General features: G+C 41.4%; 3 protein-coding genes and 1 long non-coding RNA gene across 8 annotated transcripts; 1 reads left to right on the top strand and 3 right to left on the bottom strand.

Annotated features, from left to right (window-relative positions):
* Positions 1 to 9,846: 9,846 nt before the first annotated feature.
* On the bottom strand, positions 9,847 to 40,708 carry kita (KIT proto-oncogene, receptor tyrosine kinase a). Of its 2 annotated transcripts, none has more exons than XM_058072748.2 (21): positions 40,364 to 40,708; positions 36,231 to 36,485; positions 35,218 to 35,502; positions 34,992 to 35,131; positions 33,713 to 33,905; positions 32,549 to 32,735; positions 31,209 to 31,324; positions 30,998 to 31,112; positions 29,025 to 29,209; positions 26,214 to 26,320; positions 26,000 to 26,126; positions 23,424 to 23,528; positions 21,639 to 21,749; positions 21,384 to 21,525; positions 19,318 to 19,424; positions 19,092 to 19,225; positions 16,852 to 16,974; positions 14,196 to 14,307; positions 14,030 to 14,129; positions 13,036 to 13,141; positions 9,847 to 12,443 (listed from the first exon to the last, which is right to left on the bottom strand). In XM_058072748.2, exons 1-21 carry the CDS (start codon positions 40,419 to 40,421, stop codon positions 12,279 to 12,281), a joined length of 2,973 nt encoding a protein of 990 aa, XP_057928731.2. In that variant the 5' UTR covers positions 40,422 to 40,708; the 3' UTR covers positions 9,847 to 12,278. The 2 variants fall into 2 exon arrangements, with proteins under 2 accessions (XP_057928731.2, XP_057928732.2); XM_058072749.2 differs by having other exon boundaries at positions 33,713 to 33,884.
* A 27,265-nt stretch (positions 40,709 to 67,973) lies between these two features.
* On the bottom strand, positions 67,974 to 85,819 carry pdgfra (platelet-derived growth factor receptor, alpha polypeptide). 2 transcript variants are annotated; one of them, XM_058072747.2, is made up of 28 exons: positions 85,611 to 85,819; positions 83,849 to 83,927; positions 83,485 to 83,775; positions 82,135 to 82,386; positions 81,275 to 81,414; positions 80,574 to 80,736; positions 80,212 to 80,404; positions 79,512 to 79,627; positions 78,874 to 79,437; positions 78,671 to 78,801; positions 78,426 to 78,594; positions 78,157 to 78,346; positions 77,906 to 78,021; positions 77,663 to 77,789; positions 77,373 to 77,569; positions 76,972 to 77,066; positions 76,723 to 76,855; positions 76,058 to 76,162; positions 75,858 to 75,968; positions 75,528 to 75,681; positions 74,644 to 74,804; positions 74,274 to 74,389; positions 73,759 to 73,881; positions 73,572 to 73,683; positions 72,394 to 72,493; positions 72,166 to 72,271; positions 70,049 to 70,284; positions 67,974 to 69,167 (listed from the first exon to the last, which is right to left on the bottom strand). In XM_058072747.2, the coding sequence occupies exons 2-28, from the start codon at positions 83,907 to 83,909 to the stop codon at positions 69,020 to 69,022; spliced, it is 4,410 nt and encodes a 1,469-aa protein (XP_057928730.2). In that variant the 5' UTR covers positions 83,910 to 83,927; positions 85,611 to 85,819; the 3' UTR covers positions 67,974 to 69,019. The 2 variants fall into 2 exon arrangements, with proteins under 2 accessions (XP_057928730.2, XP_078646222.1); XM_078790096.1 differs by lacking the exon at positions 85,611 to 85,819 and having other exon boundaries at positions 83,849 to 83,978.
* Positions 83,388 to 140,461, top strand: LOC144898355 (uncharacterized). Of its 3 annotated transcripts, none has more exons than XR_013627270.1 (7): positions 83,388 to 83,750; positions 90,466 to 90,542; positions 91,980 to 92,039; positions 92,367 to 92,427; positions 118,000 to 118,076; positions 130,083 to 130,139; positions 140,180 to 140,461. It is a non-coding gene; the product is annotated as an uncharacterized LOC144898355 (long non-coding RNA). The 3 variants fall into 3 exon arrangements; XR_013627271.1 differs by lacking the exon at positions 140,180 to 140,461 and adding an exon at positions 131,964 to 132,443; XR_013627272.1 differs by lacking the exons at positions 130,083 to 130,139; positions 140,180 to 140,461 and adding an exon at positions 123,422 to 123,664.
* On the bottom strand, positions 90,234 to 91,409 carry gsx2 (GS homeobox 2). The gene is made up of 2 exons (XM_058072751.2): positions 90,927 to 91,409; positions 90,234 to 90,851 (listed from the first exon to the last, which is right to left on the bottom strand). The coding sequence occupies exons 1-2, from the start codon at positions 91,324 to 91,326 to the stop codon at positions 90,502 to 90,504; spliced, it is 750 nt and encodes a 249-aa protein (XP_057928734.2). The 5' UTR covers positions 91,327 to 91,409; the 3' UTR covers positions 90,234 to 90,501.
* Positions 140,462 to 144,179: the final 3,718 nt, after the last annotated feature.

Here is a 144,179-nt window from a genome sequence, read left to right as displayed (position 1 = left end):
AAAATGGACAATTTCACAAGTTTTGCAGTAAAGTAGACACTCCTGACATGTTGACCCCTCGTGATTCTTTCATTGGCCGCACATGTGAAGAGTAGTGCAAACAGCTTGCACTGACTCCCACTGTGCAGCGCGTGACTGATTACTAGACACTTTACGCACGCATGACTGCTGTAAATGAACAAAACAACTCTCAGACACAGACATGCCTCAAGCACCTTGTCAACATACACACATCATTAACAAACCCATGAGGGGCCTCTGTCTGTCTTCGTTATGTGACCCCTCACATTTTACTTCACATGTTCACTTTCGTCTTGTAGTTTCACAACAGAACCTGTGCAAAATAAGGGGATGAAAAATATTATAAATCCTATGCTAAATAATACTTTTTTCCCCCCTTCTCTATTTCTGGACCCACTTGCAAAAGGTGCAAAAAATCAACTGTGCACAGTCACTGTACATGTTTTGATTCACATTGAAAAATCCAATCAGTGTTCCCTTAATGAGAGCGTTAAATTCACTGGAGGAATGAAACTTTCCAATATAGTCAGCATAACGTATACAGTGGCTTGTGTTGCACCTTACTTCCCCACAGAGGAACATGAAAGCGTATGGAACAATAGTGGCATGTTTAGCAGACCTCTGTTGTCATCTGTTATATCCAAAGAAACCGGAGATGAACCTGAATCCAATACCTCCACGCACCTGTTTAATATTTGATGAGCGGACAGGTGATATCGTCTTGCCCACTCGAACCTTCTGGGCAGTGGCTGACCTCGGTGGAAAGTTGTTGGACAAAAGTCTAATATAGGAATTGGAATGGAATTAATCAGTTCAAGTGTCAAACTGTGTCCTTCAGCACATATATTTAATAACGGTGCTAAAAGGCTAAAAATAAGTTAACCGCAGTATAACAACATGAAATCCAGACTTAATGTGTCATGCTTTCCAATGCTCCTAAGTTCTATACAAGTGTCACAGGACTCCAGTGACTCAAAGCAGTGTACAAAAGTCTATGTACTAATGTACTATATTAAATCTTTAAAAAACCCAATAAATTGTATGGGTAGCTTTTTGTGGCAATACAAGGGAGTCGACTTCTTTCATAGCGTTTTTTAAAAATTATTCTTAACTGTCATGCAAGTGTAAAACAATGTTAAGCACTGAATAATTAAATTATTTAGTACTGAAAAAAAACACAAGTGGAAAAAGTTCACCGTTGTACAGTCACCCTTGTTTGTCGTAGTTAATTAGTTCCAGACCCGACCACAATAAGTAAATTTCCGCATAGAAATAATTATTTTAGCAGTTAGAGCAGTTAGATATTTTTACCCTTATTAGAGCCCTGTAGACATTAAGTGATCTATAATAAAACTATATAAACATTAAAAACACTTGACCTTTGATGTTGCGTGGCAGACCAATTTGGATTTAATCTGCCAATATTCTTGGCAAGAATATTTTTACAAGTGTAAAAAGAAGTAAAGAACTGGATATTAAACTTTTAATAAAACAATACATGTGTGAGTGTTGAATGTGTATGGTGGGCAAGTCCCTTCACATTAAAACTAAGTCAGTTCTTCTGCATCAGTGTTGATTCTGCTATTTTGTACTGAGCAGCCATTGAACTCTGCCATCATTGGTAAACAACAACAACAACAACAAACTCCAGGAAAGGCAAATAAAAAGTGAAACATACTCCTTTAAATGCTGACTGAGGTCTTTTGTTTGACTTTTAGGCCGATATTCTATTCATATTTTGGTTGTTGGTATTTGCAGCATTCCATAACTGCTCCTGAACCTTTAAAAGCAAACTAAGCTTAGCGGTAATGTCGGAATGTCTTTTCCCAGGCACTCCAGGAATTTCGACAAGCTGTCTCCTCATATTTTCTTTAACAGCAAAACTGTCAACATATATTTTCTTGCCCTTGCTTGGTGCTTGTTTCCAATGTGTACAGGATTGTGATATAATATGCACTGATAAACGCGCTGTTCATTATTCCAAGCACTCAGACGAATGGGAACCAGCTCCGAAACAAGTAAATACAAACAAATACAACAAAGAAAAAAAAAAATTTGCTCTTTTTGTGGCACCCCCCAAGGGCTGTGGCCAAAATATATCATATATATATATATCTCACAAGTTTAATACAGTTATCATCAAAGTCTTACAATTATTAGACAAATCATCAATGAAATATGGACAATTATTTCCTTGGTCCATGTTTTTCAACCCGCCTTGTTCAAATTTTATACATAGTAGGTGCTGGTCTCCTCCCTATATGTCCCCAAATTTCAGGGCGAATGGCGAAAAATATGAGATGCGAGATATTTCAAGTCAACAACAGCGCCATTATGTGTGTATTTGTCAGAAAAATAATAGCACAGGTAACACAGTAAGCATGCATGTTATGACAAATTTTCACCCTACTCTTTTTCAAGAGTAGAGTGATATTCGTATGTTTTACTATTATTTTGTCTAGTGTTGCAATGCAAGGAAAAGGACATCAATTATTTTATTAAACAAAAGATAAACTCATGGCAGGGTATAATAAAGAAAAACTAGGAGGAACAACTTGGTCCAATTTCAAATCTCAAAGGGAGAATGAATCCAGGTAACAGGACAATGTGCTAACGGGAATACCAAGGGAATCGAGCACACACTCCAAAGTGAGATACAAGTCCAAGCAGAAATAAACACCTAACGAAAGCAAATGAATCAGCAACTAGTTGAAGCTCAACCTAAATAGAACCCTAATTAGCAATAGCAAACAGGCACTCTCCTAGCTCCCACACAGAAACAAAATAGAAATTGAATCAGAAATAACAAAACGAAGCACATAACAGGAAATAATGACAGAACACAGAAAAAAACAAACAAACCAGGAGTGCAGAGTGGGAGTAGAGGAGTTTTTCCCAGGGTTCTTGAATGCCTCAGTTTTGTACACTTACAGTACAGTCAAGCACACCTTGTTTGTTAGTATCTGTGCAGCAGGGATCTGGCAGCCATCTGTTAAAGCTCCATGACCGCTTCAGGGACGGTGTCTATAGCGCTGGGGAAAGCTCAGCACACACTCTGACGGCCCCCCGATAACCACCTTTGAGATCGACCAAGCCACAGCAGAGGTACCTCATGAGGGGTGGTGGGTTTCCTGAGCAGCTTGAGCACAAAATGGGAAGTGACCCATTAAGAAAGCCATATGTGGCCAACTTCTCCCTCTGCAACTGTAGTTACATCACGTACAATAACTGAGGTGATCCATACATTGACTCCGGTGCTGCTGCGTCACTGCAGAACAGCGTGTGTGTGCAACAACGGCAGCCTTCATTGGAGTCTTGTGACTTAAAAGAACATGACCAAAACTTAAACGTGATGGACTTCAAGCATCACATGGTAGAAAACTCAATCCTGTAAAGTGGTAGCGTATACAGACTTGGGTTTCCATCACAGTATGTGTATTCTCCACGCTAGCTTTCTTCAACCGTTTCCTCCTTTCCTCGAAGACGTTTAACTGCGTCGGAAGGAGAATGACATGCTGGTGAAATTTATGACCGCATCGGGTTAACCGCAGAGGAGCGGAACGTTTGAGTGGCTACATCGCACTCTGTCACCGTCAAAACACACCTTATGTCTTCTGATATAACAGACGAACAGTTGAAAACAGTTGGGAACGGTTGAGCTTTTGCCGAACGCTGCTAGGTGCATGCATTGGAATTAAATTTGGAGTTTGAATAGCTAATTTAATTGGAAAAAAATTAGATTGCACATCATTGGCTGAAATAATAAATGCTAATGTACCCAACTGGCTAAGTGTCGTAGAACAAGGCTAGATGCTAGCATTTATCATTACATGTAAAGTCTGAATAGAAATAAAATATTGTCATGTATGCTAATTTAGCTGTTTAGCTGATGTTTAGCTGATGCTAGTGTGCTAGTGCTAGCATTTTATCTGGAGTCTGACTGCTTTTTTTAAAAAGTACAGGCATTTCAACAGAAAAAAATATACCTACGTGTACATAAATAGCATATCTACTCACAAATACAAGTTGTACACATAATATGTGCTGAAGTATTCACTTTGAACTTGCTAATTCCACAAAGAAGGGCTATATGTTAGCATTAGCATTTTATCTGTACTCTGAATAGGCTTTTTTTAAAGTACAGTATTTAATATTTATTTAGTAAAGTATTTTGAAGTAAAAAAAAACACCTATCGAGTACATAAATAGAATATTTACTCAGATATACAAGTTATACACTCAACATATATGCTGAAGTATCTGGTTTAAACTAGCTACAGTGAAGAAAATAAGTATTTGAACACCCTGCTATTTTGCTATTTCTCCCACTTAGAAATCATGGAGGGGTCTGAAATTTTCATCGTAGGTGCATGTCCACTGTGAGAGAGATAAACTAAAAAGAAAAATCCAGAAATCACAATGCATGATTTTTTAACAATTTATTTGTGTGATACAGCTGCAAATAAGTATTTGAACACCTGTGTATCATCTAGAATTCTGACCCTGAAAGACCTGTTAGTCTGCCCATTAGAAGTCCACCTGCACTCCATGTATCATCCTGAATCAGATGCACCTGTTTGAGGTCGTTAGCTGCATAAAGACACCTGTCCACCCCATACAATCAGTAAGACTTTAACTTGTAACATGGCGAAGACCAAAGAGCTGTCCAAAGACACCAGAGACAAAATTGTACACCTCCACAAGGCTGGAAAGGGCTACGGAGCAATTACCAAGCAGCTTGGTGAAAAAAGGTCCACTGTTGGAGCTATCATTAGAAAATGGAAGAAGCTAAACATGACGGTCAATCTCAATCGGAGTGGAGCCCCATGCAAGATATCACCTCGTGGGGTCTCAATGATTCTAAGAAAGGTGAGGAATCAGCCCAGAACTACACGACAGGACTTGGTCAATGACCTGAAAAGAGCTGGGACCACCGTTTCCAAGGTTACTGTAGGTAATACACTAAGACGTCATGATGTGAAATCATGCATGGCACGAAAGGTTCCCCTGCTTAAACCAGCACATGTCAAGGCCCGTCTTAAGTTTGCATATGACCATTTGGATGATACAGAGGAGTCATGGGAGAAAGTTTTATGGTCAGATGAGACCAAAATAGAACTTTTTGGTCATAATTCCAATAAGCGTGTTTGGAGGAAGAAGAATGAAGAGTACAATCCGAAGAACACCATCCCTACTGTGAAGCATGGGGGTGGTAGCATCATGCTTTGGGGGTGTTTTTCTGCACATGGGACAGGACGAGTGCACTGCATTAAAGAGAGGATGACTGGGGCCGTGTATTGTGAGATTTTGGGGAACAACCTCCTTCCCTCTGTCAGAGCATTGAAGATGGGTCGTGGCTGGGTCTTCCAACACGACAACGACCCGAAGCACACAGCCAGGAAAACCAAGGAGTGGCTCCGTAAGAAGCATATCAAGGTTCTAGCATGGCCCAGCCAGTCTCCAGACCTGAACCCAATCGAAAATCTTTGGAGGGAGCTCAAACTCCGTGTTTCTCAGCGACAGCCCAGAAACCTGACTGATCTAGAGAAGATCTGTGTGGAGGAGTGGGCCAAGATCCCTCCTGCAGTGTGTGCAAACCTGGTGAAAAACTACAGGAAACGTTTGACCTCTGTAATAGCAAACAAAGGCTACTGTACCAAATATTAACATTCATTTTCTCAGGTGTTCAAATACTTATTAGCAGCTGTATCACACAAATAAATTGTTAAAAAATCATGCATTGTGATTTCTGGATTTTTCTTTTTAGTTTATCTCTCTCACAGTGGACATGCACCTACGATGAAAATTTCAGACCCCTCCATGATTTCTAAGTGGGAGAAATAGCAAAATAGCAGGGTGTTCAAATACTTATTTTCTTCACTGTAACTTCCACAGAAGAAGGCTAGATGCTAGTATTTGCATTTTATCTAGTGTCTGAATAGGCTTTTTTTAAGTACATGCATTTTGAGGAAAACAATATACCTTTTACATGAATAAGTAGCACATTTACTCAGATATACAAGTTATATGCTCATAATATATGCTAAAGTTTCCGTTTTAAACTTGCTAGCTTCCACAGAAAAGGGAAAATTTTATTTTAAGTCTGAATAGACATTTTTGTGGTACAGACATTTTAAGGAAAACTGTTTTCATATGTACTCAGATATACAATGTGCATAATCATAGTATATGCTAATGAACCCGCTTACTTTTACATCGGGGCTACAGTATATGCTAAAATTGCAGATATTGCAAACATACACTCATCATACAGTCGAATGAGATATAATAAACGCGACTGAAGGTGTTTTGAAGGGTCTTGAGTCTTCAAAAAAAGTGTTAATGCCAATATTACTAAGGTTCCTGTCCGCTCCCTTGAAGTGAAACATGTTCATATTCATTACTTCAATTTTGTTGTGTGGCCCCCTAAAGGAATGCCAAAAGCCTGAGGTTCAGTATGATCCATTATTATGGCTCGGAACAAAGAGTGGATGTTATGAGGAGCTCTGAATAGAACTTAATGAAAACTATGACTTTTTTTCTCACTCTTTGAGCAGAGGGATTAATGGTGTGGGCAGGCGGTCATAAAAACACACATTCATACATGTTTCGTGGCCTTGCAATGACTGTTGAGATGTGTTACAGTAATCCCTTGATGACTTTATCTCTCACTCTTCCTCTAACGACGTTCTCTCGCGTCTGACAAACAAACTCTGGCATTCATCCGCTCAATGGTGGGATTTCCTTCCCCGTCGCTTATCAGTTTGATCACAAAAACAATGGGCTGCCCACGCAAGATTACTGGGATTTTTTGTCGTTTTGTCGAGTTCTAACGTGGCGTTCCTCCTTGCCACCAGATGTCCTCTTCTGGATGTCAGCAGAGACAGCGGAGAACAAGAAAAACCCACAAATCAGATCTATTCCAGACATGTTTTTCATGTTTTTTTTTTGTAAACAATTTTTTTATAAGACAAACATCACCACAGCCATGTCAAAATCCCAACCGCTTGTGTCCTACGGCCATTTCCTCCACTGGTACAAATCTATCTTTAGCAAAGATTTCATAGTACTTCATCAAGTACCGAGAAGTTTGGAATTTCACCCATAAGTAGTTCATGGAGAATTTGTTTAATATATTTTTTGTTGTTTTACATAGTTTTTTCCATCATGACGAAATTTCCATGTCCAAAACCAGAGCATCACTAGATTTTAAGGACAAGGGAGATTGACACATCAACAAATTAAAACTGGAAAACTCATACTGACTCACCATTGGTATGATAACAGCGTGGTTTGGTGTGTGTGAGTGACAGGTGCAGTATGTTTTTTACTGGACCCATTTTGGAAAGTTTTAGGTGGTTACTTTTCATTTGAATCTGAAAAGATGAAACAACCAACTACAACCAAACTATTATCCAATAGGAGGCTCTCACCTGGTAAACGTTAAAATGTTCTATCTAGATTATTGTTTTATCTTATTATATGTACATTATGCTAAAAGATTGCGTTTCCTAGCATGTTTTTGGAATGTGGGAGGAAACCGGAGTACCAATTAGAATAATCAATTAGAATATTTAATTGCGACCAATCATATTTAATCGTAGATGAAAAAAGTTCTGATCTCAAAAAAGTGGGGATGTAAATCTTTTTGTGGAATACAATTTGATATGTAACTGTCGTGACTGTTACCTTGTACCCCTCCTTCACCTTGGATCTCCTGCCTTCAGCTTGATTGCGCTCAGGTGTTCCTCATCACCCGATTACCTGCTTCCTATTTATTCCCTCTGGTTCCTCCTATTTGTTGCAAGTTCATTGTACTCCCATGTCACGTGCTAGCACTCCTCATTATTGCTTTGCCTTGCCTGGTTTTTGACCCTTGTCTGTTTTTTCGACCCCTTCTTCTGCCTGTCATTTTTGGATACCTTTGCCTTATTAGACTGACTTCTAGTGTACTGAACTGTCACGCTTGAACCTTACCATGTGTGATGCCTGGCAATTGTGCCTTTGGGTCCTCCTTCCCATGTCTCTTCACGAAAGTAACTACAATGATAATGCCATAAAATGTTATGTAAAGGGTTAATATAAAGGAAATACGGCCCATTATTTTATTCAAAAATGTTTTTCCCACTTTGACAGTCCTTGAATGCACCTTGCACCTCATTGCAACTTTGTCCCACACTGCACAGTGCTACGACAGTAAGACAAATGTTGTACTACCACTGTATTTGTATTTTTTCCACCTCACATTTGGCTTCAAAAATAATATACAGTTTTTTTGAATGTTTAATGCAAGCAGTGATTTGTCCCATTCTGTTTGACCGTCACTGAACGCACCTGCTCCTCTTCTCACATGATGGTTCTCAGCAATGGCGTACTATACTGTGCTGTCAAATATTGGCACTATTTTTTTGTGCACTGGCCAGTGCACAACCTCTTCGAAAAACAAGTCCAGTTTTTTTTTTATTAAAGGAGAAAAAAATCCAAACCTAGAGTACATGGCCCGGCGTGAAAGTGATCATAGCTTAACTGAGATTAATTGAGATCTATCCGTCTGGAAAAGGTTACAAAGTCATTTCAAAAGCTTTGGGAGTCCAGCAAACCACAGTGAGATCCATTATAAGCAAACGGCCGAAACGTGGAACAATGGTGAAACTTCCCAGTAGTGGCCGGCCATAATTACCCCGGGGTTGTTGTTCTGCTTCAGGACCTGGAAGACTTGCTGTGATAAATGGAACCATGAATTCTGCTGTCTACCAAAAAAAAAGAAGAATGTGCGGCCATCTGTTCATGGCCTCAAGCTGAAACGAGCTTGGGTTCTGCAGCAGGACATCGATCCAGAACACGTCAGGAAGTCCACCTAATAGCTGAAGAAAAACAAAATGAGGACCTTGGAGTAGCCTAGTCAAAGTCCTAATCTGAATCCTGAACGACAACAATTCTTATTGCAAGTTTTTGCAAACACTTGATTGCAGTTGCTGCTTAGGGTGGCCCAACCAGTTATTAGGTTTTGGGGGCACAAATGGCCATTTTTCCCTTCTGCCCACCTCTTTAGGCAAGTTAGCTGTCCTTCAAACCTGAGCAAATATATCCTGGAAGCCATTGTTTGTGCTAACAGTGTGAAATCAGAGCAGTGAAACAGTGCGGCAGCCTACAACTTGTACCCGAGCACACCAAATAAGGAAGGTGTTAGAAAAAAACTTGCTGAAACTGAGCGTTCATAGCCATCCCAAACTTCTTTCGGCGCTCATTTCCAAATATGCAAACCTCATGATGTGAAAATTTGTCATCATTTAACATGAGAATATTGAGAAACATTCAAACTTCATTTATAGGTAAGAAAAGTTGAAAAAGCAAACTTACAGGTCAATAATACGTTTTATTTTAAACTCTGGTTTTCAAAGGAATAGTTTGAAAATAAAATGTAAATTAGGCCCATTATCCTTTTGTAATCACTTTTTTTAAGGCCATAGGCGTCATGTTATTTCAGCTAGACCTAGCTTGTATTTACTTTCAGACCAGCTCATCATTGACAGGACACATGTGACCCGCTCTAAACGAAAGGTGACCTGAGATAACTCACTGCAGCGCATTGGCACGCCATGTCTTTGCATTTGGCAATAGTAAGAGCCCGTTAAGCTCCATTTCACAACAAAGAGATTATGGGAATTACTTGTGACATGCGCCCTAGGGGACAAACACTTATTGGCATGTTCCACTGACCAAACACATCCGGCTATCGAGACACACACACGCCTAATTTATTGCTGCTTGGATTAAACGTAATGGTTATGTTTTGCGTGGAATGTAATGCATTTGAAGGCGGTGTTTATTGGTAATTCAATATAGACTTTTCTTTATTTACAATGACACATGTAACACAACCGTTATACACAGCAACACTGCAGTCATCAAGCCTCAGGTTCAATAAATATGAAGCAAACTGCAGAGGGAGGAAAACATTAAAATGTGACCGCCAGGCTTCGTTTACTTCCTGAAATGATGAAGAAAAAATTGTTGTCGTGGCAACCAAGTTGCCAAGTACAAGCATGGAGAAAAACAGCAACAGAACTTTTGATATTCATGTACCATTTCTTCATTAAGATCATCACCTTCTGACAATACTTTACAATATATGCACACTGAAATGTACTGTATATTTACACAGCGTTTTTGGGTATTCGTTACATGACAGCAAAGCGAACACAGTAAAGAAACAAACAAAAAACTGACCAAAAAAACTGTTTTGTTTTTTTTACACAAAATATAATAATTTAAATTATTGCTTAATATTGTTGAAAATTCAACCTGTTGAATGGAATTAAATGCAGATGAATCACGTCTTAGCACACATGTGTAAATTATTGTTTTCAGCCTTTTGATCCAAATGCCCCCCAAAAAGTTCAATTAGAAATCCTTTTTGTGATTTTTGGACTAGAGATGGGCATAGCATTCGATTAATCAGTCGATTTAATAGCGTAGAATTCTATCAATAGCTGTTAACCGCATCTTGGAAAAGAAAAACAGCAGTGTTTTTTCTTCTTCTTCCCCAAATAGCCTTTTAGATACACTATGGAGAATTTGGCAGATATAAGCAGTGGAAACAAATCTTAGCTGGCAATACGTTTAAAAACAAAGAGACATGTGGTCTGCCATTGTTGTTTTGCTTTGCCTATGCTAACCAATTCAATTGTGTTCAGCATTTAGATGTAAAGACAACAAATAAAACTTCAAATTTGTGATGGATTATAATTTTTTGCATTTGATTAATTAATTAATCAGGTGGCGTTAAATGTCGAATAATGTAAACAGGAAAAATTGAGTGCCAGGTTTTATCCGTAATAGTTCTCGAAATACTATTTGTCACCATATGTACAATGTAACATATCGAAAAAAAAAAGTCTGATTTGCGATCTGTCAATGAGTGGAGTTAATTGTCATTTAATCGCGGTTTAAAGCCATGGAGGTATAGTGGAGTGCACTACTAAGCTGTGACCAGCAGGGGTGCTGTTGATCCGGTCTCGACTAGTTTATTCTGTGATGCTGAACAGCTGCGCTATAATCAAGCAAAATAAATATTGTTATAAAAATAACAATCAATTGATTAGTTAATCATTGTTTGTTATGCCAATATTTTTGCTTCCAAAATATTGTTGCCATGTAAACGAACACCCAAAAACGACACTGGTTTTATCTGGTTTCAAATCGTCTGATGAATAGTAGTGGCACCTCATATAATAGTAATATAAAAATGATTTGGTTTAAACATTCAGAGAAGCACACAAAGACAAGATGTTGCATTTTCTCTCCCTCTCTCTCTCTCTCACACACACACACAATGTTCATTCATGCGCACAAACAGGACACTTTTCCCGGTGATCTTCATAACAAAGATAGGAAGTTTTGTGTAAGGAACATCTGGAGTCAAAGGAGGACGAGAAGAACAATGAGATGAACAACACTTAACGACCTGCAGCCAAATGAGTCCAATGTTAGTACAACAGTGATGAGTCCAAAACAGTAGTACTCGCGGCCAACACAAAAACAATAAACAAATCTCAGAAATGGCAGTACCACAGCATGTAAACAATGGTCGGACAGGGGATGGAAACACATATTTTACATGTAGCTTCTCCTTTGTCGTACTCACATTAAATTGCAACCCAGCGACAAAAAAGCATGTCCGTGAAGGTCTTGTGTACCGTATTGTACATTGGGACCATCAACATGGTCCAGCGGCGTGGCAGTGAAAGGAATCTGAAAGCTCCTCAAAAGCTAATAGCTTATTATAAACAGTGTCCCAGTAGCTCCATTTGAAATTGAACCCTGAATAAATGTCACCTTCATTTTGATAATAATACTGACATAAAAAAAACACCAAAGCTGCACTATGTATGGAATGATATGAAGTGCCTCCAGTGCGTTTTTTACTTTTCCTTTACGAACAATATACGACAAATAACAAAAAATGTAATAAAACAGAAAAACTTCAATAGATACAGACGACAGATGTGACTTGAAGCACAATGATATTGGGGGCACTGGGGGGATCATTTGAACTGTCCTCCCTTGAAGCCACAGACAAAAAAGTCATGTTAATAATAATGAAATGTTGTTCTTCGTTGTGGGCGGCCAGTGTTTTAGTGCCACAAGGTGGTGATTTGTAAAGATTATTTAAGGGGCAGTGTTTTGTCATGGTAGCAGAACATGAGAGGCACTTCTTCAATGAGGCCAGCCAGACAGATGGGCTGGGTGGGCCGTCACACGCGCTGGGCTCCGAGGCCCGTCCCCTCCAGGAAGACCTCGTGCTGGGCCAGTAAAGGCTGAGTGGGAGCGCTGGTGCTAGAGCTCGGAATGCTCGGATCCTCCTCCGTGGTAGCATTTCTGGGTGACACCATGAGCCTGGAGCTGAAGTTCAGATAGATCTGAAAAGGAAGTCAGATAGGAGGAGATAGATAGAGCATTAAGTCTACAGTAGCTGTATTTTAAGTATCATTATCTACCTCTGCATGAGCTTAAAATGTCCTTTCTCTTACTCATTTGTGAAACTCATGTATGAGCGTTATACTTTAAACTGTTGTTTACAATGAACTCATCAACATTATTAATGCTGGCTGAGCTCCTTACAATTATTACAACATTGGTTCTGTTGCTACTGTGTGCTGCAATATACTGTAATTTGTAATAAATGACCATATGGTCAAAGAGAGCTACAGTAATTTCCATTTTGTAATGCACTCCAAATCATCATTACCACAGTACGGGACATTTTTGATGATATTGACTGATTTTTCAAGGCACATAGAATATTGTGCTCAAGGGCGATATAAACATGGTACCGACAAAAGAAAGACTGGAGTGTCATCTTTATTCAGAAAAAAAAAAGAGAAAAACTGCTTTTCGTGCAGTTGCGTCATCACCCCTTTTCGCCTCTTGCGCAAAAAAGACATGGGATTGGGTGTACAAGTTGCAAAAAAAAAACAATGAATACTTCTTTGGTAGCAAAAAAACACCTACATGTTTGGTGGCATCAGACAGCTGCTGTTCGATCCTCTCCACAACCTTCCTGAATGAGGGTCTCTTGATGGGCTCGGCATCCCAGCAGGAGTGCATAATCTGATACCTGTGGAGCACATGTACGTCATTAATGTAACACAAAAACTACTATTGATAACAGTGATTATAATGAACAGTACTGTATAAATGTCTTCGGCTACAATTTAGTATTTTGTTTTTGCAATACTAATTCCCACATAAAACTAGAATGTCACTGAGCTGAGCACAGACTTCCACCAAGGCTTAATTGTTAACAACATTTAAAATAATAAATACATTTTGGGTTGCATGTGTGTTTGTCTAGATGTAGTTAGCAGGCTACTTCCTGGTCCGTGGAGGATGACAAACATGCAACCATTATGATTCTGGGGGATGGAATGTTTTCTTAATACAACGGACTTTGATAGCAAAAACACACAGAAATGGAAGGTTTTGAAGCTCTGGCTTCTCCTTGGCACTATCGTGAGCCAAAGGCTGGGCTGCACGGTTTGGTTACCGGTTACTTGGTATATAATGCTGCTCTGCTGGCATCAGAGTTCAAACGGGCTCCGATGTTTGTGCTTTTGTTGAGGAATTTACAGTTGCCACACATTTTCTTTTTCCCGAGGACCAAAATGAGTCATATATAGAATTTGGGGAGAGGCACTGAATACTCACTTGTTTAAAGTAGGCGTTTTAATTGACACATGGTGCCTGTTTGGGTGGAGGCTGCTCTTTGAGGTAAATCACGACATTGAAAATGAACAATTTGTGTTTTATCGTTAATACAGAGTTGTGTTTTCATGAACATGTGTGGTCTTGTTGTTGTTTTTATTTACTGCAGAAAAAGTTATCAATTTAGATGCTTGTCGAGCGGCCAGTACAACAGGATGAGAGTGGGCCCCCCTAAGATCTCACATTTCTTGATACTCCTCATCGCTTTTCAACAAAAACACTTCTGTCTCCCAAAACTTACATTTCACTGGGCGCAAACTCCGGAGACTCCAGCCTGTAACCTTCTTTAATCATCTTGTAGAACTTGGCGTCCACTGGCATTCCAGGATAAGGACTGTTTCCTGAGCAGGAAAGATTCAGTTTCACAAAGGCGGCCCAGGTAAATAGACAGATGGGAGCATACACACCTAGCGAGAAGATCTCCCAGAGCAGGATACCGTATGACCACACATCACTCTCAAATGTGTATACGCACTCAAAGATGCTTTCCGGAGACATCCATTTGACTGGGAGGCGAGCCTGAGATGAAAGGGGACAAAATTGGGAATTTTTATTTAATATTTTTCAAAAGTTGTGGTTAAAACCACCAAAAACAACCAACAGGAAAAACGTCATGGTGAATTACTGAACTTTTGTTGACTGGGTCTCTGAAGGCACATGATGATCTGGGAAGCAGCCCAGGCGCAAATAAATCAAGAAAAGACAATTGTACAAAAGCGTACACTTGATACTTTTAACCCAAAAAATTACATAAATCTCCCAGCTTGACAAAGACATACTTAGGGTGATAGCTATTTATAATATTATATAACCTTATTTAGCATGAGAAGTATGTATTATAATAGTATACATATTTCGGGGAGGCGCTGCCCCCGCCCCAGTTCCCATTATACATAATGTCTTTGATCTGACGTCAGATGTGATGGGACAATTAATACAAAAATGTGCTTGCAGGTTCAGACAGTTACATCAAATAGCGGTTGCTGTGATTGTTCATTCCACTGAAATGTGCGCGACACTCTGAAAAACCTGCCTGGGAGGTTTTTTGGTGATGTGTGTACCCTGTGCGCCTGACAGCCAATATACCACTGTGCACGGTGCGCTTCGCCTGCGCCAAGAATAGACCAGGTCACAGCTGCCGAGCTTTCAAAACACCTTTGGTGCAATGTTTTGTCACTAAATTGTCACTGCGCCAATCTGAAAATGTGGACACCTCCTTTGGTGCGCTGGACCGAATTACCACTCCTGCGCCACATTGCGCTTCGCCACGAAATTAGAGCCCAAGGCATCTATTTGAGGTAGGGTATTTATTAAAGCAGACAACACCTTATTTGGTCACAAAAGAGAGGTGAAAATACTGTATATGAACTGGGGAATGGTATCTCTTTTTCTATTTAGCCACAGCTTTAAGTACAAGGCAGCGCAAAGGGTTCCGTCACCCTTTGTTTGTTGGTGAGCAAAAGGGGCGAGCACTGCTCCCAATAGACTTCTACACCACTATGTACATCTGTGTAATACTTGCTTTTATAGTCAGTAAAGTTACTCCAGACCCCATTCACTGTGCAATATCTGATCAACCTCCATGTGCAATATTAAGGGCTCTAAATGCAATATATTAAGTTCTATGTGAAGTATTTCCATAATGCCTCACAATAACTCACTAGCAAGATCTCAGTGTATAGACTGTATTGTATATAACTCTGGGAAAAACTGTTGATTTTGTTAATACTTGGGTTGTTTATATTGTTTATTTTTCTATATTGTGTATTTTGTACTGCTTAACTGATTATGTACTCTTGCTGCTGTGTAATTCACATTTCCCCACTGAGGGACGAATAAAGCCATATCGAATCTTATGTGTAATTTTACGACTTCACTTTTACTTGGAAGTATTGTACTTTGCCACATTTTAAATTACATTCCTTACTGAGTGGAAAAAAAATGGAAGTGGGGAAATAATGATGCAAAAACATCTCACCTGCCGTGATTAATGGGTAGGAGAACCTGGCTGGTGCCATAGTGATCTTAAAGATGGAGCCAGACATGTCAAACACTAGCAGTGATCACCCACCTAACTATCAAGCCTGTCCAATTCTGCACAGGCGGAACTCAAAGGAAATGCCAACACATCTAAGAGACCATCTTTGCGTCACATTTGTGTATGCCCAACAAGACCAAACAAGCAGCGTATAAAAAAACTCCACATCAAACCTGGCAAACACGTAGAGGTTTAGACTTCTCATAGTTTAGACTGTGTGCTAATTATCCAAAAAGACATTGTTGCATGGCACTGCAAACATTAGCACCAGCAACCTGCTGATATTTACGGATTATGATAACTCACCTCCTGATCAAATGGATGTCTACTTATTATAGATAAAAACTTACTTCTATCTGCAATTCAATGTGATTAATTCAGAGTTAACTATAGACAAAATGTGATTAATCACAATTTTATTTTAATCTTATTTTATTATTTTTATCTTATTTTAATTATTTTATTTTAATCGATTGACAGCCCTACCACATATAATACATTAGGTAGTGCAGCCTGGTAATTGTATTATATAGAAAGACGCCAGGGACTTTATTTGCCATGTTGGTTAAGCCCAAGTTGGGCATTGTTTGAACGTGAACGATTCAGATTCCTTGTTTCGATACTGGTTCCTAATGATTCTCCATTCTGATGCTGTTTAATTAATTCATTTCATTTGCTTATTTTTTTGTTCGTTTAGTTTATTAGAGAAGTGGTACATAGCCCATGGAAGAACTTGTTACAGTAAAACGGGGTGCAAATAAAGGATAACTGTTCATATTTGTGAGGTGATAGTTACTCATTCCATTCATGTTAAATCATAAAAGATTTAAATATGGAGACTCATGGGCTCCAGCATAACCGCAACCCTAGTGAGGATAAGCAGCATAGAAAATGGATGGATGGGATGGAGACTAATTCTATGTAATATGTATATTACATATGTAATGACAGAAGTGGAACTGAATGGCTTTGGTAAAGATGATAGAAAAGATGTTCTGTTAAGGTCTTCCTGGCTGCACACTCACGTTGCCTTTGACCACATAGTTGTAGTCTGTGGTGATGTCGCGTGCCAGCCCAAAATCACAGATCTTTGCCACCCGTCCTTGAGTCAGCAGTATGTTCCTGGCTGCCAGGTCTCTGTGAATACACTGGGAAGAAAGCACAGCACTAATGAGACGCCTTCTATGCATGACTGATGGACAATATCGTATTAGTGTTGTTTTTCCATCTTGGTGTCTGTGCCGACACTCGACTCTGTAACGGCAATACGCAGACGTGTTTGGCCACAGGATCTCTGGCTCTGCTGGCAAGTTAAATTAAATTTTCACCAGCAGGCTGCAACATGCTCTTTGGGTACACTTACCGGCGGTGGAAACATGAGCCAATCTTTGTGTAAACAGGGATAACAGGAATTCGATAAATCAAGAGTGCGATCACCACAAAAGTACTGAGATGCATTACAGGAAGTGGAAACACAGTAATACCTCATTTATTGTGGTTAATTGGTTCCAGATCCAACTGTGAGAAGTGAATTTCTGCAAAATGGGATTGCTTCCTTATAAATGGAATAACACTGTCCAGCATCCTGGTATTTATTTCACAGTCACACTGGTTAAATGTTTGGCTAAAAAGTTAATGAATCAATTCAGAGTTACTGAATCGTTTTGGATCGTATCGTTCTCAATGAGCCAATATCATCCTTAAATTGTATCGGCAATCACGAATCGTGATAAGAATCTAATCGTTATTAAAACAAATTGTTGCCTACCATTTAAGTTATAAATAAAACTCAAGGTTTTGTGTGTGTGTGTGTCACAGTGAATGTGTTTCGGTGTTAGTAGGAATGGGTCGTGAATGGGTGGTGGACAGGAAGTGACGTCAGGGGTTCAGGATTGAATTTTAGATTTTCGCCTGTGATATTATTATGATGATTATCATTGCTATTATTGTGCCTGTTGCAGGTCTTTCAGATAAATGTATAAAATACATGAAAAGAGGAATCAAAATAAAAAATCTATACAAATATAGATTTTATTGTAGCCCACATGTGCCCAAGCCCACTGTTTGATCTTCAGGGGGTTCTAAGTACAGCTTCAAAAGGCAAACAGAAGGGGTGGGAATGAGACAAAAAGTGAGTAACTTATTGCAAACAAGCATTAAAGTGCGACCAGTCCAGAGTGTACCCCGCCTCTCGCCCAAAGATAGCTGGGATAGGCTCCAGCATACCCACGACCCTAGTGAGGAAAAGCGGCATAGAAAATGGATGGATGGAAGCATTAAAGTGAAATAGGCAGTTCACCAGCTGATCAAAAGTTTAAAAGCTAAAATCAATGTCATTTTCTATCAGGTGTTCACACTGACATAACGTTTTGATGGCAAAGGCAAAAAAGCTTTCTGTCTTTGAAAGCTGTTAGATTCTTGAGCTGCATAAGCAAGGCCTCTCGCAGTGCACCACTGCTGCTGAGGTTGGGCGTGGTAAGACAGTTATTTGAAAGGTCTTCAAAGATCCTCTGGGTTATGGAGCAGAAAGACAAGTAGTCACCGCCCCACTGGATGCCATTGGCTGTCCATCAAGACACAGGACCATCCTCGGGCCAAATGTTGGAAAATGTTTTTTAGCTATGGTCTTTTCATCAGCTGGTGACACCCTGTGAGTTTTCATTAAATTGCTTACTCAAAAAAAACATTTTTGTCTCACTCCCATTTCTTCTTTTTGCATTTTGAAGCTCTACTTCAAACCTCCTCAAGATCCAACAGTGTAAGTTTTCAACTGGTACTTGAAATTGTGCACCATCATTATCTTTGATGAAGGTCATGTCGTTTGATCATCTTGGAAAAGGGTATGCAGCCAATGTTGATTTCTCCACTGCGTATTTTACAATGTCTAATTTCGTATTGTAGATTAAAGTTAAGTTAACTAAAAAGAACAAAAGTGATGGTGTCCTTCCTCAGTGCAATGAGCCTGAGCTATGTATTACTCCATGTACATATTCATGTGTACATGTGAGGCACACATACCTGGTTCCGTTTTTCGTTTTCAACAACTTAAGGCAGTGTGTTCATAACCATGTCGTAACATGAGAACCACCTGTATTTTTATTTCCAATTCAAATCTTGGTATTAAACTCAAACAGGAGTTTGTAATGGATTGTGTGCAACCTTAAAAGTTGCATTGGAAATAGTAGTAAACCTTGGTTATTATTTAGTTACCTAATATAATATTGTATTGTGGTTATTCATAATTATACCTAATCAAGTAACTCACATTCTTGGAGGCTAAGAATTCCATCCCTTTGGCCACTTGGTAGGAGAAGCTGAGAAGGTCTTCAGTATCAAGACACAGACCATCGTCCTCAAACATTTCTTCCTCGTCGTCTCCTCCAGTGTGAGAACCACCACCTGAAAGAGGAAGGAAAAATGGCTTTTAACTTCACTTCGGATGTTTTTCATTGCAAATACGAGGGGACGAATTCAAAGAGAGTTCGACTCGCCTTTCCGGAACGAGCACCTCTTCTCGCCGGATGAAGATGGTGATGATGATGATGGCGGCTCGCCAGCGGCAGAAGGCCTCATGCTCATGTAGCCGTTCAAGCTGTCACTGCGAGGAGGAGGAAAGGAGCAGTCTGAGAAGGAGCCCACGTGCAAACACCTTCCTCCTACGCACGTTCTGGATAGTAAATACCACTTGGCTATTTCCTCAAGCTCACACTAAACACTCTGGAGGCTAGGTTTACACTCCAGGCCTTCACGCTCGATTCAGATTATTTTCTCATTTGTGTGTGTAGGTGTTCACATCGCTTTTGAAATACAACCTATTTTTGACTTAAAAGAATACACATAAGGATGACATATTGTGTTGTCCACATAGAAGTCAATCCGACTTGATATCATGATATTATCATGATAATAATGATGTTAACATGAAAACCATAGCATACCAACACAATGAATGTGATCAATACAATGCAACAAAACCAAAATGCATTTCAATGTTTGTACAATAACAATAGTATCACTATACTTGTTAGTGAATGTCGGAAAACAACAAACTCAGCTTTAATGACTACCTAAGTGCTATAAATGTGGTGGATCATTATTGGAATTGATTAAACAAATTGATTTTAAAAAATTAGTTTAGTCATTGACAACACAACTGAACCCAAAATGCTGTTTTTAAAGTCCACCTATTATTGTTAAGGGAAGAAAAAAAATACAAACCTACATGACCCTGTGTGAAAATGATTGCAGCCGCCTTTTAAAACTTAACTGAACTCTATCAGGGGCTGCACGGCGCTCGAGTGGTTAGCGCGCAGACCTCACAGCTAGGAGAGATGGGTTCAATCCCACCCTCGGCCATCTCTGTGTGGAGTTTGCTTGTTCTCCCCGTGCATGCGTGGGTTTTCTCCGGGTACTCCGGTTTCCTCCCACATTCCAAAAACATGCTAGGTTAATTGGCGACTCCAAATTGTCCATAGGTATGAATGTGAGAGTGAATGGTTGTTTGTCTATATGTGCCCTGTGATTGGCTGGCGACCAGTCCAGGGTGTACCCCGCCTCTTGCCTGAAGACAGCTGTGATAGGCTCCAGCACCCCCGCGACCCTCGTGAGGATAAGCGGTAGAAAATGAATGAATGAATGAACTCTATCAGTCTAGAAAAGGTTATAGGCCATTCATAAAGCTTTGGGACTCCAGCAAACCACAGTGAAAGCCATTATCCACAAATGGCCCTTCTTTTGGGCATTGGTGAATCTTCTCAGGAGTGGCCAACCAACCAAAATTACCCCAAAGAGCACAGTGATGACTCATCCAACAGGTCACAAAAGAACCCACAACAACATCCAAAGAACTGCAAGCCTCACTTGCCTCAGTTTAGTGTTCATGACTCCACCATAAGAAAGACATTGGGTACAAATGGCATTCATGGCAGAGTTCCATGTCGAAAACCACTGCTGAACAAAAAGAACATTAAGGCTCTCCACTTCCTCAATTTTGCCAGAAAACATCTTGACGATTTTGGGAAAATACTCTGTGATCTGACAAGACAAAAGCTGAACTTTTTGGAAGGTATGTGTCCCATTACATCTGGCAAAAAAGTAAAGCCGCATTTCAGAAAAAAAAAATCATACCGATAGTAAAATATTGTGGTGGTAGTGTGATGGTCTGGGGATGTTTTGCTGCTTCAGGACCCGGAAGACTTCCTGTGATAAATGGAACCATAAATTATGTTGTCTCCCAACAAATCCCGAAGATTGTGACCATTTGTTTGTGACTTCAATCTGAAAAGAGCAGGCCAATGAGCCAAAGTTCTTCCACAGTGCTGTAAGAGACTCATTGCAAGTTATCACAAATGCTTGATTGCAGTTGTTGCTGCTAAAGATGGCTCAAACAGTCATTGGGTTTGGGGGAAATCACTTTTTCACACAGGGCCATATAGGTTTGGATTTTTTCGATAGTTTGTATTCAGGTGCCTTGTCATTGACTAATATTAACATTTTTGATGATCTAAAAAGTGTGACAACAGGAAGTGGGTACTCTGAATGCGGTATAACAACTGACCCCGCAGTTTCTCTCTGCGACTGGATATTCCGATAGTAGCTATCTTCCTCCATCTTAGAGATGATAAAAGATTCTCTTTTCCTGCGCAGAAAGTTAAGCAGGTCACCAAAGCAGCAGTACTCTGTAATCACCAGCGTGGGGCCTGCAGCCACAGACACACAAAACACATCATGGTTAATTAAAATGACCGCAATGCTCTCATAACGACTTTGGTATGGGCTCTAACGTTCTCCACTTTTAATGAGAATAACGCACCTCCCACAGTACAAGCTCCCAGCAGGTTGACAATGTTCATGTGGTTGCCCAAGTAGCTGAGGACCTTCAGTTCAGACATCAGGGCCTCCTTCTCAGTGGCATGAGCGCTCGCTGCAGAATAATAATAACAGGAACGTCAGAAGGTCAATTTTAAATTTTTTATCACACCATCATAGAGATCCCACAATCTTATATTATTAAAGAGTGGAACAGGAAGACACAAACATTGGCAACGCCAGCATAGCGACGTGGGCAATATTGCTTCGGGCCACATCATACTACGTCAGCCTATTCAATGAGGAAACTAAATTATCAAATTTGACTGGAGGTTGGCAGCGCATCAGGCTGCATTTTCAAATGTAAAATGAAGACTGCTTGTTTCAAAGCTGTATACACAGGGTGACCTCATCTAGCTTGGGGTGGGTCAGCGGCGGTATCATGTCCATCAGGAAGAAACGAGGGATGGAGTGCCTCTTCTCTCAAAATTGGAGCAAACAATTAAGGAAGATGAAGGATTTTTCTCACGTTTGGTGATCATAAACCGGCTCTACACACACCTATTACTGTCAGAACATCAATAAAAAGTCACTGTTGCATAATAGGTAACCTAAAAAGATGGGTTTATTCACTGATGTGACAGTTAACAATATGTTTTTATTAAAAGCCTATGGTTGTAGTTGTATGGTTGTCCTTTGGGTATATGGAATTTGCATGTTCTCCTCGTGTGTGGGTTTTCTCCGGATAGTCTGGCTTCCTCCCACATTTCCACAAAAACATCCATGTTGGGTTAATTGGCGACTCAAAATTTTCCACAGGTGTGAACGTGAGTGTGGAAAAAAATGGATGGCTGGATGGATGGATGGGTTGTAGTTGCATGATAGCATTACAATAGTCCATCCATCCATTTTCCTCCGCTTATCCGGGTCTGGGTCGCGGGGGCAGTAGTCTTAGTAGGGAAGCCCAGACTTCTCGGTCCCAGGCCACCTCCTCCAGCTCCACCGGGAGGACACCAAGGCGTTCCCAGGCCACCTCCTCCAGCTCCACCGGGAGGACACCAAGGTGTTCCCAGGCCAGCTGTGAGACATAGTCCCTCCAGCGTGTCCTAGGTCTGCCCCGGGGCTTTTTCCTGGCTGGGCATGCCTGGAACACCTAACCAGGGAGGCGTCCGGGAGGCATCCGGACCAGATGCCCGAGCCACCTCAACTGACTCCTCTCGATGTGAAGGAGAAGCAGCTCTATTCTGAGCCCCTCCCGGATGGCTGAGCTAGTCACGCTATCTCTTAGTAGTCTCAATAGTGCTGTTTCTAATTGTTTGGGTCGGTATATCACCATACAGTTGTACCACCATATAGCGATAATTGACATAATACAAGAATAATATCTACATTGCAGTGTTTATATAAATGAAGAAAGGAAAACACTCGAGATATATTAATATGAAAAGTGCAACGTGATACTTAGCAATGTCAATATTTTGTCTCATCCTTAATTTAAATTAGAAGAAACATATGCTAAGTGTATCAACAAAGTCAATTTACTTTTGCAATTTGACTATCATATATATGCTAGATTAGGTATATTTTCACCCTGACTTATTTCCATCCTTTACTTAATCATGTTGATAATCTTGTCTCTGTTTAATCCAATGCATGTGATATCTGACTCGTGTTGTTCAACCCCTGCAGGCAAGTAATTCATTCACAACCGTGTCAAAACAGCACATACTGTAGCAGCAGCAGCAGTTAAATTTGCTTAAGCACATAGTGACCTCCACCTAAAACGTACATTTGAGCATCTTGACCGCCACCGTGGTGACTGAGTCCGCTTTGGACAGTCCATACGCCGTCGCTTCCACCACTTTCCCAAAGGCGCCAGAACCCAGTGTCTTCCCTGTGGACATAAAGACAGACACAAAGTTGTTATTCCCTCATCCTGCGTCACCCCCTCCCTTCCCTTCCATTGGCCGCCTGCCAGCATTACTGGGACAACACCAGTTGAGCCCTGGGGCTGTGTGCACAAGCACCAGGACATGCAGAATCCTGTTGGAGGAGCGCTGCTAAAAAACAACACCCAGAATATGTCAACAGTATTGTGTTTGCTGTCAGGGAGTGGGGTTTCGTCATGATTAACAATGCAACTGCTTTGCTTCTTATTCCACCATGACTGGAGTACTGCTGTCTTGTCCACATGTCCATCAATGGATGATGTCATGTCATGCCACATTAATTATCCTGATGTTTATCTGATAGTTTTACCCTAATCTGTCCAATATTTCAAACAGTAGCAACTCTGTTTTTCTTTCAGGTACACCATTTACTGTATATTCAATAGAAACTAGAATATTGCTTCATATTATTTATAGTGTTATTTTTGCAGCATTGTCACAGTATTCCCGCGACCCTCGTGAGGATAAGCGGTAGAAAATGAATGAATGAATGAATGTCACAGTATTGCTGTTCCTGATGGGCAATCCAAACAGTCGAGCGGGTGGGACTGACATGTACAGTGCTTAACCAGAGTATTCGAACCGGTGTTTTGTAATATTTAAAAATATATTGTTACATATATTACACCAGTCTGTATAAGCCAGAACCAAAAAAATATTTAAAAGTGACAATAAAAATATAATAATACAATATCTTCTTTAATATGTTTCTTTTATATGTTACTTCACTCTGTAAAGTTGCAAAATTGTGGTGTTTGTAATATGTATTTTCTCACAGGCAATTTTTTCTGTCCAACATTTGCAGCATTTCTTATCTCAACTGTATTAACTCATTCACTGTATTAACTCATTCATTCGTCTCTCGACATAATTACCTTTTTTTCACGGGAGCTACAGATCAAAGTCTTAAACATCTTGTGTGTGATTTTCTGACTTGTAGGCAATGAAAAATGCTGACAGGCAAAGGGCGACAAATCCAGCAGATCGTCACCCACACGCACGCACACATGCACACACGTCTATAGTTTACACACACACATCTGTAAATAGTTCAAACACAAGCAAAGTTCTGTAAATATATGATTATTTTGTGTTATGTTTTTATTATGTTCTAAATCTGTGAATAAATGTAGTTATATTGTCATCTAAATATTTTTTTCCTGTGTTGTTTTTGTTGTTTCGAACAACTGCTCAGATGTTTAAGGTGTCACTAAAACAAAAAATATGCACGTCAGTCACCATTCTGCTTGAATTTGCTTCTTTGCAGAAAAAGCTCATTTTTAAATCACCCTATGTTCTTCTGACAATTTATAAAGACCCAAAAAGGCTAGAAGCAAACCTTTTTTTCTGATAAAATTAGAGAGTCTAAAGTTTCCGTACATAGTTTCAACGTTCATGTAGTCCTAAAACTCAATATCCCATGGGTCTTGAAAGTTCAGCAAAAATGCCAAAAAGGAGTAGCATTCCTTTTGCGATGACCATTTTGCGCTATGCTGTTTGTATTTACTTTGCTGACCAAACCTCTTGACTGATCATCAATAGGACAGGTCATCTATGTTAAGCTAACATGTTAAGCGCTATACAGTATATGCCATTCCCCCCCACTCTGTGGGCTTTACCACAAATCAATTCTGCCTAGCAACAGGAGGCAGGGCAAATGTGGAACAGGAACAATCTGTTGCTCTATACAAGTTGCTGAAGCTGCTAAAAGGTTTATATTGGATCATGACTGATTTGTGATGTCTGTTCAATTCTGTAGGAGAAAATGTATTTTTAAAAGTAGACTGTCTGTAGTCATTTAAGTGTTTATTAACCCATTGCCGACTGTCCAAAAAAGAAGACAATTTGTAACGCTAAAAACAATAAAACATAATTTCCCTAACTTTTGTTGGAAGGGGATATACGTACATATAAACAACAACCTTCAGAAAATAGTTAGCATGTTCTAGCCAGTTTGTGCAGGCACAATTTCTGGACTAACTCTGCCTGAACTGTCCAAGAAATGAATCTGATTTTAGCATAACTGGTCAGAAGTGGCCCTGTGATTGACTGGCGACCAGTTCAGGGTGTACCCCGCCTCTAGCCCGAAGACAGCTGGGATAGGCTCCAGCACCCCCCGCGACCCTCGTGAGGAAAAAGTGGTAGAAAATGAATGAATGGTCCGAAGTGGCCCAATTGACCCCTGACGCAACATGACTATAAACAGTCCACTTAGCTTGGCTTAATTCACATGGCACATGTCTATATTTACACAGAATAATTATGTTTTCTTCTTCGCATATAGCCTACCAAAGTTTACAATTTTGTGTCACTGGATTCAGAAATGCCACCTTCATGCTAGGGTCCAAGGCACGCTCTGCAGACCGGTGTGATAAATGTGTGACACCACTATGCCAAGGACGGGCTGGATGCTCACCAAAACGCAGGTTGTTTCTGGGAAACTCCCACTGGTGATCGTACGGTAGCTGGGTGGGGTCAATGTACACGTAGTTGTTCCCGTGGATTCCTTCAATCACCTTCCACTGAACCTGGTATTTAGGCTTCTGGATCAAAGTAAAGCAATAAAAATCAAAGAATGACAAGCACGACAAATAAACATAATGTTCTTGGTGAGAGTTTAGAGTACCTACCTGCAGGTACTTGTAGAAAAGCATGATAAGGATCAGACAGAGGATGGATGCTGCTGATACCGAGCCAATCAGCAGTGGCGTGAACAGACCATGGGGGACAGTTCTCTCTGCAGGGATACAAACGCACCAGTCTATCAGCTACAAGCAGATGTTTAAAACTAAGTTTGTTGTCCAAAAACATATGTAGGGCTGGGGAAATCTTTCTTTCTATGGCCATGCCTAGATGCTGATGCAACAGCGCGTCTGCCATTTCATCCTCAGTATCTTCAAGATGTTGATTCATCACTAATTATTCCACACACTTGACAGAATTCCCAATGATCAATTAATTGACTAATCGATTGCAAAACTCATTCCAACAAGGTTTAATGGGAATATTGTTGGAAAGCTAAATACCCAAACGGTTAAACAAATCTCAAAAACCTGTTGCGATGATATCATTTCTTTTACGACCGTCTGAGTTTTTGCATTTCATTAATTTGTTATTCCTGTTTTACTATTAGGTGCAGTGCTCGATATAATTTCAGATATATGGCTTTTTAGATGTCTTGTCCTTTGGTTTTTATTTAATTTTGATGTTTTATGGCGCCACCCATGTGTTGGTTCCTGTCAAAATTGATTTGGACTATTTTTTCAAAGATTATGCAAATGAGAAACACAGCATGGTTAAAAGACATGACTACCATGTTTTTATATTTGTTTTATGTTGTGTAGTGTTATTCATTGTTCTGTGACCAAGTGCAGTACAAAGCATTACAAACATTAATAAAGCTAAGATTTAATATATATGACTTTTATTTCTATTCTAGATCATTGGTATTCTGTTTAGTTAGAAGATTATCTGCACAGTTATATACATGGACAAACCCACAGAGCTACATTCCAATGGCAGTTGGGCAGTTTTCTAAGAGAGGCCAACAATGCTCTGCCTTTACAGTTTTGCCTTTGGATACATCGCCTATGATTGCAAACTCAATTTAAATTGTATACAATTTAAAATATGACTTTTAAAATGTATTTTCCATTGATTTTTTGGGATGGTTTATAGTGCAGATTCCCATCAAAATTAAAAGGGACTGTGTTCCAACACTTTTGTAAACACTTTTGTGTTTTTCCAACACAGGCCATAATATTCCATAATTAAAGAGTGTTTTTATGTTCTTACATTCATCATGTGTTCAGTTCTTTCATGCCTGCCTTGACTGTTCCCTTCAGTACAGTGCATAACATTGCCAACTCCATTCAAATTTGATACTCTGATCCCCTTTTTTCAAATTTATGTCCAGTATAAAGAATGGGGTTGTTGTCAGTGGTTGAAATGTTGCCGTTTAATGAGGTCATCAACGCTTTGGGAACACATGACCTATACGGTTGAATATTTTTTCTAAATGTGCTTTAATGACCGAGTGGTCTTCTTTTTCCAGCTGTGGTGAGTCATTGTGTATATACATTGTTGAGTTCCTTCGTGCCTGGCCTTACTGTTGTTCCTCTGTCCAGTGGGCTGAAGTAAGCTCTTTAGAGATAAGAAGCTTTCTCCCCACTTCAAATCTGAGAATGCAGAGTCTGCAGGAACAAATCCCCAGTAAACCTGTCAGTGAGTTCTAAAGCTCTGCATGTTCTCTGCTGGCTGCAGCTCACTGACACCTCCGAGCCTCCGAAAAGGCCCCCGCAGCAGCAAACAGCACACCTCCCGCCACGCTCCACCACACTCCCCCCTGCCTCCGCCCGGTCTGGCGGAGAATTGCGGCGAGAGCGTGGGCGGCCCTCTCAAACCTCCGCCAGTCGCGTTGTACTGCCTCTTTGGGGGACATGAAGTGGCAGATGGGGAAGCTGTTATGACATGGTGGATTTGGAGTCATAAAGTAAACAATGGACTCAAGTTATCAGAGCCAATCATGTTCAAGGGACGTATCTCTCTTTGCTTGTGTTTATGGCAGACGGTTCATCTTAGCCAAAATCTTGCATTTAATCAATATTTGGAGTTGGGACAGATTGTCTTGCCTTTTAATACTTTTAAGTATGTATGTGATTATTGCAGTCGGCTGCATTTATACTGTACTTAAATAAAAAAACAACTTGTAAGATGACATAAGGCACTATAACAACACAAGCCTAACAGATCTCATCTGGAACCATATTTGGTAACCTTGTCAAGGTTCAAAACTGACCCCTGTATGCTTAACCAATTGATACAAGCTGAACATTGTGTTGTACGTTAAGCATTTTACAAAACTATAATAATACTGTATAATGTCATTTAATTTGACACCAGGAGGAACACAATCCTGGATTAAAATTTGGTTTGACATATTACAGTTTTTTACAGGATAATTATTTTCATAATGATCATTTTCATAAATATCATTATTATTTTTATAATGTCATCAAAAGCTGGACACCTCGTATTTAAAAAAATTAAGGAACAAATGTTGTACTTTTACTATTACTATTACATTTTAATGATGTAATTATAGATCGTGAACTGTGTAAAATATGTAGTAAAATAGTAATTTTTTTAATTACATTTTCTTATATTTTCCACATTGATGGACATTTTTATAAATTATTAAAAGTGAAAAATAAAATTCAAAAACAATAAAATATAAATAAAAAACCTTTGTAAAGGATTTCTGAAAATATATAGGAAAAAAGTATAGGATATCTTAATGATATAGTTTTATTATTATTAGTTTTATCATTTACTTGTATGTGCCTTTTTTGAAATTTTTAAATCCATAAATATTGTTTTGAATGAGTTAACTACATTAGCATATTAAGTGTAACTTTGTTGTGTTTGTGTTGCTGTCTCACCACTGATGGAGAAGAGCGTGTAGGCCTGCTCCCCTTCCACAGTGGCCACACACTCCAAGGTGCTGAAGCGTCCCCGGCTGACATTCACCCGACTCTCAACCTCTGTCTTGCCAAACATGGGACTGAACAGCGTGATGGTAATGATGTTGTTCTCTTCCTGGGTGGCATTCACCTGCTGAGAGCACCTGGAGTGAGGCGCGGGAGAGGGGGTTCAACCATAGAGGAGGAGAGGATTAGACATTGTTGACACACACAAAAAAATCTGTCAAGATCAGCAATCCTGTTATTAGTGGTCTTGGTTGATACAGACAATGATTTGTTACGATTTTAGCCAGGCACTTCTATGGGCAGCCAAGAGTTCTAATGTTCAGTAAAAACTCAGAGGTTAAAGTAATTATCGGCAAAATAAAATGTTTTGAAGTAAGTGATTAATTTATAGTACTTGTTGTTATAATAACCGAGCTAGTGTCACACCTTTGCTTGAGTGTTATTGTTTTTTAGAAAGCAGCAATGATGCAAGTCAAGCTAATGCTAATCTTGTGTACTATGCTATATGATGCTAGCGGAGCGAAGGAATACTACCGCTTCCTGTATTATCTTATGGTATTTGTTTTTTTAATTTAACACAGTTTTGATGTGCACTGTACTGTATAGGTCTTGGGCCAACACTGGCTTTGATGTTTTAACAACCTTTTTCGCAGCAGCCATTTTGACGTAGCAAAACAGCAAATAATGGCGGATACCAAGATTACGCCAAAACAACCCAACCTAATGCTTTGTAGAGGAGTGACGCATGGGCCAAGGAAGAAAGTGAGAATCTGTACAAAGATAGAGGGATTTATTTTGTTGTTTGCAGATGTGTGTTATGGTTACAACAGTAGCATATACATTCTTTTCTGTAAAAGAAACAAATCTGCATACTGTGACTGTACGTAACAATGACGCACATTTGGATTCAGTGCAGTTTGAATTTTTCCACCAGGCTCCATATTTGACGCCGCAGCGCTTATTTATGTGCTTTGCAGTCAATGGGGTGAGCTCAGGTTGCGCTGCTCCGCATGTACTTGCCAACTGATTAGGAACAGCTTGACAAAAGAAAGACGTGCAGAATACTGCAGTACAGGAAGGCACTACATAAAATGAATATGTCTTTTGTAAGTCATCTACAGCAATTAGTCCCAGCCACTGGAGATTTCCAGTACAGGCCGCCAACCCAGACAAATGGGGATGAGAAAAGCTGAAAGACAATTCAGCTCCCTTCAAAGAACCATATAATGTAAATTGTCTCTGTATAGTAGTACAACCATGTGACTTCTCACAACCTAGGCCTTCTCACAACAAGACAACTCCCCTCAAATCTCGCAATCTGACATTACATCGTCATCATCATTCCTGATTGACGGGCGCGTCTCTGGTGTGACCTCAGTGTGTGCAACCTGCATGACCCCCTTGACCAACTACTACCAATAATAACACAGCTCCTACTACTACTACTACTAATTTGATTTTGTTCGATGGTCCTTGCTAATGTTCTCCCATGCAATGTGCTCCCATTACTATTACTATTACTACTATACTATATTTTCCTTTTTTTTTTCTCCTCATATTTGGTCTCAAATGCTGATACTATGTGGGAATGCATGCAGGTAAGTACACAATCTTAAGTTAATTCATGCTAGCTCACTGCCTTTTATCACACACATCAAAGCACGATAATAAGATAATAATCTTCTCTCTGAAAAACAACCTCCAGGCTCATACTGTTTGATGGTGGGTCTGTATTTACAGTAGTTTCTCTTTTTAATTTGATTTGCTGTCTTAATTTTACACAATACATACCAAATAAGACACATTACATTGCTATAATGCTGGAACCCACAGCCCCTTGCCTCGTTGGGGACCGCTGGATTAATCTATCTACATATTTCTAGACTTTAATTTAGTTCAGCCACTTCCTGTTCTGTCGAGCTCACCTGACATAGGACTGCTCGCAGTAGAACCATGTGATCTGCGGGGCAGGGAAACCTTCGGCCACACAGCGCACCTGCCCATCTACCGGGCCCTCGTGAGAGACAATCTCAGGTTTAGCTGAGAAGAGAGGAAAGGTTCAACCAAGCACAGAAACATACATACAGAAGTTACTGATTATCTTCTCCTCATTACAAAAAAATAGCAGACACTCACTCATGACAAAAATGGTGAAGGTCTCATTCAGCGAGGCATCACGGTTGGAGGCTTTAAATGTGTAAACGCCGCCTTCTGACATCTTCAGTCGCACCAACCTCAGCTCACTGCTGTGCCTGATAAACAAAATAAATAAAATAAATAAAATATATTTCAATTCCAATTTTACACTTTATTTATCCCCTTGGGTATTTTAAAACACACAAACAGCAGCAGACAGAAGAAGGACAAAGGACTAAATTCTGCAATTTAAAAATGCCTATTTAAATAGGGGTTGTGCAATATCTGGAGGGGGTACATGGCCCCCCTAAATAAATGGCTTGTCCCCCGATATCAACATTTAAAAAGCACAAGACAGCTCCACAGGTATCTACTGTGTGACTATTTAACATCTTAAACACAGAATGAAAAAAAATCTGTCATTGCTGAGGGGTAGGATTAAATAAGCTCTGCTTCTTCATACTTCTTTTTGGGCATGTTGAATTGTGCAAGTGCAAACATGTGATGTAACTAGCCAAGCATGCCCGAAACATATGAACCGTTACCAGAATACCAAAGAATACCAAGATGCCAAATACCAAGAATACCAAAAGAAGTATTATTTGACATTGGTGTGGGTCATTTTAGCCGTGTTTCTTTTGCTGAACATTGACTGTATAATGACACTAAGCTTACTCTTTTACATGCACTTTATGGGTATTCTCCAAACCAAACATGGATTCATTGATTAATGTTTCAAACTAATACCGTACTTAGTAGAGTCCAACACAGATGTAAAAGCTCACATCCTGTTCCAATAACATTTACATACAGTCGTCCCTTGCTACATTACGCTTCAAATGTTCAAGCGTTTTCAAGCATAAAAATGGCTAAATGAAGTACAATAAAAATACAAAGCACTAAGATATTATAGACTGTGACTGTAAGGGCGTTATTTAATGTATAGAACGCTCTAATGATGTTACAAACCGTATTTAGAAGGTCGTAAACAGGTTTTCTATGCTCTAACTCTAAAAATAAACATCTATAAATAGGGAATTCTACGTTGTGGAAACTCGTTAATCCCAGTCGGGTCTGGAACGCATTAACCGCAATAAACAAGAGGTTACTGTACTGCAAAGTGTGACATAAAGTGTCACACTCATGTGGAGTAACATTATGTCATATTCCTTTTAAAGTTCACATTCTGTGGAATCCATTTAGAATTACTGATGGGTCAGCTTTCACTCGAACAACCCAGAGGGGCTTTTCCGGGTTATGCTGTATTTGCCGTGGAGCATTGAGGGCCCGCAGCCAACTCAGTGCTAAATTCCAGCATGGATCATGAGGCGAGGTCGTACCTGTAGCCATGACTTTGCGTGGTGATGACATGGTCACTGGTGTTCTTCAGCTCTTGGCCCATGAAGCTCCAGGATATGGTGTGGGGCTTGGGATAAGCCTCCATGTTCACCGTGAGGGAAAAACTGTCACCAGATCGCACGTGGATGGTTCTGTTGCTCGCCGATATTAAGTTGATGAATCCTTTATCTAATAGAAAAACAAAAACAAATATTGTTTTAGGATTTGCAGGTGCAATATTTTTTTTAAAAAACAACTCTTAGTGAAACACAGGCCAATCGGGATGATCTGGGTTCGAATCTCCGCTTGGCCATCTCTGTGTGGAGTTTGCATGTTCTCCCCGTGCATGCGTAGGTGTTCTCCAGGTACTCCGGTTTCCTCCCACATTACAAAAAAATTGTCCATAGGTATGAACGTGAGTGTGAATGGTTGTTTGTCTATATGTGCCCTGTGATTGGCTGGCAACCAGGTATGGATGTCTGCTGTTAATAAAATAAAATAAATAACAAGAGTTCAAAATAACACTGACTTTGATTGAATATTGAATATTTTTTTGTCAATGTATCGTGCATCAGTGTCCTCTAACACTTCAAAATACGCAGTGTGCTTGAATGGATCATCGGCGCATAGTGCAGTGCTTGAACGCAGGAAGGAGGAAGACATATACAGAGTAATCCTTCTGGGTGCATTCTATGAACACATAAACCAACTTCCCTGGTCAGAATCTGTCTATAGTGTCTCAACTCAAAAATACAATTAATTCTGGTGAATTAGGTGAACTGTGAATTGGCTGTACAATAATCAAGACATATTTGTGGTAATAATTTTCATCGAAACCAAGGTTCCACTGTATACGTTTAAGAATTGTAATGATAATACACATGATAAAGTTCAGTAGGTGGCAGTCATGCATATTAAACAGTGGTTGAAACAGGAATGAAACTCAGATGTGTTGTGCTTTTTGGCTGTTAATCTAGCAGGTTTTACTATTGTGGTAGTCAAAATATTAGAAACAACATGCCACTGTCAACCTAATAATTATTGTGCATCAAACACAATAATAAACATATTACTACATTTATTCCTTTAAAAGTAAGCGTTATTATCCTTTTAAAGATACATTTTTTAACAGCTCGTTAACTGTCTTTAGTGTTTGCTGTACTCACCATAGACGTCTAACCACACCGATCGTGTGCTGACTCCCTTTTCGTTCTCAGCCTCGCATTGGTAACGGCCAGCGTCTTGGTGCATAACATTGGCGATGTGCAAGGTGGCGCCACGCATGTGATTGAAGTGCTCGGCCAGGATACGCGAGGCAGCATCAACCTTTGCTGGTTGCTGTGGATACCAGACGGCACCCTGTCAACGCCCAGAGATCTCTAGAGATTAACCCCGTCTGCACGCCTATCCTTGCCAAGCACACATACACTGATACGGCGGGCTGGCACACAAACACACACAAGTATACGCATGCACAAACACACGCGGTGGGGTTAAGCACACGTGCACAAGGTGAGACCGCATACATTGCACACATCCCGAAGCTTACACTGCAGTGAACTTTGATCCCTTACGCATTCATTCACAAGCCAATGCTCGCACTCATGCGGGAGATTCTATGCAGGGTCGCAAAATACTGCATTTGTGCTTTGTGACACATTTTTGGACAAAATTATTTCACAATCGGGGTCAATTCAGTATAAACCCATAAACCAGGAGTATCCAATTTATTTTCCATCAAAGGCTGCATACTAAAAAATGTTTTTAAAATAATTTTCCTATCGTGGGGCAATAAAAAATAACGGAAATGATCCAGGGGATGCAGTTTGGACACCCCTGCTTGAAATGATCATAATAAATAATAAGAAACATTTGTTCAGTAGTATGATCATCCACAGTGATCAACAAGATCAACAAAAGAAAGCTAAAAAATACAATCCTAAATGAAACAATAATGGTCAAATAAAGGGTCAAATACGGTTAGCACAGTCGTGAATGGCGGTGTTGCCGTCAATGAAGTTCCCTTCAAGTTCTGTACTCTGACTTTTCTGACCTTTTTTACGAGTCAAAATGTCTTGACAATGTTTCAACAACTGAAGTCGCCATTTTCTCCGGTAGATATATTCACCCCCAAAATGGATGACTTTGCTTTCAAACACTGAACCCATCAGTGATCATAGTACAGTACGTACAGTAATAATAACCACTTTTTATATCAAAGTTAAGATGGACTGTTTTAATGTTATTACCTTTTCCTATTAACAGCGATTCACTTGTTTTTACACTTGTGTTGACACTGTGATGATGGTGATGAGATTGCTTTCTATGGATATTATTTCCACCTCAGGGCTCCCACTACGCTATACGTGACAATGCTACAAGTTGCAGTATTTTCTTTTGGGAAACAAAACGCATGCAGAGTGAACGAATGCAGAAGTGTCTCACCGAGCCAGGCGGCGTGACCCATTTCAGCTTGATCTCGCCGTTGACGTTGGTGGTGTTGCAGGAGAGGACCAGACTCTCTTTCAGGGTGAGAATGACCCGTTCTGGTACTTGCATCTCTATAACAGGGGGCGCCACTGGCACTGAGGGAGTGAAGAAGAACTGTGGCAATCTTGCAAACAAACAAATGCATGAACATGATCAAAGCCGCCTTCCTTGCCACGTTTACCTGGCTTGACTGTCAGGTGGTAGTAGTGCGAGGTGACGCGTCGCCCTTGCAGTGTCCCAGTGCACACATAGCAGCCTTCGTAGGCCTTCTGCGTGTCGTGGATGACCAGGCCTTTCTCCAGGCTGGCGGAGAAACTGAGACCGAGAGCCAGAGGCGCGCTGGAACATGTTTCCAGGTGCAAATTGGTCAGACTGGGATCGGTTGCCAGGCAGGGAATGGATGCAGCATCGCCCACGCGAGTGAGAATGTTGAACACCATCGATTTCCTGAAAGGGTTGTCAGGATCTGCAGGGAAAAAAAACAAACAAAGGGGATCAGAGGTGGCTTATGAGTGAGTTATGGGAACGCTGGTTTGCTTTTTCACCCAATTTCGCCTTTTCAAAGTAAAGAAACAGTTAGTCGGAATAAACACTGTTTAATGATGCATAACGGCATCATAAGAAACTCTATCAAATTTGCAATTTAGTATATTTTAAGTTATATTCACCTACACCGATTTAATTACTTCAGCTATTTAATTTCACCTGAAACACAAACTGAAGTCAAGGTTTTATTTGACTACAATTTGCAACGTGCTTTTCATTGCAATGAACAGCCTTAATATGGTGTTTTCACATTAACATTTACATTCCAACATTTTATCCCTGAACATGTAATGTCAAAGAAGATTTTTCTTTTCCGTGCAGGTTTCACAGGTGCAGTGTGGGGTTTATTATCAGTGTATAAACAGAAAAGCCATAAAACGCTAAACATTTCAGAATAACAAACTGTGTGCTCGGTTGTCGTCTGACTTGGCCTTAGCATTAAAAAAAAGCAGTTTGTGTTTGTTGCCCGGAAGGAAGAAGTGTTCTGACGGGACTGATCAGCACATGATATCATCCTGCAGAGATGGCACCAGGCCAGGGGGACGTGCCGTCAAAAAGTCATGCATACATGATACCTGAGTAGGCCTTAATTATTACACCATACGCACAAATGCAAACTAACTCTCTCTTCAGCCTCAACACAGCTACCGTTTACGTAGACGTAGATGGACGTCTGCTGCCCACTTGTCCTCTCCAGGCAGATGTAGCGGCCCATGTGGAGCGGCTGAGCCCGGGTGATGCGCAGCACCGACACACCGTCCGCCCTCTGTTCTCCTCGCACCTTTTGACGCCCCTCCTGTTGCCACTGCATCTCCTTATTGCCATGGCAGTGCAGGTCAAAGGGCGCGTGGAGTGGGACAACAAGGTGGGAACCAGCTGGGGTAATGGTGGGCTTGGCGTAGCCTGTAGGGGGCAGAAACATTGAGGAGACTGAGTGGAACATGCAAGCTCCAACACACAAAAAAAAACAAGTAGTAAAAGGATAAGGAGTGCAATCTGATGGTGTCTTGAAGCAATTGAGGCAGGATGGAGTGCACTGCTTGGCTGCAGCCAGTAGAGGCGCTGTTCAGTCATTTTCAACTTGTTTGCTCTTTAAGAACTAAAAGAAAAACTGCACTTTTTAAAAATTTTGCCAACAATTCACAATCCGTATGTGAGACATGAACACATCCATCCATCCATTTTCTATGCTGCTTATCCTCACTAGGGCCGCGTCCCAGCTGACAGGGTACACCCTGGACTGTCCATCCATCCATTTTCTGTACCGCTTATGCTGAAGCCTATCCCAGCTGTCTTTGGGCAGGGTACACCCTGGACTGGTTACCAGCCAATCACAGGGTTCGTATAGACAATCAACTGTTCAGACTCACATTCATACCTATGGACAATTTGGAGTCGCCAATTCACCTAACATGTTTTTGGAATGTGGAAGGAAACCGGAGTACCCAGAGAGAACATGCAAACTCCACACAGAGATGTCTAAGCGGAGATTTGAACCCAGGTCTACCCAACTGATTTCCTGGCTGTGTGGCCAACATGCTAATCACTCATCCACCGCACAGCCCACATGAACACATGTCTTCCTCTTTTCTCTGTGTTCTGAAAATACAAAAACAGACCGGTGAGTACTGCATGGAATGGGACACATCTCTGCCGCCTACACAGACCACTATTAAAACACCTCCAAAAACCTCCAACAAGGTCATGCTGTGACCATGTAGTAACAGGTACATTCATGATAACATGTAATAACATGTACGTTGCCCAATCAAAGCATTACTGGAACTGGAAGTGACATGACATAGAAACGAACACCTATGGCTAGCGTTAACTTAACTTAACACAGCAGCAGTGATGTGAGCTCAAATACCTAGCCTTACCTTTGTTGTAGTGGTCTGAGGCATTGTGAGCACGTTATTGGCATTATTGATGCTTTTTATAGTATTTTTAAGAAGGCTTAATATGTGGAATAAGTGTTTCCCACACATGCAGCGTTTTTATCTGTTTTTATAACTTTCAAACGCATAAAAAAGAAAGACAGGTGTTCATGTCTCACATAAGGATTGTGAAAGACAAAAATTTGCAAAATTACAATTACAGTTGTTCTTTAGCAGACATTTATGGAACATTATTCTGCTCAGCACAGTATTGGCATGAAAACAGGAGTTCAGAACATTCAAGAGTGATTCTCCAAACACCTAATAGGTACCTCCTACGTACCTAATACCCAAACATGTATTATGTGTGATATATTAAAGTGACTTCATAGAGGATGAATGAGGAGAAAATATAAGGAAACTGTCCAACATCCTGTCACAATTTAGGTACCATTGTCCACAGTGCATCCTACAGAGCCTGAACTCCCGCAACACTTTATATGTACAACCCATGACAAAATGGACGCTTTGAATTGATGTCTTGACAGAGTGAAGACATGAGTGACATCATAAATACTCGCTAAAAGAATCAAATTTAGCCGGCATGGTCTTGCCATCATTTTTATTTTGTTCTCCAATGTCAGCGCACACACATACATACTGATTACAGTGCCTTAAACGGGCTTAAAGGTGCAATCCCTATAAACAAAAGATTGTCCCAGCAGCATCAAACACAGTGAAAACACAAGCTTTGTAGCGGCAACACTCCCTACATGCAGCCAGCTCATATTTTATCAACAGATGAAAACTTCAGCATCCCTCCCTAACTCCCTAAAGCCTTCGCAATATTGTTTCTGTCTTAATTCAATTAAAAAGTCAATCAGTGTTGACTTTATTCAACGTTGCCCAACTGCATTTTTGTTAGTTTTTCGTCTTTGTTAAGCTAACAAAATTCAAGCATGTGGAACATTTAGTAGAGTCAACATTTTTTTTTGGAATGTATCCAGCGGCAAAAACTATTTGCATGTCTGCAACCACAAAACTAAAGTGAACCTTTTAGCTTTCCCCCAAAAAGGTTCTGTGGTCTGTAAGAGAATTATAGAATTTGTTTACACTTTATGAAGTACCCTGAACTACTCCAAGGCATTACCTTTCCCTTGTTTACACAAAGATCCCATAAAATTGCCACATTAAGGTTAAAAAGGAAGATGCCTTTCACGCAGAAGACAAACAAAGTGCTTTTACACAGCACTATGGTATGCAACAATTAAGGTCTGCGTGCCGTGTCACAAATTAAATACTTCAGATTAGCGATAATTACTTTTAAAACAACAGCACAAGAGAAGTCAGTCTCAGGTGTCAAACCTCACACTCTTATCCCGACATTACGGTAGTATTCCCTTACATACAGGCGCAAGTCCGCCTCTGTTACAGCTTTGATACCACATTCAAAGACCAGCGTTTACAGCATTTTCCTATGTTGCTATTATGTACAAACGGCTTTGACTTTTGGAAAAAAATTGTAAAAATTCTGTGTAATAGACAGTTGCAGTTGTGATGCATCCATCATTCACTTTATGAGAAAGTACTAATAAGTTTGTAAGTACTTCTCTAAGTGACAAATTATGGAAGAATTTGGTTATTGTCTTACAAAAATACATCATGTATTGCCAGAACATTGCACACAACAGACATTACTTCATTACAGCAAACGTGAGCCAAGAAACACTTTGCCAATACATGTCTGCTTGTTGATTATTAAAACATCATGTATCATTTTACTCCTCCAGACATTGACTGTTGGTATCTGCTAAAAGAACATCAAATGTACAGTATGTGTAGGCTGAAATGGAATGGAATTAAGCCGTCGTGTGAATGCTCTTCCAACTGCGGTTGAACCGCGCTCCAGGACAGCCTCGCCAATACGGTTCTCCACTGGATTCATGTTTGAAAGTGGTCAACATCAAATCAAAGTAAGACCATGCAGTTACAGTATTTGTATGTTATTCCCTCAAGGTGCAATTTACACTAATGGACCTAATGATGGGACTATTTCTGCTGACAAATGAAATGTGTAATGCTGTAAAAAGTGTCAAAAGCCATTTTGATAACCCTACAAATACAAATAAGTGGAGGTGCCAGCAAAAAGCATCACAGATGAGTCTGTTACAAGGCTCTGTTTGCAATGGTGTCTCAATATGTGCCCAAGGACGGTGCACTTTTGTGGCAAAGCACCAACAGCCTCCCGAAAGTGACACGCTAAAGATGATTTAGACCTGCTTGCACCACCTGCGTGCGTAAACGGGCTTAAGGCAAACTTCATGGCGTGGCCCATTGCATCACATGACAAGTAAGCCCGTGCATGCACTGCAGACGGACTGCTGATATTCTCTGCACACTTCCATACAGGCTCCTTGTGAGACCGCTCATCTTTGGTGTTTATGACAAAATGGAACATTTGCATTCCACAAAAATGGAATATTTCTTTAAAAGAACATATTTATGCCGTTCCTCTCTGAAATGATGTCCAGCCTTGACAGTTTGACTTGATTTGTGTAAATATTTATTAATATATCAAAAATGTGACACACAAGCAGCCTGCAACAGCCAGCAACAGTTTGTGAGTGAACCTTCATTATATTCTCAGTGGCGCCCAGCTCGCCTCGTTTGAATAATTAAAGCAGCGTGTTTAAGATCCGCATCCACGGTGTCTCCTCAGCGTGAGTTATCTCCAGAGACACCAGAGACAAGTGTGACTAAACAACGTCTTTACGCGTAAAAATGAATGGCACAGTAAATGCATGGCTTATGCGCGTCATGCGTAAAGATGAGCTCCGAGCAACAAGTTACCATCCTAGTACAGTGCAGTGGAGAGGAGTGGGGTTAAAAGGACATAAAACATACCTGTATGAAATGTAGATTGCAGCACAAAAGACAGCAGCAGAATCCAGTGGTATTCCATAGTTAGAGTTCCATGGATGTAGCTGTATACTCGATCCGTCTTATTACGGGAGGTGTACAGGAAGGTTGTTGTGGGGAGATACTCCACTATACTCCACAAGCCGTTTGAGGACTCACAGCAGGCGGTGGAAGAAGAAGAAGAAGAAGAAAAGGCGCACTTAGAAGTCTTCCAAAGCGCAGATGCTGGGCAGCATGCGTGGATGGGTCAGTGGACATAGCTGGACATCCAAGCGCCAGCAAGGACTGTGCACGGCGAGCAGGTGTGCGTGACTGACTGTGTCTGCGGCTTGGTCATGTGAGTGTGCAGCCTCTCTGAGCACCGCCGCTTATATTGGAGAGGGAGGCGTTAAGAGAGAAAGAGAGGCAGGCCCAGGCCAAAGGCCCATTGCTCGTCTGTCCTCGGAGCTGCTCTGGTGACCTACATGGGACACCTAAACACACCATTATATTAAAAAACAACAACAACTCATTATAAAAATATTTTAAATGCTGCAGCTGTTCTTTTTAAACATGCAATGATAGAAAACTGGTGAATATGACTGACATATCAGGGTTCATATTGGAAAATTGGAAACTAAATTCATTCATTCATTCATTTTCTACCGCTTTTCCTCACGAGGGTCGCGGGGGGTGCTGGAGCCTATCCCGGCTGTCTTCGGGCGAGAGGCGGGGTACACACCAATCACAGGGCACATATAGACAAACAACCATTCACACTCACATTCATACCTATGGACAATTTGGAGTCGCTAATTAGCCTAGCATGTTTTTGGAATGTGGGAGGAAACCGGAGTACCCGGAGAAAACCCACGCACGCACGGGGAGAACATGCAAACTCCACGCAGAGATGCCCAAGGGTGGAGACTAAATTCATGTTCAATTCAGTTAATTTTGGAGACTAAAATGGCAGCAGCGACGGGGAACTACACTGGAACCTCCAAAGTCCAGAATGAGATGCCAGTTGACCTCCAAGTTATTGTAATTCCCGCATGGTCCAGTCAGCCTCATATTCCACCCGGTCTCAAACCAGGGTCCCCGAATGAGAGTCAAGCTGTCCAACCCAACACAACCCTTAAAGGAAAACTGCACCTTTGCAGGAATTTTGCCCATCAGCCACAATCCTTATATGAAACAGGAGAGAAAATGAGTTAATATGAGCTAGCTAACTACTAGTTCCACTGGGAGGACACTAAGGCATTCCCAGACCAGCTGTGAGACAGAATACCTCCAGCATGACCTATAGGTCTGGCCTTGGGCTTTCACCAGGGAGGCGCCCAGACTAGATGTCCGAAACACCTGAGCTGGCTCCTCTCGATGTGATGACCGAGGTCCTCACTTTATCTCTTAGGGTTAGTCCAGTCATCCAACGGAGGAAACTCATTTCAGCCAATTGTATCTGCAATCTTCTTTTGTTCATGGCCCAAAGCTCATAACCATAGGTGGGGGTGGGGGTGGGAACATAGATCAATTGAGGGCTTGGCCTTCAGGCTCAGCTCTCTCTTCACCACGACGGTCCGATACAACGACTGAATCACAACAGAGGCTTCACCAATTCGCTTGTCGTCCTCATGCTCCAACTTTCCCTCACTTGTGAACAAGACCTCGAAATACTTTAAGTCCTTGGTTGACTTCCTCATATACAAGTGCAAAAGTAAACTCTACAGTCACACATCACCACTTTGCACATTGAATTTTGTGGCTTCACGGTTTTTCAAAAATATATACATTTTCATGGTTGTATAAAGACTGTTATTAGTAATATTACTACCGCTAATTAGTTCAACTGATGAAGTACGATTACTGGACCCAGCTGGTCCTCAAGGCGATGGAGGCCGAGACAGCACGGTACATGCCGAAGGAAATGGAGACAATGGTGTGGGAACCAAACGCCAGGCTGGTCACGATGGAGTCAGTGTCCCCAGCACCCACTTCTCACACACCAGCACGCCCACGATTTAGACCAGGGGTCTCAAACTCAATTTACCTGGGGGCCACTGGAGCTAGGGTCTGGACAAGGCTGGGCCGCATCAGGTTTTTCCCAAAAAAAAATGCATTTATTAAAAACAGAAAAATATACAAACTTTTTCAGTGCTTTGGTTCCGATTTTCTACAAGAAAAGCTCTGATAAAACATTCCACTGTTCTCAAATATCTTAATTTTTATTTTTCTGCACAAAATAAGATGAAAAATACATAAATAAATCAAGAATAAAGAAAATCGATCAATCAGTAATAAATAAATATAATAATAATAAAACGGCAAATAATAAAAACTTAAGAAACCACATATAGTTGGTGGGTAGACAAATTATTTTTTTCAGATTATGATAAACAAAGTATTATTAGAGCCCTGTCGACATGACAAAACATGACTATAGTCACATTTATACTTTTTTTTATTTACAACATATTGCGCAACTTCAGGGTCTTGAGACACATGCTAACTCGCAAACTAGAGAGCTAGCGACCTAAACGGTAGCCTTCAAGTTATTTCCTTTAAACTTAAATAGCCAAAAACTTACCACTTCCACAGGGATAGGGAGGATAACTATTAACAGTTATTTAACCTTTAACATGAACATTAATCAAACGTAATATTTTTTTCTGGGTACATATCATACAGCATCCATATCAAACTTGCACGGGCTGCACTAACATTAAACTTTCATATCAAGGCGCGGGCCTCAAACTAGTGTCCTGCGGACCACAATAGGCCCGTGGGCCGTGTGTTTGAGACCCCTGATTTAAACGTATATCTTGGCCTGCTTATTTAAGAGTGCAGTCTTCCCCCCCGCTCCTCGCCACACCAAGCTGAGGTGCAGTTGTTCCTGAGTGGGTTCAGCTCACTACGGCTCCTGCTTAACGTCAGCAGGTCTTCCAGCTGCTTTCGCCACTGCTGCACTATGGATCTCCAAGCTTTTGTCGCTCCCGGATCCTGCACCACGTCAGCTTGCGACGCCCCTGGTGCCTGCTCCATGTCATCTCAAGCCTTGGACGCCTCCGGTTCCAGTGCCATGTCTTAAGCTTCCAAGCTCCTTGTTTGTTTAGCACACTTGGCCAATAAAGCAGATTCTGACTCTGCTGACTATAAGATATTTGGCGGTGAACTTTTTGAACTCGGTAGAGAAAAACCACAATTTTCAACAAGCCTTTGTATGTTTGTTCCCTCCTGATATCACATGTTGCATCATTTGCTGGCACACGCTCATGCAAGCCTGGAGGCTTCGCTTTTCCACTCGTTAATTGTTGACTGGAATGGGGAAAATAATTTTGGTGGTGCGGGGAGTCTGTAAAAAAGCACGAAAGTCATATCCAGTGGTACTCCAAACTTAGACTTCCATGTCTGGAGCTGTATACAAGATCTGTGTTATTACGGAAATGTGGAGGGAGGTTGTTGTGCTGCGATACTCCTCTGAAGGAAAAAAAGGAGAACATCTCCAAGCAAAACACACAGACGCTGCATTCTTCTTCTTTGCATAGGAATTGAAATAACATCCTGTTGGTGATAGACTTCAAACAAGATACAGATTTGACACTGCAGTGAAGTACCACTCTTAATACAAGACCAAGCGGCCTTGAGAACACACTTGTTCAGAGTCGGGAAAGCAGTAGGCGTGTAACGATTGGATTTGTAATCCGATTTTTCAGTACAGTACAAAGGTGTACCACATTCCCACACGGAACACACTAAGTGAGTGACGGGAAATGTAACTGCGTTGTGATATAGTCAACGGTTTCTTTTTTGGAAACATGTAAAATGAGTGTGCTGGCATTGTTTAGTAGAGATGGGGAACAGAGTAAAAGCTGGAACTATTAATGTTGCACTTCAGGGAGCAAGGAACTTTCATTTCCTAAAAATAAAACAATAATTCACTCTGTTGAACACCTATGTGCATTGTTGGACACCCACACATATATCAAATCAAATTAATCACAATAGTCAAATGAATTAATCATGATTACTCACCATTTCCAATTATGTGTGAAATGTGTACATTTTTTACTGTATTTTATGTACAGAAACATAACAGGACCAGATTATACAGTACATGTTTGTAAGTATTAACAGTTCCAACTGAACAGAAAATTAAACTTAAGCTACAAGATAATACACATCTCTGGGCAACTTCGAAGCAGGTTTTTGCAGCTCTCTCATCATCACCTACATCGTCTACGGATTCGGGTTTACATATCCTTCATAACGCTCTTAAAGGCTCAGATGGCTCACGCGTTGAAATCCAATCTCTAATTGAACTTCCCTGACACATTAACATCAATTATCACGCATTGATTTTTTTTTTTTGGTATTCATATTAACGCCCCCATACAGTAGACACCAGAGAGACGCTATTGTCTGATCCACCACACTTGAGCTCGCATGCTTATTCTCTAATGTCTTAATTCATTTCATTGCTAATGTTGCAGCCTGTCATGGGGGGAGGCAGGTGTGGGATGATATCAAGAGATGGGGAGGCTGAGTTGCAGTGCAACAAAGATGTTCTCAGTGTTTGGGAAGATTGGAGCAGGAACATGACGCTGCACTGCTAATAAATAATGCCACTTTACGTCTGAACACACCAACCCGTTTTGTTTTCACAATGTTTTTGGAACTAGATAATAAAAAGGCCTCTGTCCACTACAGGAACCTTTTCAGCAACGTTCCTATTTACCCTGGTATTTGGATACTACTATATTTCCACAAAAAAATCCCTGGGTAACTAGATTCACAGCGGGAATAGTACCAGGTGGCCACTAGGGTCTTTTTTTCTACTCGGCTGTCATGTTTAACGCAATACTATGAGAGTGGATGGACTCTTTTGAACATGAGCGAGACTTTGAGGCGGCGACAACAACCAAGTCTGTGAAAGAATAGCCGACAAGCTGGTGGATGTAAACATCCAATACCCAAAGAAATTGGTGAAGGAACGTAAGACTCCAATCACAGTCAATGGTGTGACGTCTTTTTCTGACTTTCTTCATCTGTCCTCCATCAAAACCATGCTGTGTTCGGTGGTTTTAACAATAATGTATAGAAATTATAAGGCATCTTTGAGAAAACTTTGAAAATGTCATGAAGTGTCCTGGGTTGAAGTCATCACAATATTGTCAGCCTAAAGTACTCTGTTCACTTTGGCTCATTGTTTGAGGACATGTGCCGGAATAGAGGAAGCAATAAATGAGTGGATTTTTTCTTTTTTTTTTTGTCACATGCTGCAACAGTAGTCAGTGACACATGCTAACCGGTCAACAGGCTAAAGCTAAATCAATTGGATGTGTTTGTGTTGTCGCCATGATGTCAATGACATTTTATTTATTAAATAGACCATAATCCCTCACCTGACCCTCATGAGCTCATCATTCACACTGAGAGCATTTTTCTAACTAAAACTAAAGTGGTTTGCAATTCCACCACACTTCAAAGTTCATTGTAAAATTCAGCTGCAGAAAAAGTTTAATAAGCTGAAAGTGATTTTCCAATCAGATCAAATTGATTGTCATTGTATGTGACAAAATAGAAGATCCTTAAGAAACATTAACATAATACTTCCAGCAGGTGCTAGCGACGCTAAATACTTCAGATGGCAGAAGTTGTTATTTATCTGTCTAGACACAAACAGTGCTTACATCTAAGCTACATTCCATGTAATCACAAATTTACCATGGATGAAGCCACAGACAGCGTCGGGTAGCCAAGTGTTTACGTTAACGCTCTTCCACTCAATACATTGGATTAAGGCCATTGTAATGTTCCTGCGTGATGACCTGCGGAAATGGAATATTGAGCACAGAATAGCATAGCATGGAAAACAATCTACAATTTTCATGGCAGGTTTGTCGTAACCAAGAGACAGAATGCAAACATTCTGAAATGAGAAAAGCACTCTGAGAGCACAGACGTCTGCCAAGCACCACGGTTCTACCCATATTGTGATTCACACCAAAATAAGATTTTTTTTGTTGATCAGTCTTTGATATTTTGTAAAATCTGTTGGAAATGTGTCCTGTGTTTTTTCCCAAGGGCTCTGACAATTTTTTGTGACGCTCTTTCATATCCAAGTTCTTTCATCAGCCTTCATATCCCATTTCCGACAATTCCAGCAAAACTTTTCAAGTTATTTTTAACACAAAAAGTCAAACAGATAAACTCCAGCCAAACAATAACTTCTGCACTGCGATTGAGCTTTAGATAAAGGTTATAACATTATTGGTATTTGATTGAGGGGAATGAATATTTTATTCCCATGCAACACATAGTTTAGTACTTGTTGGCAAGCAGATGTCAGGGATTTCATGGTCACCAGAGTTTGTACATCTCAGAAGGAATCCTCAGCAGAGAAACAGCCCATAGCAGAATGTTTCCACTTTCAATGTTTGGTGTTGGTGCTCTACCTGAAAAACATGTCAACTTGAGGTAAATTTTGGTCACTGTGACATCAACTAGTCAATGTTAGAAAAAAAAAATTCTCTGAAACTGAGCGTTCAGAGCCATCTCAAACTTCTTTCAGGGTTCACTTCCAAATGTGCAAACCTCATTATCTGAAACTTTGGCATTGTTTAACACGATAATACAACATTCAAACAACATTCATAGGTCCAAAAAGTGAAAAAACATATTAAGGTTCCCTTTAAAAAGGCGGTTGATGCTGGAAAACCCTCCAATGTGGCTGAATTACAACAATTCTGCAAAGATGAGTGAGTCCCAATTCCTCCACAGTGCTGTGAGACACTATTGGAAAGTAGTTACTGATTGTTCTAAAAGTCACAAAATCATTGTCTACTTTGCATAGTTAGCACTTTTCTGTGTGAATATGACTTATTCAAAGGCCGTACATCCGGAATTGGCGAAGGCCTTCTCCTCTAATCTTGGATGGCATTAATAGTGACCGATGTAACATCGTTCAGGCTCCAATAACACTCCCCATCTTCAATTACCATTTCTCGCTTGCAAACAAGGAAGCTAACAAGCTAGTAGGTCAACAAGAATTGTGACTGCTCACTGAGTTGACTCTCATTTCAGCAGAAAATTGCATTTCATACTTTTCGACAAACAGCCATAAAAGGATCAAAACCTGAAAAATCCAGGCTAAAATGATGTGAATGATATGTGTGTTCACATCAGCATTTGAAAATATTCCCCAGTAACGGCAGAGGTCGCTAGATTTGCTAGTGGTTCATTCATTCATTCATTTTCTACCGCTTTTTCCTCACGAGGGTCACGGGGGTGCTGGAGCCTATCCCAGCTGTCTTTGGGCAAGAGGCGGGGCACACCCCGGACTGGTCGCCAGCCAATCACAGGGCACATATAGACAAACAACCATTCACACTCACATTCATACCTATAAACAATTTGGAGTCGCTAATTAACCTAGCATGTTTTTGCTAGGGGTTGCTTAAAAAAAAACGTCACTAGAGAGGTTGGAAAACTTATATACATTAAACATAGTGACAAACTTGCTAAGTTGGCAACACGGCCCCCTGCTCAAGAAGGCACACCAAGCTCATCTGAAGTTTGTCAAAGAACATCTGAATGACTAAAACCAGGTTTGGGAGAAAGTGATGGGGTAAGGAGAGTCTGTGCGGTGTGCTAGCTTGGTGTTGCCTTGTATTTCTCCATGCCTTCCTCACCTTTGTTTATGTTCTGGACGGCAGTTGTAATCACAGAATTATTGCACCAATAGTGTTGTTTTTATTAGCAAGCTTCTCGCTTATGGTCTTGTAGCCCATTCCAGTCTTGCACCTGTCTACAATGTTGTCAGTTGGGTAGGTGGCTAGCATACTAATGCTAAAGTGAAGTTGTGCTGTTCGCTCTTAGATCCAATTTAAATTAAACATATACGTACATACGCTGCAGAACTCCTCTTGTTGCTACCTGATAGTCTGATTGTCTTCCCAAGCACATAAGAAGAACCAATGTGGGTTTTTAAACTTAATTCAGTCTGCCGGCAGCTGGTGTGTCCTCTTGACTTGACAGAGTTGTGCAAATTGGTGAAAAGTGTTATTTCATACACCACTTGGATGATTGGTGCGGTTGTTTTATGCTGTGAATCAATTGCACTCATGCCACAGTAGCTTCAAATTCAATTTCAGGCCATAAAATGGGAAAATACCTTAAGTCAATTAAGGTTCATTTCCCATACGTCCCATATGTGTACTTACTGCTGTCTCTGCAGAGACCCAACAACATCTTGTTTACACCATCAAAGTTCCGATTCTTAAACACAACATTGCAACATTTAACAGGTTATTGTCCGATACGACCAGGGTGTAACACTACAGATGTTAACACTACAATAATAAACCGCCCTTTGATTAATGTAATCTCACATCTCTTTCAACAACAAAATTCATTCATTCATTCATTTTCTACCGCTTTTCCTCACGATGGTCGCGGGGGTGTTGGAGCCTATCCCAGCTGTCTTCGGGCGAGAGGCAGGGTACATCCTGGACTGGTCGCCAGCCAATCACAGGGCACATATAGACAAACAACCATTCACACTCACATTCATACCTATGGACAATTTGGAGTCACCAATTAACCTAGCATGTTTTTGGAATGTGGGAGGAAACCGGAGTACCCGGAGAAAACCCACGCATGCACGGGGAGAACATACAAACTCCACACAGAGATGACCGAGGGTGGAAGCTAGCTGTGAGGTCTGCACGCTAACCACTCATCCACCGTGCATCCCACAACAAAATTTAAAAAATGTTAAAAATCACACAGGAAGTCAATTCTCCTTCATCGCCTGCAACTTGGAGAGGAAGCTGGCCCACTAACATTTGGAATGGAAGGAATGGCCTTTATTGTGTCTGCCATGCCATTAAGAAGGACCATTTTTCTCCTGCAGTGTTGCAGAGTCCATATCGAGAGTTTGATCAACTTTTGTCAAGTTTGATTTTCATCACATGCCTGCAGCGTCAACTCAATAAAACCTTGTAGGGCTGTCTTGTCTATGTCTGTTGATGCACTCATTTTCAATCACACTTCACTTTGGCTGACCTCTGCATTGATTATTAACTGCATATGACTGGCGCCATTACACAATATTGCTAGAGGCACCATATTTTATTCTGTTTCACCTATTTAAAATCAGTCTCAGTGGTCACACAAAAGCGTGTTGAAAGTGTGCTGGACAAATGAGTCATTTAAAACCTTATAGCATAATATACAACAACAGAAAAAACAAGTACAAAAAAGGAGGGAGGACAAAATCCTAAAAAAAGTAATTAAACCATTAAAATGAGTGATTTACAGAGTAACATTTTTTTATTTACACATGGTTATTTACACATGGCTCTGTTTACAATTGGTCACAGTTTCAGCAGACAAACATGACCTCAAATGACTGAAGTATTAAACGTATCTTTATTTTGATTTGAGAATCAATTTTACAGCATGAAGAGTTGGTATCGGAAGTATTGGCATAAAGTAAGTCAGGCTGAATTAACAGGAGGTTATTTTCAAAAATAGTACAGTAAGTGCAACTGCTGTAGCCATACCGAGAGATACCTACAGCTGGAGTGTCAGCGTTGTGTGAAATCCCATGGTGCCTTATTAGGTGATCGGTTATGTGGTAGATGAATGATTACAGCCCTAGTTGAAATGCATTACGTTGCTACAGGCTGAAAAATAACTTCCATTCTGTGGACTCACAATGGGCCACTGCATCTACAACGACCCCCTTCAGCCCCCCCCCCCCAACCACCATATCATACAAACACACAGCGACTTGTTAAAACCAAACAAACGGGGGTAGAAAATGCAAATCTATGCAGACAAGTATTTCTAAAACTGGACGGTCAGATGTCAAGTCATGGGCCACACTAGGACATATGACTTGTTGAAAAATGACTTTTGAAAATGTACTAAACTGAATTGAGACGCAAATAAGAAGGTTAGTGACATTTGCAGTATGTGATATGCTCGATCTGATTGGTTTGTTTGGTGGCTGCAGTCTGTTTCACACGGGATCTGTGGTCCTCACATAGTTTTATCACTCTATAAATCCAAGAATTTGTGCTTTTGTGGCCCATGAAGGCGGCTCTGTGTCTCTGTCCGTATTTGCAGAAGAAAAATACATAATTCATGTGATTGAATGAGGCGCTCAGTTGCTTGAGAGTGATTTGATGGTAATGCCACACACAAGATTAGTGTGACCAAAACTCATCTCTTTAGTTTTTTTGAAAATGATGATCATGTCCTGGTTTTCATTGATTTGCATTGGGCTATTATTATTATATAATTAGGGCACTCTACTGCACCTCTCAACGAGAGCCTGCTTTGTGGCTTGCTTTTTGAAATATTGTTGCCAAAAAGCTGCTAAAATCAAAGAAATTAAGTTAATCATTAATCCTCTAACAATAGCCAAGTGCCAAAATATTGGTTGCAGAGGTGACGATGCAACCTCACAATAAAAGTTTTTGGTGCAGCTTTAAGCCGAAACGTTGTCCAGAAGGTGTCAGAAGTGCATTTTATAATTGCTTGTTCTGCATCTTTCTCATTGAAATACATGCTCCACAGGAACCAGGAAGCGAAAAGGCATCTCGCTGTTGCGCAAAGGAAGTTAGGTTTTGAAGGCAAATTGTAACGCATGCACACACAAAGTTAATTTGCAAATGTGAAAATTGTAAATTGTTCATGAGGTTATATTTTTGTATTGTTGTGGCAAGTATAGAAGATTTTATCTTTGTAAAAATAACATGACATGTTTGAGTCAAATCAAGCTTGTGTCAACTCAACTTTGCACTTCCCAAATTCCATGTACTTCTTGTTGTGCCCAAATATAATTTTCTGATACAAGTCATAAACCTATCAGCCTGAAGCAAGCAGGGAGGAAGCAGTCAGTCAGTAGTGCTTTATAACTGTCTGCACACATCGTAGAGCTGCTCGTCACTTGTTAAAATCGTTTTTCCCAGCTAGGTGTTGCTGGAGTTTGGACACATTTACGAGATGGATATGGGAAGGAATTGCTGCTTGCTTATACTGAAGTTACAAGCTTAGATCTTTTACTCAAGTGAAATTGTTCTAACTTTCTTTAACTTCCTCAAAGACACGCTTATTATTAGGCAGGTTAAAAACAGGTTGTGAGCTTTCCCTGCAGCCCCCTGCTGCCTGTGCACATATTGACATAGTTGCAGTTTTTCTCAATTGTTTACACACAATAACTGGTCGTTGAGACATGATGAAATGATGATCAAAGGATAATGCATTTTTGCCGGATACAAGTATGAAACGAGCACATTTCATCATTATCCATATTCGTGTTTAAAGAAAATGCTCAACGCAAACAACGACCGCCTCGTGACTGTGGCTACCATGACGACGGCAAGTTGAAAACGAAAACAGCTCTGGGTTTCTCACAATGCCTCCACTTTATTAGGTTTTCTTCAGCTTGCCACTATTTTGGTTTATATCTAAAGTTACTTGGTAAAACTTCTTCCGTAACATACATGATTGTGCGGTGCATGGCATGCGTGTATGGCCATACATAAAATATTACTCCCTTCTCAATATGTTGCAGTATGCGCTTGGCAAACTTCACTTTGTTTCATAACTATACGGTGCATTTTTTCATGACAGCACGATCGTGCATCAGTCCCTGACTGTTTTTTTTTTTGGCTGCTTGTTTCTGGTGGTTTGGCTGGTGATATAAAATCAGTTGGAAAACTGATTGTCGTACTGAATGAGGTGCTTTTGAGCATCTAGTACAGTCAGCAAGGTTGCCATGTTTTCATGAATCACCAACGTCACACAGCTCATATATATTAAAATGATTATAATATATAAATGATTAAAGAATAAAGTCCCAAGGATCACTTATCCATATAGCTGAATAATAAACAATACATATAGCAACTTCTGATCAATCCAATTCAATTTCAGACTTAAAATAATGTACAGCTTTAGGCTGCACTCATATCCAGATAAACTACACCCACTTCCGGTCATTCCGAGTACGGATACAGATACAGATAATTTAGATGGGTGAACAAATACAGATACTGATAGTGGTGTACTCGCTCATCCCTATAACTCATGCACCAACCCCCTGAACAAATTCAAAATTCCTGCGTTACACTTAAAATTCAGTCCTGAAACACATAAAACAACACACAATTCTCTGCATTTGGCACAGTCTTCTTAAAGTAAAGTGTTTTGTTTTCACATTCTAAAATTAACTTCCTTACTATGAACAAGGACTCATTACATGAGCAAACACCTGTCACATAGTTTTGCAATCAGCTATCAGAGCTTTAGCGTAAAAAGGCAACGGGTGAGCACTTCTGTTTGCCAGCAATGGACGCCAACATTGGAATCACAGGCAGAGCCAGAGGAGTGACGGCGGGAGGGTGAGGAAGAGAAAGACAAAGGCAGAGGACCATAGTCATGACTCCCCTATCCCCTGTGCAAATTACGTGCCTTCCCACCAGGCCCATCTGATCACATTCCTGGACACCCTACACAACACACCCATACCACAAGATCAGATAGACGTAGGCTATAATTGGTAGGGCTAGTCTGGCTCACTGGCCACGCATGCTTTTTAGTTGTTTATATCCATTTTTTAAATCCTATTGAGGATTTTTTTTCTGCCTAGAGATGGAAAGTGTATGACCGAAATCCACATACGCGTATACCCTTGTGTTGATACGCATGTGTTGATACAGCAGTCGATGCTTTTCATGGCTGGATTTGCCATGCTAGGCGATATTTCCCCCGCTGCTTGGCCAGGGAAAACATTGCCTTTGATGTGAATGAGGTGCAGACCAAAACAGAAGAGAGGATGCAGCATTTTTTTTTCGGTAACTGTATACAGTAAATTCTTGTTATTGGTTTTGTATGTTTGTGTGTTGGTTGGGAGGTACATAATTTTTGTTGGAAAAAAAAAATGTGTAGACCAGTCCAGGGTGTTCCCCGCATCTCGCCCAAGGACAGCTGGGATAGGCTCCAGCACCCCCCACGACCCTTGTGAGGATAAGCGGTAGAAAATGAATGAATGAAATAAAAGTGTATTTAAGAGTGTATTTGTGTGTTCTGTGTAAAAAACAACAACAATCTTTTCATTACACATTGTAAATCCATTCATTCATTCATTCATTTTCTACCGCTTTTTCCTCACGGGGGCTGCTGGAGCCTATCCCAGCTGTCCTTGGGCAAGATGCGGGGTACACCCTGGACTGGTCGCCAGCCAATCACAGGGCACATATAGACAAACAACCATTCACACTCACATTCATACCTATGGACAATTTGGAGTCGCCAATTAACCTAGCATGTTTTTGGAATGTGGGAAGAAACCGGAGTACCCGGAGAAAACCCACGCATGCACGGGGAGAACATGCAAACACCCCACAGAGATGGCCAAAGGTGGAATTGAACCCTGTCTTCTAGCTGTGAGGTCTGCGCGCTAACCACTAGACCGCCGTGCCACCACATTGTAAATCCACAACTTTATTATTAGTTATTTGCAGCAGAGTATCTCCCAAAAGTAAGACCAGCCCTCCCATTTCAGCAAACTTTTTTATTACAGTATATCTTATCAATTCAAACAGTTTGTACAGCAGTATAGAATGCTCTTACACTCCTCCATGATGACATCACTTGTGGAGCTGTTGACGGTCAGACACCCTGTACTGGCCTACTGGTGCTCGAAAGGCTTCAAAGGGGATTCTTATCATGTTGGAAAACTTCTATGGAGGGGATAATGCTCTTTTTCAGAATGTGAGAATGTGGGGAACCACAGCTCTCCGGTGTCGGCCGCACTTGTGCAGATGGGGACCACAACACTACCAGCACCATGCTGGACATGCAAGACAAAATTATCTGTCTACCCGCATTTTGCCAGTTATTTAGACTATAAAGAAGGACAGTAAATCTATACTGCTGTACAAGCTATACACTGACTACTCTCAAGCATATCCATGTTTACGCTCAACAGTATTATCGCTTGACAGGATATATTGTTATTTTAAAAAGGCATGCTGAAAGGTGAAGAGTGTACATACTTTAGTGAGATACTGTATATTTGAATAAGTGTGGATGAAGCCGAGGAAGTTTAAAGTCATATGAGAGCTGGTCCAAATCATCCTCAATAACAAGCGCCAGCCTTGTCATTTAGCCTAAAGACAAGGTCGGAAGGGCACTGGATATTTTCCCATCTGTTCCAGCTTACATTCATAGCTGTAATGTATTTCTAATGATCTCATAGCACAATATCAATCGTCAGAAATGTGAAGCATGTGTTGACTATAGGTCCTCTGTGATCATACGTCGGAGTAATGTGATGCTATCTGGGTTTAGTGAGCTGAATGGAAAAATATAGCAGCATTTGCGCTGGATGACATCAAGCGATTTTTTTTCTTGAAAACACTGCATGACACATGGGTGTGCTGAACAAGAGGGGTTAACTGTTTTGGGGATAGCTGAACATTACCTGATCAAGTGGTGAGGAAGCCTTTAAATTACAAGAAAAAGGTGATTTTGTGCCACACACTGACACAAATGGAATCTACAATACTGAAATCTGTGGTTTCTGTTTGTTGGTTTGTGTTCAAAATAACTTTAAACAATTCTGAATGGACTTGCATGTAATTTTCAGGAATTGTCACAAATGGGTTATGGAAGAACTTATTACATTTTGGGGGTGATCCGGATCACCGTTAGGATCCAGGATTTTTAATAAGGATTCTTTAACATTGTGACTGGACCATTTTCAGCATTTGTGCATATTAATTCATTTTCTACCGCTTATCCTTACAAGGGTCGCGAGGGGTGCTGGAGCCTATCCCAGCTGTCTTCGGGCGAGAGGCGGGGTACACCCTGGACTGGTCGCCAGCCAATCACAGGGCACATATAGACAAACTACCATTCACACTCACATTCATACCTATGGACAATTTAGAGTCGTCAATTAACCTAGCATGTTTTTGGAATGTGGGAGGAAATCGGAGTACCCGGAGAAAACCCATGTGTGCACGCGGAGAACATGCAAACTCCACACAGAGATGGCCGAGGGTGGAACTGAACTCCGGTCTCTTAGCTGTGGGGCCTGCGTGCTAACCACTCGTTCGCCGTGCAGCCCCATTTGTGCATATAACTCCACAAAAAATGGTTAGGGCACTTGGGAAAAAATACAGGACAGGTTTCTACAAGGATCTACAAAATGTCTGCGCTCTCTGAGTGCATGTCTCATTAGAGATATTATAGGCTGATTTTGGCATAAAAATTTAATCTCGGTTCTCATCGGTATCAGTTTTTGTGCCACTAATTAATTATATGGGCACACAAGTTATGGCGTCCTCCATGCAGCAACAAGTTTGTTAGTTCAGTATGTCCAGAATTGCAATATTCACATATTTGGTCTTTGGAATGGGAATATGTGCAAGCAAAAGTCCTCATACTAAGACATTGTGCAAGCTCAACGCGACTAAAGGACAACCGGCATGAAGGTTGGAAGGTGCAGCTTGAAAAAAAAAACAGCTTGCGTGTCACCTTTGTGTTATGACCATTGACATTTGAATTTTTTTCTCCTTACATTTATACTTTTTTTCTTGATTTTTTTGTAATTGTATTTTCAGAGTGTTCCGCAGGCTATAAAAGATCTGTGGGCTGCAAATAGCACCCCTGGGCCGCACTTTGGACACCTCTACTTTCACTGAAACGTAATTGTGTTTTTTCAATAGAGGAAATCAAGCCATTTGTTTAATGATGCTTATTCCATGAATTAGTCTTGTTACCAAGCTAGTGCCGCAAAATTTCATTGCAATTATCAAACGCTGACAATGACAATCACAAGACAGCCTCATAAACCTGTAAATGATGCAATTCATGATTTTTTTCCCACTGGAGCCCAACTGTTATTATAGTATCATTATCACTTTGGGTGGTCACGTTGTTTTACAAGAAACAGGAATTGCCGTCTTGTATGTACACTGACTGTTCATAAGGAACATGAGACAAAGCAGCACTGCAGTGGTGATACTGCACATGTAGAATATACTATTTCACTTTTTGTAAGTTTAAAGAAGTTATACATTTTCAACGCCCAGAGCAAAACCTCTCAAGGGAGAAGGGGGATTTGTTTGGAATATATGCATGGTAAATATGCTTCGGATTTAACTACAACTATGTTTACTTTAAATACACTGTATTTAAATACACTCTAACCTGCTATCTGCTAAACCTGTTTGGACAAAAACACACTAAGAATGTTTTTTTCCTATCCCTCTTTTTAACCCATACATACAGTACATGTTCTAAATGATTAAACATCAAGGATTGTGTTTATTGGACTACCTTTATTGGGCTGAACATTTGTGCGAGTTTACCTACTAGGGATGATAATGAGTATCCGTTACAGGTAGTGCATTTTTGCCGGATACAAGTATGAAACGAGTACATTCGTATTCATGTTTAAAGAAAATGCTCATTATGTATTCACTCTTCACGCTCTGTGATTGGCCAGTCACACACAGCCACCGCCTCTCCCGAGACCAACTCATGCGGCAGCCACAGAGGATCTTAGCGGAGCCTCATTCACGTACACTGTGTAATTGGGAAGTTGAAAGTGGTTCTACTCTATATCAGTCCATATCCAAAGTTACTTGGTAAACTTGTTCTGTAAAATGTGACGTGCAGAGTGTGCTGTGCAGACACTAAATAACTCAATTGGGGTAGTATGGCCGCAGTTTTTCCTTGAAATGTGTTTTTGTATTATTCCATAAAGTCATCATAAAACAGCCATGGTACCTTCAATATTAGAATGTTGTTTTGTTTTTTCAATTAGCAGTACACAGTGGTAACGGTAACCTGCATTGACTGGCCGTAACATTAGGTGGCACGAGCGACATCAAGCATTCTGCATGAATGGCTGACGTGCTAAAATATTACACCCCTCTCATTAGTTGCAGTATGCACCTTGCAATCTTAATCTTGTTTCTTAACGTACATGGTGCATTTCATACGACAGCGGGCACGATTGTGCATCAGTCACTGACTGAGGTTTTTTATATAGCAGCAAAGGCATTGGATGAGGAGGGGGTGTGAGTGCATATGCGTATGTGTTTCTTTGCATGCATGAGTGCGTGGCCTGCAACGTTTCCCCCTGTCTGACGCCCAGTCTTGGAGCTCAGTTTTCAGGGTGTTTTTATTGTAAAATTTAAAAAATTAAAAGACATCCAGGCCTTGATGTCATGAAGACATTTCCGCAGTGCAGTGACAGAGTCTGTGTCATTTTTCTTAAGAGGTACATACATTTGACCATCATCTGCATAACAATGGAAAGAAACGCCATGTTTCCTATAATGGAGCCAAGCGGGAGTAGAGGAGGAGAGGGCCAAGCACTGAGCCCTGTGGGTCCCTGCATGAGTGGGGAGCAGGAGAGGACACATTGTCACCAAGGCTAACACAAAAAGTTCTGTCGGCCAAGTACAACCTGAACTACTGAAATGAAGATCTCATGGTCCACTGTATCGAAGGCAGCTGTTAAATCTAAAAGCACACGAATTACAGAACCACCAGAGTGTGTCGCTAAAAATTATCATTAAAAACTCAATCTTAAAAACTAAATCTCGAGAATGTTTCAGTTGTTTTTCTTAATCTTAATTGACTTTAAACTAGCTTCTCAATATTTTTTGACGAAAAGGACAGTTAAGATATGGGCCTGAAATTAGCAAAAACAGCAGGATCTAGCCCTGGTAATTAATCAGTGGTTGCACCACCAAATGTTTAAAATTTATGGGGACCACACCAGAGCACAGACTGATATTAATAACTGCAGTAACATATGGTCGTACAGTAAATAAAACATCTTTAAAAAGCCTCATTCGGGGAACCAAAGGGCTTCATATGACCAACAATCTGCTGTAAAGAAGATAGAGTCACAGGCTCAAACTGGTTAAAAACAGCAGAGCAGGTGATAGATATTGTGGGGTCATAAGCAGGGGGAGAAATTACAACTCTAGTACAAAAGACCTTGTTGATAAAAAAAGTGAAGAAAATTTTCACGAACAGCAGGGGAGGTCTCCATGCATGCTTACCTTAGTGCTGTTGAACAATGATGCCGGCTTTCGCCAAAGCTCGGACACTTAGCCCAAAGATCCACAATCCATTCACATATGGTGGTGTGACTCGCCCTGAACCGCCGCCGTGTTCCCCGTCTTTTATCCATCTCTCTCACTCTGCACGCAACTTTCTCAGTCGGCACGCAACTTCACTTTGAATGCCCTGTTTACGCCATCTGTTTATAATTTATAATCATACCGTTTTGCCTCAATAGCATCTGCATATTCATTCATTCATTTTCTACCGCTTATCCTCACAAGGGTCACAGGGGTGCTAGAGCCTATCCCAGCTGTCTTCGGAGTACACCCTGGACTGGTCACCAGCCAGTCACAGGGCACATATAGACAAAAAACCATTCACACTCACACCACAATTTGGAGTCGCCTAGCATGTTTTTGTGGCAGGAAATCGGAGTCCCCGGAAAAAAAACATGCATGCACAGGGAGAACATGCAAACTCCACACAGAGATGGCCGAGTGTGAGGTCTGTGCACTAACCACTCGCCCACCGTGCAGCTCCATCTGCATATTGATTAATGATAAATTCATTAATTACATGACTAAATTGAGAAATGTATGAAAAATGTATGCTCCTGTGGAAAATGAATGTGAAATCCAGCCTCCTGTATAACGGAAGCTGAATTTCAAGGGCAAAGTTTGGGGTGATGTGTGGCTGTTTCTCCTCACATGTGTTAGGCATGTCCATAATATGAATGACCATTTTGTTGGCCAGAGAGATCCTATTTGTGTCATATGAAAACAGTGCATCTCCCTGGTGAGGCCCCGAGGCTCACAGCGCCACCGACACCCACATCCACAGCTGGCGATCACATGAATAGTGGGGCGTCGTTCCTACCGGCTGAAGCCTGCAGACAAAAGGCACATGACAGCATCCACACAGGCTCACACTGGGACACACACATACACTAACACACACACACACACACAAGTGTTTTAGTATACATTGTCGTATGTGTTCCAAAGCGTTGGGAACAACAACGGGATAGTGTTTCAGACCTCAGCAAAAAAGTGTCTTCGGGTTGAGATGAGGCAATAAAAACAGTCATGTATAATGTAAGGATGGATTTAGTAGGCGATAACATATAGAACAATATATTCATATTGTGTAAGTTTGCAAGCAGCACATTGGGCTGGAATTTCTCTACATGGTTTTGCCTCCCAAAATTTAGATATTGGTCATGGCAGCGCAAAAAACCTCAGATCAGAATCTGGATTTTTTTTTTAATTTGCATAGAAAATGCACTATGAAGCACTGTTATGTTATTGCAGCGTCAATGGGAGCCATGGAAAAACACCAAAATAATAAACACATAAAAACAGCCGTTGTCATTGTAGTTATGACTATCAAGTAGCAGTGGGTGCTCCTAACTTGGTTCTGCTGTGTGAAGCCTGGATAATGCTCCGATTTCAACATGATGTGAACCTCCAAAAGCAATCTAAACTCACATCGTGGTGACGTGGACTGCCAAGGTAAAGGACTTGTTCAGTGTGACATTTGCAATAAAAGCGACACATGGAACACATGATTATTTCTATCTCCCCAATAACACTCCCATCCATCCGTTTTCTATAGCACCTGTCCACGGCTAAGATGGCGTCTATCCTCAGCTGACTGACCTCCATCATCACAGAAGTTACCATCACTGGCTCGGTCTAGATTTGTTACAATTCACTTCCATCCAGGTGTTGCCTTTGCATTTGATAGGGTCTCATCTGTATGCACAGACAGAGAAATGGTTAAATACTAGTGACACATCAACTTCCAGTGAACTTCCATCCTAGAGGCAACAGTCTGTTAAATTCTAATATAATGGCTGGCTGAGCATTGGTATTTGGGAAAAATTATTTTGCACTTTAGTGTGCAGTCACCAGAAGAAAACAATATAAGATATCATCATGTCAGGTCAGCGTCACCCCACTCGTCATGTGAAGCAAGCATAACAACTGAGATCATGTGATGATAGCATAGAGCCGTCATTCTAATGCAGATTTCTGCAAAATTTGGGTGCAATTTTTTTGTGTTTCTTCTTCATCACTGAAGCAAGGGAGAATGAAAAGCAACAAATCATGCAACTTAAATGAATAAGCCTTTTAAACACTGTTACTTTGATACCAAGATCATCCGTGTAGAACGGAGATGCAGACAACAATACTTTATTTTGGATCTAACAACATGAAGCCAAGATTTAAAAGTCAAATTAGTTCTATTTGTAAGACCGCATACCAAGTGACTTAAGGCCAGACAGTCTGACTTTTTACTCTTTCTGTGGTTTGACCATGTCCGTTTTTTTAGCTACATTTTTTGAAACAGTGGTTTAGTTTAAAAGAACAGACTAAAACATTGATACTTTTCATACTGAAACTGCATAAAAAATGCTCAACTGTCAATTTTTGGTCTGCGTGAGTAAAGTAATGTTGTCACTTATGGCTGTAGCTATTCACATACATGTCTGTAACACACACATACAATCAGACGCACACACAAAAGCAGTCTCAGTGAGGCTATCAACAATTTGCTGTTATGTTGTTTTTTATGACCTTTAGCATCAAAAGATGTATTTGGGCCTGTTTCCAACAAATAAAAAAAAAAACACTTGGAGGCACAAAACCTATTTGACCACTAAACTGACGGCTTGAGACTGCTGGTGGGGCTATACATTTAATGATAGCTAATCCTAGTAGCTAAACTTTGCCAAATCGCTATCATTAGCTAACAAAAAAAAAGCTAGCGGTACGTTTGAATGTTGTCACTCTCTCAGCAGCTGGAGGAATCTGCTTTCTGCAGTTCTTTTAATGAGCTCAACTGGTTAATTAAGACACGGGTAACTATTTGAATCAGTTCATAAATACGAATAAAATGCATTTGCTTGGCATCTTTCTCCCTTTGCACAGTGTTGGTTCTGACAACTGATAAAACACATCTGAATTTAAAAGTACTTCATTTTACTGATGTGTAAAAATAAAAACAACACACACACACACCATAAAGACAATGAGGGACTCTGTCCATATTATACCCCCGTTCTTGTTTTCAACTCTCAGTTCAAGGAATTTGTTAACTATTATTCCCAGTACCATAAAAAGTATTTTAAAAAAAAGCAAGTCAAGTGTTGTTTGGAGTACTCTCCCAGCCTGGAGGTCTCTCATATGATTCCAGAGCAAAGTCTACACGGTCATGAGCTGGCATCTTTTCATGGCTTCCAGCAAGTTCCCAGCAACAACAGCTAGTTAATATTTTCGAATCAATCACTTTGGGGCTTGGTGGGCTTTCATGAAATGGGCAAAAGCTCATTACCACAATGGTCACTCCACCTACAGGAAGTGAAAATGAAAGAAAACACGGATTTCCTTTGCGGCTTCTCATCTTCTAACTTTTGACAAGATTTTGGACCCTGTCTGTGGGAAGAAAGTTTATGAGGTTCACGGTCATTGATGTTGGACCTCAGAGGGGCCAACTGACACTAATGTCTCTTCTGGTTCATCCCAAATGTATCTAAAAAAGATGTTTTTATTGGTAGTTCAAGCAGAGGAAAACACTGACTTGGACACTTGACGACATGCGTACAAACAGAAATGTAATCCGACTCACCGGACTCACAGCTCTCAGGTTTATCTCTGTATTTGATCAGGAAAATTACAAGCTCACAGAGTCTGGAGTTGCCAATAGCCATTTCCCACCACCATCAGTGGGTCTAACCCGAGTTTTTTAAACACAGGTAGTCTTGCAAAAAACATGTAATGACCACATTACATGTTACCGATAGTAAACTCTAACCTAAGTAACCTCTTTTCTTGAGAAGCTTCGGACTGTCCAGTTTCTATTTCCAGATCGGATATGGGATCCGACACATATGGCTGTATGTTAAAAGCAGACATTTTAAAAACATAAATCACCATTTATTATTAACTCTATGAACTATATCAACTATCAACTATATGGCACAACTCTATCAACTAAAATGTTGGGTTTGGCAGCTATCCGGAAGTCCTCCAAAAAAATACAGCTGAAATAGGTGCAGATTCTGGAAGATCGAGAAAACTTTCTGTGCTGGTTATCATGTGTAGCTGCTCTATAGGAGTCTACGACTCAATACAAAGGGCCAAAAATCATTGGCTAAATATGATGATATTATTGCATGATAACTTACTGTGGCACGGCGGTCGTGTGGTTAGCGCGCAGACCTCACAGCTAGGAGACCAGGGTTCAATTCAATGTGTGGATTTTGCATGTTCTCCCCTTGCATGCGTGGGTTTTCTCCGGGTACTCCGGTTTCCTCCCAATTTCCAAAAACATGCTAGGTTAATTGGCGACTCCAAATTGTCCATAGGTATGAATGTGAGTGTTAATGGTTGTTTGTCTATATGTGCCCTGTGATTGGCTGGCGACCAGTCAAGGGTGTACCCCGCCTCTCGCCCGAAGACAGCTGGGATAGGCTCCCCGCGACCCTCGTGAGGACAAAGCGGTAGAAAATGAATGAATGAATGAATAACTTACTGTGTGTTTCTCACTCCTGTTGTCTATTAGCAAGGATAATGTTTTGATGCATGACAAAAGACACTGGACATGAAGACACATTGCGTCCATGGAACACAAGCATAGTGGTCTCCCAGAGGATCAGACCGTGAAGACCTTAAAGGAGGCAAGAAAGCGTCACGTTTCACCAGGGAGTGATGTTACATATCAAACACTCTGAGGAGATTGCAAATCTAATTGTCTCTCCCTCACTCAGGCAGCCAAATATATCAAAATCAGATTCCCTCGTGCTCTCGCTCGTTTAACAACAACACACAATTACATTTCCATTCCCCAACCTCTTCCACAAGTGTGTTCATATTGTTAGGAGGTCTTTATTCACCATTCTAAATGAAGTCTATTGTTTGTTTTGAAACACATGTTGTAAGCTTGGCCTTGTTTTTACCACATGTGTTCCACCGCTGAACACGAAGCTCACAACAAGATCTTTGTCGGGCGAAGACACAACTCAGCTTTTTTTAACCTCAAAACTAAGTGCCATCAGCCATTTTCATCTTATATTCGTCTTAAACTATCCAACTGAATGCAATTATAGACTCAATTAATCCTCTATATTCAGTTCCACTCTGCATTTGCATCTGTTCACACATCTAAATGATCTTTATCCATATCCGACATAAACCAGAAGTGGCCGTGGTTTTGCCATAAATGGGTGGGGCTTTAAAGCCTAAAATTGACATGGATTGATCAGAATTTGCTATATTTATTATTATTTTGATATATGTGTACTGTGTATGTGTGTAAGTGATCTATAAGACGTATTATTTAATTATGTTTTTGGCATCGCTGTGTGGAGTTTTCTCCGGGTACTCCGGTTTCCTCCCACATTCCAAAAACATGCTAGGTTAATTGGCGACTCCAAATTGTCCATAGGTATGAATGTGAGTGTGAATGGTTGTTTGTCTATATGTGCCCTGTGATTGGCTGGTTACCAGTCCAGGGTGTACCCCGCCTCTCGCCCCAAGACAGCTGGGATAGGCTCCAGCACCCCCGTGACAAAAAGCGGTAGAAAATGAATGAATGAATGATCTGTGGGAAGTTGGTGATTCATGCTAACATGCAATGATGGCAAACAGAGAAATAATCAAAGTCATCCTTGTTCACTGGATTTATGGCAAAAAAACACAGTGTTCAGTACTTCAAGCAAAGCTTTCCAAGTCACTTTGTCTCACCAGCCAAATTCGAAAGAAAAAACATCGGTAGAGACACAACGAGCTGTATACAGCTGTCTTGTGAAATGGACCGCATACGAAACAAGTTTAACATTGCAACATGCATACTGCAACATAATGAGAGGGGTGTAATATCGCAGCTACTGTACTGTACTGTACCTTGGAGTGCCTCCCTGGGGAGGTGTGAAGGCCATGTCCGTCTAGTAGGAGACCTCAGCAAAGACCCAGGATACGATGATACGAAATGATGTCTCTCAGCCAGCCTGGCAATGTTTCAGGATCTTCTGAGAGGAGGTGGGTGAATCAGCTGGGGCGAGGAAAGCCTATGCTTGGATAACCTTGGATAAGTGGAAGAAGATGGACAGATGGATAAAAATGTCTTATGACTGAAATATGAATTGAACTTTGGCACACTGTTACTTTGCATTACCTCAAATTCAAACTACATTTAAATATAAGATATTTGAAATTTTCCAGTTGAAAAATTTTGGGTCTCATCCTGTCATTGATTTATTCAATACCAGACATTTTTCAAAAGCACTTCTGGATATTTTTCACGATTTTGACTGATTTTTGAAAGAACCACCACAGACTCTGCTGCAGAATAAAAGCACCAAAAGTTGAGAATCATTTTGCTCGAAGATATGCATTCGGCAAACAGTCGTTCACTTTCATTCCAAATTCGGCCACAAGGTAAATCATGTTAGGCTTCCAAATGTGCAATAGCTCATGTCATTACTCAATTGGATCCAGACTTAAGTGGCTTTGGTCATTTATAATAGAGCTCTGTCATCTCCTCAGCAGGCATCCAAACGGTCTTTGGTCGATCTTGGACTTCTGGCATGCTTCAGGTTTCTCAACCTCAGACCACGTGTCAAGCCAAATTCCCCTGAGCTGTGTTCTGACAGGCATACATCCCCAATCACTCTTTCCCACACACAAATTTGGCATCCTTCTGTAGTCGTCTGGGACATTTCTTTGGCTGACTATCTCGCTTTTATGAAATAAGTAGTTGACTTGTTTTCAGTGACACAAGGACAATCTTTTTCGGTGAGCAGTAAAACTTTATTAGCCCTTCAGGCCATGAAGACCATTGTCATAGCTGATTCAAACGTAGTCATGTCATGTTCTTCTTGTTTGTCACTTGGACACCGGAGCAAATATGACAAAAGCCATGACCGAATGTGGCTCTTTGTTTTTCCCGACTTGTTATCGTTCCACTTTAGTAGGTTTTTTTTTAGCCACGACTGTTTGCTCTGCACTAACTGTGAGTACCTCCAATGGCGCCTGAACAAAGTTTGTCTTTCTTGCACACAGCCACTGGGGGAATGAGCTTGTAACTGAAATTCCCTCCAAAATTAGGCATGAATGATCATTGATAATGACTACTGATGGGTGGATCCATACCAAAATAGGGAATATTTTAATATATTAGATTATTCGATTCATGATATTTTGTCACGTTTCAATCAAAGAATAATCAATATTCATTCATTCATTCATTTTCTGCCGCTTATTCTCACGAGGGTCACAGGGGGTGCTGGAGCCTATCACGGCTGTCTTTGGGCGAGAGGCGGGGTACATCCTGGACTGGTCAATCCATATTTAATGAAATACAATTTTGCAAGTATCCAATTTAGTGCTTATTCGGGTCAAATGGGACCACTTTTTGTTCCCTGACTGTACCAAAAATGAATGCAACCAAGACTGAGGTATGTACTGAAAATGAAAAACATAAAAGTGCTTAGCTTTTGTGTAAACAGATTTAAATTGCAATTACTTTCTAGTGCACTGAAAGTACACGGTCTGTAGTATATTTGCTATACTTATACTGAAACATAGTAAATGAAATTTAAGTATACCAATTTTTGCCAGGAGTTTGCAAAGGCTTGTTATTCTAAAAAAATTGTCTCTGTTTATGTAATGAAAATGTGCACCCAGATGAAAGCCGAGTGAGCAATGAGTGTTTGTCATGAGATGTTATACAAACAAGTCCCTGTCCGAACAATTCATACAATTGTTTATTGGCGGTGGAAGCTGCAGATCTGTTTTCCAGCATCGGCCTCAAGGCTTCAGCAGTCCCATCAAACATTGGGCCAAAACAGAACTGTAAAACCGGACAAAATTTTGCATGACTTATAAGCAAAAGCGTCCGTGCTCCATTGAACTGTGCCACAAAGTATCAGTAATGGTGTGTAAACATGTGATGTAACTGTGTCAATCATGTTAAAAATGAGCCAAACGTTATCATTACCACGTGAGCTTTTATTGCTAAATGTAACATGGTGCTGTAGTGCTTTATGGTTGTTGTTAAACATGAAGATCAGCTGTCATTTTAGGGAAAATTTAAATTCCTACAAAAGGTAATTGCCCTTTAAAATGAGGTGGGGCCTAAAGCCACTTGAAGTTGCATATAGCACCACCCCTACAACTTTTATGGTCTAAGCCTAGTTCAGGTTCAGATCATCAAGTGCTCTTGTTATTTCTCCTCTTCCTCCTGTGTTTCCTCACTGTGGAGGGAGCCTATGGCTGTGTATCAAGCGTCCTCTGGTGGACGAAAGCACCAACAACAGATTCACCCATTTTTGTCCCTCCATTTTCCATACCTTATTTCGGCGGTTCCTCCAACTTTTTTTTTTTGCAGCGCCTCCCTTTTGGAGATGACATTATCTTAAAAACCGAAACATTTTTTTGCTGTACACGGAAGCGCACGGCTGCCTGCTGCAGCGCGTCTACACACAATAACACTCCACAAAGCAGCACATTTTTGTAGCTTAACCGTGTTCTCGGTCTCAGGAAGGAACAGGAAGGGACTCAGACAAGTGGTTCCCAAGTGGGGTCAATTCCCTTAGGCACGTGAATAAAAATGAAAAAAATTCGCGCCTACGCTCAAAATTACGAGTGTGCCTGAACGCCTCACAGTGGCAGCTGGAAGGAGACAGCAGATAGTTGTTCCTTGCTCTGTGTGCATCATATCACCAAATAAGTAAGTTTGAATGATTACTTTGTGCATTAAGATTGTTTCATCTTGAAGATTTCATTTATATCGGCGTTCCAATTAATCAAACAAGGGTTGTTGGGGGCAACAAATATTTTTTTGCCAACCATTTCTGAGGTGCCAGAGGTTCCCCAAGGGGGAACGTCGTCAGAATGCATTCAGAATGGGATATGCTTGAGGCACCCGGTCTCCCCTTTATTGTAATATCACAATAAATGAAGTCAAACTTTCTAATTTTAAAAGTTTTGTAAATTGGACCATAATATTATGACTTAATTTTCTTTGAATTTTTAAAAATAAGCTTTTTTCCAAGACTTGTATTCTTGTATAACTGCAACTGCCACTTCAGTATGTCTTTTTATATATCTTTTACCACTTCATTATTTTAAAAAAAAATTCATAAAACTCCCCCCCCCACAATGTCACATCTCCCCCTCATAAACTACATTTGTCATATTACAATATTGGTGTATTTTTAAAAAATGGTCATATTTTAAAATAACTCATGAAAAATGATTAATTATAATCAATCAATATAGGTAGTGAATATTGCAGTTTCTGCCACTTAAAATCACAGCTGTTTTTCATATTTTATTTTTGAAAAACTTTTAACATTGTAGCATTATTCTTAAAAATTGTTTTTTCTTCTTGTAATATTCATTTTTCCTCTTTTTGTGGCTAACTATGTTTGAACCTAAAGCCCTTTTCTGTGATTCACATTCGCAGTGCTTCATCTTTTGCTTTGAGTCATATCTCATATGCATAGAGAGCACCATTTTATCACATTGTAAAGCATTTATTGCAATATAAATCATCTGAATGTACAATGAATAATGAAACAATAGTCATAGTAAACTTATTTGGGTGATTAACTATATTATTATTATTATTTTAACAGATAGTGTACCGTCAGCCTGGCCAAATATCTCCTGCAACATCCGAGACATAAACTAAAGACAAGAAAGTGCAACATTTGATTGCAGATGACATCACAGTTGACATAAAATAGGCAGTGGTGCAGCTTAGCGGAGTAAACATGCAACAACACATCACTGATGTATGACATCTTATGAACTTTTAGCTTGTTGGGATTTAGCTGGGATGATGGAACACTTTTTTTTTTCCTTTAATTGCATGCTGTTCGTGGGGACGCTTTACAAAAGTCTTGGCGTCAGGGTGCTTAGGAAGCTTACTTAACATGTGCTAGTATAAAATATGTTTTCCCATGTATTCTCTCTTATAAAAAACAACAACTCTGGTGCTATTTACAATACAATCACACTCATTCAAAGCTCATGGGGGTTGAGGGGGAGACTCAGTCACACAGCTATACTCAATATTCACAAATAATACATGTTTACATGACGGTGAAGTAAAAAAATAATTCAGCCATTGGAAACATCATATGGTCACGTTATTACTATGACCATAATAATGATTTTTTTTTCCCACACAGATTTTGTGCTTTTTAAAGTATTGCTACTGATTGTGCCAGCATCAGGTGCTTCTCTGCAGGGGAGGGAGGGTTTACCAGTTGACATAGTGGTTAAAGCTGCTCTTTCTTACTTGTAATTAAACAAATGCCCGATAAATAAAGCTCTTGAAACTTTTTTAACTGATTTGTGGCAGTATGTCAGCTCCGATAAACCTTGATAGTCTTTGTCACTCACTCGCTCCAGCCCAGCAGGGGCAGTGTCCCAAGAGGGAGTAAAGTCTGAGTGGTTTGGTTTGATTGGCAGGTCCTTTTTAGTCCATCCCCATCAAAGTGTCCTAGTCCTGCCTGCCCCCCACCCATACACAAAAGTGGTGACATCACAGGAAGCTGTCCTCCCCCAGGTCGCTACAGTCAAGGCACATCTCATCCAGCAGCGTGATGTCCTCCAGTGTTTCGCCCTCACGCTTGGCGAATGTGGAGCTGCTGGAGCCCGTCTCGATAGCGCTCTCCTCGGACGTTTGTGAGCTGCAGAAGGCGCAACATAGGCAAGATTTAGAGACATTGTTGGGTTTTTTGCACCACATTGAAAATTAGTACTCTAAGAAAATACCGGCGGTGATAGTCATCATGACAATGCCAGCCTCTTTCACACAGAGATCCTACAACACTGCAGCCTTGTAACAGCAGATCACATTTATCCACATGTATATTTCACACACACAAACTCCACACAGAGATGACTGAAGGGGGAATCAAATCAGGGTCTTTTAGCTGTGTAGCTGTAACCCCAATACAAAACAGTGATACGAAAAAAGGTGTGAAAATGCCAAAATTGATCAATTATGAATTTTACCAATGTCAGACAATATATGTACAATACAATTTAATTGCTGCATCAATTTTTTTTCATGCATATTAGACTGAGGTGGCCAGTTTATAACACACATTCAAACACGAATACAAGGCCCAGAATGCAGTAGCTAGCTTGCTCTGCCTCTCGGTTAGCTGTACTAACTAGTGCTTTTGTCGTTTATTTAAAGCATGTTTTACAGTTGCAAATAAGTGTACTGTAGGTTGAAAAACATGGAATAACTAGCTATTCTTTAAATCATGCCAAAAGATGTTAGCACACGGACGCTAGATAGTTTTAAATGTTAGCTTAGCTTGCTAGTAAAAGCTAATCTAAGCTAAATTGTGGTTTCAGGATTGTGGCTGCATTCTGGCTTTTATGAGCTAACTAACGGGATTCCATTATTATTACAAGGTTTGAAAGTACCATTAAAAAGTGACTGGAAATAGCCTTATATATTGAGGTATGTAGTGGTTTAAAACAATGTTGCTAAATATAATCAATGAATGCAAGGTAGTGTATGACAGATCCTAGAATGGCCCAGTGATTACAGTACCTGTGTCTGTTCCTCTTTCCGTATTCGTCAACGGACATGGGGTCCAAGTCGGGTAGTGGGATTATGTAGCCGCTGTCAGAGCTGAGGCGTTGCTCGTCAAAGCCGCTCTCCCTGTCCTTCAGCTTGCCCTGGTTCTTGTAGGTGATGCCGATGTAGGCGTCGTCGCTGTCCACGCACATCCGGGTTACGGCCGGATGGTCACTCTTCAGGAAGTCACGGTTGACCCTTTCGTAATGCTGAACGAAACAAGGAAGGTATTTGGTAAACCAAGTGTAGTATTTGGTGAGAGTTTTTTTAGTTCAACTTCAAGTCCTTTTGGAATTTGCTTTACAAATTAGCCTGCAAAAACAGGTCCAGCACACCAACAGTTTGTGCGATCAAAGTTAAACGGCGCCGTCTGAACTGTAAATCACCCTTTGCTCCTTGCAGGAGGTGGGAAAAACAAGACTCCCACACCTCTTACCATTCAGCTGTTAAAGGTCTGAGAAGCAGGGTGAGGCTGTTTTGATGTAAAATGTGTGGTGCGGACTTTAACGGTGTCATTAAGAGTTGGGTGGTACAGGCAAGGTGGTGTAGGGGTGGCCTAAAGTGAGGCCCACCAAGCACTCTTCTCTGACATCCATCTGGTCCTATTGCACTGTAATCACTTGAAGCTAGAGGAAGCGTAACACACTATTAAGCAGTCAGAGTGCTACTTTTAGTGAGTATTCAGTATGGGGGCCTTTTTTCACAGATAATAACCTGTGTCTTTTGGGACGTTTTGGAGCCTGGCATCGTAAACAGTGGAAAACATGTCTCAAGTTTCTGGGTGAATACTGACAACAGTTGTTTAAATGGTAGCATAAACAACATTGGTGGACCACAGTGTCCATAAACTTAACAAATTTATTAACGCTTCTCCAAAAAAGCGTACCTTTACTGCGACTAGCATTACTCTTAACGTCAAATTTGAAAAAACACCTGAAAAAAATAAAAGTTAGGTTAATTGGCGACTCCAAATTGCTCATAGGTATGAATGTGAGTGTGAATGGTTGTTTGTCTATGTGTCCTGTGATTGGCTGGCGCCCAGTCCAGGGTGTACCCCGCCTCTCGCCCGAAGATAGCTGGGATAGGCACCAGCAAGCCTGCGGCCCTCATGAGGATAAGCGGTCGAAAATGAATGAATGAATCAATATAGAGTAGAACCTCAGTTTTCATACAACCTGATTTTCAATGACATGCCTGTATATCATTCTACAGAACAAAGCTTCCATGTGGCTGGTAGTTGGGACACTATAGACAGATTCCAGCCTGCAAATCCTTTAATCATCTTTGTGTGGGGGTGGTTTATTTGTTTGTAGAATACACGCACAACAATGAACATCTCCCTTTCTGTCTCACATAGTTATCTGCATGTAAAACTATAAATTATTGTCTATAAAATGTGTTAAAAACCTGTATTTACATTATTTGTTATGGTAAAAATTGCTTTTGTTTTACGTTTTTGTTTTGTTTGGAACAGGTCAATGACAAAAACAAAAGTTCCACTTATCCAAAGTATTCAAAATATACTTTTGGAGAGAACCCGAAAGAACAAGTATCCAAACAAGATCTTGTGATATTGCCAACTACTGGCCTGGCATGGATATGCATTTGTCGTGGTTTTTACAGGAGTTTCTTTCTCAGATAAAAATCCTGCAAAATCAGAGCCTTTACAGAATGGCTGAACGGCAGAATGCAGCAAATTAAAATAATCACACGTGTGATGACATCAGCGCCACCATTTGGTGTGATCTGCAACAGCAACAAGTGAGTGAAGTCATTGTTAAACGGTATTGCAGAATATACATTTTTGGAAAAGCTGGCTAGAGATTATTTTGACAATGCAATGATCGTCACCTTGCTTCTTTTCATTGGGTTTTTGTCATGTGAACATTCCCTTAGACTCTCTGCTTAGCAACGTGACTTCAAAACAAAGACAGAGCGAGATAAAGAGATAAAGCCTCTGGCAAAGATGGCAATGAACGCCAGGAAGAGAATGCATAGGTCAAAACAGACGGTAAAAATAAAAGGGTCTCTCTTAGAAAGCAGATGTAGCAAAAGCACTGGGGTGCCAAAAGGTTTGCAAGGTGACTAACCCTCTTGTAGCTGGAAGGCAGCAGAGATGATACGGTCTCGCTCAGGCCCACAAAGGATGGCCTCTTCTCTGGCTCGCTGTTCCAGCACTTCATCATCAGCTCATAGCTGCAAACAGACCAACAATGTCAGCTTGTAATTGTAACGTGTCTGCCAGCTGAGGAGAGAGTTCAAGAAGGAACGCAATGCATTCATGTAATTTCTGACAGGACGCATGAGCGATGACGTACACATCGAGAGGGGCATGTTCTGGCTTGGACATCCTGTAGCCACTCTTGATCTTGTTGTAGAAGCTGGAGTCTACCACCATGCCGGGATAAGGGGTTCCACCTTCACAGGAAGCAAACATACAGTACATTAGTGCATAAAAGCATTTGGTCCATAGAATGATATAGGCAGTCACACTTTCAGTCAGCAGGTATCATATTTAGTTGTTCTTTCTCAGCTTAATCATTTCAATTAATCAACGTGTGCAAGCATGAAAAGTTTTTAATCCAAGATGGCCGACGTACTGTAGATGAGTCCAAGGGTGAAATCCAAACATTGTTTCAGCACTAAAATTATTCATTTTTAAAAGATTTGTATACTTTTACAGATTAATCGTCAATATCAAAACAATAATTCAAATTATTTAAATGGACTTCAATCCAAAATGGTAGCAGCACATGCAGATCCCAACCATTTGTTACAATGTTGCGTGTAACAAAATTGTCATGGAATTGTCACGTGGAATTGAGTGCCCAAACAAAGCACCCTCCATGTTGGTGACTCACTGTTTTATTTCATTTATTGAGTGTGACTGCTTAATAACCCAACATGGGGCTAAAGACACAGGACCTCCTCTCTCTGTTCCTCGCAGTCTGCCACCAACAGTCATTGTAAAGGTAAACATGTTGTTAAATGTTAATTTACTCATTTAATTCATCATTTATAATTATTTTGCATGAAAAATTAGAATTAGTCTGTTTAAAGAATGACATTATTTCCTGTGGGAAAAAATTATTCAGATTGTATCAGATCTTTTGGAAAGAATTAATAATAAATACCAAGGTAACATTGTAACTGTCTTTTGGTGTTTTCCCATTATAGGTTGCCACAGTAAAAGAATCACATGATGATTTATCTTTGTTTACACCGGACTCTTCCCGACACAATCCTGTCCGGGAATAGAACCCACACCCTCTGTTACACTAACAGAAGACTTGGTGAACTCTCTTATTTTATTCCCTTATTGGTGGCAGAGCAGGAAAGGACTGGGTAATAAGTTTGGCGTAATTGACATTTTAATAAACTATTTTTGATTCTCACAGTAACAAGTAGTTACTGAGTGGCTAGCATGTTGGCCACACAGTCAGCCGTAGCCGTAGCGGCATCACTTAAGTTCACTTCAGTATCTGCAGGGACTCACCTAAGGAGAATATCTCCCAGAGGAGGATTCCGTAAGACCAGACGTCGCTCAAAGTGGTGTACATATTGTCGAAAATACTCTCTGGCGCCATCCACTTCACTGGTAGGAATGTCTGTTAGTGCAGCAAAAATATTTCAGTCAAGACTTTCAGAAAGTGCTCTACAGTCTCAAAGGAGTGTAGACTTACGCTTCCTTTGGACACGTAGTTGTTGTCGTGCATGATGTCTCTTGCCAGCCCAAAGTCACAGATCTTCACTATCTTGCCCTGAGAGAGGAGAACGTTCCTGGCGGCGAGGTCACGATGCACGCACTGCAACAAAAATGGAGAAATGACCGGCCATTCCCACAGCATCTATTTCTGCATTAAAAAGCAGCTCATTTTTAATGATATTACATATTGCATGCTCCTTGAATAAACATGCCAGTGGGATGGATGGATGTGACCACTTATTTTATTTAAGGATAATAACTATGAAGCTTTGAGCCTGCCCTGGTAATTCTAGCTTGGCTTGTCCTGCTGCTATATTCAGCCTCCAGCCTCTCTCCTGAATTTGCTTGCTACTGCTTATCAGACGACCGCTCACGTTCCTTCAATGGCTTTGCTGTCGTCACACAACATGTATTAAGTCCACAAACCCACCACCACCATCATACCAGTGGGAAGAAGGGGAATACCAGAGTGTTCATGGCATCCAGACTCACATTTTTGGAAGACAAAAACTCCATGCCCTTGGCCACCTGGTAGGTGAAGCTGAGGAGGTCTGTAGTGGAGAGACCTTCGTCCATGTCTTCCGACAAGAGGTTGTCCCCTTCAAGTTCTGCATTAAAGAGCAACACAAAGAAAGTAGTCAAATATAGTGCCTGGCTGCACCAACCTGGCTTTGGCTAATGGCAGGGAGAAACTGGGCAATAATATGCAAGTGCTGCAATTATCCTTCCTCCTCCGTATAATTACAGGGATTTAACCATCCTAAATTTTGACAAGGGTGTACCCCGTCAACAACTAGCCAAGCAAACATAGGTCAACAACAGAGGAGAGAGGGCGGAAAGAGACACAAAGAGATGCGCTCACCACTCAAGCCTTTCTGGGAAGGTGGGTGGTCATAGTCGGACTGCTGGATGTCAGAATACTTGGAGGTGTTGGCCATTTCCAGCATGGGCACGTACTGAGTGTTATCCACCTGCTTCATGTCCATGTAGTCGCCTTTGCTCTCAAAGGACAGGATCACATAGCTGTGGCAAACATGAGGGAACAAAGTGTCAGTGTCATGGTCGGGTTGACCAAACTGCACTGACCATATCTACCGCTGCATTCCAGAACACTTGGAAGTTTGAAATCCCCGACCTCAGACTAGAAAAGGCTCTAAGTTCTTTCTTATATGGTCGTCGGGGCATACATTATATGCCGATTACAACTCAAGTCAGTTTTATTAGTCTAGAACCACGCTCTTTATAGGTGATTATAGCACACATGAGCAAGCACTATGGCAATGCAGGCAAGGGAAAAAAACTTTTATGTTTCTCCCTTTTTCCTAATTTTGATCTTTCTTACAATTCTGCATCACATCTTTGTTGTGTGTCCTTGATGTCAGCATGAGCTTGTGGCCTGGGGGTTAGCACAGGACGTGGTGGAGGCTAAAGCCGGAATTAGATCACGCTGTGGTCATTGCGAGGTGCGGCCACTGTGAGTCATCCTTCAACACAGACGACCCTCAGACAGAGAGCGCGGCGCTGGATTTGACAGCCACTTGGGTCGCAATGAAGTTAGTGTGAAAGCCGAGACCACTTCAGGCCTGCGATTTGATTTGGTGAACATGCCAGACAATTGTGGAGATAGAGTTACTTACTCGGCTGGGTGTGCATGTAAGTAAACGGAACAAATCGTTGTCTGGTTTTACAAGTGTCTGACTCATGTGTGATAAATAAATTACACTAAGTAATACAACTATCCAGTACCTTCTGCTGCTCTCGTCTGCTGGGTTGATTCCAAAGATGTCCAGGTCTTTTTTCTGTTTTTCAGGGCTCAGACTCAGGAAGTTCTCTCTGTTCTTGTGAAGGTAGTTGACCAAGTCCCCGTAGAAGCAGTACTCAGTGATAATATAGATGGGGCCTAAGAAAGAGGCAAGTTACAGTCAGTGGGATAATTTTATCAGGGGCTTGTTTAAAAAGGCTAACAGCAAAGTTAAAATAAAGCCTATTACGACTGACCACTAACCAAGGCTGTGGAGGTCTGCCTTTATACCAAGTCAAAATCTAAGAAAGAATCTCAGGTCTTTAGGTCCCTACCTGACTTGGTACATGCGCCCAGAAGGTTAACGATATTAAGATGAGGTCCAAGGTGAGTCATGATCTTCAGTTCTGACATCAGGGCTTGCTTTTCGCTGGATCGGGCCGTGGCTAAAAGGAGGTATAGTAAATGCTGTTGTCAAAAAAATGGATTTGTACAATTTGCTCTCACATGCATGGTACTTCAATTATTGACATACGTTTCAGCATTTTCACCGCTACTTTCATGACAGGTTGGGAACGGCTGAGTCCATAGGCAGTGCCCTCTACGACCTTTCCAAAGGCTCCAGAACCCAGGATGCGACCTGGGGGGGAAGTCACATGGTCATCTATCAAGGCTTGCCTTCAAACACAGTAGCACACTCTGGATGCCTCTGCTATTTTATCTATGATCCATGGATCACTGGGTCCAACCAAGGGCCTTCTAGTAAAAAGCCTACATTGCACCGCTTAGTCCCAGGGTCCTTTTTGGCTAGGGGAGCCATGAAAAGCCACATATTTTAAAATGTTTTTCAGTGAGAGCCATATAATACTTTTTTAACATTGAATACAACAAAAAAATATTGGAAGAACAGCTGGCATTGGTTCTAGCCACCCGCATTGCGGTACAAAATGTATGGATGGATTAAAATGCATAATAATGTTATTTTTAACACTGTGATTTCTTTAATGTTTTACTTTTAAATGTCTGTGACAAAAATGCAAACAAATACAGTTTATTGCGTTAAGAAATGTCCAAGACCCATAGGTTCCCTACTCTCTGCCTTAGTCCTTCTTGAATGGTAATTCTTCATCTTTTAACAATTGTACGCTTCCAAATTGGTTAGTGTTTCAGCTTTTTAGCCATAGATTATCAAATCCTTACCAAGCACAAGTCTGTCGCGTGGGAACTCCCATCTGGAATCATAGGGCAGTTGCATAGGATCCACATAGATGTACTCATGGCCGTCCGGACTCACAGACTCAATCACCCTCCAGCGGATCTCATAGCGTGGTTTCTGAAAGCACATATCTGCCTGTTAGACTATACTGACTTTAAACCGAAGTGCATCGTTTCACAGGAAGTGACGCAAACAAATGGATGTTTACATGAATGAATGAATGAATGTGGTACCTGTTTCCAGATAACAACCAAGACAATGAGTGAGATGATGACAATGACCAGCAGCACCAGCACGGCGGCAGCTACAGTCAGCTCTCGATGAGGGCCTGTTAAATGAGGACAAATTCAGTCACATGAATGATGATGGGTAAGAAACGTATGTCAAGTCTAAGGGGCACTTTGGAGGCCAAAAGGTATTCTGGGAGAATAACAAGTAGGTGGGTAATGGGGCTAATGGTACGGGTGTAAAGCTCATTTAGAAGGGAGTGTAATGATCTGCAATAATAAAGCCACCATCTTGACAGCTGCTTTGACATGGACATTACTATCCCTGTCACACTTTGGAGTGTCAGCATTGAAAGACACTCAGCAAGAAACAACAACATCAGAAGCTCACTGTTGTTTATTCTTACCGCTGGACACCAGCTTCACTTCACGGCTGACAGCGGCCATTTCATTCCTGGCCAAGCAGCGTACTGCCAGTGTGTTTTCCAGATGGCCAAACAGGACCTGGCTCTCAAGGTTCTTCTCCTCATCCACGTGTGACTCCACCGTGATCTCAGTGGAGTTAGCAGGGAGCGGCACCCATTGTGAAGAGTCGTTGGCGCAGCTGACAAAGAGACAATTAGCACATGTTGAAACACCCACAAAAGGTGCTCCAGGTTTGTTGTTTGTAGATGAATTTTGTAACTATTTGGCCTACTGTTTAATGTCTTTGCAGATGAACCACTCCACTTCAGGTGTGGGCTGGCCCCCAGCGATGCACACTACAGACTGGCCTGAGGCTGACCCGTGGTGGATGTCCATCAAGTCCACAATGACAGCAGGGACTTAAAGAGTCACAAGGTACAAGTATGTGAGATAACGCTGCTAAAAGCCTGTTACTGCAGGAAAGTGATAACATTAAAATCACACTTAAAAGCCTGCAGGCATTCCTTTCTCTCACCTTTGACCTGGAGGTTAAAGCTGACACTTTGAGTTTGGTTTCCATTCTCCACCCTCATGGTGTAGTTGCCACTGTCTTCCTCCTTTGCACGAATCAGAGTGAGGACACCTAAGTACCTATACAGGAAAACAAGACCAGAACAGACCATAAGTCTTCACAATGGTTGTGGACTGTAATTACAGACCTCAGTGTGGGAATGTTACTTTGAACTGGTGCTATGCTAATTAGTGGAGCCGGGACACGGGTCTCACCTGGTCTCGCTGACCTGCCGCAGATTGGTGGAGATCTCAGCGGTGACGTCGCTCAGAGGGAGTCCGTCTTTGAGCCAAGTGACATCAGCACGAGGGAATGAGTCAATCTCAGCCTTGAACTCGCGCACTTCGTCCAGCTCAGCCGATTCCAAGATGCCAAACTCCGGTTGGAGGAATAAAAACTCGTGTTCTATTGGAAAAGAGAAGACCAGCAGTTAATGACATGAAATTATACCTTCTGTTGATGAAGAAACCGAATACTGTCATACCATAAACTGTGATGGCGAGTTGCTTTGTCTGGCTCTCGTTACTGATGACATCAGTGATGGAGCAAGCGTAGATGCCGCTGTCTTTAGCCGAGGCTTGAGGGATGGTCAGGGTGTAAAGAATCTCCTGATCGCGCTTGTTCTCATGCACTGTCTTCTTCGCACGGTTAGCCTGGCAAGCAAAAAGGTCACACTTCAGATGGACAACAACATTTTAGATTTACAACGGTATTTTGCATGCCACTCACCACTTTGCCAGGGTATTTCCAGTGGTCCTCCAGGATCTCTGGCCCACGAGCCAAACAGGTGACAGTGATCGTGTCTCCCACCAGCAGAGCAGTCCGCTTGGCCGATAGTTCAACGTGCAGAGCTGCACCACCTGACAAACACCAATGAAGAAGGTCAAATGTGTAATTGACAGCAGATTTGCCAAAGTCTGTGCAATACACACCAGTCCAGCCGTGGACAATATACTCCTCACTGTAGTGCACCTCTCCGTTTATGACTGCCTTGCAGACGTAAGTCCCGGCGGTGAACAACCCCAGGGCACCTCTCTTGCTGTCATAGACACTCGGGATGGGCTGCTGGGTGTCCACATTGAGCAGGGTAACATTCGCGCTGGGATCCGACACCCGACACTGAATTTCCATCTCCTCGTGGCCGGACAGGACGTGATTCCCAAACGGCACCGGAGATGGCACAAATGGAACATCGGGATCTGGCACGTAGACATAGATGCTGTTCTCCTCCGCTTCCTCTGTGGCATTTTGGCTGTAAAAGCATGTGTAGAAGCCGGTGTGCATCGCTGTAGCTTGGTCCACTGTGATGGTGGTGACAAACAAGCCACTGTTGTCCTCCTGTGTCTGCTCAGGCACATCGAGCGGCATCTCCCAGCCAAGGCTCGCCTCGCCCCGGCAGGTAAGGGTGAACGAAGCACCGAGAGCCACCACTATCTCCTCCGTCTGTGGCAGTAGCACCGGGCCTGAGGACGGTGGGAAGGTCAAGGTGGTGGAGGCTGAAGAAAAAACAAGGAACCGAAAGTAGAACACATTGATGGAACTGTTGGAAGTAAAAGCTTCAAGGTCTTACCTTTTACTTTGAGCAGGAAGGAGAACTGGGCCGTGTGGGAGCCGCTCACAGCTGTGATGGTGTAATTCCCGCTGTCTCTTTCAAGAGGCTGCCGGAATATCAGAATGCTCTGGTACCTGCAAGAGACACATTAACACATGAATTTGTCCAATAGAAATTGCTGTGACAAAACATTGCTGCGTTGTCGCTATTCTGTCTATAGGCTGACATACTTCATAAAGTAATCCATTCCCTGATTATATTTTTTGATGCACAGAATTAAAGTGAACGCGAATCCTTCTTGACCCAATTATGTTCAAATGTTGAGATCTTTATGTCTACAGTGGAGCCACGTGGTGGTTATTTTAACTTTAGCATAAAGCTTGAAAACAGATGTGCCGTTAAACAGCGCTTGGCTCTGTCCAAACATAACAACACGCACCGAGTGAAGCCCTTAAGGCTCAGGTGGTTTATTTGATCGTGCACGGAAAAAAGTAAAATCAACAATGTAAGTTCAGCAGGCTGCCAAAGGCTCCAGGATCATGCCACAGCAAGCCAAGATAGTCTGGCACTGAACTCCTCAATGCTATTATGACATGTTTATTTAGAAGACTTGCTGGCAGCAATTTGCCAGTTTTTGTTACCTTAAGGGTGAGACGTACAAGCAAGCTTTACACTAGGCTAAGGTAACTAGCACCAGATTGGACTCAGTCTTTATTACCGGTTGCCTTCCAGGTGGCTGGTTTTAGCCAGGATGTAATAACTCCCCGGTATGTCTTTGCCGTTATGCTGCCATGTCACTTTGGGGGCTGGGGAAGCGTCGATGAGGATAGTGAACTCGGTCTCCTCCAGGAGGCTGACAAACTGTGTTGGTAGGATGCCACTGTGGTCCAGCGTCACAAAAGAGCTCTCCTCTGTTGGCAATACAACATTACAGTCAAACGGACAGTAAAGGTCTGGCACACATCTGCAGAAGCACTCCCATAAAACACTGAGTCTGATGTTGGAAGAAGAGGTAAAGCTTGAGTTTCCTCGAAGGAAACAACTTCCATAGACAATGATTCTTGATGCAAAGGTTCTTACCAAAGACGGTAATGGCCACGGTGTTCACCCTGACCTTCCCACTGTCTTTGTGGGTTACGGAGCATTCGTAGGTGCCACTATCCTGCAGGCCTGCTTGTTGGATAACCAGAGTGTAGAGGACCCTGTCTGGAAGATTCTGTTTCTTCTGAACTGCATTCATAGCCTGTAAGAACAGAAGAGGAACATTTGTGAGTGATTCCTAGCCTGGATCTTACTGTAAGTACACTGTAATTCTGAGGTCTGATGGCTAAAACACTTCACAGGAGATGAATCACAACTGAGTCCAAAAGCAGACGTTAAAACAGTCCAACTCTCTGGAAAAGAGGTCAAGGGAACCCCCTGTGCTCAAGAAGTGTGTGCTGTTCAGATTAAACCAGGTCTGTGCAGGAATATCACCAATGGATTTATGCTTTCTTCCTCTTTTGAACTTCTACCCTTCCCTCGGGCCACTTCTCCCGCACTTCCCCATCTCTATAGTCGGAGCGATACGGCTGACGTCTTCATTGCAAAGACACAAGAAGAAACAAACTGTGGCTTCCGTTTTTTCCCGAATGTGCTTGGGGGCGCAGAGTCCACTTTTGCCAAAACCAGGGCATGATAATTTATGACTCAGGAAACAACATGGAGGCATGACAAGCTGCTTTTTAAAAAGGGAAGTAGAACCCAGTCAGCCTGTCAAAAGGAATTGAGGAGGAGCTCACCTGTGTTTTGGGATGGAGCCACTGCTGCTGAAAGGCGGAACCAGCCGGTGCAACACAGGTGATATTCAGAGGCTGCCCTGCCCTCAACGCCTCTGTGCTGGCTCTCACGACCACCTCAAAGTCTTCCGCTTGGGTTGGTACTGGAAGAGACGGCAAGCGGAGAGGTTAATGCAACATGCGATCACCGTGAAGTCATCAAAGCACACAGTGACTTGAGTAAAAACAGACATATTAGGTCATTTCCTCCCTTGTGATAATGATGTAATATCATGGCTGTCATGCAGTGAGATCAGTCAGTAATACTCCCATTGTAAATGCATAGGGTGAGAATCTGCAGCTGTGCATTATTTACTACAGTATGTTCTCATGAACTCTATTGGACAGTATCCTGCACATATTGATTATTGTTGCATCTAAAATAATACATTTCACCTTTTAAGTTTAAATTCATTTACATTCAACTTTGGAGAATTTATTTTGTAACCTCTTTATATGCAGCATGACAGAGTAGAGACCAGTATAAAAATATATACTGTATATACAATAAGTCATAATGTACTTTTTCACCAAAAAATATACTATATGAGTATTCGAGATTTATACATACAAATCAACAAGTAGCACCAAAAGACTTCTTGCCCAAAGGCAGAGACAACTTTAAAGGATGCCACTATTAGGACAAAGATCGTCAGTGCACGTCAGTCTTGGCACAAATGAGCAGCTCTGTTTTCTTGAAACAGCTGGATCATCAACCTGCTAGTTGCCACCAAGTAGTGCAGCCCACCTTATCACAATTTCTTTCACAACAGAATGAATTACTAATCAATTCCACCATCAGTGGATTGATTGAGTCCACTTACTGCCATCTTTGATGGTGTACACAGGGCTGGTAACCACCTTGCCACCAACGGTGGTCTCACACTGGTAGCGGCCCGCAGGGAATTCGCCGAAAAAGCCCATCTTATTGTCGTAGAAGGCGGACACTTTCTCTCCCCCGGGGATGCTCCGCAGGGTGACGTGCAAGTCGGGGTCGGACACGCGGCAGGAAATGCCCACACCGACGGCGACCACCAGTTGATCAGGGGTCTCCGGAACAAATGGAGCCAAGGGATCTGGGTGGGCAAAAGTTATTGTTTTATGTTTTGGATTTGCACTTAATTATATGAGTTGTGTTTACAATTCTATGCAATACATGGTAGAATACATGTAATACCGACAAAGTTTGATAATAATTAGACAAATGGTCAATGACTTATGTACAATGAGTAATCCAGCCTGTGTCCCTGCAAAGATGGTTTGCTTGATGGCGGCCACGTATTTCACCAAATCTTTCTCAAATTTTACAAACATCTGCTTGCCCGTCTCTAAACGGTGTGTACCAAATTCCGTGGCAATTCAGCTAAATGTCTTAAAGTAACGGTATGTTTTTTTTGTTGAGCCCGTTGAGCTATGTGACAAATTTCAAGTCAATACAATGCATGGGGGTCAAACTTTGGGGTTTAATAACAGCGCCACTGTGTGATGTGTTTGCCAGGCTAATAATAGCACAGGCAACACAGTAGGGGTGCATGTTTTGGCACATTTGCAATCTTGTGTACAGATGTTCAGTAGTAGAAGAGTTGCGGAAAGAAATACATATAGTCATATTAATATGCATATGTATACAGTCACATAACTATGTAGGTTGACCAGCACAATTTATTCAAATACATAATATAATAAATAATAAAATTGATCAAATACAAAAATCTGCCACACTTTTGGTCATTTAAATGCTATGTGGGTTTAACAAACAAAACAAAACAAAATTACAAACAAATTGTTCATGAATACTGTAAACACCTATTGCATATTTCTCCATTTTGAAGAACCACAGAAATTAAGGGACAAAAATACCCTCACTTGCAATGGAACCAAGCAACAAACAACATCCATTTTCTATGCCGCTTATCCTCGCGGGTATGCTGGAGCCTATCCCAGCTGTCGCAAACAACATTCAATGTTTATATTGCTTGTTCTAATTAGGGTCATAGGTGAGCTGAAGCTTAACTCAACTGACTTTGGGAGGGAGGTGGGGTACAATTCAGAGCAGGAAAAGGGAAACATACAAAAAACACTTTTATATAAGAAATGTAACAACAACAATAACCAAATACCAAAGAGCAGCATTTGGAAGACAAAAAGGGGGAGAAGAAATGCAAAACACTTACCTGGCACAAAGACGTATATCTCAGCTTCCGTCGTAGCTTCCGGGTTACCTGTCGGTTCTCCCGCCAAATCCTCATAGACACAAACATAGTAGCCTGTGTTTTCCACGGTGGCGTTGTAGATGAACAAGGTGGCCGTCAGATATCCAGGAAAAACGAAGGTGTTGTGGGGCAGCGGTTCCACCCAGACGACGTTACTCTTGCCGGTGCAGCTGATGTTAAACACCGAGTTGGGCCTCAAGACGAACTCGTCGTCGTTGGAAATGATGGTGGGTGGCGACAGTCCGCAGATAACTGTTAATATTTACACTGTTAGCTTGAGGGAAAATGCACCTTGATGGAATTTAATTCGAAATAAAAGACATACCTGTAACTGTTAATGCCAAGATTGAGCCAAAGAACATGTAGAATGTTGTAGAACCATCCATGTTGATGGATGTTCTAGCCTAGCAAGACAGAAAATGAGCTTCAAATGTCAAGTAAAGTGCAGTGATGTGAACGAACTGACGTTTTGTCAGTTTTTCTGTTGGTCACGCGATTGGTTGTAATGTATGGTTTCATATGAACAGAAGGGGGGGGGGTTAGACACATCACAGGGAGGGATGGGATGATCGAGAATGAGAACATACATCATTGAGGAAAATGAGCTGCAGGGAAATTACATTTTGTGTTTTTGAATAACAATCTTCGCTAAAGTCTTGCAAAAATGGTTCCTGGATGCTGCTTTAAATATTTCGTTTTGCCCGTTTTGCTTGATATTTAGTTGTGTAAAGTTTTGTCGATGTTGTGTTGTTTCACTGTAAATGGCTGGCAATTTACAATTTAGAAATAAGACACACAATCAAAATCGACCTTTTTTGTTTTTTGCTTGTTGTTGGCCATATAAACAGAACCATATAAATAATCCGCATTTGATATAATTGTAATTTTACATTTGACACGTATTTCGATAATAAATCATAACCAAAAGGAGCCATTTGGAAGGAGGACTTCCTAGAACCGAAGTTTCCATCACTGATAAAGTTCTTCCTAAATAGTATCTTTGCCTGGAATGTGTAGGTTATCTTAGTGGTTTCGTTGTCAGATAAATGTGTATGAAAAGGCTGGTGTAAATTACAAGGATTGCCACTAGGGGGAGACATCGTCCATTCCTTACGCCATCACTTTCATTCAAGTCTTTTTTTTCTTTCCTCTTTTCTCCCCTGAAAAGTTGATTTTTCGTGTGGTTTTACATGCGCAACTACCACGACGAATGCTGTCTATTTGAGATGTATCTTTTTACTGATTTTAAATAGTCTTTTGGTTAGTTTAATCAACTGTACTGTAAAGCTTGATTCTGCAGAATGTCTGCACTTTGGCTTTGCTTTAATTGTATGTTCTCTAAGACAGTAAGAATTTTATTTAAAAAAATGATAGTTTCTCTTTCTAGTCTTCAAATAATGTTTTTAGGTTCCACGCAAAAGTAATCATTCCTTGCTTCTTCTTGCATATTTCTTTCTTTCCTTGCATATTCCATTCATCCGTTTCATGACATTTGTGTAACTTCTTCTTTCGGTCGTTGTAATGATCCTCTTCTTGCATTTGTAAAAGTGCGCAAACCTCTGCATATATTCCTTTTATCTCCATCTTGTAGTTCAACAAGTGAAAATGCCCCCCCCCAAAAAAAAGAAAAAAAAACGTATGAATGCACTTTTTCCAAGCAGTTTTTTTCTTTGCCGAAGCAGTCCACTGCAGCGCCACACAGTCCTCCTTAATCAGCCCACTCCCCACCACCACTTTGTTCTTCTTTTTTAATTAATTCCACGCATTCCATAGAAAAGACGTGAAAAGAAGCTGAAGTGAAATTCCAACGTGTCTCCCGTAAAAAAAGATGAGTTCCAGGCTTTGAGGTGATACCTCCAGCTGCTTCTCTCCATGCAGCCGTGTCAGCCTCACCTCCGGGGGGTTGCCATATGGCGCGCAACGGGGGTAGTTTGGAATAAAATGTAAACTTTGAAAAACCTCTCCAAATATTTAAAAGCTATACGGTGCATATGTATTCAATATAATGTGTAACATTTCTTAGGAAAGAATTGCATCCAATTAAGGCCGCAAAATATTTCCCCTGTATTCCGGCATGTTTAATTTACCTGAAGTAATCCCCTGGTGACAGTCCGTTAGGGTGAGTATATCCACAGTGAAAAAGGTCTCTCCAAAAAGGCGCTGGTAGTCCACAGTGGGTGTGTGTGTGCCTGTGTGAGATCCTCCGTCCACGACTATGTCTGACTAACTGACTGCGTTCGGACGACCTGTGAGTTGGTCCAACTTACAGTCCTGCCTCCTCCCTCCCCTCCAAAAAGTCATCATCTGGCTCCAAGTAAATAACTCTCAGGAAATGACCCCCCTCCCCTTTCTTTCTCTCTGTCTCTCTCTCCAGCTCCCCTTTCACCTTTCAAAGTAAGAGTCTTGCAGAAGAATGTTACACCTTTCAACTGAAGGGACTCGGCTGTGTTATTATTTTGATGTTTTAGTTATATCTCAGAAATAAAATAGTTTGCCAGTCGTTGTTATAAAACACAATAACTATAATAAATTGCAATTATTGTTTATTTTAATGTTTTCAATTGCATGCATTTAAGGGTGCCTTTCCAGCTCAGATAAAAAATGTATGCTAAAATGACATCGACAAAGATGACTGTAAAGATGCAAAGTAAATAGAATTTTGTAGTGTTTTTAAATAAAATCAATATTTACAGTGGTGCAAGAACAGTAAACACAAATAATCCTACATTTCGAAGTATTTCAGCACAAAAATATATATAATCTTTGCAAAAAGTTATTTTAAATTATATATATATGTGTGTGCTTGTGTGTATAATTAATATATAAAGTAAATAACAAAGTAATAACAAAACATATATTTATTTGTCCTTTTTAAAGATGATTTCAATATGTACATATAAATCCATACATAGAATTACATTTTGGACAAACTGACGATTGAAGGTGATGGTGAAGGACACTTTATGCTCAGTATGAATGTACTGCAGGCTGCAGTGGCGCGCTGAGCACCTAGAGGGCGCTCCAATACCGTCTGATCACCAGCCATAACCCACTATTGAATGCCTGCTGCACCCCCACCCCAAGTGCAACTACTGGCACACATACATTAGCTGTTTGTGCTGTGCTGTTATCATTTCACCCCCCTCCCCTTTTCTTTTTTTCTATTGCCTAAGGCTCTCCTCGCAGCCACGAAGAAGAAGGAAAAGAAAACGTCCTGCTCATTGACTCATCTGTGGGCACTGAGTTGGTTGATCCATCCAAGCGGCCTAAGGCTCACTAGCTCACTATAACCAACACCCCCTTCCCTCTCCCACCTCCCTCCTCCTCCTCCTTCATCCACACGTCAATGACTTCCACATGTTGCCCGAAAAAAAGAAAACTGTCCTTGTTCTACAAACAAAAGGATCTCAACTTTTGGGAAAGGCCGCAAACTGGCCAAGGAGGTTGACACATTTGCGGGACTTTACTGCACGAAAAGCCTTTTTGGACTTAAGATAACAACAAAAAAGTCCATAACCACTTTGGAGAGTTTGGCTTGTTGATATTAAGGTCAAAAGTGCATATTCATGCATAATCAACTCAAAGTGGATTGGATTTTTTTGTGTTTTTCATTTACTGCTATGGTTTACACTGACCTGCCACTTTATTAGGTACACCTGCACCATCCAGTGAGAACAATTGTACTTTTAGGAAACTAATAATGCTCATTTTGTTAAATATCTATTCATTTAAACAATGTTTATCATAGCTTTTGTACTTTGCAGCTTTTCTGTCCGATATGGTCAGCGAATACACCACTGCTAATACAACCACAATAATAACAAACATACTGTACTTCCTTACCTGCTATGTCAGTCCAAACCAGGGGCACCGTGGGGTGGAGGGGGTTGGTTTTAGACTTAGGACAATTCCATGAGTCTGAAAGGTCATTGTCCAAACATGATTAAAACAATCTTGTGTATTTGGTAGTAATTGTTAAATATCAACACTGCACATTAATTTAATCTTCAGCTTTATTTATTTCTTTATTTTCTACAGAGTCAATTTTGTAAGGTGCTCTGTGCAGGAAGTGAATGCTCGTCCTCTGCTGTCCAGCAGAGAGCGCTGGTGGAAGGGTCGGGTGTTATGATGTAACCAAAGTACTGCTGCCTGAATTTATTTCAACATGTTACTGCCCAGCGTTGCTGATACGTGGCTTCAACGTCACTTGAATGGACAACTGAAGTTTAATGGAATTATTACCATCCATACGTTTATCTTGCAGCTAATGGCCACAGTAGAGAAACAACACGATTGGCTCAGGAATCATTACGGCAGGGCCAGGAAGTCCAGCAACTTCCGGTCTGGGAGCCATGCTGGGAGCTGTCCAGCGTGCTGCTGAAACAAAAAAAGACCGTCTACAACAATAGGTTATGTTCAACGACACTTAAATAAGTTTGCAAGCAGGTGCACACTTCGCCAAACCAAAGTGTAGCATAGGATGATGGCACATGTTAACATTCCACATTTAAGAACCCCACTGAGATGAGTCAAAGCAACCCCACTTCTGAACGGCTCTTGTTTTCAGCATGTTTATTCCAATCATTATGTCAGATAACAAAACATTGGGTATTGCACAATAATAGACTGCACCAGCTTGTGCTTAGTTAGCAGCTATAGTGCAACCTCGCCATGTCTAATTACACCGATTTCCCAGTGGAGTTCTGAACGGACGAGTTAATCGCCACTGTTCTAACGAGTCGTTTGTTATCATTGAGACGTCGTCACAAATGCATTGGCGATCAAATAAAAGTGCACACCTCCCTCCCCCTCCTCACTCGCCGTTCCTCGTCAAACGGCAGCTGCAGGCTGCTCAAAGGCACTCGTATTAATTGTCTTTTGTCATGCGTAATTGCCACTTTTTCAATGGTCACAACACGCACGCGCGCGCACACTCGCACACACAGGTCTTACTAGGTGTATGAAGCACCTTCAAAAGCACATTTAGCATCATTTACATCTCATTTAACGTTAATTTCATCTCGTTTTGAGGGATGCCAAATATGTAGACGTTAAAATGAGAGAATGGATACAGCACCTGCTATTTCACTTTAATAAGGACCCAATAATATATGATCATCAGCAGGGTGTGAAAGGGGGCCATTTATTCCCTCGTTGAATGGGTCTGCGTGGGACCCAAAACTTCACCTGCTTCCCCTCTCAATTAGGAATGTATCCCAAACTGACAGAAACGAGTTAAATTAGGCGTCAGCTAATTTTTAAGCAACTACCCCTCGCCCCCCCCCATAATCCCCTCCTCAGAGGTCTTTGCATTCGTCCCCCAAGTTGAAAGGTTCAAATGGGCCCTAATGAAACAGTGACTAAACTCGCTTGTGTGGGTCTGCGTGGAACCCTGTCGATGCCCCTCAAAGCGGTCTGAGCTCCGCTGCCGTCGGGGGGTCTTCCCCTAAATGCGTGTCCCCAAGCGGGACAATCTAACCTGTCAAAGCCTTTGGCCGCTTCTATATATCCTGTCTTCTCTGCCGTGCGCCCAAATGGCAGCATACAATCAGCCGACGTGGGACCCAAAACGCAATTAAACTCGCTTTGGATGACCAAAAAGAAAGAAAAAAAATCGTTTTTTTTTTTTTTCAAAAGAAGCCATTATCACCAGCGTTCTTAGAAATGAGGGCTCCACTCGCAATCATGTAAATGTATTTCCTGATAAAGTATAGTATAGATAAAGTCTACAGCCACCAGCTATGTCAAATAAAAATGTATAAATATCTATTATAAATATCTATTATATATATTATTATATATATTATATATATTTTAAGATGATGTAAAAATAATATCCATAGCATTCAATTGTATGAGGTAGGAAACAGATTTCAAATAGAAAAACTCAAGGAAATTAACGTTCTATTTGAATGTATACGATATAAGTAAATGGTCATGTTAATAAAATATGATGCAAATTGGTGCAAGTTTCCAATGTAATTCATCAGGTGCATTGTTGATTTAAAACCCTTCAAGTTTGATTCATATTTAGCGAACAACTCCCAAAAAATTGTGCCATTTTATGTTCTTTTGTTCAGTTTGTTCAACTGTATTTGTGTTTTTTATATAAGTAACTCATAAATACATCAAAGTTAATAAGTACAATTATAAAATTGATTTAAGTTACACCTTAAAGTTAGATTGACACTTAGCTAATGCCTCCAAAGCCTTGTTTCTTCTGCCATGTCATTGTTTTTTTTTCAGTTTGTTTTCAACTATGTTCTATAACCTACACTCACTGGCTACAGTATTAGAAACACCTGCACCATCTAATGATATGCAAATGTATGTTTGAATCAAAAATCGTCTACTCTAATTAGGCTTCTTTTTAATTCACACATTGAAATAATTGAACAGTATGTTTATATCATTGTGGTTGTAGCCTATTCTTTGCACTGGTGCACATTCAATTGCACTAACTCTTTATAATATTTTGCTCACTCCATCCTGGGACAAAAGTTGCAAACAGCAACCTAATAATCAACATATTATGACATTGAGACCATCAGACCTTTTTTATACATTGGATAACAGTAGATTGTGCAGGTGGGCCTAATGAAGCGTCCAATAAGTATCTTTTATATGTAATTTTGAACATATCTGTACAGGTCAATAATTTAGTTGAAGCACCTATGACAAAGATGTACATTAAAAAGTAAATCCAACATGTTTATTATTGCAATAAATACACATATACACAATAGATTGAAAAGATATTTGCGTACAGGGTCCACACAGGTTGTCCTATATGCTATTATTTGATATATTGCTTCTATAAGGGCTTTGTCACGCGCACAGTGATGGGTCATAGGTCACATTTTATAGGAACCTCCAAGAGGGAATGCAGGTCAACATGTGATCAATGCATTCACAGTGACAAAAGTTTCTCTTTTCATGCAGGAGGTCCAGGTCCAAACTCAAGTGCCAGTGGCCGAGTCACATGATCGCCCCGTCCTTCTCCTCAGAAGCTGAGGCAGGTGAGAGGGATTCCTCGTCCTCGGACCGCGGGTAGTCCGCCGGGCCACCGTGCGCGCCGGTGCACTTGCAGCCGCCGTGCGCGCTCCTCTGCGCGGCCTTGCCCTCCTTCTTGTGCTTGACGCGCCGGTTCTGGAACCAGATTTTCACCTGCTTCTCGGACAGGCTCAAGTAGGTGGCGATCTCGATCCTACGCAGGCGCGACAGGTACATGTTGTTGGAGAACTCTCGCTCGAGTTCCAGGAGCTGCGTGCTGGTGAACGCCGTGCGCATGCGTTTGCCGTTCTGGATGTGTGTGCTCTCTGAGGCGCCTGAAGATAAAGTTGGACCTTTAGGCTCTTGAAGCGTCCATAACATTCTACATGGATGTCCGTGGTGCTTCTTACCCATAGAGATGCAGTGGTACCTTCGAGGGTCCGTGACGCTGAAGGTGGCCGTGCAAACAGGTGCATGTCCTGGGTGCGCCAGAGAGGGAGTCTGCTGGTGGTGTTGGGACAGCCTGTGGCAGTACTGAGCCGCCTCAGCGCCGGCAAAATGCCCCTTAAGAGCCGACACGCCGCTCCGGGACGAGTGGATGTGCGTAGTGACGCACAGCGGGCACACGCAGAAAGCGCCACTCTTCCTGGAGGGGCACGCCGGAGCCGCAGCCACCGACAAGACGCCCGGGGTGTGCATGCTGATGGGTAGGAGGAAGTCGTGTGCCACCGGGTGCTCGGCTGCCCCGGGTCTGACCGCAGCAGCAGCATCCTTGACGATGAGGGAGTCCACGTAGAAGGACCTCGACATGTCTGATCTGTATCAATGTGATCCCCTCGGGAGCTGGCAAAGGTGCTTATGTTTGATGGCGCAACAAAAGGGACCCCAAGGAAGGGTGGGTGGGGTGGACCCTTCAGCGTCACCCACGTGCTGCATGGTTTATACTGTCAGCATGCCAAACCACGTGACTGACAGCCCTTCCCCTCCCATTACAATTTTCTCTTGACCACATTTATGAGTAGCCTGTCTAATATAGAAATGTGCCTGCTTTTTATACATATTTGACTTCAAATGCAGTACTTATGCATAGCTAAACACACAAGTGACAGAAAATGCATCTTTGTGGTTATAGTCGATAGAAAAAAATGTAGGTTACATCAACATTTTGAACTATAATTAATATAGTAGATATGACTTTCAATAAAGTTGTTTGATTTAAATTCAGACACCAATTTAAGGCTCAGGAAGTTTATGCTGCCCATTTGCTGATTAGAGAAAGTAGCAGTTTACAACATGTTTTCAAATGTTATGAAGCACACTGAATTTGAGGTTTTGTTAGCTGTAAAGTTTCATAAAATGAGGAAGAAGCTGATAAATACATCTTATATATGTGTATGTGTAATTCACTACATAGATATTCATATTTAATGAGATGCACTTGTCCCAATTTGTCCAAATTGCAGGTCTTAACAGACAACACAAAAGCAGCAAGACACTTGTCAACATGAACAGTCAGCCAAGAAGTAAGTGAAGCACTAATTTGGCATCTAACAACAATATTTATCTCTATCCAAAGTGTGGCCCTGGGGCCAGTTTTGGACAGAGGCAGATTTTGTCAGCCTATAATGACCTATAATGGATTGGTTTTAGCATTTCTAATTTACAAAATGTATCGGAGCATTCATGTTTTCAGTATGTGGACCACTACAGTTTTCATGCACCATTGTTATGTAACACAAAAAGTGGTTATTTGTGGGTCATTGAATGCAACTGTGTGGTAACACTTGACACAGAACCATGTCAAGTTACCACTCAACAATGTTAACAATCTACATTTGTCTCATTTGCAGGTGCTAATGGACAACACCACCATATGGATGGGAATCGTCGACATAAAGCTTTAACTAAGAAGTAAGTGAAACACTAATATTTATCTGTGATAATGCTTTGGGTGGTCTGTGGTTGTTTGTCTGTATGTGCCCTGTGATTGGCTGGCGGCGAGTCCAGGGTGCACCCCACCTCTTGCCCGAAGACAGCTGGGATAGGCTCCAGCACGTCTGCCACCCTTGTGAGGATAAGCGGTAGAAAATGGATGGATGGATGGATGAATAATGCTCAGGGTTTTTCTTTTTCATGTTCGAGAACGGTTACACTGGAGAGACAACATACGTGAAACAGCTCACAGTGTTCACTTGCATATTTAAACTATTTTCTTTTTTTGTAAGTAAGTCAATAAATAATAATAATTGAAATACTATTACTATTTTAGAGTTAATGAAAAGCTTCAAAAATACGTATACTTTTTAATAGAACAATGTTTGCAGAGAGACAGCACTTCAGACATACTTTCTCTTATGTGTCATTTCTGAATCAATCATCAATCTGTTTATCTATTTATATAGCGCCAAATCATAACAACAGCTCATGGCACTTTACACCTGGAGATCACATTCATAAATGAAAAACAGAGAGCCAACTGAAACCCCATTTGGTGATTGAGGCAAGGAACCTTGAAAGCTTGAACAGAAACCCAGGCTTTGTGGGGCGGCCGTCAGTCTCGATCTGTTTGGTTAAGATATAAGAATAGAGGGATAGATGGTAGATCAAGCCAGAAGTCTTAGTCTTAGTCCAAGGAACCTAGAGGAATGTCTCTGATACATATCAGCATATCAAGGCTCAGTTCTAACTATTAGCAAAGACGTACGTTTTGAGTTGACTTTGCAAATTTCCCCACTGCGGGACGAATAAAGGCATATCTTATCTTATCTTATCTTAAATAGGGAGAGGGTGACTTCCTCCTGGATTGAGTTGAGGAGATGGTTCCACAACGGAGGAGCCTGGTAACTAAATGCTCTGCCTCCCATTCTACTTCTAAAAATTCTAAGGGGGCAAGGAATTGTAAATTCTGGGAGCGCAGTATAGGAGCACTTGAAGACAGCCATTCGTCAGCCATTAACACTGGTCAGCATACTTGGTCCATGTACCATTCATATTTGTTCTGATCAAGTGGACTCTCCCAAGTGGTCTCAGCCATCTTGTTTGGTGTCAGGTGATGGCATTCACACTTGACCAAACTAGCAGAACAAATGCACCAGAGTTCCTTTTTATGGAACCAAACATGACATTGTATGTCTCCACGAGAGGCTTGAATTATTAGGAAGACGGCTTTCATTATGATGTAAACCATCATAGTAATCATGATCTAATCAAGTCTTTGCACTGGTGTACCAATTGAAATATCCCATAAGTTATGTAAGTCATATTCTTCCCCCTCAAGCAGTTGGAACTAGACCAGCCTCTTCCAAATTCTTTAGTGTGATATATTATTACAAATGCGATTTAAGGAATTGCGGTAATTGCCTTTATAATCACACTTTTGGATCCGCTCACTTTCAGCAATCGGAGTCGGTTTGTGGATTGGTGGCGAGTCTGGAGCGCTCCCCTCTGCAAGCGTGGTTATTTGATGGCGATTAGGATTCAATTAGAAAGTGTTTATAAAGGTCAGGCCGCCATGGGGGTAAACAGGCAGTTATTTCAGAAATGCGTTAATCCCTCATCTTGTGACGATAATTAGCGGGTTTGATCCCCCTGCGGGGTGCTTGGCCGGAGAGGGTCACTGCTGGTTTTAGCTTCTGCTTTCATCTGCCAAGTAGCCCCTCATCGGACGCGGAAATGAATGCTCAATGCGTTTGGAGTTGTGATACAAAGAGTGGAATAATCTACATTGTATGAAATGGGTTTAGAAGAGGAGGATGTTATATATGATGTTGTATACCTTCACAAAGTTTTTAATGACAAACTGTCTCATCACACACTGAACGTAATTGCTGTAATAAAGTCAGCCTGGTGTGTAACATGTACATACACACACACACACACACACACAGTATGGCAAAGCAAACACTTTGTTTCTGTGTGTGTGTGTGTGTGTGTGAGCATACGCCAACCATGCGGAATGATGCGTGGCGTGCGCCCCCTTCATCGCACCGTGCAAGCTCTAATATTATTTTTCCATAATTCTGCACGATAAAATTTCATTGTCTCTGAAGTAATCCCCCAAACGAGGGCCTTTATGAGGCTGTAATGAGGCCTAATTGCCAGGACTAGTGGAGCCACGTGGAAGGGTTTAGCGGGCATTAAGCCGCCGGGTACTGAGCAAGCACAGGCTGTTACCTCGCCATTACTTTCATAATTCAAGGAGAAAATTAGTCCATTTAAGGGCAAAAAAAATATCCTGTGATTCCCTTTTATTCTGCTCGGCGGGACAAGGCTCCATTTTTTTTTTGTTTTTTGCTCATCTGCATCGTCTAAGTACAGAGCCCGGCATGAATCATTTCATGCAAAAACTACAATATGAAACTGGTGTAACAAATGTACTTTATTAATTACTTACTTACTTTTTTTTGCATAATTATCACATACACACACACACGCATATATATATATATATATATATATATATATCACAAACACGTCACTAGTCTCGTCTTTGGAACGACACTTAGTCATTGTCACTAGACAACTGTGTGATGCATTCATTTATGTATTCATTAGGGATGTTCCAATACCAATACCGATCACATAGATGAAAAAGACTCGAAGAAATGGTAAGTTAAACGCTAATAAAATAATGAAATTTAAGTCATAACATGAATAAAGTCACATTTTTTCTTAAAAAAAGTTGTAACCGTCCATCTTGAAGCATGTAGGTCCTGAAAAGGCATACCAATAGCAAACAAAATTGGAAGTTATTTTCTCACCAGTTGCATATTAAAATATTGATAAAAAAATCCATTATTGTCTGAATGAGGACAAACTGGAGAAATAACACACAAATCCGCTGAAGTTCACATTGTGTGTCAAGGCAGACGTTAGCTCATTTGCATTTAATTTTCCCCAAATTAAATTTTAGTTGCATTACGTGCGCACTATGCCGGTCACATTTGCAGCATGTACACGTTTTGTCAGAGTCGGGTCAAAGTTCATGTTTTGGAAGCAGCAGAAGGTTTGGTGCATGCAATGGAGTGTTAAAACGTAAGCTGCACTGTTTTGTATTATTTGTTTCATCTTCTTATCACAAAAGGGCTGAAAGTGACATCAGACAGACATGAAGAAAATATTTGATATTGTTTCTCCTGTTTAATGTTATTTTGATATAGTTACAAATCCCTGTAGCTGTACACCATGCCCCTTGAAGACGGCCCCCTCTTTGGACTGTCCGATATGCACGTTCAGGATCCTAATGTCACAACTTTATAATCTCCAGGCCTCATCCTTGTAGCATTTTGACGCTCTTGTTATTTGATAGCTTTCTTCCCATAGTAGAATTCTGATTTTGTATCATTTTGTCTTCAGTGTGGCCCAATACTCCTTCACCATCTCGGGACAACTATCAACCTCCTTTTTTATGCTTTGGAGGGCAGCGGCTCTGCGCCACTATTCAGCCCCTTTCACATCACGATGGGCAATTAATCACTCGCCCATTCAGTCCAATGAAAATTCACTTTAAACAAGGGGGGCTTCAAGAAAAAGATGATTCAGGACTAAAGTTGTACTAAGTTGTGTAATTAATAGCATGTTTGTGTGTAGCAAGCTGTGTGTTTCAAGCTCGTCCCACAAGTATTATTAAGAAAAACGCACAAAGTTGTTAAAAGTGCAGTGTTAAAGTCACCCCCCCCCATTCTTTGGAGTCCCCCCCACCTCATTCACAACCCATCCCATGGCATATTAGAGCGTGAAGAAGCCCATTAATGTTTTGTTGAACAAGCATCATTAACTTGTATCACCGCCTTTTTACAAACGTGGCATTGTTGAGGCGGGCCAGTCTGCAGCCCATCTTGGCCAATACAGTGCGTGATTGGGCCCTTTATTAGTTACCAGGCAACAGATCCTCAATACCCAAACTCAAAGGAAACACTCTGCTCCTCCATATAGATTTCAATGAGATGAACAATGATTCCGCCGACAACATAATGCCGCGCAATGACTTTTCATTAACAATTATCTCGTCGTTGTGAATAGCAGCTGCAGTGGACCGCTCTCCATCTCATGGCTTCCAAAAGGAGGTGGGGGGGTGGTGGGTTTGGTGCACTGAATGGTGGTGAATAGCAGGGTTTCACGGCCGCCGTAGAATGTGCAAAATCTCATTTAGTTCTCAATGAATAATTGTGTTTCTATGCAAAAATCAGTTGGAAATAATTGCGTCCTTTGCTAGACCGAAGGCTGAGAGACAAAGAGAAGCTCAACAGGAGAATGTAGTCACATGTCTACGGTTCGGTACACCTCAGTTTGACTAAAAGTTGTATAAAAACTAATCTATACCCTATCACTTCCGAGTGCTGCGACAGTAATTCTCTGTTAACCAATCAGCGGACCGCATTTTCTCCAGCCCCGTTTACCACTACGATACCAAAAAGTGGTTTTGATCTATTTCGTACAGTATCCATCAGTTATTATGTATCATTTTGTTATCATTTTGACCACCAAGTGGCCCTGTTTGGTACAGCTTTAAACCTCAGTGCTCTTGTGTTTCCAGTGTGGAGTCTACAGTGTTCTGTAAATGATCTAATTAAAGCTTTTATTAAATTAGTTGTGGTGCGTGGTCTACAAAAGCTCGAATTAGCATCCAGTCATTCAGCTGTGGCTGTCATCAACCTCTTGACGTATTTTTTTTAACACTCCCAGATGCCCGTAGTCGTCAGCATCCAACTTCTGCATACGCTCTGACATGTTGGTTGTGCTACCCAGCTGTTGGTGTGAAAGTCATGCGTGTTACAGTTGCCATTTCCAATAAACTCATTAGTGGTAGCAGTTTGCTCTGTACTGCTATTACTACATTGGTTCTGTTGCTGCTGTGTTGTGCAATGTTAATACGTTTGCTTTCTCATGCACTCTAAATCATTATTACAGTTGAAAATGTGAATTTCACATTTTGAGAATAACATCTTCGCCTGCTTTAAATGCCCTCTTTTCCCTCTGTCCACTTTATAAAAACGTTAATTAACACCCTGGCTATTATCAGAACATTTATTGTTGATTCCTTGTCAACTGTAACACAAATGAACTGTGCAGTACTACTGCAACTAGTTCATGAATGGATATGTGCTGTAAAGTGTGATTTGATGACAACGAAAACACCCCAAAAATGTGCACCATACCAAACCAAGCCATAATTTGTAGTGGAAACAGAGCTAAACAGAGTTGAACTGTTCCACTTTGTGTCTGTTTGTAGTGTAGCAGATCCTCCATTCAGCATATATTTATTGAAAATGGAAAGCACCGTCCTGAAAGATTGTTGTGCTGCACAAATGCAGTGTTTGTGCGGTGAGGACATCATTTGAGGGCCCAAAGAAAAGTAACGTGACAGCCTGGGAGGAAGAAGAGGCTGCTGAACAAAAGACAGCCCATAGAGGCGTCCTGCATCAGCCTGACGCTAATTAGGGAGGCACTCCTCAGCCTCCCAGAGCTGCTCGGACCCGACACTCCAGACTGAAGTGTGCCCCCTCACTAGAACCACTGTCTGCATGTCCAACCTACACACGGCCGTATGTGTCTGATACAGCGCAATTAAACGAGGCCTGGAAAAGGAGATAAACAGCGAGCAATAGTGGTGCGGATCACGGTCAAGTTCCCACGAGAAGCGGCCACTATTAAAGCTTATTGTCCCAGCCTTGCCCTGTACCGCCTCGTCTGTTGTTTCCAGCACGCTAAGCAAACGCAATTACGACAAGAAAAACAGCCCTTATTTCAATCTTTTCTTGCTCTACTTGTCAAACGCTCCCCAATTTTCACCCCTTAGCCGTAATGAGAAGCTCCTCCGTCGGTCGTTCCACGGTTGCAGGGACTCGTTATTGTGCTCCCTGCTGGTTCAAGATACTGGTTTGTCACGTTAATGAGCCACCTTTTTGTTTAACCCCCACATTGTGCTTCTGTGTTTACTTCCCTTAATATCCACATTTTAAGAGGCTGTGGAGAATCTCTTTCTATCCTTGGATACTGTGATTTTTTTGTGTCTCAAAGAGTAAGTGACAGGAGTCTCTCCACACAAGTCAGTATGAAGGAGTTGAGATGTTCAACAGGGGGAGAAGATGGCAGAGGGTGTTTGCTGGAGCGGAAGCAGACTGGAATGTTGCGTCCGGGTTTTTGTCTTTTGTTGCCGGCATCACAATCAATAGACCACTCTATGTGCCATTTTACCAGACAGCAAGCAAACGATCATCAGAGCATCATCAAGTACACCTGTCGGTCATCTTTGGATGTCTGATGGGATGTTTGAACATCTCCAGCAATGCTTTCCTGCATTGTAACACAGTCTTGCCTAATTTGAACTACTATTGAGAACCTGACATTATTTCAGCTGTATACTCCCAGTCAAGTCGTGTACACACAAGAAATGCTGACCAAACACAGCCTTTACAGTCTGTGAGGTTATATTTTTTCCAGGGGAGCATGTCAGGCTACACAAGAGGGTTTGCAGAGAGTAGTGAGCCGGTGTAGTATATGCTGGTGCCTTAACAGCACATGCACTCCTAAATGAAATAAAAATGGAGCAAATTTCTTAAACACATTTAACAACACATTTCTTTTATTATTAAATAAATTATTTATTATTAAATAATTATTATTTAATTAATTAATTTATTTAATTATTTTTAAATAATTATTTATTATTAAACTCAAACAATATACACAGTAACATACATGTGCACTCGTACATATAAACTCTTCCATCTTCCATGTATGACTACGTATGTATATGAATGTTTCATTCATAGCCTGGTATACTGCATCCTGTGCATACATGCACTCAGCTACACTCTAGCCACATAACATGACTGACATCACGTCACATGCAATTACATTACTAATGGGGAGTTATATATATATACTCCCTGTAGCCAGCTAGTGTCTTTCACAAGTACAACAGATACCTGAAATTGACCCACAAAGCGAACATATGTTTTAGTGGTAACAGAGGATTTGTTTGTAACTATACTGCCTCTGGCTAAAGCCTGGAAAATGCACAATGAGCACTCAGTCGAGTCACTTAAAATGTGTTCTCCATCATAATCTCCACCATATTTTACTGAAATGCATTGTTACTTTCATGCCAGATGTAATGGGACACACACTTTTTCCTAAGAGTCTTGGGGATCATCAATATGTTTTCTGGCAAAATTTAGAGGAGCCTTAATGTTCTTTTTGTCATTTTCATCTTGGAAGTTTGCCCTACAGGCCATTTTTGCCCAGTGTCTTTCTAATGGTGCAGTCATGAACACTGACCTGAACTGAGGCAAGTGAGGCCTGCAGATCTTTGGATGTTGTTGTGGGGTCTTTTGTGACCTCTTGGATGAGTCATTGCTGCGCACTCGGGGTCATTTTGGTTGGCCAGCCACTCCTGGGAAAGTTCACTACTGTTCCATGTTGCTGTGGTTTGCTGGAGTCTCAAAGCTTTAGAAATGGCTTTATAACATTTTCCAGACTGATGGATCTCAATTAATCTTAGGTGGGTTTTAACAGGGGGTGGGGGGCAATCACCTTTTCACACAGGGCCATGTAGATTTGGATTTTTTATTTGATGATCTGAGACATTTATGTGTTACAAACATGCAAAAAATAAGAAATCAGGAAGGGACAAGCCCTTTTTAAAGAAGAATGATGAGTAGATGGCCTCTTGACAAAGTGTGGGAATGCCGGCCGATCCTGGGAAGGTTTCACCACTGTTCCATGTTTTCACCATTTGTAGATAATGGCACTGTGGTTTGCTGGAGTCTGTGGAGACATATATAGATATATAGATTGTAGACAAACAACCATTAACACTCACATTCATACCTATGGACAATTTTGAGTCGCCAATTAACCTAACATGTTTTTGGATGTGGGGGTAACCGGAGTACCCGGAGAAAACCCACGCATGCACAGGGAGAACATGCAAACTCCACACAAAGAGAGTCAAACTCGGGTCTCCTAGCTGTGTGGCCTGCGTGCAGCCTCTCTTAATAATAAAAAAGGATAATTTAAAAACTGCATTTTTTTCAGTTGTTTTGTCAATGCCTAATCATTTTGTCTGAAACATTTGTGAAAAGTGAAAAAAGTAAAAAGAAATAGGGGAAAGGGCAAGTAAGTTAACAAGGAAATGGAAATAAAAAAAATCAGCAGTAATTTTGCAATAATAAATTCAAATTATGAAGAGAAAAAGTTGTACTCTAAGGAGAAATATTTTATTTTAGGAGAATAACAACACGATATCATGAAGACAAAGTTTTAGTTGTATAGTTGCAAGTTGAAATATTAATTTTTTTTTTTGAAAGTTGTAATAATACCAGAAAAAATCAAAACACGAATAATGTAATCTTTGCTGTAATCTTTTTAAATTAGGTTGCATAAAAAGTTGTAATGTTACAAGAATAAAGTCAAAATAATATGGGAATAAAGTCGTGATTAAGAGAAAATTTACAAGAAGAAAATTTAAATACTTGGAAAAAAATATCACAGTGGCCCTTTCTTACTTCACTATGTGGACCTCAGTGGAAATAAAAATGGGCACCCCTAATCTAAATTAATGATCAGACAGAGATTCATTTATCATAATAAACATGGCTCACACAGGCCACACAGTCAGTAGATCAGGAAGACCTAGATATCTCTGTGTGGAGTTTGCAGGTTCTCCCCGTGCATGCGTGGGTTTTCTCCAGGTACTCCAGTTTCCTCCCACATTCTAAAAACATGTTAGGTTAATTGGTGACTCCAAATTGTCCATAGGTATGAATGTGAGTGTGAATAGTTGTTTTGTTTACAGTATACAGTATGTGCCCTGTGATTGGCTGGCGACCAGTCCAGGGCCCAAAGACAGCTGGGATAGGCTCAGTGTACTGTGTACTGTATTTTACTCCAATAAAAATTGACCTCGTCTGGTGTCTCTGACGAAATTTAACATATTAGTGCGTCCACATCCTCTCAACTTTGGTATTTGGTTATTATTTTGTGTATTTAAACGTGAAAATGTTTAGCTCTGAACCTCAGCTGTGGTGATGTGCTATCTTGTAGAAGTTATGAAAACTGTCACGTTAAATTGAGTGTGTCATTATGTCGATTTTCATGGTGACTTGTCAGCGTTCTTTCGTGTGGTCGAGGTCAGTGCGACGCTCTACGACAAATTGCACAATTTTCTTTCGGCCTCTCATCTCTCTGATGGTGAAGAAGAAAGTGGATTCTGTCAGGTTGCAGACGCTCTCCGATTCAAACTCTGCTCATTTGAACAATGTATTCTTCTCTCAGTCATTGTTATCATTCCTTCTGTGACATTTATTCCTCCTCATAAACATTTCCCTCTGCATGATACTTCTAAAATGGGACCATTATCAACATTTCTAACTAAGCTAATGTTATATTCACAAAATATTGTAGTTTTAGGGAGGTGAAAAAGACAGATGTCAATTTACTGGTCACAACAATCTATATCTATATCTTAAAAAGGCATTTTATAAGTACTTAATATTATTAATTGTACAAATACAATGTATCTATCAATGTCGTTATTATATCAGTGCAGGTGAAGTGTCCACGGTGTGGCGACAGCTGAGGTTGAAGGTCAGGAGCTTCTGTCTGCAGCATGCTCCACATGAATAGAGCGAGTGTTTGCGACCCTGTCTGAGCTTTGTCACCACTTCGTATGGGGTTGAGGGGACGGGATGCAATGCAAAGGGGGCCAGTACCGAGGGGATGGGGCAGATTTGTATGCAGACTGCATCACTTGTGGGCGGGGGGACTCCACTTTATGTCCTCCCTCACCTGCTTGTTTGCATTAAATCATAGACACAAGCACATACACAAGCGCCGCTGCACCTGTCGTGGGTGATTGGTGTCGATCTTTTCTATGTTTAACTTCACAGCAGGCCTGAGAGCCTCTGATGGGACCATTTATAAAGATCTTCCCAGTGGGGTGATTGGACAAATGATAGATATGGCCATTGTATTGCTACACTGTAGTCAAATGTCAATGTTGTTATGAAATAGGCAGGTCCTCGCAAACAAGTCAATAACAACACAACTTTTGGTGGCACACTTTTAAATAGGGTAAATGTCAACATAGATGAAGAAACAAACCGTGGTAAGACCAGTGTTATTCGGTCTAAACTGGGAAACCGGGACCAGAGGTCACTATCCCCCAGCTTGTTCTCCAGTCTATGATATCATCAGCGGTTGACACGGTTATGCCAAGTCTGACTTGTTATGCAAGCCTGTGCTTTTCTTATTGAACATAGCCCACAACGGGGCCAAAGCCAGCATTCTGATAAAGAAGTTGAGAGAAATGCAAGAAATATGGAAACCAAGCGGGGGCCTCATGTGGTCATAGGTGCTACCTGGTGCCTCTGGGTACTGTATATGGGACTCCTGCCCCCATAATCTGCCTCTCTCAATTTAAAAAAATGATTTGCAGTAACAATTGCAGGCATACAGTGTTGTACTAATAACACATGCAGTTACACTGTATAATTACACTGTATATCTTGTCATAGCATCTTCCTGTTGGACAATGTTGAGTGAATTGTCTTGCCCGTTGTTGTACAGTGACAGTTTACCATCATTTATTAACTTGTGCTCACCTGCCTGCCAAGTTTTGAGGACAGACTGACTGTTGAAGCTCGTCCTTCAGTGGGAAGCGGGACTAAACATTGCAGTTCTCCTTCCTCCCCTCCTTCATTTAAACCGAGCAAATGTTTATGACCTAGGCTTGTAAAAGCATAGGGATTTAAATTGTTAGGAATCGGAATGAGAATTGAAACAGGAAGGGTTGAAATTCAAAAGATGCCCAATCCTATCCCAATCCTAAACATGTAAACATTGTGGGTTTTCTAACAGTGGTACATTTTACCGATGTTTTCACATATGTATTCATTATTGCTGGCTGGTTTATGGTGAATGAGATGTGTTTTCTGTGGGAAAATGGCTTAATTTTGAGGGAAAAAGATTTGACCCAAAATCTGCCAGTTTGTGGGGCCCTGAATGGTGAATCACAGGATTCACTGTACAGCCGTATGGTGGTTAAGAATGTTCAGATGCTACTTCTAGGACTCCACTGTACAATATTACAGTGGAAACACAACACTGGAATATTGTATAGTGTCTGTTTTTCTGGCTGTCAACCAAGAGGACAAGTGCACATGCCCGTCCGTCTGCGAGCCGGGTCGTCCCTCTCTTTTATTTTGTGACAGAGTATCCATTGAGAGTCAACGAGCCGGGTCAAAGCGTGCACGTCAGGCCGTGGCTGCGCCCGAGCACCGGGGCGGTCCGAGAGGTCAGCATTATTCACAAGGTGCTGTGATGCAAATGAACCCACCCACGCTTAAACAACTCTTGGAATTTTTATGTCTGCTCTCTGGCCCCATCACTCCCCTCTTCTCCACCTCCTCCTCCTCTCCAAATCTCTCCGCTTTGCATTTACAAAGTCATTGACGAGACATTCAAAGCTTTTTAAATTGGCCAGCTTCATTGTGCTGTCTTTGAGCTTTGGGGAGGCGGCAATGTAGAGAGTGCAAAGAGGAGTGGGCCTAAATATACTGGCCTCTGAAAGTAGTTAGATCATGTTCTTTTCATGCTCCGATTAGAATCAAATCGATCCCCCCCGCCCCTCCTGACACTCTGAGGTTTGAAGAGCAGCGAGCAGACAAAGGCTTCCTGGCCGAGCTGAATGCTAAACACACTCCTAAAAGAAGCTCCACAATGGCCCCGGGAGTAAATTTGTTTTAACTGCAATGGTAGAGATGTTTGTGCAGATATCTCCACAGTGCTCGTACTGTAGGAGCAGCTTTAGGTGCCTGCACCCGGCCCCCATGCAAATGAGACCTCCCCAGTGAGAGGACCATCTTTTTAATTCAACTTTTATTTTGGTGCAATCTAATCCATTTTAGCCGCTGCTAAAGAGGTGCGTTGATGGGGCACCAGCAGGTGGAAGGGTGGAGGTTTGGCCCGCGGTTTGTGATGAGTGCGACCCACTGGACACGAGAGGCGGGACGGAGGGTGACGATGGGAGGAGGGATTTGAACTTGGTGACACTTGTTTTTTTTTTTTTTTTGCACCTGCAGCTTTGTTAGTCATCACTTTAAACTGCTCCAACTCTTTCATTCTCTGCTTTCAATCTTTCAATAGCCTCATTTGTGATATCACTACTGTTTCTCTCGTTTAAATAACAGATTAACTTATTTGTCATAGACACAGACATTCAGTTTTATGGTTTACCCCAGTGCACTTGAGGAAAACTAAGTCAACAATGACTTAACTTTTAGGATGTTTTAAAATTGATGAATTCATTTTCCATTATTTCCATGTATTTCTTTTTTCTTTCAGTATTTCCAGGATTTCCATATGGTTTGTACTGCATATACGAGGCTCGTTCAAGAACGAGTTACGTGCATACAGAGGAATGACAACGCTGCTTTTGTTCTTTTCCTTAACTTTTTGCCCTGTATTGGTATCATTTTGGGATAGGTTTTGGCTTACACTAAAAATGGACCTAAGAACTTTTAACTGTTAAGTTCCTTTTTAACTTTTATTGTTATTACCATTTTCATCAAATTAACTACACTTTAATATGAAGGCATAACAAAACATGAATAAAACATATAATAAACATATGAATAAAACACTGAAAATACTCTCTCATCTCAATTACATAAAAAAATATTACAGAAAGTTTTAAACTTTGTTGAACTTTCTTGATCTTCCAAAAATCTGTTTATTGAACAAAGACTAACTTTGCTTGTGAACAAAAGGTCAAAACATGTATAAAATATGCTGCTATAGTATACAAAAAGTGCTTGCCCCTTCCTGATTTCTCTTTTTGCATGTTTGTCATATTTAAACACTTTTCAGAAGATCAAACTAATGTAAATATGAGTCAATGACAACACAACTGAATACAAAATGCAGTTTTTAAATGAAAATTCCAAACCTACATGAAATTCATGAAAATTCAAATCCAAACCTACATGGCCCTGTGTGAAAAAGAGGTTGCCCTCTAAACCTAATAACTGGTTGGGTTCCCCTTAGCAGCAACAACTGTAATCAAGCGTTTGCGATGTTGTAGTTTTGCCACATTGTTTGGTGTTCGAGCATGAACCGTCTTTTTAAGTTAGGAATAGGATTCAGGTCAGGGCTTTGATGAGACCATGTCTTTATTTTGTTTTTCTTCAGCCATACAAAGGTGGGCTTGATGGTGTGTTTTGGCTCATTGTCCTTCTGACCTTTGGTAGACAACATAATTCATGGTTCTGTTGATCTGTTAATCACAGCAAGTCTTTCAGGTCCATTAGCAGCAACACAGTACCAGACCATCACACCACCACCACAATATTTTACTGTTGGTATGATGTTCTTTTTCTGAAATGCAGCATTACTTTACTTCTAACGCAAAACACACCTTCCAAAAAGTTCAACTTTTGTCTTGTCAGTATTTTACAAAAAGTCTTGGGGATCATTGAGTTTGATGTTTTCTGGCAAAAGTGAGACAAGCCGTAGAGTTATATTTGTTGTTCAGCAGTGGTTTTCGTCTTTGAACTCTGCCATGCAGGCCGTTTTTGCCCATTGTCTTCCCTATGGTGAAGTCATGAACACTGATGTTGATGAACACAAAATGAACACTGATGAACACAGAATGATGAGTAGATGGGCTGTTGACCAAGTGTGGGAATGGCTTTAGTTTTTCATAAATGGAATTCAGTTATAAACTTACCCTACAGTATATTTAATTCAATGACAAATAATCCACCTCTCCAATATATACGTAATATATTATAGCCCCTGCAATACAAAAAAAGGAAAAATTATTTTGTATTTGAGTCCTGGGAGAATCCACACAGGCCTGTGTAGGTGCATGAGGTGGGGTTGGGGGGGGGACCACCCTGCAGCTGCCCCCTGCCCAACTCATCCCTTCATTCCCACTCCTATTCATCCCACAGCTGCACTCCGCTCCCTCTCTCTGTATTTCTATCTCTATCTCCCTCCCTTCTATCTATTTCATGCGTGCGACACAAAGATGGATGGAGAAGCTCCTATAACAATAGTTTGTGGCACAAGGTGAGCAGCCTCAGCCGCATACGGCCCTGTCCCCTTCCTGCCTATGTGTGTGTGTGTGTGTTAGGAAGGGGGGGCGAGCGGCACAGTATGGCAACAGATGCTTTTGTTGGGCCAAAAGTCTCTAAAGGGGCCGCTGCGGGCGGGTGGTGGGCTTTGCTCAGCAGAGTCATTTTTTCTCCGGCTAGCTTCTCCCCAGCTGTGCCTGCCGCCAGAGGAAACGCGAGGGCAGCGGCGTGATGGAATACGTAAGTGGGGCGCGCGGTTTAGGCCTGTTTGCTGGGCCGCTCCATTAAAGGGTCGTTTATCTGCCTTGTGATCCCATTGTGGCCGGCCTTCTTCATCGGCCTCGGTGTTTCGAGGGGGGGCGTAATTGGCCGATTGGCCACGGTCTGCACCCGCTGAGGTGATTTATAAAAGCGTTGAATGGAGCTGACTCCTCTCCCGGGCGCGGTGGTGTCCGCGAGAAGGCCGGCCGAATAACGCTGAATAAACGCGCAAGAAATGTGAAAAGGATGAAACTTCCCCAAAGCGTCTTTGTGCCAGTGTGAAATCAGCCGGCTGAATAAAAAGAATCACTCTTGTCATCTATTTTTTTCCACCTTTTTACACCCCGTTTGACATTGTTTCACCTCTTTAGAGGCTTTTTTCTCCTCTCTGCTGCTGAGCCGCCTTTCATATTTTTTTTATCCTCTCTCTCAGACTATATTTCATCCTGGGATGCATGACCTTCTCAAGCACATACTGGTATGGACAAATGCAAAAAAAAAACACATTGGGTTGCCATTTTACATTAAAACATCATAAATAAAAAAAAAAGTATCACATTTCTTCCTCTACATGTTGCACACGTTTTCTTGTAGATGGAGTTCAAGTGGTATCCTGGCTCTGTGTGTGCCCACCATGTGTGGAGGTTGGCTCTTAATGGCCTCCTAATTAAAGCCGACCCTGGTTTCAATGGGCTGATCATCTAGTGGGGGTCAGAGGTTGTGTACGGGGCGGCTGGTGGCCACGGGGCTTGCCTCTGCACTAATTGCTATGCGATATGGAAGCAATATAATGCCATGCGGAATCCTAACTTTCCTGTACCCACACAGATCTAATTAGGAATCTACGCTTTCCATTAGCACAGTTTGTATTGTCCTGCCTCCGACTCCAAGGTCTTTAAGTCAGACTTAAGTGTTTGTCCAAAGGCTAGACGAGACGCCGCCGTAAATCCCTCACAAGTGATTGTAGACTTGAAGATAAGGTCTGCAAACACTTTAAGAGGAGGCTAAATCAAATGCAAATACAGTAAATGAACCCTTGATGGTCAAACACAATCAAGAGACTTTTAACATAATTTTTTCCCGTAAGAGATACTATAAATTGAATGAACACACAACATTTTAGCATAGTTTTTGTCATTGAACTGCAAAAATAAGTCATACAAGGTGCTATTGTTAATGGTAAAAGTTATTTTGTGATTATCATCGTGATTTTTGGCTTTGAATGTTTTTGTTCCTGCAATTGTCTGGCGACAAGTCCAGGTTGTGCCCAAAGTCAGCTGGGATAGGCTCCAGCATACCCACGCAACTCCAATGAGGATAAACGGCATTGCCTTTGCCACACACTCGCTCACAGCACCTCAGGCCATTACCGGATGGAGCTGCCCCCACCACTTTTGCTGTATTGGCATTCATAGCCTAAACTTCTAATGCTAATGCTTCCTGTAGGGATTTGTTTATGTGTTGATTTGTGAAATCAGTGTGTCCAGGAAGGAAGTTTTGTAAATGCTTAAAATGGCCAGAATATATGAAAAAAATACAGTTGGAGGTTTTAAGAGTTTTTTTTTTAATAGTGAGCTTTTTAGGTGGAATAGGTGTGTCCATTACATTGTTGGCCAGTATAGTACTGGGATCTGAATAAGAATCCTAATCAGAATCAGGTTTACTGCCAGTTATAGGCCACACAATACAAGGAATTTGTTCTCCTACATTGAGATATTGACGATTATACAGAGTAGCATTTAGAGCACAGTGCATTGATGTGCATTAATGAACATGTTAATGGATCTTATGTAGTCTATGGAGGGGTGGGGACGGCTTGGGGGGGGGTGAAAGGCGGTTCTGGGCCTTGTTCATGAGGCTGGTGGCAGACAGTCTGTTAGAATAAGGATTAAATCAGCTCTTCTTTGTCCTATTCTTTTTGGACATGTGGAATTGTACAAGTCTAAACAGGGGTGGTAAACAAGTACTGCATGTCAAAGAAAAAGTTGATTTTGTAGGGGTTTTCAATGGGCATGTTTAAAATTCAACTTACTTGTTATATTGCTTAATATTTGTTCAGTCAGAAATTATAGGTTCACTTAAATAAAGCACAATTATGATAATTGCTGCTTCTTTTTAAAGCCCAGTTAGTGGTTTGGTCCACAGGCAAAGGCAAAGCAGGAGGAGTGAGGCCTTCCTTGGGTTTAATGTCCCCAATTGTGTTCCTTTAGGGGGGAAAGGGAACAGTTTCTTATGTGTTAATTTTCCATTTTGTTGCCTCGGCCTTTGTGTGGTGGATTCCTCATGCCTCCCCAAACAGCGCCACTCTCTTTCTCTTCCTTTCACGACTCCCCTGGCCAGACCGCCTAGATTATGTTGCTAAGGAGATTTTTCCCCTTTCTCTGTGTTTTTCTTTTTGCCTTTTTTCCTTCCTTCCACTGTTCCCCCATTGATTTGGTGTTAATTCGTTTTGAATGCCCCTTGGTGTGTGCCCAGTATCATGGGAGGGGGGCTCACAAGGGGGCGGGGGCAGCTCGGTGAGTGGAGGAATTTCGGCAGTGCTGATTGGAAGTTGGGGGTGGGGTGCCGGCCCTAAAGAGAGGCACTCAAGTGAGAAGTGCAGTGGTTTGCTGACCTGAGGTAGCTTCTTCTCAGGCCTTCCACAGACTGATGCTCTGTCTTTGCATGCCAATGTGCCCAACTAACCAAATCAAAGTATCATTTTCAACACTGTGGACTAAAATATAGTATGAGGTCTTCTGTTTTACCGTATCAGCATGTGGCTGATACGTAGGCAAATGTTATCCAAGGTGAGACTGAAGACAGCAGGGAAATGGACTGCTGACGAAACATGAACTTGACAAGACTCTTTTGTTTTCTTTGTACTTTATCTTACGATAGACATTTGGACAATTCTTCCAACTGATGTCCTGTACATCACCCATCCTGGATTTTGCTGCAATTTTCAACTGCATGGTACCCGGAAGGCTACTGACACCTTTCCATTGGTAACAGCCCTCTCCTACCTGGTCAGCCCAGGTTCCGTAAACTACCATGGTCTTTATCATTGGTAGAGCAGATTTGACTAGACTTGAAATGACAACCGATCAAACTTCCCTCTCCCAAGATATGGTGAGGTCCACCACAGGTGACCTCTGATCTCACAATGTTTATCTCGATGATTGGAGAAGAACTTTCCACAAACATTTACCATGAACATGTTCACGCTGCAAAGAAAAGGGGAGGACACATTCTGTAGGTGTCATGGCCAGGTGTCCCAAAACTTTTGTCCCTTGTGTTATCCGATGAGAGGATCAACGCACAAGGCGGCCATTGTGTGTCTGTTTGCTCATTAAAAGTGTAGAGTAGCTTTCTGAATCATTATCTTTGGGCCCATGTCACAGGTGATGGCAAGCTGCGTGTCAATTAAAGCTATTCTGCATCAGGGCCAGAGTTTGACCTCCCCTGACCCACTCTGCCCCCACCCCCGAGGGTGTGCGCGACAAGGAGACAAACACTCCCAGCTGCTGAAGCCTTCTCAATAGCCTCTAAAGTGAAGGGGCGGAGTGTCCATTCTGTACGCAACGGCAGTGGTGGACGCTTGTAGTCCACTTGTAGCGGAGGCAGGTCACTTGAGACTTGTTGTGTCAGCAGATAGACGCCATTCTAACGTGCACTCATGTACACGTTCCCATCAAACAAGCAGACACACCCCTCACTGGTTTGCAGACGCCCTGATGGCTGACCAGAATTGATGCACTGGACACATTAGACACAATACAAACATTTCGGGAGGGATTTTGAATATATTTTTTGTATAAAAAAAGTAATATGTTCACTTTTTTGTCACTTTTCATTTTATCATGGTAATGTTCTTGTTGCATGCAAGAATACATCATAAGATAAATTCTAGGGTCTTCAAACTCTTATTTTCTTCACTTGTTTACACCACTTTTGAGAGCGGCACTTTTGAAATTAGCTTTTTAAATTGCAGCTTTTCATCAAACCTTCTTCATGATTTACATGATTCCACCTACGACAAATTCAACCATATTTGCAGAAATGTGGGAGGTCTATTCACTTTAGTGAAGTACTGGACATTGCCAGAGTAATTTTAATTGTACCCAAAGAAAACAGTCAACGATGTCATTATTGATTGACACAAGTGTATTTATAGCGACGTGGGTCGCATTCAAGCCGTAAAAAAGCCACTCTAAGTCAAGGTGTAATTGTGACCAGCGTATTTCTTGTCAGTGGACTCATTGTGGTGTTGGACTAAGTGGTTCGTAATGGGATGGGTTCTGTCAGGCTTGGCCACCTGCCAGCCAGCTCTCTAACTCTGGATGTTGGTTTAGCTGTTGATCCTTGCAAGCGTCCATAGAAGATGATGTCTTTACTACAGAGCTTGCGTAATTCACATTATATGCATTATTGTTGTGTTTAATTGCATCTGTAGATGTTCGATAGACAGAACGTAACATAGCCTGCACACTAAATACAGGTTTTATGATGGTCACAGCTTGACCCTGGAGCTGATTATCCCCAGCTAATGTTTTTTCATACCGACATGACGTCAACAACACATGTGAGGACAGACCGCCCATAGACGTGATTACAACAGATACAGTCGCTAATCAGAAGCAGGGAAAATGTGCGTTGCAGCCGAGCGAAGCTTATGAGACTAGGCATGTTGCAGAGGACAATTTGTTTTTCTTCTCCATGTAAAAACAACAACACACAGCTCTCTCTGTTCTCTATCGGTCTTTCTCACTTCCCAGAGATCCATTATCTGCATTTAAAGCACTTCATGTGGAAGGCAAAATGACAGTTTATGAACTCCGGAAGAGATAGACGAGAAGAACCATTGGTAGAGATGTCACAGTTAGATGGTAGGAAGAGGCTGACTTGTTGGTCCAGGTAAAAATGATGTGTTGAACCATAGCAAGACAAATATATCAGTAGCCCAGAAAGGGACAGGAGGTGTTGGACACAAGTAGGAAGAGACAACATGTTTGGACACTTGGGACAATCGGGAGAGACGGAACAAAAGGACCACAGGGAAAGACATAAGACATGTTGGTCCATAAGTTGAACAGATGTGTTGAACCATTGCAAGACAAATAAGTCAGCACGCCACAAAAAGACAGAAGGCAGTTCTTCCCACATAGGGGAGTAGCAGGTGGCCAAAAAGTGCTCTAGTTTTCGAGATACCCCTACCGGAGGTATAACAAGTCGTACTTGGTATCAAAATGTTCGTTAGAACCTCTACTTTTCAGAACTGGTGTTGTACTTTGAAAAAGTTGTGTATAACATAGTCAATTAACCCCTTTATTGCCGAAACACGCAAAAAAACGACACTTCCTCATACCTTCAATTTATTCAACCCAGTCACTATAAAACTTTGTTTGATGCCACTACAATGCTATTTCTTTATTAACAGAGGTCTGTGGATATCATCTGGACATCAGTGGTGGTGTAAAAATCCCAAGGGGGGTAGTCTGGGGCCCCAAAATGGGGATTTTAGCCCCTTTTTCTACTTTTTCTTCAGGAAAACACCCCTTGTGAGCCCAATTTCAACTCAGATAAGGAGTGTTTGGTATCAAAATGTTCGTTGGAACCTCTTCTTTTCAGAACTGGTGTTGTACTTTGAGAAAAATTTGTGTAACATGGTCAATTAACCCCTTTATTTCAGAAACACATTAAAAACGAAACTTCCGTACACCTTCAATTTCTTCGACCCAGTCACTATAAAACTTTGTTTGATCTCGATAAAGTGCTTTATTTCTTTTTAGCAAATGTCTGAAGAAACAATCTGTACACCAGTGGTGCAGTAAAAATCCCAGGGGGCTAGTCTTGGGCCCCCAAAACTTTTATCTTAGCCCCTTTTTTCTACTTTTTTTCGGGAAAAAGATCCTGTTGCAAACACCAGTGAATTTGTAACTGTACTCGGACTCTGAAGGTCACTTCAAAACTCGTTTACCTGTTTGAAACAGCTTAGCAGTATTTTCTTTACCAGTAAAAAAGTGCCTGCTACCAAATATTGACCAATGAGACCAATGCTAGTTTTCATCGCTTCTGCCATCCCCATCCCCATCCCCATTATCTTGCTCAACACGGACAGTATTCGGGCAGTCACTGCATTTGCATGCTTCGATGCACGGAAGTCCAACCTGGAGACATGGACATTTCGCTCCATCAATACAGCTTGAATCTTGACAGTACAGATGAGTGAGGTTCCGCAGATCACTGGGAGCCGATTCCTTCAAAGTTCGAATGCACACAAGGTTTTCTCCACTCTTGGTCCAGCCATATGCACAGGGGTCCCCAACTTCAGGTTTTGCTATGTGGCTGCTGCACCATACCATGGTCTGATATTTTGCCCGGAGTGCGTGCTGTTGAAAAGCATCCTCTGTAGGAGGGAGTGACACCACTGGCTTGTCGGTTGTTGATGAGTGGATGAGACGCAATTCATCCAAAGTTTTGCAATGTCTGTCCTTACGACCTTTGTAAATGAGGATACCGAATTTTCTTGCAGAATCCATTCCCACCTCTGGTCCAGGACTGTTGAATTCAGAAAGGCCTTTCAACTCATCTTGATGCTTTTGAAGCGCATTGAATGCAGTTCGTTTCCCTATTTTGAAAAATCCGCTAGTAGTGTCACATCCTGAAAGGGCGTGCATTGCTGGCAAAATGGAGCAGAGTAATGGCCCTACTTCTTCAGCAATCTTAGTCACTGGAATGAATCTCTCTTTTGTGGTGAATTTTCCGGCATGACCTGCGTGCATGTAGACCTCCCGACTCAACATTCCTCCACTCTGATAATGCAACAGCAACACAAGGACATCAGTGTCATCGCATCTGACGATGGTCCGTGGAAAGGAAGCTGAGTGTGTTGCATGTAACACAATTCTTGTGTCGGCTTCAGCTTGTGTCGAAGCCAGGTTCTCCATCGTACAAGGTCCTTCAGCAGATATTTGTTTCACTGTCTCTGGGTTCGGGTAACCCCCCGCAATCACCAGTGTTTTGTCTGGTGCAATCATGTCAGGTGCTCTCGCCTCTATATATTGACTAAGAAAATATATCAGTTCTGCTTTATTCTTTCCGGACTTGAGAAACTGTTTGTAGTTAGGAACTTTCCTATTCCCAATTACCTTGTGGGAAGCTCTATGTTCATGACTGTCCCCACGTCGTTGTCTTTCTCCTCCCTTGATGTTCAAGCTTGCATCTACATCATAACGGTCAAAGACCACCGTTTCGACTTCAATATGCAAGTCTGGATTTTTCAATAGTCTGGTCAGTCTTTTCAAGATGATCTGTCCCAAATCATCGAATGTCTGGAAGTGTGTTTCATTCACACTTTGTACAAGACTCATTCCATCAATTATGTATGCAGTTCGTGTGTAGGCTTCTGATTTCAGAACTGTTTCCTTCTGGCAACGTTCTTCAAGCTTGCTAGCAAGGTACAACACCAGTTCTGAAAAGAAGAGGTTCCAACGAACATTTTGATACCAAACACTCCTTATCTGAGTTGAAATTGGGCTCACAAGGGGTGTTTTCCTGAAGAAAAAGTAGAAAAAGGGGCTAAAATCCCCATTTTGGGGCCCCAGACTACCCCCCTTGGGATTTTTACACCACCACTGATGTCCAGATGATATCCACAGACCTCTACTAATAAAGAAATAGTCTTGTAGTGGTATCAAACAAAGTTTTATAGTGACTGGGTCGAAGAAATTGAAGGTGTACGGAAGTTTCGTTTTTAATGTGTTTCTGAAATAAAGGGGTTAATTGACCATGTTACACAAATTTTTCTCAAAGTACAACACCAGTTCTGAAAAGAAGAGGTTCCAACGAACATTTTGATACCAAACACTCCTTATCTGAGTTGAAATTGGGCTCACAAGGGGTGTTTTCCTGAAGAAAAAGTAGAAAAAGGGGCTAAAATCCCCATTTTGGGGCCCCAGACTACCCCCCTTGGGATTTTTACACCACCACTGATGTCCAGATGATATCCACAGACCTCTGTTAATAAAGAAATAGCATTGTAGTGGCATCAAACAAAGTTTTATAGTGCCTGGGTTGAATAAATTGAAGGTATGAGGAAGTGTCGTTTTTTTGCGTGTTTCGGCAATAAAGGGGTTAATTGACTATGTTATACACAACTTTTTCAAAGTACAACACCAGTTCTGAAAAGTAGAGGTTCTAACGAACATTTTGATACCAAGTACGACTTGTTATACCTCCGGTAGGGGTTCAGTGGATTTTTGGTACTGCTGCTACTGCACTAACAGGACTGCATTCTAACTGTGTTGGACAATAGAGACACTGAATGTCAAGGTGGCTGCACGCCAGTGGAGTGGTTAGTGTGCAGACCTCACAGCTAGGAGAGCCGAGTTCAATTCCACCCTCAGCCATCTCTGCGTGGAGTTTGCATGTTCTCTTTGCATGTGCGGGTTTTCTCCGAGTACTCCGGTTTCCTCCCACATTCCAAAAACATGCTAGGTTAATTGGCGACTGCAAATTGTCCATTGGTATGAATGTGAGTGTGAATGGTTGTTTGTCTATATGTGCCCTGTGATTGGCTGGCGACAGCTGGGATAGGCTCCAGCACCCCCGCGACCCTTGTGAGGATAAGCGGTAGAAAATGAATGAATGACATGACATATTGGACATATTAAGAGACAAAGGGGATTGGGCGCTTGAGCGATGTAAGACATGTCAGTCTATAAGTTGGACAGATAGCAAGGCAAATTAATCAGTACAGAAGGTGTTGGGCACTAAAGTATTGGATATAAAGCCAGAATGGAAGGACCATAGAGACATGGGTTGGAGGTAGGAAGTGACAGAGGAGTTGGACACTAGTGTATTGAACTATAGAAAGAGACGGAATGGTCAGATCGTGGAATGAGTTCAACTGTCAAAAGGGACATTGGTGTTGGACAGTAGTAAGAGAGAGAATGGAGAGAAAAAAACAGGAAGAAACATTTGACCATTAGGAGAGACAGATTTGCTGGGCTGTAAGACATTGGACCACAGAAAGGGACATGCTGTGTTGTATTGGAGAAGAAGACAGACTCAATCCCATTCATCTCCATCTTTATCTTGGAAGAAACACGCCACACTGTGTAAATATGAAGGTCACATGTCTGAAGAAGCTTTTTGAAGACATGGGCGTGTGAAAACAAGAGACGACGTGGACATCCTATGGTATGAAACCCAGTAATGAGGACACACCAGACCTTTTAGAATAAACCCCAACAGAAAGACATAAAATGCCTATTGTGGATAGAAATGACTATCCTTCTTCACAGGATGCTGTTTACACACCAAGGTCTCATCCTTTGGCTTATCAATGTCCTCACTGTGTGTGTGTGTCCCCTGCTGTCCCCTCCCGCTGTAATGAAAAGTGTTATGAATGTATGCGTCTTAATTCCCCAGCTAATGTCTGTGGGTGGCAAAATTAGGGTGGGCCTCACCAAGGACGCTTAAATGGGAAACCATGTCCAGTTTAACCGAGCTGCTCTAAGCCGATTCCTTAAGGTCACGTTGGCACCAATGGGGGATTAGTTTGGTTCAGATCAATGTCTGATTGGGCGCTTTCTCTCGTCCATTGCCTCCCTCTGTCCTTGCAGAATACTGCCACAGTCTCGCGATTTGTACTCTGTCAGAAGAAAGGCTCTCCCCTCCCACGGAGGACAAAGACGCACATTAGCTCAGTTTTGCTGTTTTTTTTTGTCTCCCCGCCAGGCCGCAGAGCTCTGCCCCAAAATGATCAAGCATATGACGCTAACATTTTTGCCACACGTGCATTTGCTTTACGTCAAACATGCTATTTAGCAAGCTGTGCTCAAATGAAGACAATTTAAACATCACAATCTGTAACTGTCACAGATTTGGCTACGTCATCCCACAATCCTTGAAGAAGTTTAGCAAAGCATGATTTTTTTTTTCGATCTACACACAGGATGGGTCGGAGGTGCTATCATGGCCATGAGAAAAGAGAATTTTCATTCACGTAGTACTGTTAGAACATCATTACAAAGTCAATTTTACATAATGGGCGATCTTTTTAGGAGTGTTTCACACAGGACTGCAACCTATCTGTGGAGAGACATAATGTATGCAGATGACATAAATGTCTTAATTTGCATACCTGTGTGTGTGAACGGGTAAAAATGAGCTTTGGTTTGTTTCATTAGAAATGTGTGACATTGTCTTTGGTGTAAACTGACGAAATCTTGATAGTGATAACAAAACAGTTATATTTAAAGTTTTTTTTTTTCAGAAAATGACCAAGCAAAAACAAACAATGAATTCCAATTGGGCATCCCAACAAAAGTTAAATTCAGAACAACCATGATGTATCTGAAAGGACACAAACCAAAGCACTTTAAAGTCATTTTTTTCCTTAATGTGGACAATTATGTAAATGTTGACCCATCGGCCCAAGCGAGGTGTCGTCTTCCTGTTTAGTCTGCCACCTCTGACAACACAGACTGTCTCTGTGTGCTATCACAATAATTCTTCTAGATCTCTCTCTAGCATGTCCAAAAGTCCTCTGCGTCCAAACGGAAAAGGTGTGAGAAGCCATGATTTTCACTTCACGCCTCATAAGTGTCCTTATGAACAACTGGGGTACAGTGATGGGTCTGACTCCTAATCAGGGGAAGCACTAATTCAGATTCAGAGGTGATGGACTGTCTTGTTGAGTTCTCTTCAGTGCTGATGATGTCATTGATTTATTGGTACTGTTTGAAGCCAGGTCCAATACACTCGCAGTGCCTTAGATGAATAAAAGTCATCTGCTACACAAGTGTGTGTGTGTGTGTGTGTGTGGGTGTGTGTGGGTGTAGAAGGGGTGTCAAAGCTGTGTGTTATAGAGGAAACTCCACAAGTGGGATGGGTGCACGTGGTACTTGAGACGCTGTCTTTTAGGGGACGTAAGTATACAAGGGTGCCAATTATACAGCAAGAGGTAATAATTTTCATAGCAGAAAAAAAGTGGTTGAGGGAAGGGTTTAGGAATGTGGCAAAGTGCTATTGGAAAGGAGGATAAACAATAAAGATTTAAGAATAAAGAATAAAGATTTTTATTAATGCAAACAAATGCACTGCAGCGTTTGATTTAAATGAGACACTTTGTTTTTTTCCCTTACTACTCCAGGCAGCACTGCTTGAAAAGACAAACGCCGCTCTCTATCTGTAGCAGGAGGAACTGCAAGACTAGACTGTGCAGCCCATGTGAGTAGTATTTACACATTTAAATGTAATATTTATAATAGAGCTCAACTTTTAGGATTACATGATTGTATTGTCCATCTTGCCCCTTTTTTGATTATGTACTTAACATTTTTTTAATCTATATTTTGGGGAATTTTTATGTAAATGTAAAAATATATATATTTACAAATAAGCATTCAAACTTAGTATGAGCAATCAAATATTAACATATTGATAAATTTATGGCTGACAACACAATAGCCATTATTTTACAGGCATAACTCAATAGCAGGGGTGTGCAAACTTTGTGACTCGTGGGCGGCACAAAATACATACATAGGTTAAGTTAAGTTGAAGTTAAGGTTAAGTTGTGTGTCCGATATTGTTGACTTGTGTTTGTTCGGCACCATGGGTGAGGTATTTGTTTGGATCGCTGCATGTGAAAAGCTACTTGAACCATCACAAGGTTGTTTCAGATTCACTACTTGCATGTCATTTTACCAGCTCATATGGCAAAGTTTATATTAAATACTTTGGAAACAACTGGCGGTCCGGATGTGGCCCCTGAGCCGTAGTTTGTCCACCCCTGCTCAAAAGCAATTAACATCATTTTACTTTATGAAGTGACCCAATAAATACAACCCCTGGTTCTTTTTAGGGTCCTCTAACTTTTGGAAAAGCTCTGTTGGATAGATTAATGACAATAAATATACAAAATATCCTTATCTTATCCAACAAGTTTGCAATTTCCTTTCCAAATGGGAGGTTTCAGCTATGTTTTTGTGTTTGTTGGCTCACTGAATGGTTAAATTATCTCCTAGAGGCAGGAGAATTTATCTAATGACAATGTGATGGCACTTTAGCTTCAAACATGGGGGTGTACCTGGAGGGCACCCTTATTCAACCCCATCCCATCCTGGCTTGCTAAGTCAACAGACATTGTCACCATGTTCTGCATGTCAGCACACTTTAATAGTTTTTTTTTTTTGGGGGGGGGGGGGGGGGGGGTTACAAGATAAAGGTTTTACTTGAAAAAACTAAATGTGTCCACAAGGCGAAAGACAGGAAGGGATTTAGATGCAGGATGTTGTTATTATGACTTAAATTAAGATAAATAGATGTTTTCCTAAAGGATATTATAGTTACACTTAGCATGGATGTATGCCTTAACTGACTGACCTCATTTGCATTTTAATCGTTCCATTTGCCATCATTGTTTTTTTTTTTAACAGGACAGGCAATGTTTTTCATGACATTTTTGCTTTACGGTCATACAAGTGTAATACAGATTTGGGTCATGTAGTAAACACAGGCTCCCTATGTCAGATGAGTGTAAAAAGAAGTTAACCACTTAGTAATAACACCACAAAAAACGAAAAAATCAAACTAGTCACCCTTGAGGTAGTAAACACAGTGCCATCTGGAGGTGACTTCACACTTTTTCATGTTCATAACTGGCATGCAAGTGTCACAAAGTTCAGTGGGACTGAAGTGAACTTTATGTGTTGTGTTCTTGAATGTTGTCACAAGTGTAAAAATAAGTTAACCACAACAAACGTACAGCACATGAAAATTCTAACTAGTCACCCCGAGGCACCATTTAAAGTTATTAACAATCATGAAAGTTGAAAAGGAAGTTAACCCCTTTATACTAAGGGGCCATCCATAATTTTCAACATTTTCACGAGCGTACAAACCGTACGAGGGGGGGAGGGGGTTAAGACATCAACGTACGCTTTTTTGAAAACCAGAAAATGTCGATGTCTGTATGTTCGAACTGCGGGACGCAGTCAAATTTTAGTGCGAATAGACTGGTCCCCTGTCGTCATATGCTAGCGCGAGAGCGTACCAGTCCACGCGATACTCCACGTAGCTCTGCGTGCTTCGCATTCCAACACAACAATCAGACAATGGCCGACCCCGGTGATTTCGATTACCTATTTTCGTTCATCAAAAAGAGAATTACTGCCATTCATCGCTCACCGAGCAATGCATACGAACAATACATCAATGTTTACTGCTTGTGCGTTCGGAAAGAAAGCGGAAGGATGCTGTCGCTTGGAAAGGTTCCAAATCGAAGGAATCGAGCAGGGCGGATTTGTTCCGAAGTGCCGTTGCGAAAATGGAGAAGATCAAAACTAAACCGACCATCCTGAATCTATTCGCCAGCTCTGTGTTTATTTTCTATATTTGGGCATGGACCTGGCTGTGGTGGTGAATTTGACTTTGTGGACAGTGCAGTAACAATCAATGTGATTTTCACTTCCTGTGATACACTGACTAGACTATAGGTGTGATTGTTAAGCCTTTTCAAAACAGTTGTGGCATCTTTATTGCATACTTCGCATAGAGTTGAGTTCAAAGGTTGTGTCCATCATTTCAAAGAAGATTTTATCTCCTCAGGCTTTTGGAAACCAGGGGCAACTCTTCTGCTCCTTGAGTAATCATGTGTGTATACAAGAAGTATTCTCTTGATTAAAAAATCCTGTGGAAAACAGTTGTTGCATCAGGACTTTTCTACATGTATCATTTGATAGAAAGAACAACACAAAAAGACCAAATTTGTAATACATTTGTATTTTCTTGAAAGAAAAATACAGTAAACCTCGGATATATCGGATTCAATTGTTCCCACTGGTTTTGTCCGATATAAGCGATATCCGTTATATGCGTATACCGGAAAATGCCCGCCACATTCATTACACGGACGCGCAATGCCATGGGGGAACTTTCTTTGATCCATGTTCACAGCCAAAGCTGAAGATTATAACATCTTTGTATGAATTACAGACATGTACATGAGCATGTACAACAAAATAAAAACAAAAAATCTCAAATCTGTAGAAATGCCTTCTTGTTGCTATTAGGGAGGTTTAGAAACCAAACGATAAACGTAAACGCAAACGATAATGACGTCACAGGCTATTGACAAGTCGGCAAGTTCCCATACATTTCAATAGCATGTGACGTCATTATCGTTTGCACTTACGTTTATCATTTGGTTTCTCAACCTCACTAATAGCAACAAGAAGGCATTTCTACAGATTTGAGAATTTTTTTCATTGTACATGCTCATGTACATGTCTGTAATTCATACAAAGATGTTATCTTTAGCTTTGGCTGTGAACATGGATCAAAGATGGATCAAAGGCCATGATGCGGCCATCCGATATATGCGAGGGAAATTGGAACGGGACTGGAGATTTTGTCCGAAATAGGCGAAATCCGTTATAAAAAAATCTGATATATGCAATGAATTTTTATTGGAAATGCATTACAGAAAAATTGGTTCTTTTTTATCTGTCCGTTGTGAGCGAATTTCCGATATATCCGAGTCCGATATATCTGAGGTTTACTGTACAAAAAAGAGGCATTTGATATAATTTTTTATCTTGTTCGTGTTCAATACAATGTTGATGGGCAGTGACTGATTGACCAGAGTCCCAAAATACAGCCAGAGAACACTATTGGATTGGATTGGATATGTTCGAATTTCCTGGCTGTATTGGGTCAGTTGGTCGTGGACCTATCAACATTTTTCATTTGGGATTGTACTCTTTTTAGGGGGGGGGGGTTGCTCAAAAGAGTACTCTTTGTACTGAAAATGTTGAAAATTATGGATGGCCCCTAAGAGTATATTTCATTCATTCATTTTCTACTGCTTATCCTCATGAGGGGTGCTGGAGCCTATCCCAGCTGTCTTCAGGCGAGAGGCGGCGTAGACCCTGGACCGGTTGCCACCCAATCACAGGGCATTCATTCATTCATTCATTTTCTACCACTTATCCTCACGAGGGTCGCGGGGGTGCTGGAGCCTATCCCAGCTGTCTTTGGGCGAGAGGCGGGGTACACCCTGGACCGGTCGCCAGCCAATCACAGGGCACATATAGACAAACAACCATTCACACTCACATTCATACCTATGGACAATTTGGAGTCGCCAATTAACCTAGCATGTTTTTGGAATGTGGGAGGAAGCTGGAGTACCCAGAGAAAACCCACGCATGCCCTGGGAGAACATGCAAACTCCACACAGAGCTGGCCGAGGGTGGAATTGAACTCGGGTTGAGGTTGTCATATTGTGCTCAGAGGCCAGGGCCGAGACCATTTCAGGTTCTTTGATCATCGTCACATTTTCTCTCCTTGCCCTATGGTGACATTGTGACAAACGTTACACTAATAAACATTGAGTGTATGTACTACATTACCCAGTATGCACCAGCGAGCTGTCATTGGGAGACTTGGGAGACTTTGATTAGCGCATGCAGCACAGTTGACATGGCAACACCTGCAATATGGACAACATGATGAGTTTTTTAGGACAAAAGTATTGGGACATTTACACATACAGGAAGTGACTCTTTTGAGTATGACTTCTGAGTTCGGGAAGCCACACCGTTCTATACCATTTGAACCATTTGTTTGTTAAAGTCAGAAGGCCGTGCCCATGAATCGCTGCATGTATTCTGCTTGTTTGTTTATCTCTGATGTTCTGCATTCCAAACAAGCCAACATCCATGTCTGCTCAAGTCATTCATTCATTCATTCATTTTCTACCGCTTTTCCTCACGAGGGTCGCGGGGGGGTGCTGGAGCCTATCCCAGCTGTCTTCGGGCGAGCGTACACCCTGCGTACAACCGCGTACAGCGTACAACCAATCAGACAAACAACCATTCACACTCACATTCATACCTATGGACAATTTGGAGTCGCCAATTAACCTAGCATGTTTTTGGAATGTGGGAGGAAACCGGAGTACCCGGAGAAAACCCACGCATGCACGGGGAGAACATGCAAACTCCACACAGAGATGGCCGAGGGTGGGAATTGAACCCTGGTCTCCTAGCTGTGAGGTCTGCGCGCTAACCACTAGACCGCCGTGCCTGCTCAAGTCATTAGCTTCTGAAATGTTGCAGCGTTTTACTCTCTGCAGCGCCACTGCACCCCTTACAGGAGGACTCCCACCACACACAAACATACACACGGATAGACAAACATGCAAACTACAGCTGCTTGAAGTTAATGTATTGTACACACGCACAAAAGCTCTCTAGCTTCACTATATACTGACACAAGCCACATTTTAGGCCAATGTGGCTTGTGTACAGAATGTACATACTGTATATTCATTTTCATATCCGCAGTACATTTCATTACATTTTTTCTTTATTGCCAAACTTTAGTCCACATGTACATCCAGAGTGAAAATTTTAGGGACAAAATATTGACATCACAATGCGTTGCCAATCGGACATCATCATTTATCAATGTATTTTTTAATTCCATTTGTGAAAGAGTTACAATTTCCAGCATCCCTGCTCTTTTCTACAACAACAAAAAAAATCCAGATTCTTGTCATTTTTCAGAGAGTTGTCACGGCGTGCTGATGCTAAACAGGCTCCAGATGTCAGGAGCAGAGGACAAGCACAGTGCACGAGGCCCCTCACAGAGGGAGACGGCGCAGAGCAGGGGGCCCTCCAGGACCCCCACTTGAGGACGTGATTAACCACTGGGCCACATCCATCTCCTTCTTTCAACATGAAGCCATTCAACCCAATTGACAACCTCCTCTTCCATCCTCGTCACCATCATGTTTCTACTTCCCATCATGCCCGCCTTTCACTTCATTACAACAGAGGTATTTATTTACTGCAAGTACACATGCAAATGAAAGCGAGGCTTGGTTTCCTCCCATTGGAAGAACTGGCTTGTTTTCCTTCCATGCTTATGTGAACCACCACAAGGAATTTGAACTTTCCGTCTGTTGTCGCTTTTTAAAATGAATGTGCCCACATTTATGAGGAGACCATTTCCCTTGGTGTGCGGACAACATTCTGATCTTCCAAATCTTCCGCTCTCTCCCACACAAACTAATTTGGAATGCATTTTATTTCACCTGTGACAGTTTCTGTCTTCTTTCTAGAAAACTACTTAAAATATAATGAATGACAGCTGATTCAAGACCAGGAAACATTCACAATGGCGTCAATAAAATAAGTAGCGAATATACCATAGATAAAAACATGATGATCATAATAATAAAAAGACAATTAAAACTACAATAAAATAAATAGAAACAATTAAAAGTACAATAGAAACATGGTGCAGTTGGTTTCTCACAGCCCTGAGTCAATTAGGAGTTTAAAATGCCTGTTTTAAAAGTCACTACAGAGTCCATGGACCAGAGGGATAGTGGGAGGTCATTCCAAAGACGCTGTGCCACTGCTTTATAAGATCTGTCACCTCATGTGCTAAAAAAAGGTCTAAGGGACCATCAGCAGGTGCTGCTCGATGGACCTCAGGCTATGATCCAAGGTGTAGGGGTGGATCAGGGCAGCAATGTATGGTGGGGCCTGGCCTTGTAAAGAATTTTAAAATGAATACGGTGAGGGCGGGTAAAAAGCCTCAGAGCAGTTTTGAGAGCAGATTGCAGCATGATCAATTTGTGGTGTGATTTAGAATATATGATTTTTTTTAACAAACTATCTTCAATGCAATAGTAATTTACTGACGGTCCCTAGTGTAAACAACCAGCGCTTGAACGCTACTTCCAGTTCAAGCTCCCTACACAATGACACAGCAGTCTGAGCACAGTGAAGGGGAAACGACCTTTGTAGCTAAGGAGCGAAGTATACAATGTCGAACGTGAAAACTCCAAAATGCTTTGAAAGGTATGTTAGCATACCATCCATCCATCTTTGATATCGCTTATCTAGGGTTGTGGGAGTATGCTGGAGCCTAGCCCAGCTGACTTGGGTGAGAGGTGGGGTTCACCCTGACCTGCACTGGTCGCCAGCCAATCGCAGGGCACATATAGTCCAACAACCATTCACACTCACATTCATACCTATTAACTAATATGCATAATTTTCAAATGATAATTTTAAATGATTGGTGATTCCGCTAACCACCCTAAATTGACAGTGGGTGTTTTGTAGACGGCATTGAGCAGTGTATTGAATTTCACTTCAATAACAGCTTAGGGATTCAAACTTTGCCGTTTAATAACAGCACCACCATGTGGTGTGTTTGTCAGAAAAATAATAGCACAGTAGCAGAGAACATTTTGACTAATTTTCACCCTTTTTGTACAGTGGTTTATAAATAGAATAGTTAGCTTATGCAAGCAAATGCAGGGATTACACTGGTAGTCCTCTTGAATATCTTGGTAGTACCATGCCGGCAAGTATTGAATACTAAGTATCTATGTTAAAGTGAGAGGAAAAAAGCGCGCTTGAGTGGCTATTTTGGGAGTTAAGGAGGATTTTGATTTCATGCAAGATTTATCATGGTTATCAGGACAGATGTAGGCAGAGGTAAGTGTGGGCTACACTGCCCTCTACGGAGACACACAGCTATTTCCTGCTCTCCTGTCAGAGTACGCATGCACTGATCCATCTTGATGCTGTTATCATGACGGCTGCTACTGCTGCTCTCCAATTGAAAGTCACGACCCACAGAGTGCAGCACACAAAACGCATCTTCCCAATCTTTCTCAATCCCAGGTTGATTACCTGGAGCAGCAAATCATAGCGGCCCCATTGTGCCCTTTAAAGGACTTCAACCTGACCTGAGAAGCAGAACAATAATGACTTCCATCACTTGGCGGAAATTGGAAAAAACTGGAGGTCCCAGGTTGGTTTGTGCTTCTTCATTTCACTTCTTTTAGGAAGCACAAAATAACTGCACTCCGATCGATGCCGTTACTCATCAGGACCGACACCATCTAGCAGACACCTTTAAAAATAAAAAACTACGACCTAGTCCTTCTGAGAATTATCCTCTAGAGCAGGTGCTTGGGACCCTTTTGGCCAAGAGAGCCATAAAGCCACATATTTTAAAATGTATTTGCAGGAGAGACGTAATATTTTTTTAACATCGAATACAAATAATTGTAGATTCTCTTGGACTTGTTTTTGTTGAAAAATATATAATATGGGATCTTAATATTGCTGACATTTTGTAGTCCTCATCTTTTCGTTAGGCGTGCTGTTTTGAGTGTTGAAAAACATTTACAATCACAGCAGACGTTTCATGTCATGTAATGTGTCCAGTCATCAAGCGCTACTAAAGTCCTGCCAAGGAAGTTTATGTTTCTGCAAAGCTTGGGTCCAGATGTTCCCAGGGAGGGAGGAGGTGGAAAGACAAATATTAGTCCACAGGAAGACTCGCAGGAGAAAAGATCCATGATAAAAGGAGTGGGGAGAAAGTGAAGAATGGGAATTGGATTCAAGACAAAATATTGATGAATCTTTTTTTTTCTTTTTGAAAACACTAACACACTTTTAACACACCTATCACAAATGTAACCTTTTGTACATGTTTGTTGTTGAGAACATCCAATTTATTGGTAACTCCTTGCAGAAGTTCATCATGGCAGATGAGTAGCTTCATGGAGGATTTTAGTGTCTGAAGATTAAATTCCTTTGAGGAAAAAACACAGCATGGGTCTTTTTTGGGTTGTGACTTTTTAAAGTTGGGAATTATCAGGTAACGTACAAAGTTGCAGGTTAGTCTTCAAGATAGGAATATTGTTATTCACATAATGTGACATTTAAAAAACATTTATAATTTCTAACCTGCACTGAGAAAATCAAACAAAAATGTCCGACTTTGGAATATTTCGGGGCTGCACGATGGACGAGTGGTTAGCATGTTGGCCATGTTAGGCCACGTTGGGATTGACTCTCCGCTTGGGCATCTCCGTGTGGAGTTTGCATGTTCTTCTTCTTTTCTCTGGGTACTCCTGTTTCCTCCCACATTCCAAAAACATGCTAGGTTAATTGGCGACTCCAAATTGTCCATAGGTATGAATGTGAGTGTGAATGGTTGTTTGTCTATATGTGCCCTGTGATTGGCTGGCGACCAGTCCAGGGTGTACTCCGCCTCTCGCCCGAAGTCAGCTGGGATAGGCTCCAGCATACCCCGCGATCCTAGTGAGGATAAGCGGGATAATAGATGGATGGATGGAATATTTCCAAAAATCTCCAGCAAATAATAGGAAAGTGGGCACAGCATTAAGCAGTAGCTGTCCAAAAAAAAAAGAGAACTCCAAGTGACAGTGAAGTGAATTAGCGCATCTAAATGGAGCGGCTGCAGTGAGGTAATTTAGCATGTCGGGCTAAATCACATTTAGCCTGAGGTGCAGATGGCAGTGTATCCATTAGAGGAAACCCACTCTTATCTTCTCTATGTTGTGCAGGAGCAGTGTTGTTCGATCCTTACAGACTCGGCGGCTTATTAAAGATCACCGTAAAGACATTCAAGGCTCTCTGCTTTGCTGTGTGCTGCTCCAGTCCAACAGATGTTATGGCACATGTTTCAAATAGTAAAAGCAAAGTGGATTAGCAATATGTTAGTTTAGCAAACTTCACTTTTTGTGCCCACCACAGCCTCCTTTCTTGATTGATACGCCATCGGTTCTTTGTGCAAATATTTAGCTTCCCTTGATAAGTCTAATAAAAGTGTTTAGAGAGAATCCCCTCAGAGGAAGCACGTAAACTAAAGCCGTAGAGACAGAGAGAAAGGAAGTTCAGGGCAGAGATTGAATGTCGAAGCACACCTCATGTAAATATTTGAGACATCTGCACATTCTGGAAGCCGTCTTAGGAAAGATGAACTGTTTCCTGCCATAAGAACCCCCGCTCACCTTTCTGATAAAGACACTCATTTTGTTATTTTTGTTATATGCCTGCTCTTAGACATCGATAGAACATCATAAAGGGCATACTCTCACTCGGCCATTTGTACCGTGCTGGGCTTAAACGTGATTCCATCATGCTTTTGGCCCATTTGCTTGTGCCATCACTTCTATTTTACTATCTTGCTGCAGTTTCCCATACGGATGTCATTTATTACTTTCAGTTCTGATCATGAAAATTAAATGACACTTCTTACACTTCTTAATTGCTCGCACATTGTAGTCACAGATGAGCATGCTGTGAGTTTTGACTTATTTTTTGTCTTTTTATTGCAATTATATTGTGAAATGATTTAGTTATTAAGAACTTGCAAGGAGTGATCACAATACACATGTTATGTGTGTGTGCATGCAATTGTGCCAAAGGAGGGGCCCAAGATGAGCCTGCCGCAAGTGTCTCTTCTCATTTTAGTGCCCAATAGTTTAGTGCTAGTTCCTGTTGGTCTTCATTAATAGAACATTTTATTCTAGACCATGACTTTATACAGTCTATGTCTGACAGATTACTCTTGCTAATTGGACCATAAAATACAGAGAAATTTCATACATGGAGCACTAGCAGTATTTGCTTCATCCTAAAGGAGGGGAGGCGTAAACACATGAGTGCGAGGTGCTAGTTATTTCTGGGCCTCCATAGAAAGGAAAAGCCAGCTGGAGAGCAAGTCAAGTGCATTCAATATATTTTGAATTTGACTTTTTCAACAACGTATGACAACTTTGTATTATTATTCTTTCCCCTCAATATCCTCTTGATGAGCAACCTGTATTAACATACAAAACTCCAAATGAGTCAGTGCCTCACCAGCCATCAATCTTCTTGTTGCAGTGCTCGAGTGTGGATCAGAGCCCCCACACTCACCAAACATGCCCGACTTTGGGTGTGAATCGGGCCTGAGCATGGCAGGATTGGCCTCGTATCACAAAACTCTAAGATGTAGAACGTACAAAGGAATATTAGTGTCACACAAATATTAATTCATTGTCTTCCACTATTTCTTTTAGAAATCTCACAGTGAAACAAGCTTATGGAGGGTAAAACAAATAGGCGAGAATGTAAATGAAGGAGACAAATGTACTTATGTCTAGTGTGACATTTAGAAGAGGGTTCCTAACATAAATCAAGTCCCTCCTAGCAGTGCTGAGGCTTATGTAAGTGGCAACGCTTAATGAATATTTTAGGTGTGTTTTGGGGGCTGGCAGCAGCTGCTACTGCTGCTGTGGCTCCTTTTGTGTGTGTGTGTGTTTTTTTTTTTTATTCTTTCTGCTTGGCTCTCTGCACTGATGATATTTCAATTGAGCTGTTACATCATGTGGATCACGGCCACTGCAGAGATGAAAGTCAGCTATTAATGCATGCAGCGCACACACACACACACAGAGAACTGTGCATCGCTGCTCATTCACCATCTTTAAAGTGTTCATACTTTAATACTGCCATAGATACAAAGTTACAGAACCTACTAATCACTGTTGCTACGTGTAATGAGCAATAACTGTTACTGCTTGTGTTGATTGGCCATTGACTGCATAAAGACTGGAACCGACTAATCAATTACTGATTGTAGTGACTGAAGTGTAGACTGACCTGTGACTGCATGGAGACAGTTACAGAACCGACTGATCACTGTTGTGGCCTTAATGATTGATTTGTAGACAGGCAGATTACTGCATAAAAGACAGAACCAAAACTGATCATTGTTGCTGCTTGGAATGACTGTTGTGTAGTCCGGCCTATGACTGCATGAAGACTGTGCAACAGAACCGACCAACTGCTGTGTCGATTGATGAGTGAGTTTTAGACTGGACAATGGAACCAACTGTTTCAGTTGGTGATGTTTGAAGTGTCAGCTGGCCCAACAGAGCGATGAGTGTAACTGCTTGTTTAGACTGGCCAATGACCATTTAAAAACCGGGTGACAGAATCGACCAATCATTTAACAGCATAAAGACTGGCAACAGAACTCAGAACCCCCTCAACTTGACTCCAGATGGTGTAGACCAGTGGTTCCCAAACTTTTCAGTTGCATTCTCTTTCAGACATTTGACTTGATGCCACATACCATCTACTCTTGCAAACTTTATGCATTACATAATTATCAAACTTGTACTTGTTCATGTAACTCATACTGAACAATGAAGAACTTCATGCTCTCGCTTCTTCCTTCATTCTGCTCTGACTGTGTACTCATAACTGTGAGTGTTTGGCGCTAATTGCTTTTTGGCAATTGGCGTACCCCACTTTAGGAACCTAGGGTGTCGATTAACCAAGGATTGCAAAATAAGTGAGTGAGATCCCAGGAAATAACTGTACATTTCTTCATTTTTAGACACCGTGTTAGAAGAAACCAAGTCAAAGCTCAATGGGAGAACGCATGCTGACTGATGTAATACAATCCTACTACGTTGTGTTCTTTACCCACTAGCCTACAACTTTGAAACCTGAGCTTCAGTTCACGACCTATCCATCATTCTGTCGCTCCTTTGCGCTTCATTTTCTATATGTCAAGTCCTCGGTTGCTTTGTCTTTGCCTGTTGCGGTTTTTTTGCCTCCTCTTATTTAGCACTCAAATGATCTCCCATCTGTCAAAGCAGTGATTCCATTTATCCGTAAAGTCGGAAAGCTTATGTTCCACTCTGATTCTGACCTTTTGATGCAGTTAGTCATCATCACGCCTGCTCCGAGTGCTCCAAGGACGCTTGTCATGTCTGTTAAAGGTTGAGTAGCCCGCATGATGACCTGTTTAAAATTAATATTGTAACACGGTGGAACTATTTGTGATAACTTATTAGAACAACACGTTCCCCTTTTGACCCGTTTTGATGATTTCCCTTCAAGTTACACTCCAACTGATATGCATATGCATCGTTCCTTTACATTATTCATAGACAGCGCCGGGAGCAAGGACTTATAGAAACGCTGCAGAGTTTTGAGAGAGCTTTTCCACTCATGCTGCATCTACATGTGAGCAACTATGTGGCAGGCATCCAAATTAGGGCTGTTGGAGAGAGATGGAAATATACCATTTTACTCAGAGCAGCATCTACTGAACGCTGGTGCTGCATCCACGTTTTTTAGCAAATAAAGCTATGTTACAGATTGAAAGGATGCCCTGGCTTTGTCTCAAAATACTCAAATGTCTCAAAACATGTATAGAAGCAATAATTGTAAAGTTAATTCGTTCCATGCTAGCAAATGCAAATGTTAAATTAAAGTCAAATTTGTTGACTCAAGAATATGTCAAAATATGCTACTAAGTGTTCAAGGATTAAAATAAAAATGACTACCAAAGGGAAAAACAATCCTTAAAGGTCAGATTTTGACCGTTTTTGATAAATTGTTGGGGTTGGTTATTGTTTCCTTATTATTATAGGTGTGAAATTTCTGACCGGATTGTTTTGGTGAAATATATATATATACTATATATGTGACTGTGCCACTTTGTGTTTGTTTGGCACCATGGGTGGGGTAGATCGCTGCATGTAAAAAGCAACTTAAACCCTCAAAAGGTCCTCTCAGATTGATCGACTGACTAATTGCTTGTCATGTTGCCAGCTTGTATGTTAAAATCAGTTGGCGGGCCCGATTCAAAAGCTGCAAAGTACGACCTGTGGGCAACACACGGCCTCTCGGGCCGTACTTTGCCCACCCATGATTTACTGACGTATTAACAAGCAGCTCGGCAATGGCATCTATTAGTAATTTAAATGTGTTCTCGTGACTATGGTGTAGGTCTTAAGTGAAAACACAACTAGTTAATTCAATGGGCAATTTTTAATTTAAAATCATGTACGCCCATATAGAACTCGGGCTAAGAACCTTTGCGCCTCAGGCAAGAAGAAATTAACATTTGAATGGTGTTTCAAGCAAGAAATGTTATTGTTATTCATCATTTCATGGTTGGCCTGTATACGATGATGATGGTGGTGCGCTGGTTAAGGAAGAAAATGTCTCTATCCATTCTGTCAGCAACCTAATCACACCTGACATCTTGTCACTTTGGTTTATTAGAGCAACTTTGAGGTTAACAATTGCAATTAGGGTGGACACGCTGTGGGTGAAGGCAATCAGCAAGGTGAGAGCCGATCTATAGCTGTGAATATGTAATTGATGCTTGCAGCTGGGGCCCCGGGCACCTCGCCATATAGTGCTACATGGTCTTGAACTGCACATTCCATTACATGTGCTTTTTTTTCCCTCTCCATCATAGAGGTGAACATGCCTCAAAGTGCTGGCAAGTCCTCGCTCTCTCTCCCTGCTCGTGCGTCCACGGTCCATCATATCTGCTGTGGCGAATGAAAGTGATGCTCGGGGAGGCGGAACACCCACCGGAAGTACCGTGAAGAAACAGATGGATCTGTGACGCACGTTGAAGCATGCACATCATCGAGAAAAGCAGTTGAAGAAAGGGAAAGAGAGCTGCACTGTTTGGGGGCACTTTGCTGACCAGGCGGACGGTCAGATTTCTTTTAGCTGGCTGGCAGGTATCATGCACATACACACACACACATGCACACAGGCTTGGGCGCTAGATGATTGGAGCTGGATTTTTCTTGCCAAAATGTTCTGACAAAAGACAAATGTCCCTCCAATAAAAGGGATGTTGTGCCACCCTAGGATAGAAAGACAACTAACATTGTGATAGGAGCTCATTCTCGCATTCTGTCAAAAAAGAAAAATATATCCTCACAACAACACTTGGATGATAAAAAAAGACAAATGTCCCTACAATAAAAGTGTAATGTCAAGAATTGAGTCAGAAAGAGAAAGAGAAACATACGGACAGTCTCATGGGATCAAAGCATTTCTATACCAGTGGTCCATCACCACTCAACGACCGGTGACCCAAATTCAACTGAAACTCAAATATCTTATGTTTAAATGGACTGTTTGCAACACAATGTGAGCTTCAGCGGTGAGACGTTGTCCTCTCTGTATGGCGCGCTGTTCTCCAGCAGATATCTGCAGCTGTGTGTCGTATGGACGGCATGTCATTTTTCCTTCCCCTTCCTTAAGAATCACTGTCTTATACCACGAGTCCTTATTTGGGTCACTTAGGTGAGCTGAAGCCCATCCAAACTGACTTAGGCCAAGAGACAGGGTACATCTTGGACTGGTCACCAGCCAATCACAGGGCACATATAGACAACCATCCACTTTTCACACATATGGACAATTTGAGTCTTTTAGCCAAAATGCATGTTTTCGGTTGTGGGAGTTACCTGGGCTCCTCCATTCAATACATTTTTTCCCCTGTGAAACTCCAGTATTTTGCCGTTCTTTCCCAGTGCCCATCCAAGTTGTTCATTTTTTTTTTTATCTTTCAAACAGACTTAACCGGACCATGCTTGTTACGCCATTTAGGTAATCATTAAGTAACATTAACACAAATTAAGGAAGGGACAGTTATCTCCGCCTCCAACCACACTGCTTTATTGATAGCAACCAATAATAAAAGTAAATGGCAGTGCGTACACTGCTTCAATGTACAAACACAACTCGAAATGAGCTCATCTGTCTTGTTTGAGCCAGTCTGTTAAAGCCAAGTATGTAGGTTATAAATAAATGTATGTTTTAAAGAACATATCTGTGTATCTACTGTCGCGTGGAGGATTAAGGTCATGTTTTTGTGCCGGCGTGATAGCAAGACCTGAGATTACTGACATTCTTATCTAAAGCCCATCACCACCACGAGCAGCCCTAAGTTGCCAGCTTAACTCCTACAGAGCTACTGGAGCGTGTTCATACTTTGGATTTATTTCTATGCTTGGGTAGACATGTTACTACTTTTCTTTCTGAAGGGAGAATGTTTGCTCTGGTATTGGAACTTATTAGGTCATCTTAAGAGCACCTGTTGTAATGTGATGATGGTGCACTGAGACTCTTGAATGCACACCTTATTAACAGCCATTGCTAATGTATTCAAATGCATGCGCACTTTATTCCAACAGACTATTCTCTCCATGTGTCGCTCATTAGGATTCATTTGGGCGAGGCTATCTTTATAAAAGCAAGTGCTCAGCTTAGAAATAGGCCGCATAAATCAAAACAAGACATTTCTACACAGTCGGCACTCCATAAAGGCCTCATTAGTGGTGTTATTTGAAACACTTTTACTACAAGGCTTGCTCATGTACAAAAAATGCTATCAATTTTGACATTCTTCGTAAAAGCGGAGAACAATGGCACGCTAATACAAAGAGTAACACAACCTTTCATATGTTGTTTTTGCTACTTGAGGCGAGCTAGTTTATGAAGATTGGAAACTGCTGACAGAGCCCTCCCATCTCTTTCCCGAGGTCTCCCCCAATTCTGTCAGCAGTCACTCAGCCTGGAAGTGCCCCAGCTTGGTGTCCCCCACAATGGACCCTTTAAACAGGCACACAGCAGCCTTGTTCCACACGATATTAGTCATACATTTACAGTAAATCTCCTCTTCATAGGGGTTACATTTAATAGACAATTAAAAATGTGAATAATGTATAAAATACCTACAATATGCCTTTCACAGTTAATAAGCCTGGGGTTGACTATGGCCTATTATGAGTAAAAGAAACATTGAAATACAAGTTATTTGTAGTATTCTAGGCATCAGTAATGTTACATTGATCAGACATGGCATTGATGACCGTCACGCCATGGCATGTCCGATTTGACAGTGGAAAAAAGTTATTCTCTCATTCCGTGTGGAAGTGGTAAGTTTAAAAGTTTAAAACGCTCTTTTAGAATAAGTAAATTGGAGAGGGTAAGTTGTTATTTCAGTAGCATGCTATGTGATCCTGTAGTTTGCGTAATGTGGTGTAAACAAAGAAAAATAGGAGTGTAAAGGTTGCTATAGGGGTATTACTTCATGTCTACAGGGCTCTGATAATGATAAAAAGCGTATTTAGGAAGTTCTCCAAGTGCTCTAACTATGAAAACATTCTAGAAATTCACTTATCGTTGTACCAAGTGATGACTGATAAATTGATAAATTATTATTGAGCGCAAGATGAAATAGAAGCGTAGGTCCCTATTGAACTGAGCAGCCAGGACAGAGAAGTGTGTACTGCTTCATTGCTTCAATGCTTCATGCGTCACAATTGTCAGAGTTTGTGATGAAACACTTGCAGACTTTCTTCACATGCTTTTCTTCAGTCAAACTCTGGTGGTCACATGACCGCACATTGAAAGACATTGATCAAGGTTTGCATCAGACGAGACTTTAAGAAGAGCATTTTAAAGGATAATCTCCAAAGTGTCTAAGTGGGATTCCAAAAAGTATGCGCCCTCAAGTAAAAGTAAAGCTCCTTCTAGAACAAGGTGTTCTCTTGCAGCCTCCTTGTATATCTTAACCCCGCCTCCCCCCTTCTTCTTTGTCTGGGTGCTGCTGCTGTGATAAGAAGACATGAGATAAACAGCCCCTCCAGTATGTGGCATCGATCGCTGGAGGGTAAAAGCTTTTAATGGCTGCCCTCAAAGTAATAACACTGCTGGACTTCTCTCATCTGATGGGGCTTGTGGATCTACACCATGACCCCCCCCCCCCCCCTCAACCCATGCCTCTCTAGCTGCACCTTGTAACCACAAAAGTTCAGGGTGAAAGCAGGGACATGAGAATGAGGACAAGAAGAAGAACATTTACCTCTGCAATGATGCAGGAAGTAAGAACAGAGATTTGCATCTGTTTTATGTAGAGCATAACAAATTAAAGGAATGTGTACTATGAATGGTCCTCTATACAATTAAGAGTCTCCTTTAGTTGCCGGGTGCGTGGTCTACAAAACCCAATAATTCTTAACTCATTCAATCCCAGCCATTTTTCAAAAGCCGTCCCTTTAAGTACTTGCCATTTTTTATGATTTTGACAGATTTTTCTCTCGTGCAAAAATCCATAAGTCATATAAATACAAAGCGGCCGGGTTGAAAAAAAAACATAAATACGTCTTTGGTAGCAAATGAGTTAACATGGGGTCAAAAACAGTGCATTAACATCTGTGGCTGTAGGCAACCTCCTAACGTAGTATTTTTATTAATGCCACAAGATGGCAGTAGCTACATTTAAAGTGTCATGAATTGTCCGGCAGCTTCATCTCACTAAATATTGCTACACAGCTCTTAGTGTGAAACTCATGTGTGTTACACTTGCCGTACTGCCAATCAGCACACATTTTGGCTCTTGAGTAAGTAAAGCTTGTGCAACATCACAACATTGGTTCTGTTGCTGCTGTGTTGTGCAACATTAATAAATGAGCATGTGGTCAGACTGTTATGTTTTCCTTTCCACTTTCTCATGCATATGTTATTAAGCTTATTTTAAAAATGTTATAAATGAGTTTAATTTGTCTTTCTTCAATTATCACCTCCATCCAAATAACGTCCCTTAAATGAAACTTTTTCGCTCATCCTTGAGTCAAAAATGGCACAGTTAAGGCAATATTTTTCATTCATTGTACTCGTTCTATTGTGCATCTCCACCAATGAGATGTGTTGATGAAGACAGGAAGAAGTTAAGGCTCTGCTTTGTGTTCCAGAGTGTCTTTTTCAAGTGGTTTTCATCAGCGTTGACACGTTTCTCCGCGCAGCCTTCCAGACCCTCCCAAGAGGAGAAACTGGTCCTGGCAGCCTTCCTTGTGAATTTCTATGACTTGATGACACAATTGTGACTATTCTCACTTTTTAATCCATTCATACCATGACACATTCTGCTTTATTTGATAATCAATAGCAGTAACAATGATGTGACGAGCGAGGAGTGACAACCCCAAAACCCTCTATTCCTCTGCTACTGTGGGAACACGCATCACCTCTGACTCCGGCCCGTCTATAGTCGTCTGTCTCAGTGTCTCCGCGTGCGGCCCAATCACAAACACTCACCTTGGCCACGATGGGCTGTGATGGATGGTCACCCTGTGAGGCTCCAGGTCATTCGGGTCAGCACCGCGTGGAGCCAGGAGGATGACCTCAGCGTGTTTACGTTGATGTGGTCGCTCATCAGTGCAGCTAATATTTACATCTGGCAAGGACATGTCATTTACCATGGATACGAGCAGAACAGAACCGCAAAAGTCTGATTTTGTTGTCAATTAATACATAACAGACTAATGAAAGCATGTACATTACCAGGCAAATTTCTGGACAATGTTCTCAAAGAAAAGAAGAAAAACAGCTTCAACTTACTATTCTACTCCGCTCCTGTAGGTGGCAGTAATGTGTATTACATGGTGATTGCAATCTGCCAAACAGATGAAGTTGCCATGTTATAAGGCTTCAGAGTTTCATTCCATTAAAAAAAAGGAAAGCGGGTATTTCATTCAGGAAAATTCACCTGCTAAACAAATTGCAGTTTTTGCAAGCTTATGGCCTATGGTGTATGGCTACCCCGTAATCAGGGAAAAAGCCAAAGTCCACACAGTGGGAAGACCTGGGTTTGAATCTCTGTTTGGAGATCTCTGTGTGCAGTGTGTATGTTCTTCCCGTGCATGCGTGGGTTTTCTCGGGGTACTCCATTTCCTCTACCGTAGTTTTTATAAAACACATCACTACACAAAAAATTGTCAAGATATTGCCAATAACAATAATATTGATAGTTCATATCTTTCAAAACATTAAAATGCAACTCCCACTGCAGGTTTAACAATCTAATCTTATTATTCAAAGTCGGACATCTCAGTGCTTGCTGCTTTGTGCAGCTGGATATTGCCTAGCAACAAGACATGACTGCTAATGTTGCATTTGAAGGATAGCTCCCCATAGAAGACCAAAGCTAAAAACTACTTTTTAATATCCTTGCAGTCGCATTGCGGCAGGCGGCCCCCTTGATAACATAACATAACATATCTTCAAAGTGAGGTCTGACACTCAAGATGTCCCCTGACATCGGCACCATCCTCCCCTGCATACATACATACATACATATAGACGGTACATGCATACATAAAGGATATGGGGATGTTATGTAAGATTGCAGTGGTAGATGGGATGTATGACTTCACTTGAAGAGGGCTTAAAGAAACATTTATGCATGTTGTTGGTCAAAACATTAGGTACAACAATCAATAATACAAGGTGCAGAAATCCTGTCTGCGGTGGTGGGCATGCTCTCATGTACACCAAAAAGTAAAAATAAATCCCACCATCTGCTCAGTGTTGCCAACCTGGTGATTTTGTCGCTATATCTGGCAATATCCCGAACCCCCTTGACGACATATTTTCTGAAAAACGACTAGTGACACATCTTGCAATGTTTTCTGGGGTCACCAGGAAGTTTTTTTGGTATTTGGGGACACAAAAGTGAAAGCATGTATTTTGTGTTCTCACTCAGCAATGGCGGGTGCTGTTGACAGGGCCGACCCAACCCAGTCACAAGCCAGCAGGAACCAGTCAGCTTCCGAGCCGCAATGCTGCAGAGGTGGAGCTTTCCCAGTTCAGACCTTGAATTGGATTTGAATTTGAACCAATTGAATGGATTCTTCCTCGGTCCATGCGCTGTCCCGCTACAAAATAAAACATAGCTTTTGCGTCATCAATGTGAGTGTGAATGGTTGTTTGTCTATATGTGCCCTGTGATTGGCTGGCGACCAGTCCAGGGTGTACCCCGCCTCTCGCCCGAAGACAACTGGGATAGGCTCCAGCACCCCTGTGACCCTCGTGAAGTAAAAGTGGTAGAAAATGAATGAATGAATGAATGAATGAATGAATGAATGACACTTTTGTGTCATCCTAACTTACCCACCAGAAAATGGCCATCAAAACGTCAACCTCTTACTTTGTGCTTTTCTCCTTGATGGAGGTAAGAATGTTGACTTTTTATTGATTAGAGGTATTCATTTCACAATGTGCTTTTATTGTTGAGGTTGCAGGATCTCACCATTGGTGACAAGACAAGGTTCTATCATGTAAAGCACTCTGTGTTGCATCTGAAAAGTGTTTCATTGATCATAGAGGGACAAAGGATTGTGCGGGTGGGTGTACCTAATGCTGTGGTCAGTGAGTGTATGGATGGACAAACAAGCTGCTTTCTCAGGGAACTGGCTCCGTTTTCTTTTGTAGACGTTGCACTAAAAGCTCCATGTATTGAATTATTCTCTTTTTTATTGTTCTTCCACAGACCCAGAATGGACTTTACTGCATGTGGAGCTTTTACAAGGCCCCATTAAAGACCACAACATGATATTTATTTACCCTTCTATTCCACAGCTCAGTTGGCTTTTACAGAACATAAGACGGACTTACACTTGACCTTGTGTGATTAAATGAAAAGGAACATTTGTAGGTGCGTGTGGTAAAGTTCACCGATTGTAGTCTAAAATCGGCATGCTGTGTGTGTGTGTGTGTGTGTGTGTGTGCGTGCGTGCGACTACAGGGAAAATAAACAACACTCTCGCTTGCTCACCATTGCTTGTTTGCTTTCAGGGTCTGACAAGGGTCAGAGGTCACATAATGAGTGTGTCGGGCAGCTGCAAAGTTCATCCCTGGCACCTTTTGAAGAGCACTCGTACATCACGACGGGGAGTCCAGGCGTGTCAGACCTTGTATAATGGGAACCATCCTCCATGTTTGTTTGTGTTAGCTTCACTTTTAGCTTCTTGGAATCAATAATGTATTTAATATTTAGATGATTTGAAATTTTTTTGTATGTCAACTAATCCATACCATACTGTCGCCAGCCAATCACAGGACACATATAGGCAAACAACCATTCACACTCACATTCATACATATGGACAATTTGGAGTCGCCAATTAAAACATTCATTCATTCATTCATTTTCTACCGCTTTTCCTCACGAGGGTTGTGGGGGTGCTGGAGCCTATCCCAGCTGTCTTCGGGCGAGAGGTGGGGTACACCCTGGACTGGTCGCCAGCCAATCACAGGGCACATATAGACAAACAACCATTCATACTTATGAACAATTTGGAGTCGCCAATTAAAACATGTCTTTTAATATTAGCAGTGCCTCCTTGCACAAGTAATCAAAGCTAACCGCCCCTTTGTGTGGAAGAAATAAACAGAGCTTGACAAAAGTCAAAGCCTAAAGCATGAACACATGCATGAGTGGCCAACCTGGATGTGTTTTATAATCAATGCCACGGTCCCTCACATCAGTGATTAAAGATAACCACCACCTTGCATAATAGTAACAGACAGGAAGACTCCACAAAGTCAAAGCCAAAATACTCCCAACAGTTGCCATTGCCTTGTAAATAACCACTCAGTAGAAGTGAGGCTTTTGTTCATTGCAGTGTACGACATCAACATCCTGCAGCCTACTTTTTATTGCCGTCTTACAAATAATACATCAAATGCTCCCAGAGTCAATGCAGAACTTTGCAGCAGCTTTTTTGGATGGCTTTGTAGACTGCTTATTGATTTCTCGTGATTGTTCTGGCGAATAAAAGGCCTCTGAGAACATTAACCTACTTTCCCTTTCCGCTTGTCTTTCAGCACGGGAATGTCTTCACCTCTGTGATTTTGTGATAAGACACCACAGTGATGATGATGATGATGATGACTGAGTTTAGACGGCTGCCCTCGCCAAGCTATTTCCAGACTGTGTGATCTATGACATTCGGGTCTCTGATGGATGAGCCTCAGATCCTGTCATCTCTCTAAACGCCTTCACAATCTCTCCTCTTTAAAATTCCCTTTCCTCCTTCCCTTCCCTCCCACCCTCCTCCAAATGACAGTGTGGATTTTTGCATCTCTTACATAACGCCACTCAGGGGAATGGAGGCACTTCGATCCATACTTCAGATGCTGGTGCTGCCATGGGAGGCTAGCGTCTGCTGGGGCTGCCAAGGAGACGTTTTTGGCTGCATTGACTGATGTGAGCCAGATTAGCGCCGACTGGAGGCAGCAATGAAGTAAGAACAGCACGCTTGCTTGGGGACACCGGTTGATGAATATGGCGCTAATAAAACTGATAAGACTGATAAAAGACAGCCTGAGAGAAATAGAAATAGAATTATTCATGGTGGGGCTTCAGAAGAGGAAATGGTATTATATATATAAGTGTTAAATGTGGCCCCTTCATTTTAGTTGTCTGTTCATGCACAAGCACACATACAAGGGCCCAACTTTTTTATACATCAAAGCCATGGTTCCTGCCAAGAGATGCATTGCATATTACAATTAAACAAAGTGATTCAAAACAATCCACAGAGTCAAAACTTGTGGCATGCCGGCTGTCATACAACCACATGAATGGCCATGTTACATAGACGTGTCATATTATTTGTTATCAGTAAATAAAAATAACCATTGTAGAATCATAGTAGAAATAAACAGAAACACTCAAAATACCACTTATGTTCTTGCAAGAGCCCAACCTGAATGTGTCTTATAATCAAAAGAATCACTCTCTCCAGTCAGTACACAAAAGATAAACAAAATGACAAAAAATAAAGCACAATGTCCGAAAAGTTGCACGAATAACATGTTGCGGTATGCTGACTGAATATGTCTGATCCACTCATTGCAGCCTAATGACTCCCAAATATTCTACTACAGTAGAGGCCTCATAGTCCTTTTTTCCATCCCAACAAGAAGCCCTTCGACAAGACCTTGCCCTGAGCTCCCGCCCTAAGCAAGGGGATCCATAAATCTCTCCGGTCACTGCCTGGTTGGTGCTATTTCCAGCCAGTGCAGCCACATAGACCTGCAGTATAATTGTCCATTTGTCTTGCATAAGTCTTTATTTGTAGCAGCCCCCACCACAGCCAAGCACTCAGCGTTGATCAATGGTATGAAACAGTGGCTGTGTGCTAAAATGGTCGACTGCACTTGCAGTATTACTGTTATTATTTATGATGATTATTATTTATGACACCGAGCCAGAAGGAGGCCTTCTTGTGCTTTGACAAGACAGTTATACAACAAAGAAGTGAGCTTGGATGAGCTTGGTGCCACATGCATGCATGGCATTAATACAACATGAAGACGTGCAGTTAAAGAAGCTGTAAGGGGGCCACCTGATTGCTTTTGTTCATGGGGAATACAAAGTGCCCACATTAAGTCTTTGGGGGCCAGTATGGATGCCAATTTGTTAAGAATCAAGGCCTTTCATAGGTCATTTTAACACCAACATGCATGATAATTAGAGAGACTATTACAGTTTCTGAAACTTTGTGGCATTGTGGCAACATCATCGGTACACAGCGGCAGTTTGACCAGCATCAGCGAGCCCCTCTAGCAACATTATTCACGCAAGTCAGTCCTGGACGCTGTAAAATGTCTCTGCTAAAGGTCAGTGTAGATGTAAGTAATACTGATGCAGATTTATTGAGCTTTGCATAAATGGTCTCAGAGGTCCCACAATAGAGTATTGGAAGTGTGCTGTCCAAAATCCTGCCTTGATGTTGGACTGTAGTAAGAGTTACTGGGAACACACTCTGTGTTTCTGTAGCTTTAATGCTAATGAGATGTTTATCCCGGCCTGTCTCTCAAAAAGTGTGTGTGGTACTTTATCCACTTTTACATATACATATTCATATCCACATTGCATATACACTGTGAGTATAGACCATGTACTGTATCATACAACATTGTAACACAAAGGAGTGACTGACGGGTGGCAGAGCTTCCGTCTATTATGATGTGTAGCAAAGCCTGTTTCCTTACAAAACTGTTATCAAGGGTGTATACACGGGGCAGTTCAGAGATGGAATCATACCCATGAGGAATTGGGAGGTTTTTTTTTTTATGATGTTATGAAAAACCGCAACTTCAAAAGAAAGCGGATGAGCGCATCTATACTCAAAAGTGGAGCAAACAAGAGAGGGAGATGATAGGCTCTAGGGACATATATAACCCTTAGGAAATCATTAAAATGGCAGTTTTGCATAATAGCAGACCTTTTAAAAGATGTTCATCAACCAACTGAATTCCACATGACCAATTACTTTGAGGATGGAGGCAAGGAAATACCTCCCTCTATAGAAGAAGCCTCTAACACAGCCATGACGTACATATATATCTCTACTTTGTGTGTGTGTGCAATAGTCTGATCAATCATGTGTTTTGATGGCGTCCAGCATGGCAGACTGTGACGCAATGGCCTCTTTAGCACCACATTTAGGCCCTCTGAAGCAGTGGATGAATTCCAAGAATTTATTTTATTTGGAATAGAACTGTTGGGATGATGATGATGATGATGATGATGATGATGATAAAACACGGCTAATCCCCCATGTGTATGCAGCTTTGTGCCGGCTATTAGAATTGCAGAGTTGATCTTTTCTCAGGGGGACGTTGAACGCTTCGATTGAAGAGATTGAGGATCCACAGGGCATTGTTTTAAAGATACACAAGTTGATGCTGGCTAGATCAACTTTGAAATGACTTTAAATTATTCTCCACCCTCCAGTCTTTTATCTTGGCTCTCTTTTGCCTCCCATTTCTTTGACTACAGATGATTTTAATATGAGATGACTCACTCTTATTAAATATGCCAGATGATCACATGTTTAGTACATGAGTGTTTGTGTGCTGTGGCTGAGTTCATTTAGCTGCAGGACTCGTGCTCTTCATCATGAATAAGGAGCTCACTGACCACTTTTCTCACTCTTCTTGTTCTCCACCAATGTGGAGCTTTTTATTGTTTGACTTCAAGACTATTTGCTACATATTCACTATCTTTTTTGGACTTTTTGTCTATTGCCGCTGCAAGGTGGAGCGTGGTTAGTGCGCAGGCCTCATAGCCAGGAGACCCGAGTTCCACCCTTGGCCATCTCTGTGTGGAATTTGCATGTTCTTCTTCTTTTCTCTGGGTACTCCGGTTTCCTCCCACATTCCAAAAACATGCTAGGTTAATTGGCCACTCCAAATTGTCCATACATAGGTATGAATGGAGTGTGAATGGTTGTCTATATGGCCCCTGTGATTGGCTGGCACGCATGGATTTTTTCCAGGTACTTCCCACAGTCCAAAAACATACTTCGTGTTAGGTTAGCTGGGATAGGCTCCAGCAAACGGCCACTACCCTAATCAGGAATAAGCGCCGTAGAAAATGAAGGAATGACTCAAAATAAGCCACAGTCAGGGAAGTTGTGTCATGAAGTGAAAACATCCTTTTCATGTTACATTAATTCAGTGTTTCCCAAGCTTTTTTGCAGTGACCCCCTTTTGGAGATGAAATTACATCCCTATGGACAATTTGGAGTCGCCAATTAACCCAATATGCATGTGTTTTGAAAGTGAGAGCAAACTAAATTACCTGAAGAAAACCCATGTACAAATGGGGAGAACATGCAAATTCAACATAGAGATGCACAAGCGGAGAATCAAACCTGCTGACAACACAGTCACCGTGCGGCCCCCATGTCTCTCCGTCATGAGGTGAAAGGGGTCAGTCAAGGGGGCATGGGAGTGAAAATGTCGTTTCCGTGGACTTTGCGGATGCAAGCATAACACAGGCTTAATATTGAATCCTTCTTTTGTGGCAATT

This window comes from Doryrhamphus excisus, linkage group LG4 (genome assembly GCF_037039965.1).
Source record: "Doryrhamphus excisus strain RoL-2023G ecotype Guam linkage group LG4, RoL_Dexc_Guam_v1.1, whole genome shotgun sequence".
Classification (NCBI taxonomy): Eukaryota; Metazoa; Chordata; class Actinopteri; order Syngnathiformes; family Syngnathidae; genus Doryrhamphus; species Doryrhamphus excisus.
The sequence above is the reverse complement of the archived record's forward strand: the minus strand, read 5'-3'. Positions and strand labels throughout refer to the sequence as shown.

What these genes read in the sequence shown, in the direction of transcription:
- kita (XM_058072748.2), bottom strand. Translation starts at nt 40,421, where the DNA reads ATGGAATACCACTGGATTCTGCTGCTGTCTTTTGTGCTGCAATCTACA. An exon ending in GGGTCACGCCGCCTGGCTCG is followed by an intron (nt 33,906 to 34,991) that starts GTGAGACACTTC and finishes GGGCGTTGACAG; the next exon opens with GGTGCCGTCTGGTATCCACA. An exon ending in ACTATGTGGTCAAAGGCAAC is followed by an intron (nt 14,308 to 16,851) that starts GTGAGTGTGCAG and finishes CTTTCATCTCAG; the next exon opens with GCTCGCCTCCCAGTCAAATG.
- pdgfra (XM_058072747.2), bottom strand. Translation starts at nt 83,909, where the DNA reads ATGGATGGTTCTACAACATTCTACATGTTCTTTGGCTCAATCTTGGCA. An exon ending in TGGTTGTTATCTGGAAACAG is followed by an intron (nt 76,856 to 76,971) that starts GTACCACATTCA and finishes ATGTGCTTTCAG; the next exon opens with AAACCACGCTATGAGATCCG. An exon ending in GGGCGCATGTACCAAGTCAG is followed by an intron (nt 75,682 to 75,857) that starts GTAGGGACCTAA and finishes CCTCTTTCTTAG; the next exon opens with GCCCCATCTATATTATCACT.
- gsx2 (XM_058072751.2), bottom strand. Translation starts at nt 91,326, where the DNA reads ATGTCGAGGTCCTTCTACGTGGACTCCCTCATCGTCAAGGATGCTGCT. An exon ending in GTACCACTGCATCTCTATGG is followed by an intron (nt 90,852 to 90,926) that starts GTAAGAAGCACC and finishes CTTTATCTTCAG; the next exon opens with GCGCCTCAGAGAGCACACAC.